Below are 121896 nucleotides of genomic sequence, written 5' to 3' on the forward strand. Positions count from 1 at the left end.
GATAGATTTTCTAAAGGATTTTCTTACATAATGTTTTCCTCTTCAGAAGAATCTGAAAATGCTGTAAGAAATATGGATAGATGTGAGTTTAACATTTAATATTTCAATAATTTTAATAGATATAACTGATTATAAATTAAAATAGGTGAAATTGATGGACATGAAATAATATGTGAACAATGGTTCTTGCCATATACAGAATGCCGGGTGAGTTCTATACTTCGCGGTGCTTACAGCGGAGTTGGATACCAAAGAGGTTCATCAAAGTGTATATCACCAACTTATACTACACAACATTCTTCTCGACTAGATGGATTAAGTTCTCATTCTGGATCTCCAGCTAATTCTCTAACGCCTTATGATTACTTGCCGACAAACAAATCTTTCTCTGGGATTTCAAGAAGATCATATTCCAGATCTCCAAGGCAATCTAGATTAAGATCTCGTTCTAATTCCTTAACAATTTATCATTCTAAATCTCAAAGAAAATCTCGTAATAGATCTCGTTTTAATCATCAAAGTATACAGGATTCTATGCGTTTAAAAAGTTCTCGCTCTAGATCTTCAAAAACATCTCGTAATATATATTCTAGAAAGCCATATTAGCTTCATTAAAAATAAATAATTCTAAACTATTTATAAATGCATTGATACAAAGAAGTACAAATTATTATTATAATTGTTGTTTTTTTTTTTTATTCATTACTAAAAATTTATTTTGTATACTAGTATAAAATCAAGGTCCTTCATCTTTGACAAGCAATAAGCCATGAATATCGCAACAAATAGTATAAATATATTAATATATTTTATAAAATGTCAATTAATTGTTATCAGTAAACGTAACTATTATTACATCGGAGTAAAAATAAAATATAGAATTATTTATCAACCATTTAAAGTTGTAAATAACAAAATATTATCTTCATTTATTAATTTGTTTTTAAGACAATCATATGATTGCATATTAATATTTATTAAATAAATTAACTATTCAATTTTTAAATTAAAAGTATTGTTTTATTTATGGAATTTATTCGTTTTCTAAAAATAAAAATGCTAAGTGTTTTAAAAATAGAAATTCTGTGCTTTTATTATACTTCAACTGACTATATTCTTCTCTATTCGAGAAAAATGGTTTAGTTTGTAGTTACATTATAATTAAAAAATATTCTATAATAATAATTTATTATTATTAAGAGATAAAATTAATATTAGTAGGTATTTTAAATTATATTCTTTAAACATTTTGTTTATTATAGTAATTGTGTATAGAGTATTGTACAGTTATATATATACATGGAGTCTGGGATCCACTTACTACTGGTGACTAATCAGATAAGACTATTAATGGGTCCAGCAAAAGTTGTTGTGAGGTTTCTAGTTATATGTTGCATATTCCTTGTTAGCCACGTACTATGCTCGATTGCAAATGTGCTTAGTTAATGTCATAATAAAAAACTCTGTTATTTGTAAATTATATTCATGTAATTAAGACACACATTTTTATAATAAATATTATATAAATATGTTATTATGTATATTGTATTATCTTAAATTATTTTTAAAATTCTGAATTACATACTACATACTATTATTATTATTATTATTTATTGCTTATTAGTAAATATTATACTTAGGCACTTAGTTCTCAAATGTATTGTATAATATCTATTCATTAGAAATTATATTATTTTGGATATTGCTGATAATCTTATTACTTTTTAGTTATATATTATTATAGTAGTACATTCAATGCACTGTTTCCAAATAAACTTATAATAATTGTAAATTATTGTTTCCACTAGATCCCTACTAGATATCACATAAAGTTCAGCATGCCCTTATAATAGTTAACATTTATAGACTTATAGCATAATACATTTTATCGCCTTAAAATACTGGTTGTATAAGAGGAGTATGTAATTAGTTGTCCTTTTGATTGTTAAAAAACTAAACAATGTACCTTTTTATTCTTCTACCGTAGCTATATTAATTTTGGCTGCACCATATCTTATGTTTGTCTTGTTTTAATTAACATGGATAATAAACAAATAATTAACACATTGCACTTATTTAGGTTTAAGTTATTTTATGTTTCGTTTTATTATATTTCTCATTATAGCACTAGTAGTTTACGATGACACAACATTTTACATACATGGTTTCAGTAAAAATTATATTTTTCTTAATTACATAAAAATACAGTGATGTCATTTACATAACATTCTTCTCTTAAAATTCCATTACAATATAAGTAAATAAATAAATAAAAGTTTTAATAATATAATAATGAGATAAACAACATTTTTAATAATATAAATAATTAAATAAACATTATTTTTAATAATATAATAATTAATAGATATAACAAATAATTACCCACAAGTCAATAATATTCAAAATCAGAACATTTCTTTCTTTTTACATTCCTACCTGACGGTGTTTTATAATCTACAGACTCATTTGTTCCTGAGCATTTTGGTCCTACATCTTCAACAACTATGTTTTTTCCTTTCTTTATCCCTTAATAACTTCGTCTGTTTTCGGTTAAATCATATTCATCAATTTTCTTCTAAACTACAATATCATCATTATCACTGCAGTTATAATTATTGTACACTTGAGCATCTGATTTTCTTAAATGTCATGAAGTCCTTCTCAGTTCTTGACCATTTTGTTTTTTAACAATATATGATCTGGGGTACTTTTAAATTTTTCTAAAACTAAATTTTTTCTCTATTTTGTGTCTCCTGTTTTAAACTCTGACTTATCTTTTGCCTTAGTATCATAATATTTTGTATAATTCTCTTTATATTTTTCAGTCCTGTCTTTACTTTTTTCAATCACTTTTCTTTACAACAGTTTTTTATGCATTGGAACCTTGGTTTGTAAAAGTCTACTCATACCTAATTCACAGGGTGCTACATCAAGGTGGGGTATTCTTATACACTTCTACTCCAATAATAAATCACTTAAGTCTTAGTTTTCATAGTTGGCTTTTCTTAACATTTGTTTAGTGGTTTGTACAGCCTTTTCAGTTATACCATTGGACTGTAGATATAAAGGACTTGATGTCCTAAGATCTGAATTAATTTGTTTCAAAAATTGTTTAAACTCTTGAGTTATATAGCTGATTATAAGCAAATATTATCTTAGGATATCAGCGAGTACAAATTAATTGTTTAAATTTATCTAATATCTCTCCAGCAGTTTTACTTTTAATATCAATAATTTCAAGTCATTTTGAGAAGTGATCAAAGATTACAATATAATCTTTACCTCTATAAGTTAAGATGTCAGTACTTAAAACTTAAAATGGTCAACTTGACTGTTTATGAACAATGGTTCTTTAAGTTAGCAGTTTTAAATCACAATTTGACACATATTGTTCCATTTAATTTTTTAACCCTGACCAGTACACTAATTGTTTAGCACTATTATAGGTATTAACTGCTCTATTATGACCTGCATGCATTTGTTGAAGAGTTATTTTTTTAGACTTATAGGAATCACTATTCTATTTTGATAATATACCATTCAACTTTCATCAATATCTCATTTCTAATGTTCCAATAATGACATACCTCGTTTTTAATTTGAAATTTCCTTTTTGGTCAACCTTTACTATAATATTCTATTATTTTTTTAAGATCACACTGAGAGGTCCTACTAATTTTGTCAATGTTAATTTCCTGATAATTAATAGCATAAATTACTGCCTTTATACCAATCTCATCATGAAAATGTTTTCAATATAATTTATCGACAAAAGATCAGCAATATGCATTTCTTTTCCAGATAGATATTTGTCCTCTAAATCATATATTAGTAGTTTTAGTAGTAACTATTAGAAATACTATTTAAAACCACCCTTTCTTATTCAAGCTCATTCTCATTTCAGCCATAGTAGGAATCAAAATATGATCAGGAATAGGTAATATCCTTGTTTAATTCTAATGGATCTAGACAGATTGTTAGACTTCTCAACAACAACTATATTGCTTGACAATTTATCTGGTCTCTTTCCACTAGTTCTATTACACTTAACTTAACCATTTCATCCTATGTCTTTTTAAGCTCAAACTTAATGCTTTCTGGCACTCTCCTGGGTAGATTTAACCAACATTCACAATCTTTCTTGATTTTAGTTTTATATTTATCAGGAAACTGGCCTAAACCTTCAAAAACTTGTTTATACTCCTCTACTAAACATTTTACTTTAGTTTCTATATTACTAACTTGTATTGTGGGGATGGCCATATTCGAATTATAAAAAAAAAAATTAAAAGATTAAATACATAATAATTATTTGTAATGTACCAAATTTGCAGTGGAAAACACCAATTACAAAAATTAATAATATACGTAATGACTAATGATAGATATATACTATAAATATAATGCAGCTTATGGATATCGTTCAGCTATAATATCGGTGACCAAGTGGGTGTCGCTCTGCTCTACAGTAGGTTACAAGTGGGTAATTTTAATGGATTGTATTAAACTTGAATTCAATGATATAATATCAATGTATAAAAAAAACGATTCTGAGCGGAGACGGTTTATCAGTCTGGATATTGTTATAATTAGCCTGTTTTAGTTAAATTGATATTATAATAGTATTATTTTTTATTCGTTTCTATGGTGATAAACAAAACGTTCGAAATTAAAATCCAATTTTTAGCAGTTTTTTGTAATTTATCGGTGGTTTTTCCCATGACATTAAATAACTATTGAGAAAATCAAAAATGCCTTTTCTAAAGTACCAGTTTAATCAAATTTGCTAAAAGATAAAATACTATATGTTGAAATTGAAGCACTCCTTCTAGTATAAATTTTGTTTACAGGATAAAAAAAAAAAATTAACACCATTGCAAAATCACTAGCTTCCTCGCTCCACTCAGAATCTAAAATTACAATATAATGTTGAGACTATATAACAAATTGGATTTAAAAATTATTATACATATTATTGGCACTTCAATTTTATCGCAACAAGGATGTTTAAAAACTATAGGTATAAAATAATATAAGATCACCTTTCCCGAAAAATGTTCAACAACTTTATTTAATTGATGTAGCCATGTAGGTACCTTTTTAACGCTAAGAATTAAAATGTATTCATCCAATTTATTAAAATAATTAAAAATCAAAATTTAAATGATAAAATACCTACCTATCTGATGTCGAATATCGATGCGCAATGCACACGGGCTTAAGTGATGAGTGATGACTGAGGCGTTGTGTCGTCAAAATACTGATTATTGTGACTCTTAAACGAGCTCTCGCTGAAAACCGATTTCAGTGAGACTCCGAATAGGGTCTCAATTGTCAATCCTAGTAATATTTATGAGAATCCAAATAGATTCTCAAAATCGATTTTAAGTAACTTGAAAAAAAACCCGTGGCGGCCAACCTGTTAACTTATAAAGCACAATAACCCCCCTCCACCCCTACAAGTGTAAATATAATATTAAATAAAAACTTCCCTTTAAAAAGTCCTGGCCACGCACCTGCTGCCATCACGTCTATGAATTTGATCCACCCACTTTCTATGATACGACCCAGACCAATACCAAAAGTTAGCAAATTGTTAGCAAATAATAGCAAATAATAGCAAATTTACTATAGAAGTTAGCAAATCATTATACTAAGTTATAAGCATTTTTTATTTGGTGGGCTAAGTTCAGGTAACCCACCCACTTTGTCCAATCATCTCCAAACAAACACCGGTACTTTGTAAAAATAAAAAATATTAATGCACATTTAACTGTGATAGAGAAAAACATAATATTGTACCTGAATACCGCGACGACGATATAGAGGTTAATATAAGTTTTGATCCACCTTGGTAGTGGTTTTTGAAAATTTAAATCCGAAACCCTTAACCCTTCAATGCATGAATTATTTTTAAAAATATTATTTTCAAGGTTCTGAACCTGAAATTATTTTTCCTGATGATGATTTGTTTTGAGTTTAAATTTTGGAGATTTATAATTTCATTATATTTAGTTATAGTGTAATCTTTAGTTTTTTCTAATCTAAACCAATTATGATGTTGTTTATTGCTTTGTTTGCATTTTTAGTTTCTATAATTTCAAGATTCCGAATCATGAAATGTTGTAATTTTGTAATTTGTTAAAATTCACATCATTATGGTTATGGAATAGTAATATGTCCGATTGAAATGCTGTTTTTTCTGTTTGAACCAGGGGAGCGTTTTGGACCCCACTGTTTATAGTGTGTATCAATGTGAAGGAATGTACCTTTTCCGCGTCCCCACAACACAATATTCCCAAGACAGACTATCCCGAAAATAAATTGCCCAGGATGTAATGGGTTATGAGAAAAAATAATTTATATATTTTTATATTTTTATGTTTTTAACAAATATATTTGTTTGCGTAGAGGGAATATACATTATACTGACATCGTAATAATATTTAAAATAAATGTATGTGAAAATAATATATAGGTCAACAAACCGAATATTATAAGTATCTATGTGGTTTTTTTACTGAGGACATCCGTAGATAACATGTGACGTAGTATTCCGTCTATTGAATATTCTAGAACATTTCCAAACCACTCCCGCTCTTAATTAAGTGTGTTAGTTAGTAAATATGAACGACGAGCATAATTAATTCACACTCGCCGGCTAAACTGATTCCTTGTTGGTCGCATCGCTGGCACTCTCCCTGAAATTTTTCATGCAATAACGAATTGACCATTGCAGTGGCGTGTCTAGGAATTTAAAACGGTGGGTCAGAGACATTTTGTAGAGGCCATCCTTTTTTAGAGGTCACGCAACTTTTTTAAAAGTAAGTTATATTTATTTAAACAAAAATGTCCTCATACCTCTTTAACTCGAATCAAGACTTAGTGCTTTAAATAAAAAATATGTTATACCTACTCATACGTGTTTTTTTGTGAAAAACAATATAAATAAATGATACAAAAGGTTATCAATTTTAAAATGTAAATAATTCTACGTCTTCTATAATTCTAACTACCTTAAAATGGTAATTATTTAAAGACCTTCATAATAAATTATGAAATTTTTAAAACCATTAATAATATATTAAAGCATTAACTACTGATAACACTTTTTTTTTAAAGAAATAACAGTTGAACAAATAAATCGGTACCTTTATTTTCTTCTATAGAATACGTTTTTTACAAATTTTAATTCAGAGCATCTAAAAAGTTTTTCTTCTTTTCTTCATTTTGGCAAATGTTTCAATAACATTGTTGTAATCCATATCTTCAGCAACATTTCTTTCTATGCTTAAAACCGCCAAGTTAGACAACCTATCCTCAGCAATTGTAGAACGGAGGTATGTTTTTATAAGCTTCAACCTACTAAATGACCTTTCTGCAGTTGCACTACTTATAGGCAGAGTATAATATATTTTATACAATGTTGATAAATTTGGATATGAAGAAATCATATCATTTTCTATCATGAATTTTAACATATTGTTGTCAAATACTTTTTTATTTTTTATTTCTGCAATTAATTGGTTATAAATAGAACAAAACGACTTGTACTCCAAAATAAGATTTTCTTGTTCAACATCTACTTGATAAAATGTAGAAAGTTCTATAAGGGGTTCAACTAAAATTTCATTACTGGGTCTACCTTCAAAAGATTTTTTTGGATCAAGGATTTCAAATTTTCTTACAATACTAGAAAAATCTTCAAAGCGATATTTTAAAACATTGGTAAATGCATCTAAAATGACAAAATAAGTATTGATCCTAAATCGCTCATCAACTGAACTTATTGACTGAACTTCTGTACTTTCACCAAAATTGGTTTTTATTTTTTTACATCTAGGTTCATCAAACTGCTTTCTACCGTCAAATCCATTGTACCACAGTCCACAATATTACTTAAAATAATATTATAATTTATATTTATACTATTATTATGCACTACATAATATTATTTACGAGTCGTAAAGCATAATATTATGACATTAATCCAGGAGGAATTAGATTACCTACTAGGTTTGGGATTTTTAATTTTGAGAGGCCAGTCGATTACTAATTCAAATGAGCGGAGGGTCAATTGACCTCCCAAACCTCCTACTAAACACGCCACTGGACCATTGACGCTAAATCATGAAAATCTGGAAATCCATTGCAGGATAATGGTAAGTTTATAAAAACATTTTTATCAAAACATTTAAATAATCAAAATAATATTAACAATAATCGTTATCTAAATAAAACAACTTTGTCGAAAACAGTGTGTAATCCTTGGATTACAAAAGGTATTATTACTTCTATTAAAATACGAAATAAATTAATTAAAAAGGAAAAGAAGAAAATTAAATTTATTAAGAAAAAAGATGACTTAGTACAGTTATACAAATCAAAAATTAAACATTATATAAAAATTCTCCGTAAAAATTATTATATAGAACAAATCAATATTATTTACAAAAAATAATCCCAAAATCCAATGGGAATTACTATCCAAATATTTAAAAATTAATAAAAAAAAACTATTCTCGACATTGATTGTAACATACTAAATAATCATTATGTAAACGTAGGTTTTAATCTAGCGTCTAACATACCAGTTGTAGAATCGAAAACTAAAAGTAAAAATTGTGTTAATTTTATTTTTCTCGAACCAATCACCCCAGATGAAATAATTCTCAAAATGTATTCTCTTAAAAATAATATCGCTCTAGGTTCCGATAAAATTAGTGTGGAATTATTAAAATCAAAACATTCATCAATCGCAGGACCTTTATCGGTTATGTTCAATTAATTTATTGAAAAAAATTACATCCCTAATGAGTTCAAACACTCTTATATTATTTCTATATACAAAAATACTGGGAGCAAATTAGATCCTAATAATTATAGACCAATTTCTCTTATTTCTAATGTTGCAAACATTTTTGAAAAATGTCTCTATACAAGAGTTGTTAATTTTCTTGACAAAAATAATTTACTATCCAATTGTCAATTTGGTTTCCGAGAAAAAAAAAGTACAGTTGATGCCATCTCAAAACTATTTTCACACATTAAAACTGTTAAAAAAATAAACTCGTTGTTTTCTTAGATCTAAAAAAAGCTTTTGACACTGTTGATCACAAAATATTACTTTTAAAAATGGAAAGCATTGGTATAAGATGCGTTGCATATAATATATTTAAAAATTATTCTGCGTCTTTCAGTATAAGATAATGTATTGTAGGAATCTGAACATTTGAAATTATCTATATTATCATAACAATTTCTTTTGACAAAATCTTTAAGTCTGTTAACTAAATCAATGGGGTTAGGGTTTTATCTTTGAATCCATAATTATGTTAAATTCTGTCTTATATAAATTCTTCCTAGTTATTATATATTTTTCCTGTCCTCTTATAATCATGTATTCGCTTGAAGAATCTTTACTTTTAAATAGAATGTAATAGTGTTTTAGTTCTTTGTCGGTTGGATCGACATTTTGATTGGGTAGGGCTTTACTGAGTTTGTTACTTATGTCATCCAATTTAATATTTGTTTCTTCATGACTTCTTTCCATAGACTCTAGTATCTTAAGTGCTAATGTATTTAGTGAAATTAAAGTATTATTTTGTTTTATTAAAATATTTACATTATTATTTAAATTCTTTACAATTTGTTTTCTAATGTTTGGTAATAATACATCTTGTACTTTGGTCTTGAAACGGTTCTGCATTCGGTTTGTTAGATCTCAATATGAGTCTGTATAGACCCCCTTCTGAAATAAATATTTCCTTATCTTTTTTTGTTTTTTTAGTAGGAGATAATGGTTGATGTAGTTTGACTACATCACCTCTGTTTTTCTTATATTTTCCTGGAATATATGAATGAATAGTTTTATTAATTTATGTTCTCTGATCACTATAACCTAAAATCTTTAGAACATCTTTAGCCTTGAACCAAGGTTTATCTACTGTTCCTATTACTTCTATATTATTATTATTGTCATATGGAAATATATTGTTAAAATTACTCACAAATCCATCCCACAAATCTTGACTAGATGATGTTTTAACTTGATTAGTTTCCAAATTATTATTTATTGAATTCATTGCAGACTTATCTAAATTTATGAACATAACAATTTTTTTAAAAAAACAAATCAATTTCTTTTTTAGGAGGAAATTGGAATATAACACCTAATAATGTAATATTTTTCAGAAAAAAACTAATTAATGAATTAATGTTATAATTTCTCATCTATTCTTACAAGTTAACTAAACTATAGCTTTCAAGTTTCCCAACAATCCTGATTTCGGAGATGTTAAGGTCAACTGGCAACATTTATGTTTTTACAACTTAAACACTTTCAAACAGCTCAAAAACTCAACAACTCAACCTCTAAAACTTTTACGGCATCTCACAAAACCTATTCCATTTGCTCAGCATCTCAACATTCACAAAACCTCAACGTCCTCTCAACACACATCATTTAAATCTCTATGGAATATCTTAAAAACTGTATAACTTTTAAAATCCTAAGGCAAAATTGCTTATAAGTAATACCTATTAGTATATAAATTATATACCAAAAAAAAGTAGTATATGGGGCACTTATGGGACTTTTATTCTTAATAGAACAATTCTATTAAAAAATATTTTAATTATTAATGCGTTTCGGTTTTTAAATTATTAATAATATTAATTTTGCGAAAAATATTTTATTTATTATTTCATTTCAATTTTGTGATCTTTTACTGTTATAAAAGGCACTGCGCCAGAAATGGTATATAAGTATTTTGAAAAATATATTGGGGGATTTTGCATTTTGATTTTTAATTATTAATTACGTAAGTTTTCCGAAAAATATTTGGGGGATTTTGCATTTCATAAGTTTTGCGAAAAATATTCTTGAAGGATTAAGACAAGATAAAATAAACCTAATTCTTTTACATGTTAAAATGATGTATTTTTCATTTGGACTAGAGGGGTCCAAAACGCCCCCCCCCCCCCTGGTTAATCATTGAGATTGCTGTACTTTTTCTGTGTCTTTATAACATAAGTTTTTTGAAAAATATTTTAAGAAATATTGTATTTCAATTTTTAAATTATTAATAATATTAATTTTGTGAAAAATATATTGGGGGATTTTGCATTTTGATTTTTAATTATTAATAACATAAGTTTTGCGAAAAATATTTTAATTATTATTGCATTTCGATTTTCTGATCTTTTTACACATTGTTTTCTTTGTGATCTTTTACTGTTATAAAAGGCACTGCGCCAGGAATGGTATATATACTACTGATACACAATAATTAATCAATGATGTTTACTTTATTATGTATTTCATCAAAGGAATGTACTTACCTTCGTTTCCATTATGTATGTGTTAATTATTATTTTTACTTATTATTATAAGCAATTAACAGTATAATAAAACTTAACATTGGGTTCAAAAAATAAACACGATTCACAATATTAAACATCAAGGTACTGTTTAGACATCGAATGCAGATACAACAATGGTATTAAAATATAATCGATAATAAAATAAAATAATTTCTATGAATTTCTATAAATAAAATATTGAATATTTCCTTTTTATCAATAATTTCAATACAACAATAACTAGTATAATGTATGTTATATTTAGATCACGGGCGGCCCCCTCCACACTGAGGTAATTTCGTCGTCGGGTCCGAACAGTTTTACCGCCGCAGTTTTTACGATACGAACGGTTGAGCGATGTCAATGTCGATAAACGGCAAAATCGATGTGTATGGTGCGCTATATTTAAACACGTTTGATTTTCGTGAACGTAAAAACCGCGGTGGTAAAGCCATTCGGACCTGACGGCGAAAATACCGCAGTTTGACTAGAGTATTTTATGTACAATATTAATTATTAATATATTATAGTCTATGATGATATCCACTAAAGACTTAACGCAAGGTCGAAAATGTCCCCGTACTCCGCCCAACCGTAAGGTTTGTGAACCAGTGTCCCACACTCTCTAACCTTTTGTCTAGGTTAGGTTGTGTTATAGTCCTGTATTTAGCACAAGTGCTGAAGTCCCCAACAAATATTATTTGTGTTCCATAATCCTGTATAATATCTTAGTCTTACTTCTATATTATTATTATTGTCATATGGAAATATATTGTTAAAATTACTCACAAATCCATCCCACAAATCTTGACTAGATGATGTTTTAACTTGATTAGTTTCCAAATTATTATTTATTGAATTCATTGCAGACTTATCTAAATTTATGAACATAACAATTTTTTTAAAAAAACAAATCAATTTCTTTTTTAGGAGGAAATTGGAATATAACACCTAATAATGTAATATTTTTCAGAAAAAAACTAATTAATGAATTAATGTTATAATTTCTCATCTATTCTTACAAGTTAACTAAACTATAGCTTTCAAGTTTCCCAACAATCCTGATTTCGGAGATGTTAAGGTCAACTGGCAACATTTATGTTTTTACAACTTAAACACTTTCAAACAGCTCAAAAACTCAACAACTCAACCTCTAAAACTTTTACGGCATCTCACAAAACCTATTCCATTTGCTCAGCATCTCAACATTCACAAAACCTCAACGTCCTCTCAACACACATCATTTAAATCTCTATGGAATATCTTAAAAACTGTATAACTTTTAAAATCCTAAGGCAAAATTGCTTATAAGTAATACCTATTAGTATATAAATTATATACCAAAAAAAAGTAGTATATGGGGCACTTATGGGACTTTTATTCTTAATAGAACAATTCTATTAAAAAATATTTTAATTATTAATGCGTTTCGGTTTTTAAATTATTAATAATATTAATTTTGCGAAAAATATTTTATTTATTATTTCATTTCAATTTTGTGATCTTTTACTGTTATAAAAGGCACTGCGCCAGAAATGGTATATAAGTATTTTGAAAAATATATTGGGGGATTTTGCATTTTGATTTTTAATTATTAATTACGTAAGTTTTCCGAAAAATATTTGGGGGATTTTGCATTTCATAAGTTTTGCGAAAAATATTCTTGAAGGATTAAGACAAGATAAAATAAACCTAATTCTTTTACATGTTAAAATGATGTATTTTTCATTTGGACTAGAGGGGTCCAAAACGCCCCCCCCCCCCCCTGGTTAATCATTGAGATTGCTGTACTTTTTCTGTGTCTTTATAACATAAGTTTTTTGAAAAATATTTTAAGAAATATTGTATTTCAATTTTTAAATTATTAATAATATTAATTTTGTGAAAAATATATTGGGGGATTTTGCATTTTGATTTTTAATTATTAATAACATAAGTTTTGCGAAAAATATTTTAATTATTATTGCATTTCGATTTTCTGATCTTTTTACACATTGTTTTCTTTGTGATCTTTTACTGTTATAAAAGGCACTGCGCCAGGAATGGTATATATACTACTGATACACAATAATTAATCAATGATGTTTACTTTATTATGTATTTCATCAAAGGAATGTACTTACCTTCGTTTCCATTATGTATGTGTTAATTATTATTTTTACTTATTATTATAAGCAATTAACAGTATAATAAAACTTAACATTGGGTTCAAAAAATAAACACGATTCACAATATTAAACATCAAGGTACTGTTTAGACATCGAATGCAGATACAACAATGGTATTAAAATATAATCGATAATAAAATAAAATAATTTCTATGAATTTCTATAAATAAAATATTGAATATTTCCTTTTTATCAATAATTTCAATACAACAATAACTAGTATAATGTATGTTATATTTAGATCACGGGCGGCCCCCTCCACACTGAGGTAATTTCGTCGTCGGGTCCGAACAGTTTTACCGCCGCAGTTTTTACGATACGAACGGTTGAGCGATGTCAATGTCGATAAACGGCAAAATCGATGTGTATGGTGCGCTATATTTAAACACGTTTGATTTTCGTGAACGTAAAAACCGCGGTGGTAAAGCCATTCGGACCTGACGGCGAAAATACCGCAGTTTGACTAGAGTATTTTATGTACAATATTAATTATTAATATATTATAGTCTATGATGATATCCACTAAAGACTTAACGCAAGGTCGAAAATGTCCCCGTACTCCGCCCAACCGTAAGGTTTGTGAACCAGTGTCCCACACTCTCTAACCTTTTGTCTAGGTTAGGTTGTGTTATAGTCCTGTATTTAGCACAAGTGCTGAAGTCCCCAACAAATATTATTTGTGTTCCATAATCCTGTATAATATCTTAGTCCGTTATTAGATTTACATTTGTCGTGTTTATCTATCAGTAACCACGATATGTGATGATACCAGAAGACATTATTTGCTTTATGTCACTAATTATTATATTGAATTATTACAGCCAAATAATACATGGGCGTGAAGTTCGTGAAAGTGAAGTAGGTATAGTTAATACTATTTATAACATAGTCAAATCCCATATAGATATAAAATATTTTTGTACTTAGTATAATAATTTGCTAACTTCTATAGTAAATTTGCTATTATTTGCTAACAATTTGTATCTACTTAATTTTAATAAAATAAAAAAAAAAATAGTAAAAATTATTAATTTTAATACTAAAAAAAACAAAAAAAAAAAAAATCGGAAAACAGGAATATTTATGCAACACCAGTATTCTGTTTCATAGTATTAATTTATAGAATAATGTCAGTAGAGATTTAAAATAAAACCATATTATAATAAATTATCTGAACGTGATATAATTTTAAAAATATTTTGGATTATTTTGAACCGTTTATAGCAATTTTAAATGTTTTTATATATTTATGTTGATCAAATTGTTATTGTTGTTGATATAATACAAGATGGTAAGATAAATTTTAAAATCAGTTTCCTTAGATGACTATTATAATATATGCGTAAGGATTTATAATTAATACTTGCGGTTAAAAATGATAAAAGTTTCAATATCACTACCTAATTTAATTTTTGGGAGTTTCCCGAGTGCGTCCCAAAATGACCCTTTTTAATGTTCCTAGTGCGTCCAGAATAAGTTATCATCCGAGTGCGTCCCAAGAAAAAAGGTCATATTTTTTTACATAGCCCGAATGCGTCCCAGTTCATTTATAATTACCCAGGGAGCACCACGAGAAGGTGAACTGGCTTACACCGCAAAAATATATTTTTTTATTATTATTATTATTATTTGTGTTATTATTTATTTTTATTATTATTATTAATTTATTTTAGCTTACACCATTAAGTTTGGTGAGCGTACAATTTATTAAAAGAATTTTTGTTATTATATCTATATAGGCTGGTGTTTAAATGCCATAATATTCTGTAGGTACAGGTGTATAAATTGTATATCATAATATATAATTTACTATAATGTACATTTGAACATTCCTAAGTTTATTACGGTATAGAGAATAGACTGAAGTATACCTATTGGCTATTATACAACTGCCGTCCGTATATCGGTCGTATATCATGGTGGGCGGTGGTCGTTTGGGCGAAGGTAATAATTTTCACCAAAAAATTAATAGTCCGTTTAATTTTAGGCGAGTATCATTTGTTCCGTTCGGGCGAGTGGAATTATTTTTACCTGTTCGAGGTAAAAACCTAGATACGGATGATGTCGTTGCTAATCATTATTAATCACTATTACTGAAAACAAGATTACGATTCAGACATGCTGTACAACCGTACAAGCTATGTGGTGTGTTGTGATTGGAACCTTATTATAATATTATATGACGTGTTATTTTAATTATTATTTTTCTGCTGTAAATTATTATATAATAATATAACTATATCTACCTATACCAATGTATGAATAATTATGTACAGTATATTATAATTAATTTACTTATAAACCTATTTAAACCTTATTCGCACAAAGCTCCAAACGGTAGTTTTAGACTTTTAGTTGAATAGACGATAGACCCTCGCCCAAATGGTATAAATCTATTCACCCAAACGGACTATAATTTGGGTCGATTCACCCAAACAGTCTACGCTCATCATGGTTGTCACGTCTTCGGTATCAAATAAAATTTTCAGTAAACTCTAACGATAACGATTTATTAATTATTATACGTAGTAACACAAATTGCAAAATATAGATAATACCCGGTCACCCGGAAACGATCCGAAACCGTGCATTTATACAATTTAATATGTGTATTAACTATTAAGACTCTGAAATGTGCAATTTTGTGGAAATAAAACTCAATTTAAATTAATCTAGGTACTAGGTAGGTATTATTCACTTGATTCGAATTTATAACTTGCTTCCAAAGGGTTTGGAAAACACAACACAAAATCGCTGTTAAATCCAAAAACTGCATTCTTTAATACCTACTCAGTTTAAATCGCACTTATTTAGGTTAAACCACACCCTTTATAATTACCTAGGTACTTAAAAATGTAGATAAATATTTTTAAATCTGAAATTCATGATATTGTATTATTTATTTATTTATTTAAATAAGAAAATATAAAAGAAACTGCTATCAGTTTATCACAATAATTCGACATAATCGTCATACGTACAAATCGTACATACAAATTCTATATTAAAATAAATTTCTAGTTTTCTCGACGTTCGAAAATCGTAATCTCATCACATTGTCTGGACCTTCAGATTTTGACGTACCTATCAACCATATGGATTATGGATATAACATACTTCATCAAGGAGTTCAGCTGGTACCTTATAAAAAACATTTTATTTAAGTAAATAATGTGTGTCAATAATACGCAATATTATTTAAAATTTTTCATTTCTTTCTTACACACGTACGTGTCACATTATTATAGTAGGTACGAGCTTTTCTTAATAATTCACGTATAAATTAAATTTAAATATTTTCAAATTTATAGATGATAATGTCTAATATTACCCAATGAGTAATGACCAATATAATATTTCTTTTCTAAATTTCATAACGTATTTGGTATAATAATTTATAAATAATAATTATGTAATAATAAAAAAATCATATAATAACATGACGTGTAACCAAATAATGACTTAAGATCTATGAAATATAATAATTATAATAATGTAACCATCTTCTAGGTATTTGTTTACTTATAGTGAGTTATATTTAGTATTGGGCTATCGCCCGTTAAATTTCTAAGTAAATAAATTATATCCACTGTTGTCTGTTAATGTAATTGTATAGATTTTGAATTATTTTAAAATAAGTACTTAGGTACCTACTTATTTCATTAGAAATGGAGAAAATATCGGACTTTAAATAGATATAGTACTATAGTGTATACAGTATAGTAAAGTAATAGAAAATATATATAGGTATTATAAAATATTTTGGTCATACACTCATAGTCATAAATAAAGCCCCCATTGACCTTAGTTACTTAAAATATTTCAAAGATTACCTTAATTTTCTGTTTATTAAATAAAGTAAAGAGGTTAGAGGAGCAATACTATATACTATTACTGCATATTATATTAAATTGCTATTATTGACATTTAGGAGTGATACTTATAAAGTTGCAATCGTAAATTTTTTCATCGATCCCCCTCCCCTTTTTAATTTCTAGATTTTCGTCTGAATTCAATGATATAATATTATTTATTGTATACGAAAAATGATTCTGAATGGAGACGATCTGCCATATTTTTAAATTACAACAAAAAAGGTAACTAAAATTGTTATTCTTCGTTGAAATATCCAAATTTTTTCTAAATTTAAACTTAAAATAGCACTAAAATAAAACTGTTAATAAAATTTTTTTAGATTTATTTGTGACAGCACGAACAACTTATGAGATACCTTGTTATGAGTTTTCAATTCTTAGCTATGAAAACTGAACATTTTATAAATTTGTTACTACAAAATAATTTGATGAATTTTGTTAAATTTTAAACATAAATGATTATTAAAAAAAAAACATGCTTACATATCATTCATATTTTTTAATTGTTATTATAACAACTTATGAGGAACATTGTATTACATTCACAGGCATGCGCAGACATTTGTGACAGGATGGGCTAAGTCAATAAAGATTAAGAAACCTGAACTCCGATGGAAGAAACAATTAAAATGTTACATACTTTAATTTAACTACTCATAATCACCCACTATTTAAGGCATAAATCATTCATATGATAAAAAACAGATACATATTTTTTAAAAATTAAATAAGAAATTGTTTAACTGTCAACACAGTTTTAAATTTAAATAAATACAATTTCACAATCTGTAATGGTAATTTGTTATCAATTTTATTTTTAAAGACATTTAATTTATTATTATTTATGATCATTGAGAATCATTGTTATTTCTAACCTACCTATTTAATATTTTATGATTAAAAAAATCAAAAATCGTGATGTTTAGATCATGTTTTACTATGTATAAAAATTTCCGTACGTCTCGCAGGATGGGCCACAGCCCACCCAGCCCCCTCTGTGTGCACGCTTATGATTACATTATCAAGCTTTTGATTTAACAACAAAATATTTATTGACATTTATATGGGAAAAAAAAACAATTTCAAATGTCTATAAATAGCTCTAACCGAGTCAAAATATTTAAACATTTGGTGAAAATTTAAAGTATCTACGGTATATCTACGGTTAATTAGTAGTTAATGATTGTATTAGTGATGGTAACCATTTACTGTTATTTCTAGCCATTTTCATATCATTACAATGCTCAAGAGATCTCAATTAGATAACACACTATTGAAACATTATAATGATGAATGTATTTTTCATTTAGAGCTGGTATTTAAATTTATTTCAGAAAAAGTAAGATAGTTTATGTAGTTTTTAATTAAATGTGAAATAATATTATAATAGTAGTTTGGCTAGAGAGGGCTTATATTTTAATATTTTAAATTATTAACTAATATTATAAATTATGACAAATACCTACAGTACAATTATTGTTGCCTATTATTATGTCTAGTACACGGACTAAGATATAATCGACTGGAAACGAGCAGCTTGTCAGTAGCCATGAATGTATATACAAGAAACAAGTGGGGTAGAAGGGGGGGGGGGGGTCGCTATGGCAAACGAGAGTTTACAACTCCTTTTGTATAAAACACAGATTAATATACAAAATGTGACGTCATATCTATTATTTGTTACAATCTAAACTTAATATTATGTACCTAAATACGGAAAAAATACAATGAAACAAAAATGTGATGTACTGTAAATTGTAATATAATGATTATAACATGAAATTTAGTTTATCATGGAATATAACTTATCGATAAAATGTATATGTGACACTCGAATTGCCTCCTAAACTTAGGTAGGTGACCTTTTTTTACTTGAATTGCCTCCCGGCGTTTTCGGAGGCAATATTCGAGTATACCCAAATGGTCTACTCGAATTGCCTCACATGACACACCTGGAATATTAATTAATATATCGATAGTTGTACGTGTACTATCGATTATTATATTATTCCGTAATGGTCAAAAATAAAATGTCTAAGACAGTATAATTTACCAGACAGATTAATTTTTCGAATGCAATAATCTTATCCGCGATTAGTGATTAGTCTATCATCACCAGTTCAACACAATCAGTTTCGTTTTCGCAACCACGATAAATAACACGTTATTATATAGTATACATACATTTTTATAAAAATGAACGTGATAAGCGAGATCAGCGAAAAGGGTAAAACCATTATAATATGTGCCTAATATACCTAACCTAACCATTATAATATGTGATGGTTTTAAGTTTGGATACAAAAAATAATTAGCTATTGACATTAAACGGTGGACATGTACGAAAAAAATATGTACAGTCTATTTGAAAACCGGTCAACTCAATAAAATCCAGTTCGAAAATAGTAAACTTAATCACGATTGTGCGAAAGATTCAGAGCAAAAAATTAACAGACAGATACTCAGCAACAAATTGAAACGAAAAGCTTTAGAACAGATCTCTGAACGACTAGCAAAATTATTTTTAATATTATCAATTATTACTGCTGTGTCTGTCTATTTATTACAACATTTATTTGTTAATTTTATTTATTTTTTTTTTGTTTATATTATTTTACACTATACAACTTATATCATTATTATTATTACTGTTATACTATGCGCCTGACACGAATAAAACAGAATGATTTTTCATCTAAATTATGTTTGATATATTTTTTTATAAATCGATTAATTATAGCTATCGCAGGCGATTACAGTACAAGAGTAGGTAGTGACCCTCTTAGGAAGCAATTCGAGTGAATAATATTTTTGAAATCGGTCCAAGTAACAATGAAATGTTTTTTACACGTTTAATAAATATTAAAACATTTTAAAAATAATGTTTTTAAAATATATATTTTTTTTATATTAAAAAAATGTTAGATTTAAAAGATTTTTAATAAAAGATAAATTACATATCAAAGTAATGTTTATTATTCAATATGTATTTCTATACATTTTAAAATTATTAATTAATAAATTTCTTTTTTTTGCATATTTTAGCGCATATTTATGCAATTTTAAGTGCTATAAAATCCCAACCCTGATAATTAATAATAAGAATAGGAAAAATATTTCATTAAAAGTTTCCTAAAATATCATGGTTTTTACTTTGCCTTTTATTATTTAAGGTTTATGCAATAACACGACTAATTGGGGGGGGGGGGGGGCTGTATCTAGTATCTACATAATATATTATATGCAAGAAAACGATGTAATTTACCATACTTTAATATGTCACTAATCGGAGAGTTTAACTAAGTGTAATCTATGAATCTATGATAGACTAAGGCGTGTCACTGTCGCGCGCTGACAGATGCGGACGGGTATTTCCACGACACTGCGTATACCTATTTCATATTTGTCCTTTTTAATTTTTAAATCAATGTTATTAGATATAATTTATCTCGATTAAAAAAAAAATATTATTTGAACCAAGTTTTGACTTTTGTTTTATAGTCAATTTTAAAATTTCAATTTACAAATTTCAAACCTTAAAAATACGCCCACGAAAATTATACGCCCGGGGATAAATCCCTTACTCCCCCCCCCCCTAGATCCGGCCCTGGGTATCACAATGTAGTCATTTGATTCAGTAAAAAAAAAACTACTTGGTAGCTTTTGCTTAATCGTCCCTATAAGTACCTATATAAAAAAAACAATAATTTATTTTAACACCAAGGTCGTATCTATATATTGTTTAATTTTTAATGCTACCTAATGACAATGCACAACTAAGTTACAATTAACTAGAAATGACTAGCAATTATTGAATAGAGAATAATATTAGGTACCTACGACCTACTTCAAATAGATAGATACATAAAATTAATTAAATTTTGTAAATAACTTACCTATAGAGACAGAGTTATAGAACCAACTAAATCATTGTTCTTCACATTTTCTCATATTTTCTTTTGATTAATAATAAATCAAATTATATTATGAAGTTAATATATAATATACATATCTATATGAGTTATTAAAATAGCATTTACCAATAATTTTTAATAATTTAATAAAAAAAACAAAATAAAATCCTAATGTTCTCAAACTGATAAACTTTAATTTTATTTATGTTATCCAAATAATAAAAACGACACTGATAAAGTTTTTCCCTATGCGTTGTGGAATTTTAGTAATTATACTATAAATACCGAGGGAGTGGTTCTATCCTGCGCAAAACAGTTTTTTGCTATGTTGTACATTTGTAAGATGGAGACAACGCATGCAAGTATATAGGTAGCGTTCTCTTAAGGGAGGTACCTACTAAATTTCTTATAATTCACATTTCACATGAAGTAAAATGTTAAAACAAATTGTGTACCTACCTATATTACATAAATAAATAATATACATATATAGTTCAATAATATAATGTAATTATTATTTTTTCAAAATTGTATGTGGTGGGCAATAACTAATTTAATAAAAAAGAACAAATATCAGAAAATGATGTGTAGACCTATTTACAATTATTTAAACCTGCAGTTAATATATAGCCATAATAGATGCACAAAAGGTGCACATTTTAGTTTCTCAACTTTAATTAAAATATGCTTAGTACCTATTTATTAGAAAAAATCATAAGCTCTCACATGGATACCTACCAACCTTTTACATAATTACAATACCATTATTATCAATTACAGTTTTTAAATTCACTTACCTTATTATTGTGATACTTGGGCATGATTTGATTGTAGAACAGAATATAACAAAAAACCCTGGCACAGTGGCACAGCACTGGCTGTATTATCGTACAATAAATTAAAAATGATTTTTGAAATAACATGTACCAAACAATTTATTACACGATAGGAACTCAATATCTGTATGCCTACCTAAGCTTTTACTCAGTTTCATTACTAACCTGTGATTAATAGAAAAACCAAAAGATTCTTGGTGTGTTTGTTCATGGTTGAAGTCAGAGAAGTTATTAAAACGATATTTAATTCTTCGAACAAAATCGTGAAACACAGAATACCTAATATCAGTTCACATCGGCTGTTGGACCAGCAATGGTATGAATGCCAGTATGGGCGCTATGCTGTAGTTAAACGATATAATTTGATACTACCGTCTATATTTACTCATATAAAATGAAACTAGAATGTGATCGATGGTGATAGAAAGGCAATTAAGAATTAGGATATGTACAATATATAAATTGTTTATTGACAGACGGACTGTCAATAAAAATTTGAAATATTATTCTATAATTTTAGATTGCACGTCAGATTTAAGTAATATTGAGCAAATGACTGTGATAGTTAGGTTTTTAACAGCTATTGAAGCAACCACAAGTAAAAAAGAACACTTTTCTATAAATGGACATTTTATTTATTTTATAGAACTACATAGCACTACCGGTTTAAATATGACAGAAGTTATTCTTTAAAAACTTAAAGAAATGGATATTCCTATAAGTGATATGAGAGGTCAAGGTTACGACAATGGTGTTAATATGCGTGGATATAAGAGTGGTGTTCAAGCAAGAATTCGAAATATAAATTCAAGAGCTTTCTATGTTCCGCGTAATGCACATTCTTTAAATTTGGTGTTGAATGATTCGGCCAGTTGTTGTTTAGATGCTGTTTTATTTTTTAATACAATACAAGAGACTTACGTTTTTTTTCAGCATCAACACAGCGTTGGGGTGTAAGTACTTCTAAAGCATGTTAAAAACTTAACTGTTAAACCGTTAAGTCAAACACGGTGGTTCAGTAGAGTTGATGCTATTAGAGCTATGAGATTTCAAGTTGGTGACATTTATGATGCATTAAAATATATAATAGATGACACCTCACTCATTGGTGAAACTGGAGTTTGAAGCCATGCTGAAGCTAAAGGTATAGCTTTGAAATTAAAAAGCTTCAAGTTTTTATGTTATTTTTAGTAATTTGGTATGAATTTATGAAATCAATGTATCGAGTAAATTGTTACAAACAATATCATTGGATATTTCAGAAACAATTTATCAATTGAACAAAACTAAAAAAAATTTTCAAGAGTATCGTACTAATGAAAACTTTGAAAAAATTCAAAAAAAAGCAAGAGAATTGGCTAATGAATTGGATATTGAAAATAGTTTTTCGTTGGAAAAAATTCGAGCTTGGAGAAAAAAAAACACATTTTGGATATGAGTCCCATGATGATCCAGTAGTAGATCTCCAACAAAATTTTAAAATTAAATTTTATTATCAAATATTAGATTCAGCTATTCAATCACTTAACCACCGATTTGCCCAACTTGAAGGCCATGGCCAATTGTTTTCATTTATTTATAATACATCTAGTACTGATAATTATGAATATGTAATGAAATGCTGTAAAGATTTACAAATTGAACTTACATCAAATGATTCATTAAGTTCTGACATCAATGCTATTGAACTTCACAATCGTATTGCACAGACGTTTAAAAAAGGAAGAGAGTGACCCACAGACGATTTTACAATATATATGCAAAAATAAATTAATAGAAATTAAATTTTGCTAACTATACCAGTAACAACAGCTTCAGCAGAAAGAAGCTTTTCTAAATTAAAAATTATAAAGAACTATTTACGTTCAACAATTTCACAAGACCGTTTGGTAGGACTAACAACAATTTCAATTGAACATGAAATCGCTAACGACTTAGACATTGATGATCTCGTTAAAGATTTTGCAGCTTTAAAAGCACGAAAATTTAATTTTTAAGTTGATGTTAAATGAATAAACATTTTATTTTAAATATTTTAAATGTATATAATTTTACTATTTTTACCTAATAAATCTATCTACTATTATGTAGTTGTATACACTATAAAAGTTTTACTTTAGTTCTGATTAAAAAAAACAAAAACTTGTCTCCTATTTATTTGGAAAAAAAATGATTAGACCACAGGGACGGCAAAATTAAGTTTTGTCTACGTATAAAAAATCACTAGGGCCAGCCCTGGACAGACGACATGATTATCTCAACATTTACTAGCAAGTAGCATTACACTTTGTAGTTTGAAGCTGGGACTCAACTTACTTAATTACCTTGTAATTGTAAAATCAATTATCTACTCTGACCTAATTAGTACATGCCATAATGCTCAAGTATGATTTAACTTAATTTTAGTTCAATTTTGGTTACTTTTTTTGTTTTAATTAAAATAATTAACTCTATACCTATTTAATTTACATCATTTTAATACAGAAGTAGGTATAGTATAAGAACATTGCACAATATGCACATATTACGAGTATATTATATATTAAACATAATGTAAACAATTATAAATTATAATGGAACAGAAATTATTTTTATATATATAAATAAAAATAAAAAAAATCTATAAATTAATTTGTAATTTTTTTTAAAAATAATACTACGAGTTGGTTTCCAGATTGTCTACAAGTATTAGGTAACATACGAATTATTGGTTCCGACGAGCTTTTATAATTTTAATACATTATGTGTGACATCTTGCATATTCCACAGATACCTACGTCATGGAGTGTCACTTGACGAGGATATTTCACATTGTTTAAGGTCGCCGGCCTATAGCCGATGTCATATAGACGGCATACATAAACGGGCGTCGCCCGATTGCGGCCCAAAGTAACCTTTTTACCTTTTCACCTATCCCAATTGTGGCCCGTACACATTAGGTAGGAAACTATACAATGGTTATCAAAACTAAATTAATATCCCGATTGCGTCCGATACGTATTTTGACATAAATGTATACATAACTATCGTATTCACGGTTCCTACGATCACCAATATTCGGCGTTGAAAGCTATCAAAATGCATTTAATGGGCTAATAGAACAATGTAATACATTTAATTTTAGTTTTAAATATGATGTAATATTCGTAGATTTTGAAACATATTTACACAAGGCGATTCGTTTGACTTGGCCATTAGCTACTATAAAAGGTTGTAGATTCCATCTAGGTCAACCGTGGTGGTGAAAAATACAATTTTTAGGGTAAGTACAGATTATAGAGCCAAAGATAGTGATATAGACAAGTTTTTAACATATATGTTTGGTTTACCATTTTTAGAACCTGAAACGGTAGGTGAATGTTTTGCCATAGATTTAGCTTCTATACAACCTGAAATGGCTAAAATCCAAACATTTAGTGATTATTTGGTAGACACTTATATTGATGATTCTTCTGATTTCCCACCTGAAATATGTGCTACTTGTAGTTCTAGTATGTATCTGACAACGAATGCATGTTAAAGTTTCCATTCGAAATTCAATTCACTATTTTACACTTCGCATCCAAGTATACCTATATCAATTTTTAGAAATTTTAAAACAATGCCAAACAGATGCTAAAATGAAAATCTAGTCAATAGTTTGTATTTCTCGGGAAATAACTAAGCAAATTCATAAAAAAAATTATACAAACCCAAATTACAAAATTAAAAAACTTGGAAATATCTAATTTTGATTTTGTGAAAATAATGAGTTTTAAAAATCAACCACTGACACTTCAATTTAACATAATATTATAATTTTATATCTTTTATTATTAAAAACAATTTATTATTTTAATATTTTAACTATTTATTGACTATTTATTGATATATTATTAATTATATTTTTTATTTTTTATTATTGAAAACAATTTATTATTTTAATGTTCAACTATTTATTGAGTATTTGTTGATATATTGATTGTATTTCCTATCTTTTTTTATCGTAAACAATAATTTGACTATTTGTATATATATATTATATACTATTTACAGTCTTGTAAAAAATATTTGTATACTTATTCATATATTTAAGATAATAATCATAAACGAGACATTGAATTTCATATAAAAATATGTCCAATACTTTATTCAAATGCTTTATTTTATTAATTATAAGCTATTTTCTGAACCAATGTGTGTTTGGACGGGCCGCAATCGGGATACTTATATTTGGGATAAAATACGACTACCTGAATTCGGGCCGCAATCCGGCAACTCCGACGTAAACCGCGCCCAAATGACCTTTTTTTTGGAAACCATGCCCAAATTTTTATTTATGTTAAAAGGTTATAATGTAAACTGCGCTCGAATTTGTATCCACATTAAAAAGGTATAATATAAAGTGCGCCCAAATTGTTATCTATATGTTAATATCCATGTTAAAAAGGTACAACTTAAGCAGTTAAGCTGTGCCCTGTTTGTAAAATATATATACGTTTAACTTATTAAAGTCTCTATGATTGTGTAGTTTTACAATTATATCACAGAAATTGTATTATTGTCTAAAAATACGAAAACGTTAGGTATCGAATAGTTATTGCAGTAATACATAGACCTTATACTAAATATAAGGTCTATGCAGTAATACCACAACCACTGATGGTTATCACTACATCCGGCATAGGACTGCTAGTAAGGTACCTATAGTATTCACTTTAATCAATGAAGTCACGATGGCCGAACATTTTGTGTCGCAAAAGTGCTTGAAAATAATTCCAAAATTTGATGAAAGAGTGACACGATTTGCGGATCATTCGGTAGATGTACCTATATATAAGTCAAGAAGCTCAGTATTCACTTGAAGTATGGGCTCAAGCATCAGCAGAGCAACTTTAACCATTAATGCATTCTAGTCATTTCATTCTCACTTTAATTCTAACTTTTATACAACTCATCCAAATATTTTTATGTTCTTAGAAAAGTTAAAAGAAGTTCAAATAGAATCATATATTAAACTAAATAGTATAAATGAAGCCATTAAATACCAAAATTATAAAACTAAATTAATAGAGTGAGATAGAGTGAGAGGTATTGTGATTATTTAAATTAATTTGCCGATATACTTATAATATGCGGGATCAGTCGGGTTAGGTAGGAAAATGGAGAAGACCGTGTGATGTGCATACGCCGCATTCCCGCACAGGTATAGGTGTTATCATCAATCGGTGGATTTGGACCCGCTGGAGAAGAAACGCTATCGCACTATAAAATAATATAAGCTGTTTCACCTAAATCTGGTCGTGAGTAATAATAAGTTAAATTAACTTTTCTTATTATTATTATGAATGGTATTCAACATACAACAATGTCTTTCTCATTTTACCCAGACTCAGGACTAGCTGTCTATATAATGCATATAGATATGATTAAAAGTGTCACTAGTCAGTATTTACATTATAATATACACTATATACGTATTTTCCAATGCCTATAATAATATAATTTATAATATTACCTATATGGTATAGGTATTATAATAAGTCGGCAATAATTACAATAAATAATAATATTAAAAAAAAATATGTGGTACGAATATACCACATACATTGTTAACAAATGGCGTAGGTTTGAAATTCGGCAGTACATTTAAATACTTATTCAGTTTTTAATATTTTCACCAATAAACTTTTCCTTTTCAGCAATGTATTAGATAATATTATATTATATTTATAAACTTTCCCAGACATCGTAAAACCAAATAGAATACCATAAAGATTATCAGATTACTGAGTTGTACTTTATAGGAACCAATTCATACAGTTGTAGGTACCTATTGTATGAATTTTTATCGGGAACCAGTTTCTTGTTAACCGTACAAATAACATACCTACGCTTGACCTTGGTAAATAACAATATAATATACTATTTTCTTTGTTTTTATGTCTGTACCTACACTTATTCAATGCTGATTTTGCCAAACATATTACCTGAATAGATTAGTTTAAACTTAATGCACTAGAGCACACGTAGTTAATTTATGATCTTAATAGGTTAATATTCTAATTAATAATATGTGAACTGCGTTTTATACAAAAAAAAATGAAAAAAAATATCTTCCAATGAGATTCTACATGAGATATCCAATCATTATAAGGAAGTAGGTAGGTACTAGGCACCATGGTACAAAGGCCTATATGACATAAGCTCCAAAAGTGTACAAATAGATATAATTTGTACCAATATTAATATTACTATGATTGATTTTATAATTATAGTTTATATATTTAAAAATATTTAAAATCCTCAATAATCAATATTAAGTAAAATTATAATGGTGGCGATAAAATAATAGGTAGGTACCTAATATAAATAAACTAGCTGATCCTGCTGGCACTTCGTTCCCCGTTAAATGTACCAATTCTATATGACTCAAACTTTGTTCAATTCGTTATTTAATATTCGGTGTATGGTGTATGGTGTTCAAAATTTATCTTAACTTTCCTGTTTCCCTGAATAAAAATTCTGATTCGCGGCAGTATATTATCGGGGATAGATGTTTTCGACCAAAAACGTACCCTTCCCTTTTCGGCCGATTCACTTTTCGACCAAATTTAAAAAAGGTCCATTCCCTTTTCGACCAAAATTGTACCCTTCCCTTTTCGGCCGATTAACTTTTCGACCAAAACAAAAAGTTTTGTAATATGATATGTAAAATAAATAAAATAATTGGTATATAATTTTTGTAAAATTGTGGCAATTATAATTTTAAAAATTATTTAAAGTATAAGTTACATAAAATGTTGTAAAATAAAATATTGTAAAATAAAATATAAAAAAATTTAAATATAAGAATACCTATATATTATTAACATTAGTTTTGTGTTAATATGTCACACTGTGCATAATATTTTATAAAAAGAATAACATAATAATATACAATTTTTCTCAATAATTATTAAGTCTAATAGTAATGTGTATAATATAATATTAAGAAAGATAGTGACTCTCTACAATACGTACAACGATCAGTCTTGCAGGTACATACTACATTTTATACTGATATAACTATATATTATGGTAGTAATACAATCACAGTCGACGATCACCGATCGTATATAATAAATCGTAATAATCGTAATAAAAAAAAAAAATGTTAATATATGGGTATTCTATTTTACAAAAATTATATATCAATTATTTATTCTACATATCATATTACAAAACTTTTTGTTTTGGTCGAAAAGTGAATCGGCCGAAAAGGGAAGGGTATGATTTTGGTCGAAAAGGGAATCGACGTTTTTTAATTTTGGTCGAAAAGTGAATCGGCTGAAAAGGGAAGGGTACGTTTTTGGTCGAAAACGGTCTCGCCCATATTATCAGGTGGGCAATCTACCTGCGGTAGATCGCGGACCCCGTGCTGTTTGTACGTAAGTGTATGATTTAACTCTAAAGTATCAAAATTGTACCAAGTTTGTCATTTTTACTTAATTCCACCTACGGAGGATTAATATAATCAATTAATACAAAAGCCTAACACAACCGTACTAAAATCCGATGAATAAAAAAACAAATTTAACACTTTAAATTATTCTATCTTCTTCCCAGAGGTCTAATCTACACATAAACATTCATTTTTATCCATAATCCATAATAATATATAAAATGATAGCGTTTGTTTGTATGTTCGGGATAAACTCTGAAATTACTGAACCAATTTCAAAAATTCTTTCACCAATACAAAGCCACATTCTTTGTGAGTGTCATAGGCTAATTTAAAAAGGGAAATGATCACCCCCGGTAGGTGCTCAAACAGGAGCTTTGAGATTTACGACGGAAATTTTTGTTTTTTAATGGTTATATACATAGATAAAAATAATTGTATAGACGTTGTTGTTGTTTTTGGCCATGTCGCTAGGTGTGCACTTAAGAGGCCATAACTCCGGAACCACTTATCCCACAGCGTACAAACTTCACAGAAACCATCTACATATCAATCTTAATATGCCCTTAATTTTATCGAAATCGGTTTGGTGGATCATGAGTTATAAAATTTATTCAAAATGTACACTTATTTTTATATATATAAATATAAATTAACATAGGTAATAATATTTTTTTATACCAAATACAAATTGTCTATTTAAACGGGTTGGATCAGATATTCTATTCTCCTTGTCTTCCATTATAAATGTATGTCCTCACGAGATGCCTTTTAATTTCGAGTTTGAAGAAAAAAAAATTCATAAATACATATGTTTTCACTTTACAATTTTAGTAAGACATCAATTAATCTATAATATAAACTGAGAAACAGAAAATTGGTTTTTTAAATAGCCACATATTTTGTAGTTCGTATAATATCCTTACACGGAATCCCATCGGCAATAAATGTATATGTCTAAATTGTAACCACTGGCCATTTCTCTTAAATATCTATATTTTTATTCATTAAATAAAATGCATTGGTAAAACGCCTTTATTTGTAATAGTTTTTGTAAAATTAATTTTCGGTATATCTTATGCAAATTGTGCATGCTTACTAAGTAGTAAGTATATACCGCTATGTTATAAGTTATAAGTTAAAACAAAAAAAATCTGACGGTCTATCATAATCATGCAATTAATTGACAATTTGTTAGGTTTGGCGCTCATTTGTACTATACTTCTCATTTATTTTTTTTTCATGTCGTATTTGCGCTTATGTTATCGATTGGTACAAGGTTCAAGGTACAACGTAGGTAAATGTACAAGGTACAAGATATTATATCTACTACCAACATAATAATTTTAACAATAAACATTATACAATGTGTAAGAGTAGCATGTTATTTTTTTTAACGCCAGTTTACTAACTCTAACCATTTTCCTTTTAATCTAGATTGTTATAACTTATAATATTAATAATAACGAAAATAAATATAACCTAAATCGTAAATATACTATAAAGATGATAGGTAGGCAAAAGAAGTGGATAAAGGTACCTAATTACAATCTATGTGCCTAATATAAAACAGATGTCATTTATAGCAGTGAAAAAAGGCCAATATTATGTTAAGATTTCAGATCCAGGCACGGCACCATAGGAGGGGGAGGTGAGCCTAGCCCCCCAGAAAACAGTTCAGTCCCCTCGCCAACCCACTCCCCCAAACTGATAAATATGTACGATATAATAAAGTCATAAAAAATTATTTTTAAATGAGCTACATCAAAGAATTTATAAAGAAATTATGATTTTTGTACATTATTATTCATTATTCAGTTGTTGAAGGTCTGTAATTAAACATTTTCTTACATAAGGTACATAAAAAATATTTGACATTATTCTTAAAACATTTTTAACTATTCAACAGTTATTATCTGTTTACACTTTTAGGGCATACAATATAAAAACTTGTGTACTATAATATAGGCGATATAGCTAATAGCTATATTGTGTTATATGATACGAAAATATTTATTTTTTATTTAAATAACCTCAGTGTTTGTTGAAAAAACCTTAGGCCATGTAAAAAAAATATTTGCTCCACTCTGCCCCTCCTGGAAAAAAATTCTAGTGCTATGCCTGTTAACTTCAGGATCAGTAATTATGACTTACTATAACGGGACGGAGTGACGCGCACCGCCACCGGTTCGAATCTCGGTCACAGACGAAACTTTTCTCTAGGCAGACATCTGTCTGAATAGAGAGGCCGCCATCCCCCGACCGGGCATGGCAGAAACCTACGGGTGCCCAATTAAAATTCTGCTAATCCCCAAAAAAAACACGTGTTTACAAAAAAATCTACAGTACCCTCCCCTACAGTTCAAAACAACCACTCAATGGCCTATATTTCCGCGGGTTAATTAATAAAATAAAAAATAAAAAATAAATAAAAAATAAAAAAATAAAAAATGACTTATGGTATGTGACGGATAGGTGCCTAAATTTTATCTAATATCTCTCTAGAACGTTTTTACCGAATATCGATGTGATAATATGTATTAGGTATTATTATTTGATAGGTATGTTATAATAACCGGTAGATTAGTTGTTAATATTGTATTATCCAACACTGTGATTGGTGGTTTTGATACTGTTATGATTCATAACTTATGAATATGACGTGTAGTTGTCACTTGTTTCTTGTTAAGAGGATGTCACACCCGCGTGTGTTGTCTCCGTCTTACAAATGTAGAACATAGCAATAACTATTTTGCGCGGGACAACTTTTCTCGCGTCATATTTGCTGTAGAACTACCAAATTTTCGCAACACGTAAAGAAGAACTTTATCTGTGCAACAGCGTGCTTTTTTTTTAATAGCACTATCCAATCATTTTCTATAAGCAAATGAAAAAAAACCAAAAAACAAAATGTTTAGAAGCAAATAACTTTTATTGTATTTATGTTATCTAAAATATGAGCACGCTGTTGCATAGATAATTTTCCACCCTATATTTTCAGAAATTTAAAGCCACTACTACAAACACAGAAAGATAAAAATTGTCCCACGCAAAACAGTTTTTGCTATGTTGTACATTTGTAAGACGGAGACAACACATGCGGGTGTGACATCCTCTCAATGTTTTATATAAAGTTTTAACATGTCAAATGTGTTTTATTTTTAATATTTGTTTTTAAAACTTGATATACTTGTCGAATATAGTAGATACCTATAGTAGATACCTACCTACCTCCAAAACGATACAGTCATAAAATGTCTGTCTTCTGTACTTTATACGATGATAATATTTCCTATATTTCACTGAATCATGACTATTGACTATGTACGATGTACCTTGTACCTGTATTATAACTATATGTAGTTATACATAAACATTAAATATATATTATTTGCCCATTAGTAGGTAAACAATGCACTATTGATATGATTATTTTTTTAATGTTCAGACGTCTGCTGTATTTTAATGCTTGAACATTTTAAGATAATTATGTCGTCTGTCAATATACAATATGTATATATCCTAATTGCCTTTCTATCTCCACCGATCACATTCTGGTTTCATTTTATATGAGTATGTGTAGACGATAGTACCAAATTAGTTCGTCTGACCCTAGCGCTATAGCATAGCGCCCATACCGGCATTCGTACCATTGCTGGTCCAACCGTCGATGTAAACTGATGTTATTCTGTGTTTCACGATTTTGTACGAAGAATTAAATATCGTTTTAATAACTTCTCCTGACTTCAACCATGAACAAATACACCAAGAATCTTTTGGTTATTCTATTAATCACAGGTTAGTAATGAAATTAAGTAAAGGCTAAAGTATACAAATATCGTGTACGTACGTATAATTGTTTACTTGTTGTACGTGTTATTTCAAAAATTATGTTTTAATTTATTGTACAATAATTGTACTACAATTATTAAATTCAAGTTATTTTATTTCCATCAATTCAAATGGATTTTACGGTAAAACAGATTATTACCTATATAGATATATATACTTATTTACAATGTTTGAATTATTTGAATCTCATTTGTTGATTGATTCTACTCATTATTCCACTATCAGTATAAAAAAATAATAATTTATTACATTTTTAAAAAAGTAATATTTGTCAAAATATTAAAATAATAAATGGTTGAGTCAAATATTTCAATATTATACAAACTGCGATTTTATTTTACTATTTAGTAGGGAGGTACATAAATTGTGGTTAATCTATAGTGCAAAATATTTGACAGCATGTTTTTATTACGCTTGTTTTTATTACTAGTTTTCTAAAATTTTTAATTATTTTAATTTTTAATATTTCTGTTGACTAACAATATCATAATAATAAGCGCTACGCCTAGAACAGTTAAATGCGATCTCATTAATAATGCAAATAATTTGTTTTTATTTACTAAGAAGTCTTGAATGTGAGGAATTTCATTCATTTTTACCTTGTAATATTTTCATATCAGGACGACTGATATTTAACTACTGAGGCTACCTGTATGATTGCTATATTGTATATAACCTAACCTACCTAAAATTATAATAAATAATAATAAATAGAGGTTTGACTCTAATCTCTAGTATAATGTATATTGTAGGTACAGTACCTTTATAATTCCCTAATGGTCACTTTGCTATTTTATTATAATATAGGACCAGGATTGATTTTGTCCGTGCATGCGGCTTTATGCGATCCGTCAATCGCTTCCTGTCATGTGGGCAGCTGTATGCCATGCAATCTGGGAAAAAAGCAACCTGTGGAACAAGACGATTGCACGAATCCGAATGGATGCCCTGAAGTCACCATGGTAAAAATTGAACCACCTGCCTCGGATTTTAAATTTATGCCCCAACCACCGTTCGTTAAACCACCCACTACCTGCATATTTTGTCTCTGGAACATGAATGGATTTTTTTGGTATTATAATGCATAAGCCACCTATATTTATTGTACTTTAACTTTATATTTATATCTACAAATTATATATTTTTATCGTATTAAATATATTCTTATTTAAAACTAGAATAGTGTTATTATATTATACGGCCCTATATTATATTTTTTAAAGACTAAAAGTAAGTAAAAAAAGACAAAGTATGAAAAATGTATTTTGTTATCTTTGATAACAGTGCTGTAAGTAACTATTAGACTTCAGCTGGTCATAAACATTACACTTGGGTTCTCATAATAAATATTTGGTCACCCTTCCTCACATTCACTTAAGGATCAAATAGTCACATTAAATCTAAGTTAGTTACCTAAATATATTAAATTCTTAATATTAATATACATATTAGTATACAATTTATGTTAAATACCTACCTACAAAAAAAATTCATAAACCAAAATATAATTACGATAAAGACTTCTTAGTAGTCGCTTATTATTGCATAATTATCTTCATTACTAGAATGAAGGGTTGAACTATTTTTTTCAAGACTTTATTTATTATACCACGCACATAAAAAAAAATGTCTCGGTTCTTGTCAATTCTACTAATGTCTTGCAAACCTTCAACCTTGATCTAATGATCCAGGGCTGGACTGGAAGAGTTTAGGCTCACTATTTAGTATTTTCTGTAAGCAACCGACCTATTTCACTACATTTAACGGCCCAACTTATAATAAAAATTATTGCAGTATCAATAGCAAATACTATTCAAAAATATCTATATTAATAATAGGAAAATATTTGGGAAATAATATTTTTATAAATTGGAAACGCAAGTTTTCTGATACTTGAGAACTTCCTTTACAATATTTTCGTACTACGGATGACATCAAAATCTTATTTGTGCCATAAGAGATGCTGACAGTAATGATAGAGACAACACATATTTAAGTAATTCTTTTTCAGATATTAATATTCAACGGTATTGTTATTATTTAAAATTAGAGATGTGAGAGTTGTAAATTTACCAGGTAAATTATTTTTTACCAAAAAAAATTTTGTGTAGTCCCTCCAATCAAATGAAACCAAAAACGCACGGTCTGCATTGTAAAGAGATATCTTTTTTATCAACTGATACTGTCATATTATCATTTGTGATATACTTGTTATTGTTTATAAATAAGTGACAATAACTTCAATAACTAACAAAATTATAGTCCGTTTAACGCAGAATTTGATTAAAAACAAGTAAAAACTTGTAGTAAATACGTTTTGGATAGTAAGAATGCTAAAAAATTAAGCTGAATACAAAAGAAACTAATTAAGAAGAATTGTTATTGTACGTTCAGGTATTTTAAACGGGGTGAACCGTGATAGCGGTTTGTTTTGAACCGTCGTTCTTATCAATCATTGACGTGACGTCACTACTATTTGTGCCTATTGACTATAGTATCAATATTCTGCCACCCCCTACTATATATTAGAACATTAAATATCAGTAGGTAATTAAGAAACATTTTATAGGCAGATACTAAGAAGGCAGATAATGTGCTATTGATAATATACTATTATTAATACAAAAGTTAAGCCTAAATATAAATGTTTTGACTTAAAAAGAAATAAAGGTTATGTGAATTTTGATAGTTAAGTTTAATTTAAATTATTTATTAATTGTAATTAAATATTCATCTTTCATAAAATATACTAATTACTAATGTCTTATACAGAACAATAGATATTTTAGATACATTTTTTAAATTTTTTGTAATTTATTGTTATTATTAGAAAGAATTAGATTTAACAAGTAGGTATACAATATTAGTAGCTAATACAAATCGTATTTACTAATGTCTAATAGTAAAAATAATAATGGCTCTAATATTTAGCTATTTTACCATTTTTACCCATAGGTAAATAGGGTTAAAATTCTGGGGGGGGGGGGGAGCTAACAAAACAATTTATTTAAAATAACCCATTGGGGGCTTATATCTAGATGCCAATGTTTTTACCACAATATTGGTAAATTTACCGTTAAATTAACCGATATTTTTTTTACGTAAATTCTCCATCTTTATTTAAAATACACAAAACTTAGTACCTACTGATTTTATATTTAAAATGTAATTATTTCTAAAAAAATAATTATGAAAATTAAATATATATAATATAGAGTATTATTCATACTAATTATTATAAAATACTTATATATTTTCACCTAGTAAATTCAAATCTGATATTTAGTATAATTTAGTTTTACGGCCATATTCCAACTTATAATAGTAACATTATTTTTACACAATGAAAACGCAAATGACCTCAATGTTTATATTAATTGTTGGTATATGAGAACTTCCTTTACAATATTTTTGTATTGGGAATAGTATAATGTTGAGTAATTTTTATTCACAGTCTTTTAAATGAAAATAATATAGCAAATTATGATAAATCTTCTATTATTTGATCTTAAAAATATATATATATACAAATATTTTCCGTATTGGTTTACTTTACAACACCTATTGCACAAATTTAAAAATCAAATATAAAAGAAAATAGATTATTGTTAGTCTATTAGACCAGAAAAATAAACAAATATCTTTCTTACAAATTCTGAAAAATTACAAATATAATATAAATTCATCATTTCAACAATTATAATTTTGGTTAAAAACATTTTTATAGACCTCAGAGTCTGTGTTTCAATTCAGTAGGATACAGGAATAAAAATGTGTAAAAAATATTTGAGTTTTCCTAATTATTTTTAAATAATAAATTAAGACTGCCTATTATTCATTTTCAGACCATTGTGGGCTATCATCGCAGTATGCTATTGTATTCTGTGTTTATTTTAGTAATATTTACAATGCGTTTTTGTGATAATACTGCCAACTGCCGAACGCTGAGTAAATTTGTACTGATTCTTATTATTGACATAAAATATTGAAATCACATATCTTAAATATTATAATATTATGTTCTATGGTGCTACCTACTAAGTTTAACTAGTAACACTGTAATAGTTTGATTGATTTTAATATTTATACATTTCTTTTTTTTTTTTGATAACCATAACCCACAGCTTACTGTGCTGTAAAATAGTAGCATATTGGTCCAGCCCAACCCTGTAATCAATACCATTGTGTATCACAAATTATCTTAAACCATGCACTCGAGTTGCTGTTTTTATATCAAACCAAAAAGTATTTACCTATTTTATTATTATGTCAGATTATAATTTTAATATTAATATTGATTATATAAATTATACTTAGGCATTGAATCAAATTATTATTTATCCAGTGTATAGTTAACTGCAGTGTTAAAAACAAAATCGTACTGTTGATTTCTACACTAAATTTATTCAACATTTAATAACTATTTAATTATGCCAATATTCAAATAATTATTTGGGGTCATCATTAATTCAACGCAGGACAACCACCCTAGTAATTTTGTTTTTGTGAATAATGTGATTCAAATAAGTTGATATACCTTCCAGCCACCATAATTAAGTCCATGAAATATTTAAATCATAGAGTCTTTAATTTTGAATGCTTAAATCTTTGATAGGACTAACATTTGCAATAGGTATATTGGGTTTCATTGGGCATACGTTAAGTATTAGCAAAGGTAGGTATTAACTAGTTAGTTAATTTTCTAATCAACCTATGAACTTAAATATTTTAATTGACAGTTTAAATAACTTAACTTTCCTCAGTTTATTTAAAAATACTCTATCAAGTAAAATATTTATTGTTTTATACATAAGTATTAACAATAAAATTAAAATAAACATAATCCAATACTATGATAATACAAACAATTCTGGTATTTTTCATAGTAAAATAATTTTGTAAATAGATATAATATTATGGTAGATTAGATAGGCATTATATTATATGACCTTAAATTGCTATTTGATATGAAAAAATAAATATTTGTGAAATTATTAATTTGATATAGTTTAAATATTTTATAATCATGTTAAGTAAAATAGGTACATACACCGTACACACAATGAAAGTTCAATAAAATTGTTTATTATAATTTAAGAAATTAGAGAGAACGCAGAAACTTTTTATGTAATCCACGTACTAATTAAAAAAAGTGGATTAACTTTTTTTAAAACTGAGTTAGGTTATTATTTTGTTTCATAGGTATTAACTTTTGACTTATCAAGTTAAATTTATTATTTATCAACTGTTAACTTTTAACTTATTGATCTTGTGTCCTCTTAACTTAATTTAACTTGAGTTCATTATTTGCATTAGCATGCCCACTTTTGAGCATTGGCGCATTGAAGGTAAGCATTTACAAAAACATGTAAATGCAACAACTTCACTGCCCTAATCATAACTTATCGAATGTATTTTTAACCAGTGCCAACTTAACTTAACTCAGTTAAAAATTATCATTAACTTGCCCAGGCTTGGATATTTACTGCTGATTTGTGTAAAACAATTTGTATTGTTTTGTATAGGAAAAAATAATAAGTCAATTATTCATTTTAGTGTATATTATGAACAGTTGATTTTATAAAAACATTTACAATACAACTATTGCAGTTAACATAATGTATTATTTATTTAATTTGTTTAAGAATTCTAATTAATCGATATATTTTGTACAATTTACGCGATGGACACGTTCGTCTGTTAAATAGTCCTTAGTATGACTGTTTTTATCGAATGAGTCAGGAGATCCAGGGATGTTTGGCTGTCAGTTTGATGCTATTTGGTTTCCGTGTATTAATTGTATGATTCGTGAAATTTGAAATTCAGACCAGAATACACTATTTACAGGGGAGACCTCGAAACGGTATAGCATCACCTCCCCATTTTTGTACAATGACGACACGCGACACGTTTGGGCACTATAATATCGTCCATAATAAATATAAGTACCTATATAATCTATGAGAGATTTCTATGTACGTGTGTACCTACCTACGTCAAAAACCTATATACATTATTTATATAAGCTATATATGGGTTTATCAGTTAGAAATTATACATTATTAACATAACATAAAACTAAAAATACGTAAGTTATCATGTCGAATTCTTATCTCATTATCTTTACAATGTAAATCGAAAATAACGATAAGTACCTTATACGCAAGGCTATAATACGCGAAATACTACCTAGTGATAATTATTATAGTGGACTACGGTGAAATGCAATCACAGACAATATCAAAAATTCACCTGAAAATTCCAAAAAAAAATTGTATTTATTATTTTATTGGTTATTTTCAGGGCTTGCAAATGTTATTTTGCAACAACATTTTTAACATAATCTAAACGAAAAATGATAAACGATAACAACTAAATACTTCAAATCAATAATCATAATGGTTACCAAAATATATAAAATATTAATAATCAGGGCCCTTCTGGGATTTTGGGACCACGTACTAAATGTTTTTACTGCTTCTAAAAATAAATGTAGGTACATACCTAACACAAATTATTAAAAGTCAAGAATATTAAGCATGTTGAGATTAATAATGTCTTTTTATTATTTTTATTACAATATTGTTTATATGAACAAAGAAAAAAACAAGTAGGTATACTTATTTTAACTTGACTTTATTGAGTAATTGTATTTTTTATTTTGCTGGCTTTGAGCACAATGAATTCAGTTGTAACATCATCAAAATTGATTCTAATGCGCTCTCCATAGATAAAAGAGCAAGTAAGTTTAATTGTTCTGCCAGAGGCGTCTTGAAGTCAATTGCATGTGGAGGGGGGGGGCGAAATGCCACTTTTAACAATTACAAAATGGATGAAAAGTATTTTTCTATAAGCAAAAACAGAACACCTCACGACTTATGGAGGGGCGAACGCAGTACACAGTAGGTATGATTACCGAAAATTACAATTAGCTTACATTTCAGATTCTGATGGATGTATTGATTTTACAATGATATGTTTTTTAGATTCTGAGCGGAGCGAAAGAGTGTTTTGATTTTACAATGATGTGTTTTTTTTTTTGTAGTAAAATGCTCCAAATCAGCATCTATTCTGATAGAAAAGTTAATAATTTTAGTACTTTTGGCATTTAGGAGATCAAAATCGAAAATTCCATGTAGTTTTTAAAAGCATCAAGAAAAACATTAAAGTGGAAACAATTTTAACATTTACACAAAACCAATATTTTGAAAAATCAATTTTATTTTTTTGGTGTAACTAAAAAATTAATAACCATACACTTTAAATTCTCCATTATTGGTAATATTTTCAAAATATTTCGACTCATTTTAAGCTAGTTAAATCCTTGAAAAAAATTCCAATTTTGTAAATTTTTTTAAAATTATTATCGATAAAAACTGTTTCACTAAGTAAAAAAGCTCGAAAATTTAATGCTGGGTTACCTATAAATTTCATTAATTGAGTTTCAAAAATATTAAAGATACACATTCTCAATTATTTTTTATATGTTTTTAAAGTAAAATTTCGAACATTTTGCAAACTAATTTTCAGTTAGAAATTCATAAGAGTTTTTCCTTTTGTAGCTAACATTCAAAATGTTGATAGAATAGATTCCCCACAAATTGTTCTACCTAAACAAAACAAAAAGCATACCGGAAACTTAAATTAATTTTTATGAGGATTTTTGAATTCAATATGTTTACGATATAGGATTTTCATCGGTAAATTAATGAATTTTCATCTATCAATTGTTCATATTTTGTTGTAATTCAAAAACCAATAATCCTAGATACTTGAAATTTCAGTGTTAAAATGACTATTTTTATACATAGTAAAATGTTCAAACAATTTTGAGTCTTTGAGCTACCTATTTATAGCTATGAGAATTATTTTAAATTTGTAAATTATTTTTCAGTTAGAAATTATCAAAGTTTTTGTTATTACTAAGTGTATTTGATGATATTATTGTGAATAAAGTAATTTATATATAACCTAATTACGTGGAACCTTGTTTTGAATTTTCAACCATTAGCTATAAAAGTTGAACATTTTATAAATTTTTAACTACAAAATAATTATTAAATTTTAAATTTGATAAATATTGTCAACATTTGAACTTTAAATGCTTATAAAACAAATTGTGCCTAGGTATGTATTTTTAACATTTTTCAACTGTTATAGTAACGATGTATCAGGACAAAAACCTTGTATTAAATTTTCGCACTTTTTAGCCCAATAAATAATATTTTATTAATATTTATAATGTAAAATATAAAATAGAAATTTTAAAATGAGTCAAAACATTAAAAATTGTATGGTGTATAGAAAATGAGAATATAAACATTCAATGAAATTTTCATGTATCTACAGTTATTCGTAATAATAAGAAAAACGCTACATGAGAAACCGAGTGAATATCCAATGTTGTTAAAATTCGAACTTCAAACGCTCATAAAAATTTAATTTGAATTTCCGGTAGAGATATTTTTTTGATAAATGTAGACAAACTTATAAAGAATCTTGTATTACATTTTCAAATCTTAGATTTAAAAGAAAAATTTTTATGAATTTCAAACACAAAATAATTTGCAATTTTAGCAATTTTTACGTATATTGACAAAATTCAAATGCTTGCAAAAAAATATTGTGGGCTTATTGTATGTTTTTTTCCCGGCGTTTTTGAAAATTACTGGGAATTTTTACCTTCTCAATGCACCAACTAGATTCACTTTCCCATCGAACAAGATACTGAAGTTGTAAATCGAAGCATTATTTCAACTACTTATCGTGTACACAGACACAAATAATTAAAAATGTAAAAAAAACCACACATCGTTGTAAAATCAAAATATTCATCGCTCCGCTCAGAAACTAAAATACATGGGCATAATTTTTTTTATGTATAACCATTTAAAGTTTGATTTTTGACGTTTATCAAATTTAAAAATGATTTAGTAGTTAAAAATTTATAAAATTTTCAACGTTTATAGTTAAAGATTGAAAACTCACAACAAAGTTAAACAAAAAATCTCAAAAATATAAAAACACAGTTTTCATTATTATTATTCATGTTAAAATTTGGATGAAATTACATAATAAATAACCAAGAATAACGATTTCAGTTATTTTGTTGTAATTTTATAATATTAATTCAACTTACCGGCTACCGTATTAATAATAAATACCATCCATTATATATAGTGACCCACTTGTAACCTACTGTACGGCAGAGCGAAATCCGCTGACCCACTTTTTTTCTATTTTAATTTATGTAAATTTTAATAATTTTATCGAAATGTATCTACTAATTAAATTTTATTGATGAATAAAATATATCGCAATAAAAAAATTATTTATAAGTTAAAAAAACAATTATTATAAATTAGTTTAATGTGGCACAAATTACAATTTTAATAAGGTGAACATTGGTGTAAATTACAATTTGTGTAGGTACAGACTTGAGCAGATTACATAAGGCCCTTTTATCAAAGGTTAGTTTAGGTTTTAACCTTAACCTAACCTAGTTTAATGTGGCAAAAATTACCAAACCTAATTTTTAGACTTGACGCAAGTTGCATATTATATGTACCTACAACCCGCATGACGTGTAATTTTCGTTTTACTTTTGCATAGCATAGGTAGTTCATTTTTCGCGAAAAAGAATCTGTTAAACTTAGTTATTTTAAATATTATAGTGAATTGACTTATAATCAAATTTTAAGTCAATAATATTATCTAGGTTGCCTCGAGAGGTATTCTTTATATTTTAATTTTAATGCAAGTTGTGAGCACTAATAAATTCACAATAAACTCATTATTATTAGTTCAATATTAAAATATCAAGAAAAAGGTCTGTTTCAAGGTATACTATATAATAGGCTTGTCTTTATATTACATAGTAAGTAAATTCACTCTAATATTACAAATAACAGAGAAAAATTATTACATCTTAACATAGAATGTGCAATGTTCTACGTTAATAAGTCGAAGAAATATAAAAATCCAAAACGTTTTAATTTAAAAAAAAAATGATAAACTTAATAAGATTTGTATAATGTTTTAATTATAAATATAAATACCGTAAATTAAATGAATTTTTTTTAAATGCAATCTCTGGTAATTATCAAATTTAACGTACCTAACAACCAACGAATATTTTACGTACCTACCTATTTGAATTATTATTATTATGTGTATTTTTAGTAGGTAGGTACCTATTTCAGCATAATAATAATTATTAATTAACTAATATATAAATATAATAATACATACCATTTGTCCATATATGTTATATAATATACTTCTTAACAAATGGTATAAGTGTACATATTTAATTTAATGACAAATGTTATGTATACTTTGAATACCATACAGGTAAACTGCCCAATCGTGTGCAGCATCGTTCTAAAATACGCTCAAACGTCTGACTCAAAATATACTCGTCCTTAATAAACGTATAGCCCATAACCTTATATCGTTTGTATTCAATATAATATATTATGAAAATAAATATGAAAACCGTATTTAACGAGCACACAATTATTGGAAGTTGCTAGTTGTAGTTATTTTACAATTTCATAATACTGCAGTTGTAGGTACAAATATTAAAGCATTTAAACTTCATAGTTTATACATTATATAAAAAATATCAACTATTTACCTACTACATGATAAAAAAAATAAATATATTTTAGTCACGATGTTTATCTTATCTTCAGTTCCTCTTCGAAGGTCTGAAATTCAAAACTTTCTAATATTTATTCATTCAATTAGGCATATGTTTTGAATTTAATACCGATTTTGAAATTGTAGGATAGAACAAATACTCGATTAATTTATTAGTTGTTCTTAGAGTAGGATGTATCATGGACGGTAGAATACTTGCATAACTAGATTTTGAAAAATATTTCCTTTAGAGCAGGCGATTAGAAAGTATATTATAATATATTATATACATTATATATATTAGTTATTTACTGTTCCTTGAAATTTAATATTATAATAACTACTAACAATAAATTTAGGTAGGTCTATACCTACCAATAGATACGCATAATATATAGCTGTGACAGTATGTTGAAAACATAAAAAGAAATAAGAATTATATAATCAACTTTAAAGAACAAAAATAAAATCTGATAAAAAAATAATATAATATTTTACAGTTTACAACCGGTTCATGCTTTGTATATATATTTATTATGAAAAATAAAATGTAAAACAGAAATACCGGTAAATTTGGTCGCTCCGTGACAGGTGAGTGGATAAAAGTATAGAAATCAAATATTGTAGGTCGTAGGAGATTGCGTCAATAGGCTAAACAAAAAAAATGTATTATTCTACAAAAATAAAAAATATGAAGAATCGAACTTTTGTTAAAAATGTATTATTTTTTGTAAACTTATCATTTTATGATTTAAAGGAATACGATATTTCGTGGCACATACCTCAACTAATGTGTTAGGTAATGTGATAACATACCTTCCTCGAGGAACATAATAAATTAAATGTATTTGTCATTAATTGTTTCTGAATAACGGAATAGATGTAAAGCATATTTTATCATCTGGTATAATTAAAATCTATTATATTTGAATTATTAACCTTCAATTTTTTGGTTAAAATTTTACACTTGTAATACTTAATTTTCATGTATTGTGTATTTTGGTTTTAAAAACAAAAACAATCAAGTTCATGTAGATACTCTGTGCAATATTATAAAAATAAATACTGATATAAAACATTTGTACCAATTAATAATAAAATATTTAGAAAATATTATTTTGTTAATAGTACCTAAGTAATAAGTAGATAGTAATAAACTACTATTAACGAGTAACACAATTTATTAATCTAAGTCTCAAAAGATCCATATAAATATATATGTAGTTACAACCGTCATGTTGTCAAGCTACAACATGTCAACATAAGCACTACTGTTACTGTTAGACTTCTACTTACGATTTTTGGACTTCGGTGCTATAATATAAATGTCCCAAAACCTTGGATTTTATACTCTAATATATATTGTTTGATAGTCTCTCAAGACACTTTATTTATATTTTTACTATTTCGTTGCTTTATACAGATATCAGTTTACGGAATAACAACAGTGTAAGTTGTTGTCAGTATAATGTTATTATTATATCATCTTATTCACCAGTACTCGGTCACATTATATTTGAATCGAATTATATAGGTATAGGTGAGTATCTATGTAACTAAAAAAAATAAATATTTTAAACGAGTGATTTTGTAACACATTTAAACATTTTTAGTACAGGTATTTTAAATAAAAACTACATTTTATAAATCGTTGGTGTACCGCGAGGCACGGTCAATAGTGGTCGAGTAAAGTTTTGATATTTTAATTTATACATATTCCGATTTAAAAGAAATACTTACCTATCTAGTTTTGTTTGTTGTACAATCACTGATTTAATAAACACGGTTTCCGTTTTAGGTACCTACAACTGTACAAGTAGGTATAGGTATAGGCACCTACTGTAGCGCTAAACACTTATAAACTACACATTTATTCGATTAGCCGTAAACGGTTTTGTCTACCAAATTGTTTAGGTACTTAAATAGTTCTTTAACGTTGTAATAGGTATATTGAACATAATAAGTTGTAATAAAAACAACAATAAAACAATTTAATACAAGCATTTATATTTTAAACGAAGTATTAGCTAATTTCTATAAATTATAACACGTTATGGATATATCGAAAATTAAACATGTGGTTTTGTTAGGTTTTTCTGTGTTAGGTCAAAGATTTTAACTAGATACAAATTATCTAGGTACCCGTGTGCATTTATTTATAAGAAGTTAGATTTCCTACCTATTTATTATGCTTAAGCACTACTGGGGAGTAACTTAACTTAAGTTACAAGTTACTGTAACGAAATTACTTTTTTTTAGTTCATAAGTAGTTTGATGGTAATTTAAGTTACTTTTTGTAGTAAAATTACTAAATTACTCATAACTTTATTATTTTTAGTACTTACATTATAAAAACCAATTGATAATAGATGTGAATATATTCAGTGACGTAGCCAAGAATTTTGTATGGGAGGGGGGGGGGGGGTGGCTAAGTATATAATTCAATATGTATTTTATTTACACTTTTTATTTTTTTATTAATCTTGATAAAATTCTGAGGTCAACACGGTCAATGGGAGGGGTGGCTATATAGCCCCCTTAGCCACCCCCCTGGCAACGTAAATGATTATATTATATAAGTACAATTTATAGGTATTTGACAAAAAAAATTTATTTTTTATAATTTAATAAGTAGTAATTTTTAAATTAGTAATTATTTGGAAAATACATTGTTTTGAAAAATAAATTTAAAAATTAAGGGACAGTCTGTTAATATTATATAATTGAACAATTAATTATTGGATTATTTGGTTCATAAATAAATATTTCATAAAACTGTATACTGTTGATTGTTATTACTCATTAGTCATTAGTATAGGGTACGGATTTGAATCAAAATTCATTATTTTTTTGGGAAGTACCAGCCCCCAGGCAATGCTTTGCAAGTAAAAGATCCGTTTCACATATCAGAGAATTGAAAATGTGTATTTTTAGAGCATATATTTATGCATTATATGTATTTATAGATTAAACTTAATTTGTAATCAGGACTTGCATTTGAAAAAAAAATTCCGTTTTATGTTATTTACAATTAAAATGTTACACAATTTTTGCATTTATTGTTATTCAGAATTAAAATGTTATCCAAGTTTTGCGTTTATCGTTATTTAGAAATAAAACGTTATACAATTTTGCGTTTATCATTATTTGAAATAGTGTTAATACCCATTAAATTTAAAAATAATAACTAATTCGGGTAGGTAATGGCCCGGATATGGAATATAACAATATAATCAATTCTAGATTGTTTGTATGAAATAAATTAATGTTTCTACGAAACCAATAGACCTTTTAAATAAATAGATTTTAAAATATTTCGTTTTGCGTTATTTTTAGTTTAATGATATATATTATATTTTGTTAATCGTTATGTTTTGTTTTGCGGTATTTAATTATTTTTGATTATCGCTTTCCGTTATAATAACATTTACAAATTTCAATCGTTTTTTGTCAAATATAACGTTATAATCTTAACGTTATTATAAAGTTTGCAAGCCCTGTTGGTAATTCAAAATATTAGCTCAAAAAGACATTTTGTTCTGACCACTTATCATTAATTGTGGATTGTTCTTTAAATGATTTCGATACGTCGATTTTGGATAGACAACGTCTTTATGTATTTCTACAAGTGCGATTAACGGCTGTTTTGCAAACTGAAGTGCACGGATGGATCTTCGCAGAAAATAATTTTTTGTATATGAAATTGCCTATATTGACCCCTTTTTTGCAACTAACTAAATAATATGTTAAGTGATTACATTAATTTAATTATAATACAATATAATAATAACTATGTATAATATAATAATTTAATATTAATGTGTTATATTTCGTTATACATGGGAATTAGGATTATAGAGATGCAACTAAACACTATACAGTGGTATACAATTGTATTAAACATAAGATATACAATTATTTTATATTTTATACAGGTTGTATATAAAAAAACTAAAAAGTCATGAGGCACTCGGGGATCGCCGCGGTAAAGCTAGTGCATAGCAATTTTGTAGCGATGTATCATGTAATTATAACTAATTATTTTTGTATAATATTAATTCAAGTTACGACCGAAAAGAATATGACAAAATGAGTTTATTTTGTTGATAATGGTAGATAAGCACCGTACCTACATCGTATATTATAACTTTATAGGTACATTAAGGTATCCCGCCGCGTTTCGAATGCCGCGTATTCCGCAACATTTCCGCAGCGTTTCAGTCGGATTAAAAGTGCATTGGTTTATATCGGAGCAGCTAGAGAGCCTATATAAGATATATAGCCTATATAATATATATTATTATGTATTATAGGCTCCCTAGGAGCAGCTATACACGACGGACGTAATACGCCGCGTTTTCCTCCGCGGCTATAAAAGTTGAAAATTTTATAAATTTTTAACTACAAAATAATTATTAAATTTTAAATTTGATAAATTTTGTAAAAATTTGAACTTTAAATACACTTATAAAAAAAAATTGTGCCTATGTATTTTTAATATTTTTCAACTGTTATTGTAATAATATAATAGGAGCCTTGCATTAATTTTTCACGCTTTTTTACCCAAAAAATAAAACATTATTGATATTTATAGAAAAAATTACTAAAAAAATTTAAAACTGACAATTTTCGTAAACAGCTCAAAAAGAGTCAAAATATTTTCAAAATGTTATGGTGTATATAAAATGAAAATATAAACATTCAGTAAAATTGTCATGTACCTATCTACAGTTATTTGTTTTTGAATAACAATAAAATAACAAAACCGCTACATAACAAATCGAGTAAATATCCAATATTTTAAAAATATGAATTTCACACGCTCATAAAAATTTAATTTGATTTGCTTGTAGACATTTTTTTTTTTTTGATAAATATAAAATGTAAACATAAACAACTAGTGAAAATTTCTTGTTTATATGTTCATTTATTTTAGAGTTAGACCATTAACCAAAATCGATTTAGTAAAAGATCAATTTTCTGTAAAAATTCCCGTTTTTCCTTAATTTTGTTTTCACAGCGTTTTTGAAAACTACTGGAAAATTTTTTCTTTTGACCCCTCAAAGTACCAACTAGATTCACTTTCCTATCAGAAAATACTGTTGAAGAAAATCTAAGCACTTTTACTGTCATAAAATGACATCTTGTTCAACCTATTGGTATTTAAAACATCACGTCTTGTACTGTTTAGTAAGGATTTTCTTAGTTTCCTATATTACTGTTATAAACGACGGTCGACGATCATATTATATTTTGTATTCAATTATTAATTTACTTTAAATAATGTACCTATTATTATTTTTATTATGAATTGTGTATTATTAAATGTTAGATGATGATCACATCATATGCATTCAATTATTTTACTTTAAATGTGGGTAGGTACTAATAATTAATTCTCTATAATACTCCTAAATAATATCCCTATATTTGTTAAATGTTATATTAAAATTAAAATAATTCCAGAAAAGACCAATATAAGAAATTTTATATACGGATCTGAAAAATTCTTTCCTGCAAAGACCCATTTATTTTTGTTGTTATAAATTTTCTATTTAGGTACCTAATAGTGAGCTCGTGTCTAACACTATTTTATTTATTATCGAAGATATCACTGATGTACATTGGCTTATATAATAAAAAAATGAATCGTGAAATCAACCGGCCTTGTGGCGCAACGGATAACGCGTCTGACTACGGATCAGAAGATTCCAGGTTCGAATCCTGGCAAGGTCGAAACATTTTTTTGCACGTTTTCATTAAAAATTATGATTTTTAATTTACTTCTATATTTTCGTCAAACATGCCTTTGAATCCGATGGAATTTAATTTTTAAACGGTTGTGTTACGGTGGTTATAGTGTTTGGGAACAATATTGTATAATATAAGCCAGTGCAGTTTTTATAACAATACCTACATTATAGATCTCCGATTTGTTTCAATTCAAAATAGATGAACAAGTGGGTAACCCTCTGCTGTACAGTAGCTGTCGACTGTCAAGTAATGGTTGTCATTGTCATGGATTTGTTAGATATGAATTCAATGATAAACTATTGCATACGAAAAACGGTTATGAGCTGAGAGTGTGTATTATCTAGTATATATTTTGTATAAATAATCAAATTTAAAAATTAAAAACCACTGAATATTAAATATCGTAAAAATGTTAAATTAACGTACATAAAATCTATTTATTTAAAAGGTCTATTGGTTTTGTAGAAACATTAATTATTTCATGCAAACAATCTAGAACTGATTATATTATATTCGATATCCGGGCCATTACCTACCCGCATTAGTTATTATTTTTAAATTTAATAGGTATTATTTTAATATAAATAATGATAAACACAAAACTTGTATAACGTTTTACTTCTAAATAACAATCAACGTAAAACTTGGATAACTTTTTAATTCTGTACAATGATAAACGCAAAACTTGGATAAATAAGCCATATCATTTATTTATTTTATACGAAAAACTATTCTGAGCAGAGACGATTAATCAGTATGGATATTTTATATTATGTTATTACTTATTAATTATTACTAATATTATGGTAGACGGTTAGTTGAACTAATATTGTGAAATTACAACAAAATAACTAAAATCGTTATTCTTGTTATTTAATATGTATTTTCATCCAAATTTGAACATAAAATAACTATAAAAAAATGTGTTTTATATTTTTGAGATATTTTGGTTACAGAATAACCTATTTACGTGGAACCTTATTTTAAATTTTCAATCCTTAGCTTTAAAAGTTATCATTTTATAAATTATTAACTACAAAATCGTTTTTTAAATTTTAAACTTGATAAATGTTGTCAAAAATTTTTAATTGCTTATAAAAAAAAAATGTGCCCAAGTATTTTTTAAATACTATTGGTAACAATATATCAGAAAACTTGTACTAATTTTTCTCGCTTTTTTACCCAACAAATACAATTTTATTGACATTTATATATAAAAAAAAAAATAAAAAAATGAAAATTTAAAATGTCCGTAAACATTTTGAAAAAAGTCAAAATATTTTGATTTTATCAAGTACAGGAATTGATAAAATAAACATATGATATAAATTTCAAATGTCTAGGGTTATTCGTTTTTGAATTACAGCAAAATAACAAAATCGCTACATGAGAAATCGAGTGAATATCCAATCTTGTAAAAATATGAATTTCAAATGCTCCTAAAAATTTAATTTGACTTTCTTAGACATTTTTTTTTTTTGATAAATATAGACATACTTATTAGGAATCTTGTACTACAATTTAAAATCTTAGATTTAAAAAGAAAATTTTAGGGAATTTCTAACTCAAAATATTTTGCACAATTTCGTATTTTTTACGTTTGTCAAAATTCGAACTTAATAAAAAAAAACTGTGACTATATATTTTTAATATTTATCAACTATTATTGTAACAATATATTAGGAGCCTTGTATTAAATTTTGAAGCTGTTTTTACACAACGAATAAAATTTTATTGACATTTATAGAAAAAAACTTGGAAAATAAAAATGTCCGTTGACAGATCAAAAAAAGTCAAAATATTTTGAAAATTTAATTTAATTAAATGATAATATACAAAATCAGTTAAAAATGCATTTACGGTCATTTGTTTTAGAGTTACACATTTTTCAAAAACCGATTTTGCGTAAAAATTCCCGTTTTTCCTTAATTTTTGTTTGGTTTTCCCTGCGCTTTTGAAAACTATTAAGAATTGAATTTGAATGCATCTAAATGCACCAACTAGATTCACTTTCCCACCAAACAAGATACTGTTGAAGAAAATCGAATTATTTTACTGCCCCAAATGGTGATGACAGACACAAAAAAAAAATAAATAAAAAAAAAAAAAAACACATCATTGTAAAACAATACATTTAACCCTCAGCTATCAGAATCTTAAAGTACAAAATTCAAAAATATCTCAACATACATAACTCAAAAGAAGTCAATATATTTTGAAAATTTGATCATGTATAAAAATTCGATTAAATTTGTACTTTAAATTATAATACAAGAGTTTGGTGAAATCTCAAGTGTCTACTGTTGTTCGTTTTTGAATTACAACAAAATATCAATAATCAATCAAGGAAAATTCGTTAGTTTAATTCTAAACATCAAATATCGAAAACATTAAAACTTAAAAAAAAAAATTATATATTATGTTATGAACCAAATACGCTAATAAAAGTTAAATCTATTAAAATTAAGCAATACAATTATTTATATAATAATATATATATATTCACAAAGATAATCTAAAAACGAAAAAACGTAAAAAGTTCAAATAAAAATTAGTTATATAGTTTCTTATGTTATTGAAACACATTTTAAGTTAGGAACAGATTCGTCTATCATGTTAAACAAAAAGATACAATCTTCGTCAATATAATCAGGGCCCTATAATCATTATCATTTATTAAGGGCTGATTTTCTGTGAAAAAAATGTTGTTGATACAATAAATTGATATACTTCCAAAACAAACATTGTTACAAAATGGTCCCTTGCCAAACAAAGAAGAACACAAATTTAAACTTTTTAATTACCGTGACAAAATGAAAAAGAGAATAACTAAAGTATATTGTATGTTTGAATTCAAAATACATAGCAATTTTTAATGTATAGGTCGGTATTGTGAAACATTTCTCAAAAGATGAAAATGTTGTTGATGACAATCAATGTTATGTGATTTAACTTTCATATTTTAATGTTATCACTTATCAGTAGGTTTGTATTATCTGTTTTGTCCATGTACCATCAGTACTAGAATAATTACATTAAGGAGGTTCCACCCGGTGACACTTGCGCGACGTAGGATTTTAGACATGTTTTTTGCCAAACATTCCAATTGATCTAATAAAGCAATAAGATTTCTAAAAACAGATTTGAATTTTTCGTCAATTCTACTTGAAACAACTTCCCTCATTTTTGATTTTTTTGATATTAACTTCTCCAAAAATTGAAATATGACAATTTTTTAATTGCTTTTTTTACTATAAAATGTTTTGGTATTTGGGGGATAGTATAAAAATGTGAGGAATTTGGCGACAAATTCAAATCTGTTTTCAGAATTCTTATCACTTCACTATATCAATCGGTATGTTTGGTAAATAACACGTCTAAAACCTCCTGAAAATATACTCTAGGATTGCCCCTGTTGTCAGGTATAATTTGGCACAACCACCTCAACCACGGTAGTATTTTGAGCTTTTAAACTAGGTAATAACATAAATACATAATATCAGTTTTAATATTTAATAAGGTACAATTGCAAATAAATAATAATAATTGTCAGGATTAATAGTGGCTTTAGACATAGATAACCACTGATTTTTCATGTTCGTGCCACCTCCGCCACTGCTGAGCTTGTGCGATTATAGTTATATTATGACAATAACAACTGTTGTTCTGACGTTTTGAGGTATACTATAAATGCGTTTATATGTACCTATACCTAATAGTGTAAAAACTAATTTAAGATTTTCATTATCATTTTGAGATTTTTAATAAAATAATATAGGTATTAATAATTATATAAATATGGGTATATTACAATTTATAATATGGTAATGAGTAACGACTAACGGGCCAACCAAAGTGTCAACTATAAAGCTTCAGTTTTGAGTTTGAATACCTGACCTTCACAGGGTTATAGTTATTATCATTTAAGTATTTAAATCTTAAATTTTATGAATTATATACACACGAACTTTATATAGGTACCTATTTTGAGAAATAGGAACCAATATCCTATCCAGCTATAATCTTACATTATTATAATGCTATTAATTGGTACATAATAAAAATAAAAATCACATATTTTTGGTACCTATATTTTTTTTATAAAGTAAATACTGAGATATGTATTGTAAATACATTTTCTTCTTCACGTTTTAATAGATTACTGATACCTAAGTGAATGTGTAAAACGGTATACTGATCATCATAATGAATGGGAATAAATAAATAAACCAATTTCTGCAATAGGTACTTTAAGTACCTACTAGAACAATAAAATAATAATAATAATTTAATGTTTCATAATGCATTTGTTTATTTTAACCTACTGACATCTATCGTTTTATCTTGAATGTCTGATAAAATACTCGTGTACACCGCTAAACATTCGAAGCTAGTAGTAGTAAACAGACAATACAACGCTAGATGTCTCTGTTGTTAACAAAACTACTAATATCAGTGTCTTAGCTTGTAGCTGTTTTGTTTTAACACAATGTATTATTTCCCGTCGATTACAATATTATTAATTTAAATAATAATACATTTAAAACTATTCATCAAGAAAAATACTTATAATACTACACAATATCACAATCGTTTCCCGAATACGAGGATAAACGTAACACTTTATTGTAATACCGTTCATCTGGTTATACATATGATATAGATACCTACCTATTTAATTGAATAAATTATTGAAATTTGTGATAATTTAATATTTGTGACTTTTTTATCACGTTATTTTATTTGGCAATAAAAACTAAAACTCCTTAATTTATGACAGTTTTCCAAAATTGAATTATGTCATCCACTTACTATAATGAGTTTTAAAATATTCAATTATCTTTAGCGTCAATCGGATTTATCCTTTGCGGAAATAGGAGCAAAGTGTTACTTTAAAACAAATAAAATAATAATACAGCCAGATGACTGACGAGAGTAAGCGTGGTGTAGTAGTTATAGTAAGTTATTATGGTTTAGTATCTAATTATCATATATACCTATCGTGCCAAAAATTTAAATTATGTGTATACATATATGCTATAACTATTAGTCATTTATGAACGACATGATAACTGCAAAAGTTGCTCTTTGAGTAAGTATAACTTCAGTGAAGAAGTGTATTTATGAAGAGGGATGCCCGATTTTACTTCACGAAATCTGTTTTAGAAGTAGACAATGTTGATACTTCGGTGGATAATAGAAACATTTTTTTTTCTATAGCTACATCAAATTTAAACAATTATACTTTATAATTTATTATAATTCTTATATGTAAATATTATTATACTCGAATATATCAGTGGCTGACACTGATATTATATGAAAATATGTATTGACTGACGACTGTAAAGTTAAAATTAAATATTCATATAGGTAGATCATAATAATATGAATTATTGATTAAAAAAAAATAATAACATAAAAATGATAAAAAGAGACGAAACAAATTGATAAAATATGTATTCTGATTACATCATACAAAAACAGTAGAATAGTGAATAAAGTATTAAGAATTAAATCAAATATAAAACGAGTTATAAATAATCTGTCTTCGCGTGTTGTGTGTGATGAGTGATGAGTGAGATTTGAGTGGAATAAGATAAGTATTGGTTTTACTGTAGTGAAGTAATTTTTAAGTTGGTAAATACCTTTTTTCGATATAAGTTAGCCTTCTATTGGTCGAAAATTTGGCGCAGGTGGTGCTTTCTCTACTCTTTAGAAATTGTTTAAAAAATAGTAGTTTTGACGTTTTGTAGAAAATAAATAGTATACTAAAGAAAAACCCCAAAAACAGCACACTTAACTCTAAACTGTACAATTATTACTTAATTGATTTTCTCCTTTTAATTTAAAAAAAAATCTTACAATCTCGGAAAATATAAATAATTTTATACGAGATTATCTATTTACTATTTATATTTGAATGCAATATATCAATAGTTATTCCACGGTGTATCATATTTTGTTGTGAGTAGGGTTATTGTTTGTATAAGTTATGACATGAGTGAATACAAGACGTGTTAAAATAATATATTTATATGAGAACTAAATTTAAAATTATGTTACCTATACTGTATTATGTTGTAGGAGGACGGCAATCCACCATGAGTTTGTAAATATAAATCATGTTTTCATCGACCGTTAGAAAATAATAATCCAGTATCAGTCGTAATATCCTATCGAAACATCCTATACCTGAAATTACGACAAATTCAGTCAAATCGGTATCAGTCGCACCCGAGGTATTATACTTTATGTTTCTGTGGAATTACTATTATATTATTAATTATTGTAAATAGATGGACAATAAATAAAAATAATCATTCTTTTTTCATAAGGGTGTCAGGTGTCAGGTGTCGGTTAATTTTTATGATTTAACACGATGCCTTGTATACGCCGTGGAGCAGGAACTGTGTCGACAGTAATAATAATGTTGATTTGGGTTCAGCAAAACTGCAGATAAAATATACTCATGATACCCTGGTCGAATGGGAGCACAAAACGACCGACTGTAAAGCGTCAATGATGCAATTGCACTGATGCATTTTTTGCGTCAAACTTTTTATTTGAATCAATGTAAAAAAAATTTTATAATAAATAGTACTGCCACAACTTACCTCTATTATCTAGATTAGGTATTGCGTTGACATACATTACACATACTCAGTACCAAGTATTAAATAATAGTAACAATGTATTAAACTCCCTCGTTTCGTCTATTTAATAATTATGACATAATACATAATTATAATTAACTATGTTCGCAGTTCTAGTTTTATAGAAATTTGTTCGGATTTCGTTGAAACATAAATTTAGATTATTACACAAAAAATTTAAATAATAATGTATTACAATTTTTATTTTTTTTTATTAACATAATAACATGACTTGACGACGTAACGTTATGAAAAAATACATAGAAAATATACACATCAAAATTCAAAACCCATAATATTATACCATAAACAAAAAATAATATTTAAATAACATTTGTTTTTTAATTTAAAAATAATATTTAAATAACATTTGTTTTTTAATTTAAAAATAATATTTAAATAACATTTATTTCATAATTTAAAATATAAGGAATATTAATTATCGTCTATAATCTTTTTGATACAATAATAGTACCTATCTCGGATATATTTTTTTAGTGGAATAATATTTTTAGTCAATATAATATAAAAAAACATGTATATATATGTATACCTACATTATTACACATGAGGATGTAGGTCTACCCTGAGAAACCCTCAGAAAATAATATTAAATGTGCAAATGGTTACATTATATTATACATAATATTGTATACACTAAAATGAGGGCACATTACATTTTAACGTGAAATTTAAAGTTGTTTTTACGTATTCAAATTTATATAGGTACTAAGCAGATAGGGTTTTATCCAATTTTTGGAATTGTATATTAATTGTATTAAAGACCTCTTAATTACCATGAAATAAATTTACAATTTGTTTCAATTTTTTGGCGATTGGTGTATAATTATTCACAACTATTTATGGTTTTCTAACAGTTTAATAATCAATGGCAACTATATATTATATTACATATAGAATTTTCTTACATCAACATAGTACATCATAGTACATCATAGTACCATCGAGTTGAATATTGAATAGATCAATAATATTTAGTAGGTATAGTATCTATACACATTAGGTAGGTACACATATTATTTGCGTTTGACATACAGACCTCTGTATAATATATATCTTTTTCAAATTGTCATTTCACTTTATCTAAAACATATAGTAAATTAGGATTGACATAATAGATATTGAGCGATGTGATCACATTCCTCGAGGAATGTATTTTCGATAAAAATAAAAAATAAAAACAACGAAACATCAAGCTACAAATATGGAAGAAACATTTGCTTTAGCAAACTTATTTGATTATTTATTTAAAAACCAAAAATTGTCTTAGATTTTAAAATAATAATAAATCAATTTAAATAGGTTAGAACAAATATTAAATAGGAGCAACTTAAAAAAATGTTTAGTAAGATAAATAAAAATAACTAGTGCTTAGGTACATTAAAATATAATATATTTTAAAAATCACATGGGTTGTGTTATATATTTTAGATACTACATACATCTATAGGTATGATAGTATGCAATATACAATATAAATTATAATACATATCTACATATTTGCTATTATCTAATGACTGTCACAAGTACTCACAACTCACATTGTTATTAAACATAATAAAGTCTTAGTAAGTTCTATAAAGTCTAGAGAAACATAAACGATATTGGCATATTGCTGGGTTTAATTACTTTTGAATAGCACAACAACGATCCCTTTCTAATTGTTGGGTCAAGAAAGGTCATTCGGAAGACAGTCGAAAACGACTTTGATGAAACCGCACACAGTCTCACTGCAGCCCTGCAGGGATGTAATGCGAATGACGTGACTGGGATTTGATAAGAAATAACACCTAGAGCTCGTACCTCCCCCTCAAGTTTTTCCAAATCTCCGGTTCCACGAATTCGGGCCGTCTACCCAAAAAGGACTACTGATTGATTACAAATGTACTTTGACCCGACGTTTTCTCGGCAACCGGCGATGTCCTTACAAGCTCATCTCCATTTACACCACCCCTCGCAAACTATTGCCCAGATGACCTCTCCCGCTGGTCGAAACAGCACTTGCAGTCCAGCACAATGCAATCCAATATCACAATGGAAGCCGTTTATACGTGCAGAGAGATCTTTCTACGGCTGTCCGCGACGTTTTCCGACCATCCATCAAATAGATGTCATTAACTTAATATTGGTCGCCCGTAATCTGGTGCCGCATAATGCGAACTAATTTATCACCCCTTGAATGTCTGGAATCAGACCTGTCTTGTTTACCTATATACCAAAACAATTGGAATTGGAAATATTCCTAGCGTTTTAAGTGTTCGGTGACCATGAGTGTCATGTCTAGCACGACACACACACACACACACACACACACACACACACACACACACACACACACACACACACACCAGCACCAGTACAATTCATTGTAAATATAGCTTTTATAATTATTGTTAAGACTGTGATCACGTTTCGTCGTTCAGAAATGTTATACTGCGTAAATACATTTTCATGACCTGCATTTCGCTTGTTTTTTCAAAAACTCACTCACCGAATAAAAGTTTAAATTGGAATTAACTTTTATATCATCTATACAATTTTATATATTCTTGATTACCTATAACGGCTATAACTATTTATTAAATACATATTTATTTTGTTCAAGTTCTTCAAATATCTGTTCTAGAAATTAATTAAAAAAATCGCAAACTGTGACTCTGCATTATAGTCTGCCCGGTTTTTCGATTGTATTTAGCTGACAGACGACAGTTATAATAGGACTTAACTGACATTTAATAATATCTCCAAGTTAAACTGTTTTTAAAACGACAGTTGTCTTAACTTGTAGTGTTCACAAACAGTTAAAATAATCGCTACAATCTCTTTTGGTTATCCTACTTACTCTTGTTAAATGTTATTTGTTATATTATGTAGGTACCTACCTACATTAAATACATTAGAAATATTATGATACTTAGATAGATGTCTAGGTAGTATAAAATAAAATCAAAAAAGTTTAAGTTTTCTTTTTAATCTAGTACGAAATTGTTTATAAAAATATTTAATTTAAGATTTTATTTATATGGTATATCTTTTTTTCAAATAGGTACCTATATAATGAATTTTTAAAATAATAACATTGTATATATTATGGCGATGGTGAAGAATAAAATTTATTATAATTTTATTAAATTTAGGACTTAAAATTTAATACTTTCATCCAATCTCAGATTACACATTTTAGAATATAATGGTATGGATCTGAGTAGTTTTGAGATCATATAACAAAAAAATTATTTATATAAGATACACATAAAGATAATTAATATAAAACGTTATTATCTATAAAATAAAATAGATAAATCCAAATGTTTACATACTAATAACAAAAAATAAATAATATTAGTATTTATAGGTGAACAATGAACATGATTATTAAATGTGTGTAAATAAAATATCATCTTCCAAGATCTGACTTATTGAATTAAATTGAATTTACTATTTCATGCCTAAAATTTGTGATGTTTAGCCTGTACAACTTAATGATAAAATGTTGTAACAGACTTATATTTATATATTAATGCAAATAAGTGTACTTACTGGATATTCGAGAATACTAATTAAGAATTAAACATAAATAATAATTAACATTAATCAACCATACAAACATTAGAAATCTTAATCTTAATTTATGTGTTTGGATTTCCACTGGCGCGTTGTTTTGGAAATAGGAAAATCTTTTGTAATTAATAATTATATTGTAATACAATATCAATTGGATCGTCAGAATTATTAACAATTTAATAACCATAACATCATAGGCGCAACTAGGGTTAAAATTCTGGGGGGGGGGGGACTACAGCCCACCTAACAAAACTATTAATTTAAAATAACTCATAAGCAGCTTAAATCTAAATCAAGAGGATAAATCGTAGTAATGGGGGAGGAGGTGGCCAAGCATTGAACATTGATCACTATAGAAAGTATTGTTTGTGTGTGCTGTGAATACAGAATAACAACTGTCAGTTATAATATTATCGTGTCGGCCAAAATTGCAGGTCTGTGTGACTGTACCTATATTTTGTTGTCAAATAACCAAAAACATGCAATACATAATACTTCTGAATACCATAATAGGTATGCAGTTTATACTGCGCTAAAATAATATCAGTATACGAGCGAAGTCGATTAAAACTATGCAGGTATATAATATAGACTTTCCTTTGAAGAATTCTCATTTATTTTTACTGTGTTTTTTTCTTCGAATTACTTTTGTATATATTACTAAAACGCTCTTCCCAGAATAATTAAATATATATTTTAATTATTTCATAATATTAAATTCAAAATCATTAACGGATATTCACGGATATTTATCTATAGATAAATTTATCTAGATACGATATTTTTCATCTAAGATAAACATTAGATAACTTCAACAATACGATACGAAAAGATATATATCAGAAGTTATTATCTAGATATTCTCAACACTGGATCTGAGTCCCGTGTGGCTGTGTACAGAAGTTAATATAGAAACGATAAAAAATATGGGTTAGACATATTATGAAAGTCTGTATAAGTTCTCTAAACGTTGCATATTTAGAGAGCGCACGTGTACCTACCGACCTATGTGTCCCAGTAATTAAAAAAATATTGATATATGTAGGTATTTGAGCATCCACAAAATTATTATTTTACTTCGTCATTTAAATATACAGGAATATTAAAATTTCGAAAAAAATTCATTGCATTTTTAGATTCTGAACTGTAGACCGAGTAGATAATGAATTGGTTTTATATTAAGTAGGTATACATGGATTATTTTTGAGCAGTGTCTGTCATCGCGTTTTGGAACAGAAAATTTGCTTCAATCTTCAATATTAAGAATGGTTTCTGGTAGAAAATGTAATGTAATTGGTATACACTGGGTTGTCAACAATATTAAATTCTGGGCACTTTTATAATTAGTTATTAAGAATATAGTTTCTTATTTGGAAAAACTAACAAAACTCAGCGGGAAAAAGGGAATATTTACTCGATATTTATAATAAATATAATATTTATTTGTTTTTCAATTATGATTTAAAGGTATAACTGCAGACACTTGACATTTTCACTAAAAATGTATTTTATTATTTTCTAGTCATGATAAAGTTTTCTACTTTTAACATTTTTTAAAATAAATTCATTATATTTTTATTTTTCACTCAAAAAACATGATGAATTAATCGAAGATTCATAAGTGGTTTTTACATTTTATTTTTCTATAAAAACAAAAATACACAATCACAATTTTTTTAAAAGCGTTGAAAGTTTATATGTTGACAAATTAAGAAATTCAAACGTAAGACATTCATTTTCTTCAAATTGTTTTTAGTTCATTTATTGTAATCCAAAACATATTAACTGTAGAAAGTTGAAACATTCCACTAATACTTATATAATAATTTTAAATACACAGTGAAATATTCAAAATATTAGGACTAGTGTTTAGAGGATGTCAGCGCACCATTTGTTTTCTCTCTCTGAGTTACGAGCAACATAGAAAATGTATGTATAATAGAATTAACCATGTGTTGTTACTTACAATATTAGAGTGAATTTACCTATTATCAAACTATAATCTAAGAACAATGCCCCGTGTCCCTACGTTGCCTTTTTTTTACGATATTTCCATTTTTAAACAATTTATATGCATTTTTAAATCGTAATAATTTACACGCTTTTCGCTTATAAATTAAAATTAAAATACAATAAAATAGCCAACGCAGGGACACAAATAATGTTCTTAACTTAAAGCTTGATAATAGGTGAATTCACTCTTATATTAAAAGTAATAACACAGGAACACAGCAGGGTTGGTTTTTCTAAACGTACATTTTCCAAGTTGCGTGGGGGTCAGAGAGAGAAAACAAATGCTGCGTTGACAATCTGACATCATCCTAATGTATTTATACCACGAATAAATAATATGGTTCATAGATATTGACTTATAATAGTTGTATTTGAAGTTTTCGTTTAAATCGAAAAAATCCAACTCATACACCCGCCAATTAATTTTAATTGTAAAAAGGGGGAAGTAGGAAATTGCTCTGCTGTACAGTAGGTGTCGAGTGTATCTCGTCATTGAGTAGTGAGTAACTGTAATGTATGTGTTGAATTTAAATTCAACTTTTATCGATATTTAAATGAAAAAAATTGAGTTTTACACCAACGAAACAAAATCGATTTTGTCGAAACGGTTATTATTGCTAAATTGTTCCCGTTTTTCCTTGATTTTAATTTTTTCCTTAGTTTTAAAAGTACGCAAGGAACTTTTAAATTTTTACCACCCAATATACCAATTACATTCAATTTGATACCAGAAACCACCCTCAAAATAGAAAATCTAAGCATTTTGTCAGATGTCGGACAAAAGAACATCGTAAAATAACTGCTGGTCAAAATCTAAAATACAATAATATATCATTAACTATCCTTGGAAATAGATGCTATTAATAATATTCTTACTAATGTAAATTTGAGCACCTGCACACTTTGTGCCACTTTAGTTTGATGTTATAGCCTATAGGTATATTATATTGTATAATATCATTAGTATATGCTATTGTTGCACATAAATATTAAATTATAATATTAAGTGTCTGTTAATATTTTTTGATTTCCATATCAATTACAATAAATTATATGTAGGTGACTGGTTTGTAAAATAATTAATTGAATAAAACTATAAATATAATATTTTAAACACATTACATAAATTCAAAAACATTTCGATATTTTATTTCCGTTGAAAATGTCGCTGGGACATTTGCAGTCGGCACAGCAGGAGACGGTAAATAAATAGTCGTTAGAAACTGTACGAATTGTGCAAGATTGGTGGCTACCAAAATATTCATTACGAGTTATGACATTATTTTTGTATAATTTCCTCGTTGATTCCAATTTCCTCCAATAACCGCCCTAATCCACTGATTTGCTGGGAGTGAGAGATAATTGGATATTACAGTACTACATTTAGGTTTAATGGAGGTGGTGGATAGAAGCAATACTTAAATTTCCGTCTACTATTAATAATTCGATTCCTTTAAGTTGGGGAAACGTTTCAGTGTTTAGTTAGAATGTCGAAGGACGTGCATTTGAGAATATCATAAACATTATGGTCAATGTTTCATTAAATATTTTTTAAAAGTTCAAATTAACAATCAAGTTAAAATTACCTAGGTCCAATAATATTGCACATTATTTTATTGACATGTTATTATCAGTTAAATTATTTTAATACGTGTGCTTAATTGTGTATAAGTTGTTGTTCCAACTTATAAGCTATTGTGGCTAAATATTTATTTTATATGTTATTTATACTTAACCATATTCAATATTACCAAATCGACGACTCAAAGGAAATAACTACGAGAAGGAACCAACAGTCATGATTTTTTTTTTGAACTAGCTTTTATAAGTTCATATTTTAATGATAACTTATTACTTATGTATACTTAATCATAATTTTGACTCTGGACTAGAACGAAACATAATCCAACCACATTTTTACTTCAGTAATCATGCAATGATTCTCAAAGAGTTGGTTTTATGTACAATTATTTTTTTCAAATTAAACAAAACAAAAACGCATAATCTGCACAACGCACATAAAAATATTTTAATTTTTGTTTGTAAATTCATTAATGGTAGGTATTATTGTACTAATTAATATTTTTAGGTATTATTTTACAGAAAAAAAAGGAAAGTGAAAATAATCTTTTTACTCTTTTTTTAAAGGTATACATTTTTTTCAAAATAATGGAACTTACAGTAAGTACCTATGATTTAGTATTATACAAGAATATGCAAAGTTAAGTTTTTTGTGCGAATTCTAAGTACCTATATACCAAACTCGTGCGGATTACTAACCACCGATCACCTGCATACCTAGTATCTACAGTCAAAATTTAGGTATATGAAAACATAAGAATCCGGAGTCTATAATATAATCATAATTCATAAGCATTATATTTGAAAGACATCTTGCAAACATTATATTAAACTAAGTTCCAACCATGTCCAATCATTTATCATTGATTTAAAATTAAAATATAAAATAAAATAGGTATAGGCACCATGGCACCAACTCAAGTAGGTACGGACTAACATTATATAACCTATTGGTTGTTATATTAAATACCATAGTCAATGATCTTATAATAAGTCGTCTTAATATTTGTACGACTCTAGTACATACACTGTTGTATATTAAATATATACAGTATTTACCTAGGTACTCATTTATATTTAAGGTATTAAATTAAATTCCATACCTTCGAATGTTAATAATTTGCCCGCGATGTACGCGTGTTTAATATCCGCGTAAATTGACACATCCAAAAGATACTACCGCATGAACAAAGTTTTCTATCATGAGGTAATAATAACATTACTAACTAAATGCATCTGAGTAACTGACGACAGTAGACCCCCCAGGTGTGACGTTAATTCATAATTCAGACTTTGAGGGTAATGAATGTTGGTTAACTTTGGGATGAAAGTGATACGCGAACGTTTATACGAAAGTCAGCGTGGTCCGCTCGTTCAATTTCCACAATTTGTATAAGCCTTTGGAACAGCTTGTTGTACTCGTAGTACTCCGTGTGCTTTGAAATACCCAGAAACTTATTTATGTACTTATATAAATTGATGTAGGTAATGTTAATAATATTATTTACATGTTTCATTTGAGTTTTTGTCACTTCAGAAATTGTCTTGTGAAACTTGTAGATTTTTAATTAGTTTTATGGAATGACTATTGGGATGTAAATGGTAATGGAAAATTATAACTAATCAATTAGAAAAAATACTAGTACATTCTTTCAAGATAATGCATTTTCAGAAAGGTTAAAATTATATTAGGTATGTCTTATGTGTTTTGTATATAAATTTATTTAATTTTTTAAAGTATATTCTAATGAAATTTACATTTTAAAGCTTAAACTATAAATATCATGTGAGATTTTTTAAATAAGATTTATTGCATGAATATTAAAATAGGTTATCATATTCTCTCATAATATAACGTAGAAAAATTGCCAATAATTAACCTGGACATTTGAATAATTTGTTTATTAAATATTTGATTAATGATAAACACATTTTAACAAATTAATGTGGTTTGATTTGTTCTAAATTTCTAATAAATATATTTCCATACCTATTATTTTTAAAAATCACTGATTACGTGAAAAATAAAATAAAAGTTAGTTTTAATAGTTATAATTAATAGATTTAATATTTTATCCAATATACGGGGTTTTAAGTGATTGGATTTTTCACGGATTTTGACTAATAAGCAGGCGAAAAATAAATATACTTCTATAGTAATAAAACAATAATTTTGAAAAATAATCTGAAATCATTACTCACACTAGTCATTTTTCTATGTTTTTGGTAAAAACTATTTCATTTTTTTTTGTTTCATTGGATTTTTTATGTGCATATTTATTTTGAGAAATTAAATACGTGTTGGAACCAAACTACATAAACTATTCAAAATGTCAAAAATCTATTTCTTAAAAAACACAGAAAAAACTATCGAATTTTTCAAAATTAAAATTGTACTATACTTGTTTATCTCAGCCAGCTTATTCACTGTGGCATAAGTACAAAAATATTATATAGTGCCTTCGATGATTAATTGTTCATGCGAGTAAGTTTGCTATAGAACATAGTCACCACGTTCAACCACATATTAAACCAATTTTACGATAATAATAATCATTTACGACTAACGCAAAGATCTCGGGCAGTAACGACTAGATAAAAAATTGCCTACATTTAGCCCCTTAAACAATAACCACAAACCACTAAAATTGGTAATACGAAGTGTAAATTGATATTATAGTAGAGAACATAGTTTTTGTTAATAATAAACATCAATATTTATAAATAAATTTCTATAACATTTTCGAATTAATACTTTGTTTATATTATAGCTCATGTACGATGTATATAAATTTCTAAATACTCAGTATACATTGACTTTGACTCATTTTCAAAGCAAATAATAAATAAATGTATACAAATTTACTTAAATTTGTTAGTTTGAAAAATGTTTTGTTCTCATAAAATCATATTATATACAATATTTTAGATTGAAATCCATTTTAATTACATTTTTTTTTACTTAAATCTTTACCGCTTGAATTTACGGAACCTGTTAGAGTACATAAAATAATTAAGTTTGTTACTAAGTCCTTTGTAAAATGAATTGAATAAAAATCGTACCATTTTTAGAATATTATCTCGGTGTGTGTATGACTCTAAAACCCGATGTTGGGGTAACTGAAATGATAAACGATTGTCAATTTGAATGAAGACCAAAAAAAAGGACCCAGACAAAGAACAGGGCCTTTTGTTGTTTAATTTTACGCGAAGGAAACAACCACCAAGGGAATAAAATGGTGTGTGTCACTATCAAGCGAGGAGATGTTATTCGCAGTGCAATTTCGAAGGGGTGTATTACAAGGAATTTTTTTTTAAAGTACTTTGTGCTAACTATACGGAAGAATGGGTGTCACCAAATATGAAAGGAAATAGGTTTTATATTATTTTGAGCTAGGTAGTATAAACAAAAACAATTGAATTATATAAAAACAAAAGTTGTTAAGAATCGTTGAATATTCACAGACAGTGTAATATGATACGCATATACACGTATTTTTATGTTTAAAAAAAAACTTATACAATTGAATAGATGAATAGAAAAACTGATCGATCATAACGATGATGATCAAATCGGTTTGAATGTGGTGTTATAAATTACTATAATAATATATCCTTCTCCATATCGTGGTTTTTGTTAAAATATGTTTCATATTATATTATATGCAATCGCTATGGTTGGATAAAATGAATTACCTGCATATTTGCATAATTTTAAAACATAATATTGTATTGTTTTGTGGCCGATTTTTGAATTGTAATTAAACACAAATTTGTATTACGCGTGTTAAAGTTAAAAAAAAAGCATACGTGTTGGAAGTATGAGGACTGCAGATCAATACGAATCGAACGTGATCATGTGTTATTTACGCGTTTCAAATGTACTATTTTGAATATATGTGCGAGTGGGTAAGGTTATAATGCCGTTGTCAGCTTTTTGTGGTTGCAGACTGATTGCACCCCATTATTCAGCTGTATATATGTATATTATAATATACGCGCTTATATATATATATATTATATGTGCCCTCATCATCAAAATATTGAGACCTTATTATACGACGGTTTTTTTTTTTTAATCTTTTCGAGGGGGTATGGTATCTTTTGGATTTTATCGGAGTAAGTTGAAAAGAAGACATTGCCGCGGCGACCCTACTATATAATATTGAATGCATTTGTACGCTCGGCATTGTCGCGTAGTCTTTCGTCGTCCGAACATAGCCGCTGTGTATAGGAACCCTTCCCGTCGAGCTCATACGTACGATTTATAACACCGCCGTCACTTTTGATTGCGAAACAAAATTAACTCGTAGGACGTGGCCATATGCCGGCCCAGTAGGGAACGCCGCGAAAAAAAAAATAATAACAACTCGATATAAATCTAAAAATCTCGTAGAACGGGCCAACAATGGGGTAGATATACGCTCGTATACTTGGGTAGCTTGTATATCAGCTAGCCTTATATAGTGCAAGGGAAAGTTCAATTAAGCCTAACCCTAAAATATAAGAGGGTAGTAGAAATGCATTTTAGTCGGTCCATAATATAAGCCCACATATTATTATTATTATACCATGTCTAAGTAAAAATATTATGTCCGAGCGTATTTTTAACAAGTTTATTATTTACCGCATGCTACGCCGCTATACGGTTTTTACAAAAATTGTCCCTAAATAATTGTCATTGTTTAAAAAACACTACCTATATAATAAATTGCATAGAATTAGAAATAAGTAGTACAATGGTTTTGTACTGAATGCATACGAATGCACCTAAACGAAATAGTTAACACTACATTCTTTGTTTGGGAAAATAATAAAATATATGAACACTAAACAGTACCCAATATATATGAACCGTTCTTAGTGATTAAATATCATATAATCATATAAATATTTTTTAATTAATCAATTTATACATTGTCATTAAATATAAGGATAATATTACACAGGGTATAAAGGAATACAAAATACCATCATATTATATTATAATTTTAGAGATTATTAAAATATTTTTACAAGGATATTATATTTATAAATTATACCTATATATTATAATATATTAATATTATATTATTAGTTATTACTTAATTGTCATAAAAGAATATCTGTGTAACAAATTATTAGCCTCAGCGGGTGATTTCAATTTTGTCTGTTTTTGTAATAGTAATGGTTTCTCACAAAACAAGTTGTGTTTAATATTTATAGTTCATACGCTTAATTAAGATTTACATTTTTCTGTTTGAATGATCTTTAATTTTATGATTGTTACTTGTTAGTTGTTAGCTTTTGAACTATTGAAATTAAAAAAATGTTAGTAAAAGAAAATGATTAATAATAGTTTACACTCTTCGTCGATGCTCTAATTCCCGGAAGACCGCCACCCTTCTCAACAAATTATCTCACGTACCGTCGCACTGTCATTACTCATTATGATAAATAAGTTTTCTAAGAAGCTCTTCAATATTCCCTTCACTGTTATTTACAAATTCATAAAATGTAAATAATTCATTCTGATCATATGAGTGACTACAACTATTATTTTATATTTCTTATATACGTACCTACCTATTTGACGAGAATATAATATAAATACCCGACAAAGTCACAAGTTATAGTATTTATTATATGGATGAGTTTTGTATGGATTGTTTGATACTAATAATATTTTATTGGTTTTACATTTTAATAATAGGTATGTAGTTTCATTTTACTATAGTATAAATACAATTCTTTAAAAATAAAAATGTGGAATTTTAAATTTTAAATTTGACGAAATATATGTATTTTGTACATTTATTATTATTGTTAACTATACATTTTATAAACATAATATTGTACGTGTTGACTGTTGATACGAATTAAAGCAAATAACAAATTAATTACAATACCTATATAAAGTATATAAAAATATACAACTTTACTGTTTTTGCTGTTAATACAAACAAAGATAAGGTTGTATCGAGTTTTTATTTATTAGGATATAAGTAGACACATATATTATATATATTTATTTTATTTTATATTTTATTTTATTACCAGGAATTTGAATTTTAAAAAGTCGTCATGACTTTTGTGGAATATTTCGAACCAGCAATCCAAAAATATACAGTACCCATGTACTATGAATAATGATATTGATATGCAAGTACCTACTTTAAGATGAAATAATTTACATTACGAATACTTTGAGTTAAAAGTCATGCGCTATAACCAAATAAGACTTATACGTTTTACCTTCAATAATTACTAGTAACTATAATAATTATTAATACAACACAAATCGTTAAAAATTTGAAATTATATTCTTACTACTATCTACTATCTTCGTACACTCTTGCTATCTACTATCCGAATTGTGAATAATATATACGTATATTATTTTTCCAAAATGACTGTAAGTTATAAAGTTACCAGTTCAAATATTTGCTTATTTGCATAGTGTGTTGAGAGAAGAACATTAATTTAAAAACGGTAATTTGTTGGTAATAAACACTTGTTGTGTATCTTAATATTATCTTAATCCTTGTGCCCCGTGGTATAGAATCATATTATACCTTAACTCCCTACGCATTTTTACACTCTAATGGTTAGAGTCTAACCTATAATAGTAATTAGTAACCCGCATTTATAATAAACAAATTGCAAACATCAGTTTATAGCAACTTGATACACAGGTAACAAAAAAATCAATAATATAAAATATTATGTTTTATTATAACTTATAAGTAACTTAAAGTCTAAATAATACCTGATTTTAGAACGGAGAAAATGCTGTACAAATATTATATTTAAGAACAAAGTTTGTCATTCACTATTTCACAACACTTCACAAATATATGGATTGAATATGAAATCTTAGATAAATTAATTTGAACTATTCAAAGATAATCGATTTATTTTAAGGTCATTTAACGTAGGATTACTACCGTAAGTGCGCGTAATTTTAATGCAATAAATTTACGGACACACTACGGATGAGACGCAAATGCGAGGTTGTAGTGGTCGTACTATAGTTACAGACTGTTTATAATATTATTAATTGAGCTTGGTTATATTCTTAAATATACTGTTATATAAGTTATAAAATTGTCTAGACGAAATTTACATAAAGTATAAAGTTAAGTTTTTAATTGCTAAATTGGTTTTATTGTATAAAATTTGTTTACACTTTTACAGCTATTGGATATTAACTGATATAATTTGACCGGTTCTTTACAGAAAATTTATACTTACGTGTTATTTATTTAACGTTTTCCTATAAGTCCTAGGAATGGACATAGGACATAATGCTGGACAAATAAATTTGATTAAAGGGTCATTTTATTCAAAACCTTAAATGTGCATAAGCCAATTACAACGAAATGGTATTATTTTATTAAATTGCGCTACTTACCTTATTATTTTATACGCATAGCCTGGCATAAATATAATTTTTATTATATTTTATTGATGTAACTGGTAGGTACATTATTATAGTAATTAAATCCGTGCCTCTGAGACCGAGTTGCTGTGGTAATAAAATAGATCCAGGAACATGTCGAAAATCTATATCACTGGTGTAATTTAAAAGACTGTGGTCCATTTCTATTGCATGTGGGGCTGTTCGATTGGTTGTTGCTTCCGAGTTAGGCCATCACAGTCGCAGAAAGTCGAACAACTTCACGCCAATACGTAATCACCCTCACTGCAGAATAATTGTAATTTTGCCCTTTGGGTGTTATCGTAACTTGTACCTACATATAAAAAAGGTATCAAATTTGACGAGTGCTTGAGATTAACGATATAACACATTGTTGACAACGTGAAGGGGTTAAACAGCATAATTAAAAATGTTTTATAGGAGAAGCCATGCAAATAAACCTTAACAATACTTTATACTTAATTTCAATGGCAAAATGTATTGCATAATTGAATAGACTAAAACCATATTTTATAATTTTTAACTATAATATTTATAACTTTTAAAAAATAAAAAATAATAGTACAGTGAACAACCCTTTATCCCCCAACCTTAACGAGAACCTCAATACAGCGGATACCTCAAAATAGTAAACGTTTTTTTGTTCTGCAAATGATAAACTTTCTTCAAACTGAACACTATCAAGGTAGACACCTCCAAATAGCCTACAAAGTTTGAGCAACCGAGATGACCCAGATATTTAGAGATTTTACTGTATTATAAATGTAACGAAATTCAAGATACAGTACTTATTTCAAAGAATTATGCTAGTTGAGAGTCTTTTAATCCTTGTTTTCTATGTATAATTCATTATAGTAAACATAATGGCATTTATTTAATTCAATTATTTAATTTTGATTGCGGTTTAATTTAACTAAATGGTCAAGATTTTGTTGAAAATGAGTGCAGTCAAAGAATAATTGTCACATAGCTTATAGTATACAGCGTCTGTTTAATCTAGATGTTGTAGCTGCAATTAATGTATTACGTTTGTGACTGCCTTCAAAAAGAATAAATTATAAAAACATTTTTTATTTAAATTATTTTTGAAAAACCAAAAGATTTTTTTTTTATAATAAATAATTTCAACATATTATATTTCTATCAATTAAATGGCCACCTACTTAAAAAAGTTAAAACTGATATATCGATAATAATTACATCACTTTACGTCCGCGGCAGGTTCAAATAGGTCAGGGTTTAGGGGACCTATTATATTTTCCCAGGTTTTAATTTTTCCAAATATGAACATAATATTTATATATTATTATTTTTTAATTTTATAGATATGCAACGTATTAAGAAAACCACTGAACACCGAATTACACCCTAGGTGGTTGGCAAAAACTGCAAACCAATACTTGGGCAGTCGTCGCGTTTCCGCTTCAATAGTCGTAAAACAAAAAGTACAATCGACGTTGTTCATCGACCACGTACGAGAATACACACATGAAGGGGAGTATTATAGGTACCGGAAGGTTGCATCAAAACCCCAATAGGTACCTACTGCTATAGTATTATGTGACGAACAAAACACATAATCCTACTATAGATGATATAAAACACGCGGTGTGTGCTGCGAGGGTCGGAGTTTTGTTTACCAAGAAATTATTTTATATTAATTATATTAAAAAAAAATTACTATTGATGTTTCTGAAATAATTAGCTTTGACAACTTGAACTTGGTCTTGAACTCACCACCATAGGACAAAATCTTACTCAGTGACCACTGGCCAACGGGCCAAGTCCGGTAATATGCTTACCACAATAATATAAAATTACGCGAAAAAATTGTAATTCGATGTGCACTATTTTTTACCATCTCAAAACCGTACTTAAATGATAATAATAGAAAAAATTAACAAGTTCGAATTTGATTCTCGTTTTCCGGACGTGTGTGTTCCGTGGGCGGGCTGAAGGGTTGTAAACACACAAGGCATGCGGCAACCGTCGACGGCAGCCGCGGTGGTGAGGGTGGTGCATTTCGGGCGGCGCGCACCACGTGGACATCGGACCGAGCCGGCGGTGGTGGCGGCGGCGGCGGCAGCGGGATCCCATCCCTCCGCCGTCGTCGTACCAGCCTACGACGGCAGTCGCCGCCACCGACGCCGACGACGCACTCGGTCGCCGTCGACAGCCATATTACGCACACATCGCCTCAGACGCCGAAGCCGAGCGAGACGACCGGCCGGCCGACACTCTTGTCCGGACTCCGGAGAGCATCATCTTCGCCGCCGCCGGACCGCCGTGGACGCCGATTTCAGCCATGGTCCGGCCACCGGTGACCACCAAGCTGCTCCTGGGCCTGTACTCCTTGTTCTACTCTTGCACGATCGCGCTCGACGGTAAGAACCCGATCTATTTATTATTTTGCTCAATTTTTTGCCCCCCCCCCCCCTCTAGGTTACTGCTTAGGTATATATATATATATACATGAAATTAATTAAGTATCGGCGTCATTGTGGTCGTCGTCATACCCCGCAAACTTATCAACACTAATACTGACCGTACAATTTTGGTGCGTATATAGGTACATGAACACTTCAGTATATATTATGATACGACAACGTGTTTTGTTTACGCAATCTAATCGCAAAATTATATAACATTTTGACACGGGTTAACCTTTTTCTCGATGCATGTGTATTATAGTCGGTGGTTTGGAAAAAAACAAATATTGTTAAGGTATATAATATATACATATATAGACATGCGCACCGAGCGCACAAGAGTTTTTAAATCTTTGCATGAGACAAATAATTATTAAAAATGTAAAAGACATTGACGCGCCTTTGAACCGTATGAGAACGAATATATGTGTGCACGAAGGTTTAATAATACTGCGCCGTATTGAAGTGCATCTAGAGAATAAAATAGGTACATGTTTCTTTTTTTCCTTTTTTAAGCCGGAAGATTTCATAAACGCTACACAATTTTAAGCGAATATGGTGCAAAGTTTTTGCCAAGGATAAAGATGAAAAACTCGCGATCGTTCGCGTCGAATAATAAACAGTTTTTTCCCCGGATAGGGGTGACGCGGCTAAGAACGATCTCTAGGGATAATTTCAAAGGGACCGTGGAGATATTTATTATTTAGCCATTTCGTTGTTTTAAGTCGTAAATCTAAATCAGAGAGCTAACACATTATTCAAAGTTAATTTGGGTTAAGAAAAATATTACTGCGAACTTATGTGACATTTGCTGAGTCATATAAACGCGTAGGCAAAAATATAATATTTATTTTACATCGTTCGCGGAAACATTTTTCTTATTTTTTTCTTATGAAATATAGTACGTGAAGGTAAACAGTCAAATTTTAGATTTAAAATTTAAAATACCAATGCTTTATTTTGTTAACAAGTTGACAAAACTGTTGAATATTGTATAATATTTGAGCTCAACGCCCAAAGAATAAGTAATTATATAATTAAAATATTAATAACAATATTACAAAAAATCATCGTTTCACGATTCACATTTGCAAATATATTTGACATAAGATTCCTTCGAAAACATACATAATAATAGTCTTTAAATTGTAATACGATATAATTTCCCTAAGATCTTGACATCAACTTGAAATGAACTTTTTAGACAGGCAATTTGTTTACTGGTGTAGAATAATGATCAAATGCGGATTCAACGAGAATAATAATATACATTTAAATACGCATTTTGTAATATTGTCTACGGATATAAGATATTGCATTGTTCTGCAAATACTTATAAGTTCATAATATATAAATATATTATAATAGAAAAAATATTTTACAAAAAATTGAAAATCTTTAGTCGTTTTGCTGTTTGTCACCATACATTTTTATCAATTAATCATGAAAGATTTGATAAAATATATTATATTCTGAATATTTCTAACTTTCTAAAATAAAAAAAATAATAATAATGATATTTAGTAGGAACTAGTCATTTTTTTTTGACAGGGTATTTGGTAGGGATTTGATGAAAAGTATATTTTTTTCACGACAATAAGTGTTAAATTCTGATAACGTCAATCATCAAAATAAATTTTTATTAAGTAACTTAAAATAAATTTACCTACTGTCTAGCGTGAGTAATCAGTTTCTTATAGCTCGGAAAAGTTATTTTACGACATCGTTCACGGTTCTTTAAAAATATGATGGAGTTTATTGTTGAATCTCAAAAGTAGTAATAAATTGTTAATTATTAGTGCGAGTTTAAATTTTGAAAGTTTGCCTGTATCTATACACTCACTGACTGTTACATATATACTTATGATTTCAACATAAAATAAAATGTAATATATTTTTTGTTGAATAATGTTTTCAACTCAAAATAAAATATAATAATGAAATCGATGTGCTTTTAAAGTGTGCATAATATTAATTTAAAAGACAATTTTAGTTGTATTTCCGTTAAAATGTTTGGTTTAAATGTTTACTTGTCATCTTGGTAAGATAATCCTTTTCAAAGACGAAATAAAAAAAAAAACCACCTCACAGACGTTAGAATAAAAGCAAGGATGAAGAAAGAAAATAACGGAAATGGGATGTCTAGGTGAATTTATTCACTGAGTGACATGTATTGTATGGTCGGGCGATAAGTATGAGTAATACTTGCTACAAGACGAAAAAAGATAAACTTTAAATATTGGAAATAAGTTAAATAAGTGGATACTATTGTGTATGTCTAAAAGTGCAGAATTGGTGATAAACACGTGTGTTCTATTAGTTATGAAACGACGATGGATAAATTTGATAAGGTTTTTTCCGATGGTTATACAACATACGCCTTGTCTATAATATATTATATTATAATCAATTAAAGTCCTTTTATTATGAATTATCATTTTTTGTATTTTATATTAGGTAGGTAGGTACCTACTCTAAATAGTAAATAGTGATTGATATAAACTGTATTGTGAATTATCTAGTTTTAAACATTAAGACAGTAACTAATATATTATTTTATTTAATTTAAATACAGGTATAGGTACTGGAAATTATAATAGCTATATACCCAGATAGTTTTGAAATTTATTTTATTACTTAATTGCATGTTTTAAAATATTTTATATAGTATATGTTATATATTATTATGTTTTAATAAATACTGTTATACGGTTAGTCAAAAATTCGATGAGCAAATTTATTATGTAGGTAATGTCAATATATTATAAACGTATTATGATGCATATTATAAGTACCAAATAGGTAGAATATATTATACATTAAACATGTAGGTATATTGTATATGTATGTACATAATATGGAATAACTTTAAGTCCTCTGTTTTTGAGTGGTATTAATTTCATCATTTCGGATCCATCATAATCGGACATCACAGGGTGTTCGATTTTAATTAAGACGAGTGCGCGCGGCGGAGGATGCGTGTGCAAACAAACAGTATTGAAAAATAACTGATAAACATTTGGGTGAAAGTGGTCGATTAGACTTTGTAGTAAGGGACTATTGCCTTCACTGCTACTGTCATCGTTAATTCAAGTCAGTTTATGTGCGGCTAATTAAGTGTCTTTCTGGATCAAGAGGTGATTTTTGGTGCTTCAAAGTCTTATAGCGATATCCATCCCACCCCTACGCCCACAACATTTTTACATTGAAAAACTTCTCATTTTATCCCTACAAGCCGGGCAGACGGGGTGGAATTACTTATTTATTATTTTTCGACGAAACGAAACAATCCATTATCGGTATTCCCGCATATCCGATGACGGAAACGATGAGGTATAGATACGACGAAAGTTCACCACTGGAAGAAAGCGATTATGTTGATATTTATACAAAAAAAGAAAAATACATAAAAAACGATATATTTAAATATAATATATGGAAATGGAAATGGAATTTAAATCCACGGAAGATGCAAACACACAGCATGAACGACGGACGAGAGTTGTGTAGTGGTGGTTTTAGTGGTGGTAGTGGTGGTCGTAGTGTTGAGTTCTAGATTAAAGAAATATTAATTTTTATTTCTCTCTTTTACACGCGTGCTATATATTTGCAAAAGGATAGCGCATTATGTTTTCACACATAAACTCGTTTTGTTTTTCACATTGTTTATTATGTACATTTATAAGATTCCGCTTTGAATACATCGGTTCGATTCTATATCAGGACACACGTGTAGATTTGAAAATTCAGAGGTATATCAGCGCAGCCAGGCCTATTTTCCCGCTGTCTATGAAGCGAGTCGATTTATTATTAGACAATCCTTTTCACCCCACCCCTTGATGTTTTGAGTCCTTAAGCCATCAAGTTATGCAAGCACCAGCATTTTTCTCCCGCTTCTAAGATAAATGTACCTTATACGTGGTCTGGTTTTCTAAATAATGTAGCTGGAATATATTATTTGCACACGTTATTGTAATACGTTATCGATATAGCCATATAGGTAGATATCGATCCGATGTAATAAACACGTGTTAGACGTGATGTACAGGTGAAATAAAATGTTTTCCGGAACTTATTCATATTTTTTAGTTGATAAGTGAGGGTTTAAAAGATCAAGAAAATAAGTTGTTCAACAATTTTGTTAGTTTCTAGAAAGACATGTCCTTATTCGTTCCCTATCCTTTTAAATAACCATTTAGAGTAATTTGAGTAGTTCAAATTATGTTTATGTAGTTAAAGGGTGTGTAGTGGTATGGTATAACCGGAATGAATAATTTGTGAAATTCGATTATAAGTTAGAGTTAGGTATAGGAGAGTTTAGAAATTACGTAATGAGGCGGTGCATTTAATATTTTGCCAGTGTAGTATATACTATTCATTAGCATACATATCTGCACATATCTTGTACTTGGTTAATATTATTATAAACTATCAATGCTATTATAATTAATTACAAGTAGTGACGCATTTAGGGGGTAAAATTGACTGAGGTGATTTGGCGAATGCCCCTTTAAGGGGTGGTAAAAATTAAATATCTACCTAGTGATCCAAAAATTATAAGTCGTGATTATGTAAATATTTTTTTGGTCAGAGAACTTATTGATTTAGTGTAGGTATCTGGTATTCTCGCCATTGAATAAGTCACGGTAATGACTGTATTAAATTTAAATTTAATGATAAATCATTATATACCTATACAAAAATTGATTCTAGAGGCACACGGTGTCAGCCACCCATTTTTACGCATGTTTGATAATATCTATATTTACCTATATTATTTTTTTTTTTAGCGATAAAATAAGTAAGTTGAATTTAAACTAATCTTAGACAAAATCGACAGATATATTTATATCTACTGTTAAGTTTAAAATATTAATTGTTATAGTACCTACATATATTATACCTATCAGATAATATTGTTTTCAACATTTAACTTATAAGTGAACACCGATGTACCGATGTACCGATGTATGTAAAGTGTGTGGAATAATAAATACTTAGCTTAGAGTTAGTATAAGTATTTTGAAAATAAAATTTCATTGTGCTTAGAAAATAATAATATACGTAAATGTAAGTAGATAGATAATAATAATAATAATAATAATAATAATAATAATAATGATTAATGGAGAATCGGCAAAATGTTTCAAATTTTAACGAATATTTTTTTTTTGTAATTTCAACAAAATAACTAAAGGTGATATTGTTTATTACCTACTGAATACGTTTTTATGAAAGAAAAATTGTTAATTTATATTCAAATATAATATTTTGTCATAATTTAAACTCCAAATGCCTAAAAAAAATTGTGCTGATTTATTTTTAAATTGCTGCAACTCTGCAAGTGGAACTTTAGAGGGACATTTGAATTTTACTTTCTATAAATCAAGTAAATGGTAGTTTTTGTTTAAATATTTGTCATATTTTAAAATTTAAAGTATTATTATATTTAATTCCTTCAAAATATATACGATATTACATGACGTATTAAATGTAGATCAGTTATAGATCGATGTGAAATGTCCACAATGGGAGAAGGCAGTGATATGTTGACTTAGGGTGTATAATATATAATTCCTAAATTTGACATTGATTTCAAACATTTTTTAAATACGGCGTTGTCACTTGTCAGAGGAAAGTACACATTATACGTTATGGTTATACACTTTTACGTATTACATGTAATATATACATAATATAATATTATCTAATAATAATATAATAAGTAATTATATACGGCGTTAGATTGTGGGATAGGTTAGGTACCTACACGCACAGATGCCCGCAGTTTGCAGAAGTTTCGTCACGTGTCTACAAAAGTTGGTAAAAAAAAGCTTTCACGATAATTGTTTTCAAAGTTAAGACAACTTAATGATTTTTCTAGCCTACGAGATACGGCAGCAATTATCGCCAACCAATTAATTATGACGAAAACGATGAATAATGAAATGTACACAATACAAAACGCGACGTTTTCGTCGCATATACTTTTAAGGGCGCGTTTATACAGCAACTTTCATTCACAATTTTTAATTTTGGAAAATTATTTTTAGACAAAACTTTTAAAAAAAAAAATGTTAAAACATATAATATGGTAGTATATTATGCATAATGTCAAATCACTTTTAAATGCGATTCAAAATTCAGTTATACACTCTAATGCCGAGTATAGGTAGCAACCACGATAGATTATAATCTACCGTGGTAGCAACGAAGAAGGCGTAACTATAACCTCACATTGTCATATGTTATAACGACTGAATGACAAGACGCGCTACCCTAACAGCAATATGTATCTGAAATAATCATAATTTAAAAAAGCTTTTTTTCAGATATCAAATAGATACGTATAATTATACTATAGGGTAGGACATCCTTATACCTACCTAATATAGGTACACCAATAAATGGTATACTGTGATCGAAGATATATTCAAGTGTGATCCTCTTAATGTAATGAGTCATTACTAATGACTGTAAAAATATTAATTGTCACATCGTATTTTCAAGTTATTATTCTATATATTTATTATTTAATATTATCAGTGGTGAAGATACCACAACCGTCAACCATTGCAAGTAACCACTTTCATAACTAAAATGAGCCAAGTTCACACTTTTACATCGCGTATTTCGTGTCGTGTCGTATCCAAAACTTGAGCACGGCCCATATCTGCAAATTTCCCGGTAGATCGTGGTTAGTGAATGACACCACAATTAAACAGCCTATCAGTATACGATAAAAGGCACATGAAACGACAGATGACGTAGCTATGACATAACTTCGATCACACTTGAATATAATGCATGCTCTATCAATGTATAAAATATTCTCTATTGCATCCAATAATTACTAATATCTATTTTTGGGGATTAAAATTGAATGAACTATTGAACTAGTGGACCATGGTTATAAACGATAATGTAAATTATTTGATTTCAAAAAAATTAAACTTAAACGATTCCTCAAATAGAAATCGAACTTTTAAAGATATATGCGTGTTGTTGCTGTTATTATTAAAAAATTACATTATAATATCGTGTTAAAAGTGTGTTCGTGTCTGTCTGTATGTACAGCGGTCGTGGACAGCGTTACGATAACGGACCAGAGGGTGCCGAGTGCGGTGCTGAACGGTACAGAGTACGTCGTATTGGACTGCGTTTACAAGGTGAAACCGGAAGAGGCTCAGGGGCTAGTGATCACGTGGTATTTCAACAACAGCCCCAGCCCCGCATACCAGTGGATACAGGGCCAACCACCCCGGGCCATCGGTCCACTGAAAAACCACATCCGGTTGGGTTTCGCTGCGCCCACCGACGACGCGTTGGCCAAGTACCGCGCCCTGTACATCATCCGGCCGACCACCGAGCTGACTGGCAACTACAAGTGCGTCGTGTCCACGTACAACGACGAGGATTTTATGATTAAGAAGATGGTCGTTTACGGTGAGCGAACACTTTTAATGCAATAAATCGTAAATTTTAGTGTGACGGGTAGTTTTTACACCCACCAGGGGCGCGGGGAGCAAGGGAGCCCAGCGAAATAAATCGAAAATAATTTGTATATTATGGCTTGCAGTCGAATGTTTCGATCCTGCGTGACCACTAATGACGAACAGTCGATGTGATACGTAAAACTTGCTGTACAAGAGTTTTATAATATTATGATAATACATATTATAATACTTTTACATTCAAACATTATAGATTGTGGCAAATAGTTATCGCTCGTAAACGTCGAAAATATATAACTTTTTTCGATGCACTTATTTTCGTTTCCTTTAAGAATAGTCAGAATAGGGAACCCTTTGAATTCATGTTGTGAGCTTTATAATCAATTTTTTTTATTACTCTAATACATGACTCTTTATTCGAAAATGCTTGACATGGCTTCGTATTTTTCCCCCAAGTGTACTTTCTCTCTGTATACCTATATTTACGGCCGGAATTCAAAAAAAATAATTCCCTCATTTTACTATTGTGTGCAAAAAACTACTTCTTTTCAAACCGTTACAATGTGTTTAGCTACTCAGCTTTACAAAGATCTATCAGTTCCATTCGTTCCTAACACTCAATAATATGTATTATAATAATATGGTAAAAATGTAAAATACGTCATTATCATTTATAAACGAAAATTACACCATTGTTGTTGTTTTTATTTATTTTAACTAATAATTATTATATGTATGTTGTATGTAAAAATACATATTAACTTAAGACAATCTTCAATCATATAGGTTATTAAGAAATTATATTTAAAACTTTGCATTATACATTCAAATTTATTTATTTCCCCCTCGGTAAACACTAACATTCTATTCTAGATAAAATTAATTTGTTTTTCTTTAACGCTTTTAACAATCTCATAACTCATACGTGTAAGATACAAATTAACACTGAAATAATTTTATTTTAAGTACCATATAAAAAGTCAACAAAATGTCAATGTATTAAATTTATCGAAATACTCAAATAGCAAGTACCTGGGCGGCTTCCATCAATAATAAAATATTTATTTAATTATGTTTGGACTTAATAACATAATTATTGGGAATTTCCTTATAGATTTTTGATTCTATTCTGGTACATGCTCTCAAATTATCGCAACGCGAAATGTCGCTAATTGTTGTGTACATCTATAGACTTTAATATCAACCAATCATTAAAACAAAATATACTGGTTGCAAAAAAAATAGTTGCCTCCCCGTTTTTACAGACTTAGAAATTCTAATAAATAAGTGTAATGGTATTTAAAATATATATTCAAATACTAGAATTTATATTTTTTTCTTCTAATTTATGAAAGATTTTAGTTGGTTGGAAATGACAATTAAACTAAAAAGTTAATACATCCACAAAAATATAAAACATAATTTAATATTTGTATATTGTTCATCCAGCCAACAGTAAATAAAATATATAATTTTTTTTAATGGAAGCGTAGAGCTGGGAAGCCAACTATCAACAATATTAACATGTACATTATTTCAATACGACACGATTAAGATTATCCAATTGCAATGTCATTTAATGACCATCTGATATATTTTTTTTTAACCACTTAATCCTTGCTTTTATCCAAAAACTAATAAAATTGTAATTTAAGTTGGTTTCTGAAATTTCCCAAAAGTCTAACTTAGTTGCATAGAAATTAGTTAGTGGAATTAAAGTTAAAAGTGATTTCTTTTTTACAATTCAAAAACCCTTTCAATGTAAAGTATATAAATATTATATTAAATTAATCATTCACCAGTGTTACGGAGCATTGGGATTTTAGCAGTGATTACAAAAATAACTTGGTAGTTACCAGCTACTTATTGTTATTTGTTATTAAAGCATTACATTGTATAATGTCCATGCATTCAATTAAACTTGTTACGTGAGAAATTTATTATGAATAATTAAGACCAACGAGTTAAGTTATAAAGTTACTTTACGAGTAACTTTTTAACATTCAACTTAACTTTAAGTTTCACATAGCTACTTGCTACTACTGCCAAGCTTTGCGGCATTTGAACATATTCCAGAATCGTGAATAATTCCACGATTTTTGAAGAATTTGACACTTGACGAGATGTCTGTAGTAATAGTAGATGTTCAACTTATAAAATTCATTGTTTTCACTTATACGATTGCATGCGTACTACATGCGTTACATGGTACCTATTGAACCCGACCTTCAAATTAAATTATACAACTTATCTCACTAGTTATCATCCTTCTAGAACAACTAACAAAGTACAATTTTCCAAATAAAAATAAAATATATAGAAAAGTATAGATCTATATAATACATATACTACTATAGATATATGCACAACAATTCACGTTTTAGTAATATACAGTATTGAAGCATAAAAGAAGAGCCCCTACCTATTTGTTTTTTGTTGTACAAGTGTACACGTTTTAAAATATGATATTTTATTAAAATTTGTCTCTGAAATGATGAACATAATATTGCTATAGTGTATTCACCCATTTTGAGTATCAAATTCTATTAACATTGCTTTCGTATGAATTATATAATATATCATTTAAATTTAATTTTTAATAACAAATCTTGCACACTATATCTACATATACCGTAGTACCGTACCGTCGTACTATGGATCATTTACTCTTTTAATTCCTAACTAGGAATTGACAAAAACAATATAACATAATGTGACATTGATATCTCTGAGAGGCTGAGCGTTTGAGTGTCTATACAATATACTTAACATATACTTATATGCCTTATTCCTTATTAACCTTGCAAACGCAACGTATTTTACAAACTTTTAAGCCCAAGTGCATCCACTCGTTCAGCGAGGTATATTATATTATATTATTTATCACTTTATCAGTTCATCACTAATGATTAATCGTTTATCTGCCTGATATATGATATTATCATAATTTAAATGTAAAGAATAAACTTGTATATTCGACACTCTTGTGTATTTTGTGTGTATCCCGTAATGCAATAATCAAAGTAGTTAATGATATAAAAGCGTTTATATATTATATATCATGATATGGAATTGAAAGACGATTTTTTCGTGTGACGTTCACGAGAGCTCAGAGTTGTAAACATGGATTTCTCGGGTGACATGCACGACAACATTATAAAGAACTTTTATTTAGATCATGTAACACCCTGCAATATATACGTACCTATAATTTAAGCTTTGCGTCTTAAATACTAAAAAATAATAATTTTCAAAAATAACATTTATTTAAAAGAAAAAATACCGAGTCGTCTAATTGATTGTACAGTTCATATTATCAAAGGAATTACCAATTTACTCGACCAACCAGCTGTATTATCAGCTGCGTCGCGTTTCGCTATAAAATTGCATTAGAGTTATAGTGAAGCAAGGAGTGTTTTAGATTTTACAACTAAAGGTATAACTATGTGTTTTTTTATTTGATCGTAAAAGTCTTATGGATAGAAAAATTGACACAGATGATCGTTTCGAAACTTTTAAGAATTTTTCAATCATGCCTAAAAACAGTGAGGTATTCAATGTATTTGAGGGAAACTACAGTAAGTCTAATAGATAATATGAGTTTTATTAAAATTATTTATTTAATGACGAGATTTCTCTAACCAACGGATTATTGCACTATTTAGACACGCACCAACACAAAATAGTTATATAATATAGTCAGATACTCTCCGAAAACGACTGCAATGATGAGATTCTACGTGCAACGTCTATAACTAAATGTTTCGGATCTCCCAAACATCCGTGATAAATTGACAGTATAAACACTGCGAGACGTCCTAGAATTCGAGCACCGATTAAACGTCGAAGTCCGAATAAAATGTGTATTATATTATATATACGTATATAATATAATAATATATTGTGTAACACGTATCGCGGTGTCGGAAGCTCTACAGGAATTCTCAACTTTGACGGGAAATCTTACGATTTTGATTAGACTCGCTTGCCGTATACCACATTACTACTGCACCGTGTATACACACATATACCTATATATGTAACGTGTATGGCACAGGTCATTCGATCGGAATTTCTTGTTATTTCAGCAGTATACCTATATGAGTGGAAGGCGCGATCGTGGTGAAACGTGCAGAGTCGACAATGACGACGACGACGGTTGGAATTATTTTGGGGGGAAAGAGGGCTGCTGCTTCTGTTGCTCCTGCTGCTGCTGCTGCTGCTGTTGTAGCCGTCGCTGTATCCGCTGTGGCCGTCGCTACTGCTACTGCTGCCGCTGCTGCTGCACGGTAGAGTGTTGTTTTCGATTACAAGCTAAAACGTTTGGTTACTTTCCTCCCGAATTTTTGATTGATGGTCTTTTTTGACGTGTGAATCATTCACACTCGCGCCCGTTGTACACACGATACATAGTCATAAATTGTTATATAAGCTTATGTACCTACGTGCAACGCGGGGGGTGACAATTTTTTTTTAAGCCACATCGGACGTAGATGGATAAGCGACGACGGGACGCCGCCCCGTATACACGGCGGCGGGTGTGCGCAACGGATACTCGCAAGATAGATTATGTAAAAAATGAAATAAAATAATAATAATGATAAAAGTAAGAATAAACACGCGGACCCGTGAAATACCCTGTTGTATATACACACGATACGCATGAACGGTCATATTATCGCGGTGGTCCGTCGGATGACGCGTGTATGCGATTTCGGGGGGGGGGGGGGGGGGGGGGGGGTGAGTCCAGCCCTTGCGAAGTTAATGCCAATAGTAATGCATTTTTTATTAACGTATTCGATCAAACGGCGCGAACGTCTGTGATCGTGTTAAAGAATGAAGAGGCAATATTGCAATAATTATAATGTAATATATAATAATATATTATGGTAACAACGCCTGTTCATTTTGAATTTTATATTATGTACCTATGTAATTTTACTAAAAATAATATATTTTGTATTGTACGTATAATAAATATGATAATAGTCTTTTTTTATCTGTGTAAAGTTTTCCTGACTTAGTCATAGGATAATACAGTATTATTACATATTAAATATAACCTACTAGGACTACTAAAACAATATTTTAAAATAAAGACGTCAACTTTTAAAATTAAAATAATTAATAATAATCTTAAAAATAATTGTTATACGAAACTATATGTATTATAACATCTGTTTTGCATGCCTATTATAATAATAAGAAAGTACTATTACAATTTTTTTACATTATAATGTTTTTCTTAATGTTCCAAACAATGGTCTTACTTTTGGTGTATTGATGATGGTTCATAATTCATAAACATTTTCGTTGTAGGTTTCATTAAAATTTGGTGGACATCCATTGAAATTTTTCAAAGTAGGCTAAATAACTAAAAGCGAGAAAAAAATTATCTAAACATTCAAATAGATTTAGCTAGGTAGGTACTACTGTCTATTATATTCAATATTTAGAGAATTTTGGAGGGGGTATAACTTGTTTACCTGTTATAGAGGTGGCTCATTTTTAGTGCCTAAAGCCATAAAAAAGACGAACACGCCTCTTCTGGCACATATACTTGTATTAATTGTACCTATATATAGACGAATATGCAAACATCGGAAAATCAAAATCTGAACACCTTTTTTAGATTATTTTGTAATCCAGTGGTGGTCATAATTTATTTACATCAATATTATTATTATATGCAAAAATAGCACCCCTGCGACTATCTTCTAAAATCTAACGGTTTTTAATGTCGTCGGTATTATATTTTTCACATACAACTATACACGCATCGTCTTTGTTCCTAATATTGATACGATGTACTTACGAGTTACGACCAGGGCTTGCAAACGTTATAATGACGTTATATTTGACAAAAAAACTATTGAAATTTGTAAACGTTATTATAACGGAAAGCGATAATCAAAAATAATTAAATACCGCAAAACAAAACATAACGATTAACAAAATATATTATATATCATTAAACAAAACATAACGCAAAACGTAATTTATAGAATATCATTAAACTAAAAATAACGCAAAGCGAAATATTTTAAAATCTATTTATTTAAAAGGTCTATTGGTTTCGCAGAAACATTAATTATTTCATGTAAACAATCTAAGAATTGATTATATTATATTATATTCCATATCCGGGCCATTACCTACCCGAATTAGTTATTATTTTTAAATTTAATAGGTATTAACACTCTTTTCAATAACGATAAACGCAAAATTGTATAACGTTTTACTTCTAAATAACGATAAACGCAAAACTAGGATAACGTTTTGATTCTGTATAACGCTAAACGTACAACTTGGATAACGTATTATTCTGAATAACTATAAACGCAAAAATTGTGTAACGTTTTAATTGTAAATAATATAAAATGGAATTTTTTTTTTTCGAATGCAAGCTTTGTTTACGACTTAACATACCTTTTATTTTCCGTTTCACAGCGCCCGGTCAACATATGCACATGAAACGCACCAAGGCCAATGACCAAGACATGGTGAACATATCTTGTACGATTTCCAGAGTATTTCCTATGCCCAAGATGCAACTGTACAAGCTCGAAACAAATGGAACTCAAAACAGGTAAATTGCATCAATTTCCTATAACAAACGTGATGTACAGTAATTTTTATACTGTTGTTAATTGCAATCACAGTTTTTTTTTTTTTTATCATTGATCGCATCGGCAACTATAATGGCCATTAGCATAGTTGCAGATTTATTCACTATATATAGTATACAAAAAAAGGTCGCTTATTGGAATTTAAAATATGATTCCAGTTGTAGCCCAAAAGTGACTGATTAACCAAAATAATTATATATGTAATACTATATACATCTAATTTTAATTATTGAATTCAAAACGTTTAAACTTTATTTTAGATTGCATCTATGGTTTTGTTTATATTAATAGTATCTTCCTAGTACCTATTTATAAATAATATATTAGTGTTGATTAATAATAATCTGTTGTATTTTAACTTTAAAATACCTAAATGGCTAAATCCTATAAGAATTAGTTTTATCTTTTAAATGATGACGAGTAAGTAAACATACGAAAAAATCAAGGCCTTGCACCTGAATTAACCAAAACCCAAATAAAACATTCTGGTTAACCCGAAGCACGAATATTTTTTTATTTTACAATTTTCATGTGATATATAATTGTCTATGTATTTTATGTGGTTAGTTCGATTTTGTAGTTAATTATTTGTTTAATAATAACAATTTTAGGATATTTTACAATCAATTAAATAGAGGCAAACACTATAAATATTATTTTTTCTTAAAATAACTAGATAATTAAATTAAATTCTATCATTCGATTCTGATAAAACCTATTTTCCAGATATTGAATTATTTAAATTATGATTAATTACTTAATTAGTATCGAATAAATCCAAATTCAAAACATAGCCAATACCTAGTATTATAAAATATTTACGTGATGACGTCCATCTGATGGTCGGGTCTAGTCTGTGTCAACAACTAAACTATACATTGTCAGCGACCCAAACATTATTAATATAATTTATTACAGCTGAACAATAAAATTTTATAAAAAAGTAACTAATAAAAATAACTATAAAAAATTATGTTTTTTCTGTCTACTGAACAGTAAACACCCATATACCAGGATAATAACGGTTATTAACAACTAAACGTTTGTTTAATTTTTTTATTCTGGTGTTTCAAGTTTCAACACTCGAATACATGCAACAACCAAAACCCGAAATCCAAATAAATGATTCGGGTGCAAAGCCCTAAAAAAATTTTAATTAATACAATATTGGTATATAATTATACATAATTTATATTCATGAAAATGTATAGGTATAGATAAGAACAATTAATTGATGTAGTTTTTCCGAAACGCAGTTTTGAATACTAACATTTTGTTCTAATATTATCAAATATCTGTTTTTAAGTAAGAATACAATTGAGATTATTTTATTTGTGAATACCTACTGAATTTATATAAATTATACATTTATAAAGTTCCGAGGTACATTACTTTTTTCAGTAATAGTAGGGTTTTTCGTAAAGCTTGCTGTCTATTACTATAGTATATAATATACCTATATATTATGTATAATGTATATACTATGTGTATAAGTAAAAACTTCTCTTAAAACTATTATATAGCTTTTAAAAGTTAAAACCCAAAGTCTCCAAAACAAAACACAATATAGATAATTATTATTTTTTCTGATTAAATCCTAAATTAAAATCCTGATTTCATATTGTTTTGATCCTTTTGTCAAAAACTTTGAATTCGATTTGAAAATTTATTTCTACAGGAACTTTGAACTATTTAGGTTATGAATAAATTGTAATTCTTATATTTCAATTTTATAATTGCTGTATCTTAAAAAAATTAAAAAGTCAATTTTCAATTTTCTTAGAACCGAGGTCAGGTATAAATAGTTATTCAACTTGTTTGAAATGAACTGTAAAATTGTAAAACTACATTATTATAATATCTCAGAATAATTAAAAATATAAAAGAATAGTCGAATGTATTTTACTTGGCGAAGAAAGACTAAATAATTCAGTTTGAAAACTATAATACAACTGTAATAACACTATTAACACTATGTTGAACTTATATTATTAAATTACATAGTGTGTCAAGAAATTTAAAGTTGATTACCGGCTGGCTTCTTAAATAGGTGGGTACAACAAATTATTAATACCAACTTATCATTTGGGATATCCTTTCCAATATCCTTATTGATAAAATCGAGGAACTCGCTCTGCTGAATGGTAGGTAGGTTGATGGGTCTTAAGTATGTCACTGTATGGGATGTGTTAAAATTTAATTTAATGATAAATTCTTGTAAACAACAAAAACGTCTGTCAGCCTATATTTCTAACTATTTTTTTTAATACCTATACTATATTAATATTAGTAATATAAATAATTTATTTTTTCATTAGTTCTATTGTTGAGTGAACTCATTTTTGCCTTGAACAAACCATATGTGTTGTAACATAATTTTATAATTTTATTTCATATAATACTACTAGCTGGTTTTAACTTATAAATCAATAGGTACTGAATAAGTTCGTGGTATATAAATATTTATAAATATAAATATTTCAAAAATTGCATCGTGTATTATAGTAAATTATACACGCAGTAACGGTAAATTCTTTAAAAGTCCCTACAAAATAATATATTTTTAATTACATGAATTTTAGGTAATTAAAATCGATATTTTTCGTTTTAATATCCATTTTTGTGGAAATTTGAACTCGAAATGTCTAAAAAAAGATATTTGTGCATTTAAATTTTGGAGACTTAGTTTTCTATAAGAAAACTTTCGAACTTTGTTTAACATTTTTCAATCCTTATAGCTAAAGAATAATTAAATTGGAAATTTCATACATTTCAATCAACAAATTACATAACTAAATATTTTCGTGATTTGGACGAATTTCATAATAACTTGAACTTAAAATGCTTGAAATAATATCGACCAAGTATTTTCGATATTTTTTTTTAACCGCATAATATAAGCTTATAATTAAATAAAATTAAAATTTTGAAGCTTTGTTACTCATGAACGTAAATTTATTGTATTCTACATAAATCGAAACAAAAGTAAAGAAGTTGAAAAATTGTTATGTCTATAAATAGTACAAAATATAGGGCCTTTTCTTAAATTAAACCATATTTAAATTATACTAATAAAATATTTGATGATCAATTCCCAAGTCTCCAGAGTTATTAATTTTTTGTCGTAATTTGGATTTGCATTTTGCATAAAAACTACCTTTTTCCTTAATTTTTATTTATTTATAAAAGTACAATTTTTTTTACTTTTTCCCCCCACTCACCACTTCCATATTGGTTTGAAAAATATTGTATTTAATTGTTATAATAAGGGTGGATTTAGAAACAGATTGTATAAATCAATCTAAATCATAGAGTCTTGTGTACATAAATTAATTTTCCCCAAAATTTTATTTGTTATTAATTGCTAATGGGTTTATTTGTCTGTATTAATATCTATTTTCCTTAATATTTTGTCGTTAATTATTACAATTACAATTTATTAATATGACATAATCAACTTGGTAACGATGATAATTATTATGATTATTCTAACCCTTTGTATATATAATAGTTATATACATAATATATCTTATGTGTACGAGTATATACAACCTATATACTCATTATCTCTATTGTTGATATAAAGACGCGTTATTATTAGTTCATATTTAAATCCCTTTACTCAGTGCTATTAAGCATCACGCGACAAACCACATAGTTACATCATTAATCAATTTAATATTCTCTCTCGTTTCAATTGAATTCTATCTACACTTACTTAAAACCATATATAGATCATTGTAGTCATTGTACAGCATAATTAGAAACTATTTAATCTTTATAATATTATGACCAAATCTAAAATGAAATAATTTTCCTTGTTCCTTAGAAGCACTAGGTAGGTAGTAGATAGATTGAGTAGATTTTTGAATCAACCCCGTAAAGAATGTAAACATAATTACAAAACAAAAAAAATAGGAGTTTTACTGTGAAACGATTAGCGTGACACTACTTAAATTATACTTTCGACTTTTCGAGTTTAGATATTAAAACCAGCGGTCAGTGTTTCATTTTGTTAATTAATATTATATTTTGATATTTAAACTATTTATTTTTTTTAAAATGATAGTATCAATATTTGCTTATAATATACTTATTACTTATACTGAAGTACTTATTTATAATTTATTGTATGTATAATTACTAATTAGTAATTACATTTTATAATTATATTTAAAAACACTAACTATTGATCGGATCTATTATAATAGTAGCATCTCGCGTATCGTTTTACAATAAAACTTATATTGGTAACTACACATATAAACGCATTTAAAGTGAGTCACCCTGTAGTGCCTGTACACATTCATAACATTAATATACTTCATACAAAATAAATACAAACGATAGAAAACCAAAATCCATGCTTACACGAAGAGGAAGTGAGAGTTAGAGGAACTAAAAGAGTAAGATATATATGGAAAAGTTACTGGTAAAACTGTATTTATAGTGTTTGTCGCGTATGGGATTTTTTTTTTTGAAGGGAGGGGGGATATACTCAACAGTTATTCTTGTAGACGTTTTCGGGAAGGAAAAAAACGCCACTAAAAAGTGGAAACGTCCAGACAAAAGTCGGTGGACGATAAATCATGTCACCGCTTAAGTCTTCGGTTGACCGAAGATGTAGCAGCAGCAGCCTGCAATAGTTCACATATTGATGAGATACGCCCCCTCCGCCCTCCCCTGCGTGCGTTTTATAAATTGTCGTAACCAATCATATACGCTTGGAAAATCGAAAACACACAACAGCAACAGACTACTGTTATGGGGACGCGGAATACGACTACTTACAATAAGTAATTTTCACACCCTCTGTATTTTGCAGCCTTCCACAACTTTACTGTGTCGAGTAAAAACAAAAACTCCTTATGCTAGATCTCTATTATATTCGTAAATATTGTTTCAACTTCAGCGCTGCTCGCGATATGCAAGGAAAAGTATGGCACGTTGTTTCGAAGGTTTAATTTTTACCGTCGTTAATAACTCGGTCCTTTAGAAACGTTTTTTTTTTATTATCTTTCGTTATTCGTTCGTAATTAGTAATTACCATTACTGCCTAATTAACTTTTTCTTATATTATGTAATATACAGTATACCGTAGTGGTGGTCCGTGATGTTAATTTCTCCAAGGCGTCACTTATAATGTCGAAGAAAAAAAACCACGTTCCACTTTTATCGAATATTGACAAATTAAACTTATATTATTATAATATTGTTTTCTTCGGAATTATTATAATAATTTATTATTCGTCGAATTCAGACTATGTTTAATATTATATAATAACTATAGATTTTTTCTTAAAAAATAGCTCTGTATTCTTGTATGACTGATCGTCTTTCACAGAATTTATACGCTATATCTACCTCTATTATTTTTCCTTAACCTAATAATAATGCTATTATTATAATCCATATTTTATTATGAGCTCAAAAAAAATGTGTCAGTCGAGTGGTTTAACCAATTCTCAAAATAATTTTATGGTCACGATGAATGTCATTACAATTTTTATTGCGCTCCACATTATAAAGTCAAACATTAATAAACGTGAATTTGAACTATAAAAAGAAAATATTATATTCTTATTATAATTATTATCCAACACATTTATGATAACAAATAGAAATAATTTGGTAATATTTTGTTATATTAACAACAGTAAGATTATTACATGTTATTATACATATTAGTCATGTTTTCAGTTTTTTATAATTTCTAAAATTCATATTCATTTTTCGAGAAATTCTGAAAGCTTTTTAAAACAGCCAAAGTTTTAATCGACCAACTTCTATAGCAATTTGAAGACCCCCAGTATTATTACTGTATCTTGTCTCAACAATTTTTCAACAAAACTTTTATTAATTTAATTTTGTTGAATTAATTTTTAAATGAAGAAAATTATGTACAGTTTTTTCATTTCATTTCATTTATTTAGTTTTGTTACATTTTAATTAGTTCAAAACTGTCGTAAGAAATATATTTTTAACTCTATTAGTTATTAACCTTGTTAATTGAAATAAATGTATTCTTAAATTGTTTATGTTATCATTCAATTATGTTATGTTTAATGACCAATATATTTAATATTTATCAGTAGGTAATATGGGTATTATATTACTAATTTTCGCTAGGTATATAAAAATGTTTAACGACTGGTAAAACTTATGAGCAATAAATTAACAACTTGCTCAAGTGAAATATTGCTATATTTATCTTGTTTTTTTTTAACAAATTAAAGTGTATGTGAGTATTTAATTTTTTCCCAATTTCATTTTTTTTCCATAAGAATATAATACAAACATAAAGAAAATATAAAACCAATTATTTTATTGAATTCGAGCTATAAGTACCTGCCCCACTGAAATAAAATTGTCAATATAAACAAGCGGATTACTAGTTATTACGAATTTTATTTGAATTACAAAAAAATATCCATGTTAGCGATTCGTATAACAAGATTATTTGGATTGATGAGTTGAAAGATCTATTAATATATTCATAAAAATCCTTACTTAAAGTAACAAAACACATTGTGAAAACAAAAATCAAAAGTTCAAAACTCCCATATTAAGAATAGTAAGACTAAACAAAGAACGTAAAAAAAGACACTTGTAATGTGCATCATCTGTTATATATTTTCCTTGATATCTAAGCTTTTGTTAAGATGTTTGAATTTTGGGTTTAAAATATAATAAAGATACAATAAAACAATTTATAAGAAAGCATTATATAAAACATATTTTTTTCAATGAAAAAAAAAACACAAACCTTATCCGTAATATTATTTAGGCCTGACATTTGTTAGTCATTGTCGTATGCAATCTCAAATAGGTCACTACCAATCATCTACTTATTATATAATATAAATTATCTATCTATATTTAATATTTAGCTTTACAAGAACCAACTTTAAGTTAAATATAATATGTTTATGAGATTTTATTATTATTTCAAATATTATATAATATTGTCTATTGAATGTATTGTAATTTGGTTTATGTCTATTTGATTGAAAAAAAAATGATCGGATAGCCTTTATTGCCAATTCGTTTGATTTCAGTCATATATAAATTGTTTCCATTGATTGATTTAAAATTAAAAATATACGTTTGATATAATTATTTTGTTCATTTTTTTAGAAACAGTTCTTTGCCTATTGAGATATTGGATTATCAGAACGATGGTGCATTTGATGTCACAGTATCCACGTTGTTCTCCGAATCCGAATTACCATCGCGAACAACATTTTTTTGCGAACTCATCATACCGAGTACTCCATACAGTATCACAAAACGATTCGTTTTTAATCCTGGTAAGAAATATATTATTATTAAATTATAAAGTTTTAATATTTGTTAACAAGTTTAACAATTTTTAAATCAAACCATTTTATTAACAAAGTACGAGAGTTTGTAAATACAATACTCACGAATTTTTAGCAGTACCTATTATTTGTGTGTTGTAAAAAAAAACTGTTTAAATTAATCAAATAATACATTTTAATCATTTTGTTTTTTTTTATGTCACTGTTTCTGTTTCAAAATAAATCAAAGCTAGGTAAACGTGATAAATTTATATACTATAATGCATTTAGCCATATAGTTAATATTGTTTATTCATTTGGTCAAACATAAGTAAAAATTGGAAAATATTAATTCAAGTGGGTCGTAAGCGTCCAAAATACTTTATCTTTAAATTTCAAAAACTAGAATAGGCGAAGAAAATATTTTTGGATTTATTTTCAAATCTCATTAAAAACAAGATAAACAAAATAATCATGTCAGCTCCGAGAGTACTGGGTACCTATATAGAATAATTTATTGTTTTATTTCTTGATTTGATTTTTAAAATGTAATATCCAAAGACAATTTTATTCTCTTTAGTCGTTCTAATATCTAATTTCTAGTGGGCAACTTTTGATATTAATAACTTCCAAGACAAGCGTATTGATTTTAATGTATTTAGTTGAGTTAACTAATGTTTGATTAAACGATGGAATATGAATTTTCAAAGTTTGTTTTGTGAAAATTATGATTTATTTGTCATCAATGATTCTTCGACAAACGATATTGTCTAAGCTCTCACGAATTAAATTTAACGTTTTGATAAAATGAAAATGAAAAATATTGACTTTGGTATAATGCTATATATTATGACTTTGGTGTAATTCTGTTTGAATAGCTATATTATGTAAGTACCTTTATATTGACATGTTGTATATTGCGTAGGTACCTACTATAGACAATCGAAAAAAAATGCCAGTAATAATATCATAGCAGTATATTATTATGTATTACTCGCGGCGAGTAAATAACAATCTTTTAATATTATTATTTTTTTATTTGTCTTTCGTCCCGTCGCAGTTGTTTCCTTTTATCATATTCCACACAAATATAGTATGTTTTAGGTAAGTATCATGTTGTGTAATATAGCCAATAGGAATATTACGTAAATACAGGAACAGGACTGCAGAAATAATAATAATAATATTAATAATAACATCGACGTTCACAATAAATAATAAATAACACATAATACACGGTTCACCGGAAACAAATAATAGTGAATTAATCTTATTCACATTATATTTAATTGAAGTAGGTAGGTAATATACATAATATACGATCCTTATAGATTAGTATTTACCAAACAGTGTACAAACGCAAATGCACTACACACACGCGTATATGCACACTCGCTTACGCAAGATGAAAGCTTTATTTAGAGTCACAAACTATTCAATCAATTTCGGAATCCGAAATAGTATTCAACCTAGGACGTTACAAATTTGTATAATAATAATATATTATTATACACAGGTCCCATACAATAGAAATAATTGTGTAAACAAATTATAGTTTGTTTAATCGTTTTAATTGTTTTGCGCCCTCGAGACGGAATTTGTAATTATTATTAAGGGAAACTTTAAATTCGTGATCGCGAGCAGAAATATCGTCGGAAAAACGGCCAACCGAAATTTCGCGACGGAAACGCAGGCGGCGGCGTGGCAGTATCTCGCGCGCAACGGTGAAGCGGATGAAGGCTGTAAATGTGAATAATATAATAATAATAATATATTAAAGTACCCTACCTCTATATAATAATATACAATATACACGCATATTATTATCATATTAAACATGTATCATACACGCGTATATGACAAAAATATATCGTAAAATATTCCGAGTGTTTTCCGTATATATACACGACGTAATCTTCGTTTGTGTATATATAGGTACGAGTATATTATGTATATATTATTATACTCGCGACTCGTATATATATTTATGTGTAAAAATTCTATACTAAAGTATAATATCCACGTGTGTGTATATACGAAACATCCATGCTCGCTTTCGTAAAAACCGACCTTAGCGATATCAGCCACCAAAGTATCCAGTACTATACACGCAGTTTATTCCTATTTTTATTTTATTTATTTATTTTTATCTAGGTCAGTGATCGTAGTGACACGTGGTTAATACACCTTACACACACTCACACACTTACGTGTACTGGAAAGTTATAACTGTCCCCCGGGGACGGTTATGGTGGCGGGATCCGTCGAGGCGACGATGGCCCGGTGCAAATGGTTTGTAAACAGTTTTGCCGGTATGACGTGTTTAATCTTCGTACATTTCGTTCACCCGGGTCCCGCGAAATAAGATCCAAACGTCGAGGCTTTATGGAGTTGGGCATTTCCCGGTCATATAATGTCCGCTCGCGCTCGAATTGGAAGGGAGAGGGGTGATGGACCGGAAGAGGATATTGCTTTCGCGACTCTCGCGGGAACGTCGAAACGTATTAGGCGCGCGCGACTAATTCTTTTTCGTTTCTGAAAGAGAAGAGGAAGCACAACGCAGAGATAGATAGATAGAGAGAGAGAGAGAGAGAGAACAAAAATGAAAACAAACATTGTAGGATCGCTTTTCCAGTATGCGACGGCGACACGCGCATAAATCCCTATGACAATAATAATGATAATCCTAATATTATGTGCGACGTAATACCTCCTCATATACTGCTACGTCCTGGGATACGCGCGATGGGACTATAGTATTATCTATATATCGGTGCTTTACTATTACCACCCTCCACCCAAAACTGAAAATTTGAATTTCATATACAATGACGTTATACATTATATTAATGTTATGTTTCATGACCAAAATATTACTGGGACAGACCACATACTTAAATTTACGTAAACTGTGCGGAGGTGTGGCGTAGGGAAATAATTCACTAAGTATATTCATATTATTATACCGGGCGATCCACTTAACGTAGATACTCGTACTCTATTCATTAGAAAACACCAAAACCTTTTTGAAAATATTTTTTTCTTTCATAATTTTAAAAACAAGGCTTGCATTTGAAAAAAAATTTGCTTTTTATGTTGTTTACAATTAAAACGTTACAGGATTTTGGCGTTTATCGTTATTTAGAAACGTTATTCAAGTTTTGCATTTATCGTTATTTAAAATAGTGTTTATAACACCTATTATTTTTAAAAATAATAACTAATGTGGGTAGGTAATGGCACGGATATGGAATATAATATAATCAATTCTTAGATTTTTGCATGAAATAAATGTTTCTACTAAACAAATAGACCTTTCAAATAAATAGATTTTAAAATAATTCGTTTTGCGTTATTTTTAGTTTAATGATATTCTATCAATAAATTACGTTGTGCGTTATGTTTTGTTTAATGATATATAATATATTTTGTTAATCGTTATGATTTGTTTTCCGGTATTTAATTATTTTTGATCATCGTTTTATGTTATAATTACGTGTATATATTTCAATATCGTTTTTTGTCAATTATAACATTATTATAACGTTTGCAAGCCCAGATTAAAAACAACATTTAAAAAATTATATTTTACTTTTTTTTTTATCATCATCAATTTTGTAAATATTTTTACTTTTTTTAATGACAACGTGCATTTTTATTTCCTTATTCCAAAGTAGAATATTTTTCGGAATTCTTTGACATAATATATCAAAATAGAAAAAACTTTAACAATTATACGATACGTCGATACCTACAAAAAATATAGTAGGTATAAAATAATTACTTCCAAAATTGCAACAGAAATATTTTTAATAAGTTCTTATCATATGTAATAATAAGTATCCTACGTTAAATGGTTGTAATCCTGTATATATAGACCAAAAACAATCACCAATAAAATACTCTAGAAAAACTTTCTTTCGAATAACGGCGAAACATTATCATGATGTACCTATGCATTACTTTTATATTTAAAATATTAAAATTGAAAAATTTAGGTATACATAATTTAAAAAAAAAATTTTTTTGTATGTCAGCGATAGTAAAAGTAAAATCAACTACCTACATATTTCAAAAATTATAGATAATTACCATTTTGTACAAATATTGTGTCTAAAAATGGAATATACATTGATATTTCCTTTTTTTTCAAAGTAGAATTTAAATTTGAAACTCAAATAATAATAAATATAAAATACAAAACCAATATGTTGAACTCTCAAAAATATTATTCTCTATTATTTTTGTAATAAGTGATTGTACAAAAAGATTACATAAAAAATATATAAAAACTAAAAAAAATGAATGCGTTTTGTTTTTGTCTATGTTGCGAATGGGCCAAAGAGAAAACAAATAAAGTGCAGACGTTATCTTCAAGCACCAATCATACAATTTATAAACTTCATATTTTATTCATAAAAAGATATATTTCCAACAAAACAAAGCTTTGTTCATTTATATCAAAATAATATATGGGTAATTCAATTATATATTATTGACATTCATGTTTTATTTTAAAAATAAGGATTCCGATAAAATTATTATTTTTCCAAAATAATTAGGCTAATCATTATATTTTTTATGCACCATAATCAACATCTTGTTAACTCAAGAAAGTTCGTGTTGTTCAAACATATTTCTGTTGTAACAGACAACGACGCACAATTTATTATTGTAATTTGTAAAATTAAGAAACTAATTTAATCTAATAAATAATGTAACACTCCATTATTCGATGTAGATTGGAACTCAAACTGTGCAGGTTTTAAGGTATAGAAATGTAGGGTACTGGATGCACAAATACCTACAGATAGTGTTGGTCGAGTAGATTATCCATAGATACTCTTCCAATATTTGGCAGTCATACATTTATATATATATATATTATATATTTATAGTTTATACAAAGCATATTTGGATATTTTACTATTTCAGTCCATACAATTAAAAATTATAATTTGTATGACTAACAATATTTTTTCTAAGCATAATACAACGACTATAAATTATGTATTATGTATAATTAAGCTATTTGTAAAATTAAAAAGGGAGAAAGTAGGTAATCACTATGATGTACATTAGGTGTTGAGTATATCTCATCATTGAGTAGAATTCTGATAGAGACGCATTGTCGCCTATATATTACATTAGGTAAGTAGGGACCTATATTTTATGATATATTTATATTGCTATTAAAGTGATTTTTTATAGGTACTATAAGTAATAAGATATGTCGGTTTAAACTATAAATATGCAATATCTTTAAACTAATCTAAATATTTTGAAAATTAAACCAAATAACAAACTCAATTTTGTTGAATAATAGCTTTGAACTTGGTTTTAACTGATTTTTTTTGTTTTCTTGTTGTTTTGAAAAGTACTGAGAATTTTCAACTTAGATCCACCAAAAGTCTAACTTGATACAATTTTCCATAAGAAACTACCCTCAAAATTGGAAATCGAGGCATTTTTCTACTTTAAATCGTGTACACATACACAAAAACAAACACACATCATTGCAAAATCAATAAGTACATTAATTGCTCCGCCATCAGAATCTAAAAAAAATTAAATAATGTAATCATTTATCAATAGAAAATTATTATTAAAACGATGGTAGGTACTTACTATACTATTACAACAAACGTTTCATTGATTCAACTCATAAAGCAAACACTAAACTGTATGAACTGTGGAGTTGTACTACCAAGGGAAGTAAATTCAGTACTATAAATGTTGACCATTAATTTTTTTTGTTTAGTCTATAATATATAAAATAAGTAAAATGATTTTTAAATTAAAAAATAATGGTCCATTTTAAAAATGTTAATGGCTTATTTTACTTTAAAAAATATTTTTTAATTATAGTTGTATGAGTTGAAAATTTTATGTTTAACTAAGTTTACAGTAAGTACCTAAATGTATTCCATTTTTATTAATATAGTTATATTGGAATAAAGTAGTATGTTTACATCAACAAAAATGTAAATAATTTAATATTTAATGAATATTATTAATGTTTTGATAATAATGAAAAGTTAGTTTTGTTTTCATACTATCCGGAAAATTGTATAGACTGTGGTCTACATTCCTCTCATCCGCAGATGTAAGGGCGAAACCGTCAGATCCGACGACGTCATCGTAGCTTTTGGTTTTAGTTTTTATTATTATAATCGTACCGTCGTTATTCCTATAATTATGTAATATATCCTTGCCAATGCATACAATAAAGTACTACTTCGGTTCTGTGGTTCGGTGTCCATTAGTATATTATTGATTATAAAAATACTATTAATGATCGTGGTGCAGCGTTCGTGTTTACTTTTTGACGCTGTCGTGGACCTTGACGACTGACGACTGACATCGCAAGGGGGGATTTACTGTTGTGATATCTTCTCGACACTTGTCACCGGGCAAGCGGGTTGGATCGCCGTCTGGTTTTAAAAACGGTAACGATTTTTATAAACGATGTTCGACGGGTCCACCGTGAACATGATCCTGACAGGCGGTGAGTGTGTGTGTGTGTTTCAGCTACGAATTTAGCTTTTGGCTGAAAGGTCTGTTCAAAACAGTGATCCCACAACGTTTAACTTTATATAAGAAAACTAATAATAACTAAACAGTTATTTAAAATAGCTCTTTGGACATAAATCAATTATTATGTTATATTATATAATTACCTTCAAAGACAAGAGTTATTTATACTAATTATTATTTATTAGCTTATAAATAATGATAAATTATGGTCTTGCAGTTATTTGTAAATTATAAGATAATGTCACTTTGAAATGTAGAAAATGTAATTACATATTTTGTAAATTAATTATATTTGATAATTTTATAAAAATCCTAACATCTTTAATAACCTTTAGAGGTTAAAACCTAACCTTTCACTTAAAGTTATACTATGCTGGGTGCTAGTACGTTGCACAATTAGACTCCACACAATATATTATGTTGGTACCTACACATATTATTACATAATATATTAAAATAATAATTCCACCAAACCACCAGGACGTATTTTGGACCTTGTGCGTGTCAGTACTCAGTGATGAGAGAACCGACGATGGCAATGGTTAGCGACATATTATTATCCTAGAGAAGAATGTCATCACCCTTTTTTTAACCTCTCACGGATAAAATCTATACATTTGTTGTAGATAAAACCGTCAGACAAACGAGGCGTTTGGAATCGACCAGTTAGTGCTCGTGCGAAGGAGATCTAATGAAATATTTGAAAAGTTTTGAGCGGTGCGACTCGTGTATTTTCCACCGTCAAACTGACGAAATTGCTTATTATCGCTGTTATTATTATTATTTTTAGTATTAATATTAAAACGCCCGTGGGCTGACAGAATCAAAATAAAATATTACTTAGTGATGATGATGACTAAAGTAGGAGCAGGGCATTGTTCTCGTTAGGATAACAAATAAGGTTCCGTTCGAAACTATTTGTTAAATACTCGAAAGGACGAACGAGAAAGTATCCAAAAGATTTTGCAGTTATTTCCTCTGCTGGGAAACGTATGAAAATAATTTTAAAGTGGCCCCTCTCTTGAGTTTATAAGTATTTATGGATTCGGTCATCTCAGCTTTTTTTATAACTACGCCGTTGTAGTTTTAAATAACAACTCGTCGATCAGTTAAGATAGTTTTTCTTACCTCTATAAACGAAAAATCAAATTCCCACGCAATATGCGTCTTAGGTTTGTGCCCATTTCAGCCATATACTTTAAAATTAAAATGCAATATAATATCAAACGTATATTATGATAATGATTTATATTTTATACTTAATTTTATTTCTGTAAAATCAGTGCCTATAGCTAGCAAAACTATTTAAATATATTTAGAAACATGATGTATACAACTTTATACAACTATTATTATTATAATTATTACCTATGCTACCTATTTAAATAGTTTTTTTTCTATTTTCAGGTAACACCGAAAGTTTGTCTGCTGGTATGTACTAATTTCATTATATTATTATAAAAACACGATATTATAGGTTATATTCACTACGCAAGTTCAATTGGTTGTGTGGTTTTTTTGTAACTATATTTTGCCGCGTTGAGTAATCAGTACGCATTATTTTATCATAACTTATTTAAACTTATTTTCATTGCGCGTAATTTTGCAATACTTCATTTGAATATCCTGACTACGGTATTTATTTTATAGTAAGTATTATAACTGTTGCATGATCAGAAACTTCTAAAAAACTGTTATCTTCTCTTCCGTCATCATAAAGCATTTTAAAATAAACTTTTGATGTAGGCATTTTTACTCATACTCGGTTCATACATATTTTCACTTTTTAAAATGTTTTTAAATTATATTCTTACGATATGGTAGGTACAGTGGGATAAATATTTTTACCAGTTACGTAATAAACGACTTAGATGTTGGAGACAAGTGAAGTGGTTATAACTGCAGATTCAATAAAATGATTTCCAATAACGGATAAAGTTTGATAAGCATATGTAAATAATGACTTCACAAAGCAAAAGATGTACTCATACGAATCGTATATAGAAACATCTAGTAAAAGTGAAGTTTTCCTACCTACTTTTAATATAAATACCTATTCTAAATCGAGACCAAACTTATGACAATTTTTGCAAGTAATTTGAAAGAATTTTCAGTCCCATAACTCTCATAACAGACAAAAGAAATTTTATTAAAATATTAAAATGTATTGGTGAATTATTATAATTTGATAATTTGACTTGAGTTAATATTTGATTCAGAGCTGAGTGATGAATGTATCGATTTTACAAGCATGTGTGTGTGTGTGTGTGTGTGTCTGTGTCTGTGTCTGTGTTTTTTTGTCAGTCTATCACCACCTTAAGAAACACGAAAAATGCTTCAATCTTCACTCTGAGGTCAGTTTTTGGTAGAAAATCAGATGTAGTTTTGAGAATCAATACTTTTAAAACTCTCGGGAAGAACAAAAAAAATATAGAAAAACGTGGAATTTTTACGCAAAACCAGATGACAATTTACAACAAAATCGATTTTATTGTAATTCAAAAATAAATAAATTTGGACACTTGAATTTACGTTTTATATAATATGATATAAATTTCAAAATATTTTTTCTTTTTGTGTTATCTAGGTAGTTCAAAACATTTGAAATTTTTTTCAGTTATTTTTTTTTTGCTTATGTACGATAACAATTTTCTTTGTGAGTAAAAAAAGCTTGAAAATTTTGTTATTAAAAATTCCTATCGTTTTTAATTTTAATACATAGGACTTGAAAATTTAATACAAGATTCCTCAAGTTTTTACCTGAAAATTAAAAAAAAATTATCATAAAGCCACTCACATTTTTATGACCTATTTTAACGACATTGGATAAATTAATATGTACGAACTACGAATACATGGATACACCTATATATATGTACCTATATACTATTAAAATATACAATAAGAAATAACAGACGCGTATATTATTTAAATTATTGAATTCGTTTATTACTAAATTCATATATCAACGAAATGCTATATGTCCCGGGATTTAAAAAAAACATAATAATTCGTTCGAATTTTTCACTTTTCAGTTCTTATTTATCAGTAAGAATATTTTTATAGACAATGTAATAATAAATATGTTATATATAATACAATAAATATAAAATAATTGTAATATGTAATATGTAATATAAAAAATATTTATATAATTTTTAGAAACAAAAAAGTATTTTCAATTTTGTTTATTAATTTGAATTGATCTTTGGTCCGAATAGACCTTCAAAGCACTTATGGCTTCCCTTATTCCTCTGTTGAAGAAAAAAAAATATTTCTAAAGACTTCTTTCCGCATGTAGTTGGATTGGTGGTTCTAGGGCTGCTCATCAGTGTCTTCATCAATAGTAAAATTTCATCTTGATTCTTTAATACTACAATACTATAATAAGTCATATAACCAAATAATAATATAATACTATTGATAATAATAACTAATAATATTGATTATAATCCTTGGTCCTTGGTTAACATTTACCTACATTCAGATTTCAGATTATTTGGAAATGAGTCGATGCTAAGATATTGAAAGTAATAATAGTGAAATAAAAAGAGCGAAATACAAAGCAAATAAGTCTGATTTTCATATAAAATCATAGTTATTAATTTAAAAACTTTAATTATCTTTTTTAAATTGAATAATACAAATTTGATATTTTAATAAGCATTAAATTATATATTTAGGTGATAGCTAGTACATGAGTCATATTTCAGTCAAGTTATAAAAGGCTATATCTACGACCTACGCACCTTTAAGAAAATGTATATTAATATTTGAGTAGTAAATGTTATTACTTATTAGTTATTAGATACCTAAGTAATATTTTAATTATCTTTATACTACTTTTTCAGCTTTTTCATTTATCCACCGTTGCTTTGGATTTCGCGATTATTACTTTGCTACTTTAGTTTTCGGTCTTTTTACTTTACGATTATTACTTTTGCTATTATTACATTGCTATTATTACTTTTGCCATTTTGTACGGATACCTTCATAAATGTACGATGTAGATAACAATAATATGATAAAATAAATATGATTGTTTGCACTCAACTTAGAGAACACATAATTTAATATTTATACAAAACTTACAATAAATTAAAGAAACAAAATATAAAAATCGTGGCTCATCGTGTGGGAGGCTATTATCCCCATAACCCCCCCCCCCCCCCAAACTTCTCTCGGCTACGCACCTGATACATAACGTATTATTGATACAATGATACTTAATATACAATATACATTATAAAATAGAATTAATTATTGTAATCAATGCCAAACATTATTATAGTTATTTACTAATTCCTATATAATACCTACCTATAATCTATAATATCATGACTAAATAAACAGGTATGATCACAACTTTGTGATGCGCACACCACCCTTACCTCGTCTATATATTGCGTAGTTCTCCGCTTCTATATAATATTCTATTGACATTGCAGCCGACCAATGAATTGCGGAGAACTACGAGCAATGGTTTTGTGTGTAAAATAGTGCGGGGATGCGCCAACCGGGTGAAAACTGCAAATTTTTCGTGTTCATATCTAGTTATTTAGTCATGATCTGTAATATGACGTACGACGATGATTTGACGTAATTTGATTCGGTAATAATATGCAATAACGTAATCACCGAAGAACGGGAGAAAAAAAAATATTCTCGTAAGGTTAGGTGTTCCGCACTCGGCCGTGGGGTACTCACTTCATCGAGGTCCTTATTTATTTCTTCGTACAAAACTACAAAAGGCGTACAATACCAGTCTCCTTTTTTTTTTTTTTTTTTTAATTCGATAAATTGAATTTTAAACGTGCAATAGCGTTTACTCCAAGCTCGGTAATAAAACACAAACACACACGGATATATATTCTACCAGTGTATGTATTTGTGTGTGTGTGTGTGTGCCATGTGTTCGTTACAGCCATCTCGTCGCAGGACCATCGGCCGACGCTACGAATAAAAACTCGTCGACGACGACGTTGTATAAATTCGATTACCGGCGCGTTTTCATTATCGTTCCGATAATGCGATTTTACCGATAATAATTACAGCAATAACGAAATAAACGCGAGCGGCCGGCTTTCGTGCCGACGGACGACGTAATTTTGTTGTTGTAGTACCTATACACACCCGCGCCGATAGCCGCAAAAGTACTGCAAAATATGTTATAATAATAATAATAATAATAATACGCACCTAATAATATAACATTATGGGGGTGAGAGGCGCTCTCTTTTATGCCCGTCGAGTCTCTCCGACATTTTTCTCGAAAGTGTATGCAAATTGGATATTCGACACGAAAATCGCAAAAATGACGTGCGCACGTTTTCCTCAGCCGCGGCGCGTCGATATATACATATTATATACCTTCGAGTTATATATTATTTGCAAGTATTATCATAATGCGGTCGTCGTGCGCGTAGTCTACCGCGAAGTACCTACCGCCAACACACCGTATATTTATATATAAATATTATCGAACTGTCTTAGCAGTGTCGAAACGATTTGTGAATTTAAATAACTAATTTGCAAAATAGTTTTGGTAATTTGGATTTTGGAGAGGAACATTTCGATAACACCTCGCGGATGCAAACGTCACGCGTATATTATAATAACCGGCCTGCCGTCTCGTACGTGCGCAAAAATCGTTAGCATTTGCACGACGTGGCTGGGGTAATCCCATTTGACGATCGCTAAGGAATTTTCATTGAACGTAAACTATATAATGTATACTAATAGTTGTGTTACAGTATATATATAATATATTTCTCTTCGTCTCAATTCGCATAATAATATTAAACCTTTTTTTTCGTATTAATATATAATTCGCATGACAAGATTATTATTATTATTATTATTATTATTATTATCATCATTATTATTATTTCACTGCCATCACCGCCAGGAGTCGGGCGTCGCGTCGTCAACCAAATGCGATCAGTTATTTCAAACAATTTAATTTTTCATTTCTTTTTATCTTTTACTACTACTTCAATATTCAATTCGATTTTTTATTTTGATATTTATACATTTTCCACACACTTTCTCTCTATATCGGTTTTTGTCCGTAGCCAACGACTTTGAATATTCTAATTTAATGTAGGTACTTTACTTTACTTTTAACAATCTCTTTATACAAATATAATATGCCTAGTGGCCAGTGTACAAGTAGTATATTATATACTTATATATTTATATTTTGATCGTATAGTTTTCCACCGCGAAAAAGTTTCCTTTGCTTTAAGTCGTCGAATTCCTAAAATCGATTAAAAACTTGGCCTATACTCGGTGATTACTTTTCGATAAAAATGAAAATGTTTTTGATTAAAATTATACAACCGTGTTTTTAATATTATATACCTACAAAAAGGAAACTTCAGGTTGTTTTAAATCAAGTCTAAAGTTAAGTTTACATAATTAGTAAACCTGCAGATGCCGAAATGTTTTATGTATTTAATGGGTACGATTGGCAATAAAAAGCAATACGCTTCAGTTACAAATCCAGATAAATCAACCGAATTCCTTCAATTACCGAACAACTAAAGTTTTCGACGTGAGGAGTAAAATTATATTAAACACGCGTATATATTAAAAGACAAAGCGCTGTAAGCATAAATATTAATCTAAATGGAAGTCGGTTTAATATTAACTATAGGTATATATCCGGGTATATATTATATTATACCTATCTGCTGCAGCAGTACGTTCGCGAAACATTGTTTGTTGGTATTAAATACAACGTTGACGTTTCTTTGAGGTTTCGTACGTATAATTTAACAAAAAAAAAAAAAACATGGTTAACATCAATTCCATTAAAATCATATTATATATACATTGTGTAAGTAAATTATATATTATTGACTTTTCGCCGTCTCGGTTACACACACAAAAGTGCGTGATTTGCTGGTTGGTTTCCGTATTATGCCTTATATTGGTACCTACATGTCGGTCTATAATAATATGTGTATAACGGTGGCCCGCGGTTTGTTCGTGCGTGTATATATATATATATATACGAACATTATATGATAATATATACGCACACATAACACATGTGTATATATAATAATAGCAAACAGTCCGCCGTCACTTAAAACTCTATGTACCTACGTCGTATTATATAGGCAATATAGATTTATATAATATAAACGTACGACCGCGAGTCCGTCTATATTGTGCTATACATACACACATACCTACCGGCTATATTATATGTGCAATATACCGACTGCGTAGTCGACGACTATCGTTTTCGGTGGTCATATAGCGGCCGTTTAATTTCCGGAGACTTACCGGCTGGTTTTAGACCGACGACGTCTATCGGGCGCGTTTAGCCTTTAGCCTTTATATATATATATATACACCTAAGCGTGTATCGTGTATGTACGCTGTGTCTACCTATTACTATAATACGTATGCACTACCTACTACGATAAACATTACATGCAAACATATATACATATTATATTAAGAACAGCCACGTACAGGCGGCGTGACGGCTGCCATTTAAAGACATACGCCGTAATATAGCGAATTCAAATTACACATTCAACACGGGGGATCACGACGAGAGTCAGCTGCGGGTCGAGTCTGCACACGCGGATGTTTTATTACAGTTGACCGCGACGACACGAAAAGGTTGTGTGATGGCGTATACCTAACTCCGTATAGACCTTTAGTGTACAGCTGCTGATATATACTGTACTGCATTTATGTGTAGCGCGCATATACCTTTATAATATAAAATACATACCTACTGTGCGTAGGTTCGTAAATCCATGCGCGGGTATATGGACACAGTCCGCCGGGCGTTGTTTAACGGTAAACCTCGGCCATGGCGGACGGCGTATACTTATATATATATATATAATAATAATATAATATAGGCGTATAGTGTTGCGATGCACGCGTCAAAGCGGTAAAAGTTTCCCGTCGGAAGGAACTTAAAATATCACGTTAACGGGTCGTTCCGGGGTGGGAGAGTACGTTGTCCCAATGATCGGTTTGAGGGAGGGGGGTGTGGATAGGCGTCGCGTGGTAGAAGCAAGGGTTTGCCGGAAAACGTTTTTCCCTCTTGGGAACAGCCGCCGCGGAAAAACGAATTTTCGGCCAAAAACTTGTTCGACTATAACACATATACATACATACATATATATTATATGTTATTGTATATATGTGTGTGTGTGTGTGTGTGTGTGTGTTGTATGTGTGTTTGCGAGTGCAAAAACCACTATAGCCGTCAGACCGTTGGGCGTTTGTCGCCGGGCGCTCCGTGTGAAAGTTTCCGCTTGACTTACATGTAATAATATTGGTGTACTGAACATTTTTATTCGTTGAAAAAATAATCTCGATTTGCTGCGTCTTGTATTTTCAATTAATATTACATTACATTATGTCTATACGTCATAGCCAACCATAACATTATAATACGCTTATATTACAGAAGTTTAAGTATATCTATTAGGTTTTATTTTGTGAATATCAGCTCATATTCGGGTTGGCTGTTGCCGGAAGGTGGGGGAAGCGAGTAATCATCTGATTTTGATTATTTCTGAGTAAGACATCATCGTTTATACATTTTCAGAGCATGCGTATCAGTTCACAGTTGTTTTGTCTAAAAAAAAAGCACAAAATCAAAATTATGGCTAAGAAATCGCGTACGAATGTAGTAGGACATACCTAAATAATATTATTACGTTTACCGTTATTCGTTAATACTGTTTGTGGTTAATAATTGCCATTCCTGCACATTATCGATTGCGATTAACTTTATGACGTCATTATTTAACTAGTGTTCGTATCACCAAAACGCCTGATTCGCAAATATTATATTAAACATATATACCTAGTTCAAGCGAACAGATTCTCCGGGGAGTCTGCCCGCGAGCGAGCGTTACACGACGAGATAAATGATTCATGTTTTGCGTTTCCAGCCGACTGTTCATAAAACATTTAAGCACACGTCTGCGTCCACGGTTATAATGACAGCGGTGACACTGATGTCTATAATAATCTGGAGTTAAAGTTGGGGAGGGGGAGCAAAGGAACTCGGTCCCCCCACTTAGTTAACTGTCCACACTTACAGTGTCAACTCTTCTAAAAGTACACAGCTGCTCAAGCCGCTCAAGCCTTTAGGTTAAATCGAAATCATTTTCTCGAATAAAAAATATAATAATTTTTTTTTTTTAATGTTAATATTTTAGTGTTATCAAGATATTTTATTAAATATTTATCAGTTTAATAATACTATTGTATGTAGTTTTTGATTACAATTATACATAGCGTACCCCCTTAATTAATTTAATTTCTTTTATCATTTCGTTTATTCATCACGTTTGATTAAGAAGGTATCTGGTATAGCTAGGGTAATGATTGGTATATTTTTTTCATATTTAACATAACGATACATATTTTATTATTAAGGTATATTATTTTATATTTTGTTATTTAAGTGCAGGCGTTAAAATATAAGAAATGTACCATGTAAAAAAATATAGTTAATGTTTTTATTGTAATATATATATACAGTCTTATTTAAAATACATATTTTTTATTTGACATTAAATATTTTGTTATACAACTTTATTACACTGCTTAAATTCTAGATAAATTGGAGTCAGATTATATTAGGCTAAAAATTAGTGTTGAAAATTAGAAGTTTATAACATTTAAATTTATATAAGAATATGCAGGGTATTAATTTACTATTACACATTAACACCTAGTTGCGACAACCTAATACAATGATAACATTTTAGTTAATAATAATTATTTGCTTACACGTATGGTGACGGCCAAAAAAATAAATATTGACGACGAAGATCGCAGTACCCTTATTCGCCATTTAAATAGACCTGATAATAATAGCAATTCACATTGTTTTTGCTCAACTCCTCTTCGAAATGACTATATTATAATACACGACACACGTGAACAAACTATTGGGTTAATAAACCGGACGATGACAAATTATTTTTCCTTCAATTATATACGTTCATTTAGATTCCGACCAGAACAATGATTGAAAAAATATTGGTTTTGCCGAAGATAATATGATGAGGACAAATTTTATACTGTTCAATAGTTCAATTATTTGTTCGGTCAGATATACAACTAGTAGGTATATATTCGATCTAGTATGATCATAATATATTTTGTTTTTAACCTTTTATAAAACAGATGAAAAAAAATCCACAGATTTTATGATAGTTATAATATTATAATGTATGCGTTGGGATGCTTATATAGTTATATACATTCTGGGGAAAATATATTTTTATTTTTTACTGTCGGGAAAAAAAAGTGTGGGGAAATATTATACCTTTATGCTCACTAAGGGTACAATAAATCAACAATTTAATATGGTATAATACAGTTAATGCAATAGTGGTAATTAATATATTATTATTTTCCCTATAATATAGGTATATAGCTGTGTTTAAAAACTGCTGAGTACTTTTTAGTTCTGTTAAATCTAAAATACCACACTAGTCCAAGACTGTGAGGCGGTGCAACTGTTTAACTTGTTGAGTTAGTATAGATAAATGTAAATAAATGTTGAAGTTAAGAGTTACTTTACTTTTTTAACTCGTAAATTGGATATTTATAATCCATGCCAAAGCACAAAAACCAAATTATATAAAAGTATTTACACAAAACCAAAATTAATACCTAGGTTATATTTACCTATAAACGAAACTGATGAAAAACTAACAGAAAATAATAGAACCCTACTATAGCAAAAATACCTAGTTATTCATTTAGGTTAATTTTTGGGTTGATTTAGTTTTTTTAGATATCATTGCACCAACGTCTCTGTGAACGTCGATCCGAGTTATGTGATAGTGTAATTGTTGAGAGATTTTAAATAAATATTTATGGGTGACATAGTGGTTTTCTATTGACATTTATAAAAAGTGATATTTATACAAGTTATTTTGATCCCTATTTCATCCAGAAATTGTATTAAAAATATAGGTACGATGATGATCACGATTATTATATTTTATTTTTTTTAAAGAAACAATTTGTACAAAACACATAAATTGGCAATATTGCTATATATAATATATATATTTCATTTATAAGTATGGTTTATAATATTAGCAATAAAATTAGCTTAATGTTAATATAAAACAAATGAACTGGTTATTAACAGTAAAGAAAAGAAAATAATGTAACTCGTTAAGAGTTAGAAGCTACTTTAAAAATAGTACCCACTCGTTTCTTTTTTTGTAATTTAATTAAAAGTAACTTAACTTTTAACTTTTTAACTCTTAATGCCCAACGTTGCCTACCACCTATACATTGAGCATTTGTACCATCATGTACAGTGTGTTTTCAATTATTGTAAAGTAAATATATTTTAATATGATGTACTACTGCAGTGTTCGGACTTATCTAGATAATTATCTTATCTTTATCTTATCTAGATAAATAGTTACAAGTTATCTAAACGTTCATCTAAGATAATTTTTTTACTAATCTAAATAATTTCATCTATTGATTTTTATTGATACAAATCGCGAAATTGTACAAACACATTTTTAAATATTTATACAGATCCTCAAACAAAGTTTATGGTTTATAAGTAATGTAATTATTTTTATTTACATCATTATTATTATTGTATTCCTATAGTGCCCAACTAACCTAACCTAAATTTTAAACCATTTAAAAAATAATTCTATCTTTTTTTTATCTAGATAAAAAAGTATTTATCTTTATCTAGATCAATATGAGTTAATACTTATCTAATCCGAACACTTTTTTTTATAAACCTAACCATTCAGTAGCACAAGTAGTGAGCTATACAGCCACACATCATATAGGTACAACAACTCAATTTACAAAATACTGATTACTAATTATAATAATAACCTTTTTTAAGCTAAAAATAATCATGAATTTGTAACTGAAACTTATTAGCAGAGTTTAAAAAATAATTTTATTTTAATGTCACCGGCTTTATTTAATTTTTTAATACAAAACATAATGTATAAACATTTTAAATGGATAATAAGGCTAATAAGGATAACGAATACTCTTTTCGTGCATCACATACAATCGTCATGCACAGGATTCACGTTGATTTTAATTTTAATACTGTTGTAAATTTACAGCTGCACATCCCTAATACTTTTTTCTAAATTTTCTGCTACGAATATTGGCTGGCTTTGTGCTTGTGAAATTTGTTTGATGTTTTGAAATTATTTTAATGTCCAACTATTAACTAGTTAATTTTCATCACCGACTCTGAATAACTGTAAGAGTGAAAAAATAAATAATATGGTCGCGTGTTGTACAAGTGCTGCGACTAAGTTTTGTGAGGCCTAGTGCGAATGGGTTGCCCATGAAATAAAGATACAATTTCTTAAGTAATTAACACATTTCTATAGTGATTATTTATAATCATATAAAATATTATGTAAACGTATATTAATCGACATGAGCATATTACATGTTTAAACTACATTCATGCTAGTATAATAATTTGAATCTACAAAATATATAATTATAAAATATGTCTATTTTACGATTTGTATTTGTACCTATGTGACTTTATAAATAAATTATTATTTTTAGTAACATAATAGTTTACGATGTATATTTTTTTTACTGCACATTCTGTTCATAAACATAAATATATTGAGCAATAAGCCAATAAGTAAGTGTAATGATGTGTATGAGGAAAAAAAATTTTCACAGATTGAAAAATCCTCCCACCTCCCATATGAGGATCAATTTATATTTGACTGTGTTCTAGATTCCCTGTATTGTACCTACTTTGAATATATACATAATGTCCATTATCATAAACTTGCATATTGTCTTATAGTCATAATTTATAAACAACCATAATAGAAGTGTATTATTTATCTTTTAAGTTGTTTCTTTATCAAATTTATTTCACAATAATTTAGGTGCTAAACATATAGTAAATATATAAACATAAAATAAGATATATAAAATAAATAACAACTTTCAAAGCTTAAAAAAATAACCTAAAAGTTATAACATTTTCCACTTGTGTCTAATTAGATCAAACTTATGTATAAGAGTATAAACATACAATATTATGTAATAAATACAAATATGTAGGTACTTATATAATTATCTTGAAAACTTCACTATTTAGAAATTATTAGATAGGTACAACCATCCACATTTGTAAAATTAATATGATTATCAGAATATTAAAATTTTTATATTTACCTCTAAGTACTGTATTTTAGGTATATTATTTTTAGTTTATATCACAAAATATTACAGCTTATCAATTAATGAAAATAAAATAAACACATTTTTACCGAAATATAAGGATAGATTACGAACAAAGTTAATTATTTAAGTTATTGCATATGGCTAGTGATGTTATAACTTCAGACTGTCAGAGATTTCTAAAACTAAATTACCAAACAAGCTATAGATATTTTTCTTAAATGTTCAAATAAATTGTGATGTAACATACATAATGTATTACACATAGATCCTATCAATATGTATTTAAATTATTGAATTACTTAAATATATGGAAATTTCCTCTACGAATTTTTTTTAAATCTAACAGCACTACAGCAGGAGATGATCGTCAATCTTGAAGGATTATTTTTAAATTGAGCAAAGAATATCCGTAAAGACAAATTAGAGTCTGAGACCAACATATAGTTCACTTATATGCGTAGGATAAATAAGTGCTTACAAAAAAAATATTGGGGCAAATACAACAATTAAATTAACTTCAATGTTGTGCAGAGTGCTGAATGCTAACGAATATAGGAAGAAGCAGGAGATTGGAAACTTAATTTAAAATAGTAAAAATAATTTCAATGGATGATAATAATAATCTATGGTGCCTGTACCTTCTCGGTAGTTTGGTATAGCAAGTTCAGTAAGTTTATTTTTAAAGTTAGGTACATATGTAAGTATTCATGACTTTAAACCATAAAAATATTCACTTAATCTTCGCAAATAAATAAATCGAAAAACAATCACACTTGGTTTAGAATTAATGTTAATAGGTGAAATAAAATTAGTATTACCAGGTATAACGAAAAATAAAAGATTTTTTTTCAGTGATTTCGACGACTGTTGAACGTCATTCTCCTTATATCACGCTGGACACCGTGGTCCGAATGACCAAGTTTTAATCATTACATCAATATAAGGCTTAATTAATATTATAGTAAAATCTAAAATGTACTTCGTAGTAACCATCCGCCCGTATATTTTTGTTAACTAAAATATTTCAGCTCCCCCCCAACCCCTCTCAACAGTTGCCATACTGGTGGTGCAGGTGATACGATAGTTGCGGCATTGGTGTTGGACACACGCCGTTAAATATAGTTTTGAACGTTTGTTTTTATTTTATACAAATAATAGTAATGCCACGAAAGTTTTTCGTTTTTTACATTACATAATATACATAATATATATATATAATATATTTTTTTTTTAATATTAATGGCCTTGTGCGAAGTTTGAAACTTTTTCTGAGTGTACAATTGGGTCAGCGCAAAGTATCACGTCAAAGGAACCGACCGCATGAGAACGGTACACATCAAAGGCTTTCATTACTCTTCACTTTACCCAATTATTATGTATATATATATACACTATACACAATACACATAGGTATACTTTGTATATAAAATATATACTACATAATATGTAATATGTATATTATATATATATATATATATATATGAGATTTTTGAATTCAAATTGTTTACTGTGGTGAAGACGTTATTGATTTCGTGTCCATTGTTCTTATGCCGAGTAGGTACAGAAATTACGCACCCTCAAGAATGTGTAAAGTAGTTTCGGAATATTTTTTTTAAAGTAGTTTTTCACTCAATAATGCGTCTACTTTTTTTTTTCTATTACATTTACTGCTATAGCGATCCGTTGATTCGAAATTTGTGTGTACGAAATGTTTTTAACATTAACGTATTTTATTGAAACTTCTAAAAAAAAAAAAAGATAATTTGGTTGAGTGTACCTACCTACCTTTTGTTTTGTTTGTATACTTATATATTTACTGCGTAAGATAAACAAGAACATTTAATCGAAAATGTATTACATTTTATGTAACTAAAATAGTTTCAATTTCGTTAATAACTGGCAATTCAGCTAAAATTGTAATATTATAATGGTTCTTGTATCCTTTATATTCGAATTTAGTGAAAACATTACTAAATACCCTGCATAGTTCAAAAACATCGCAGACTAAAGTAATTATTGCAGATTAAAATTAGTTCGTTAAATTGTACAGTTGAAAAAATCTTTACTAACATATTAAATTTAATTGATAAAGAATAGTTTTGTTTATAATAGATAAAAAAATAAATAAATAGTGTTTTTTATATATTATAGAATACTACCTCCATTCAGCAAATTTAATATGTATTTGAAATTTTCAATTAAATAGATTCAATATTATAGAAAAAATATTTTCGATAATGTACATATTATTCTTTTGATTTTTATTATAAATAGAAATAAGAATCTTGAATGTAGTGATTTGTAAAATCTAAATCAGCTTGGAACTCAAATTGATAAAACTGTATTCGACGTTTGGTCCTTATTATTGAGCCACTTATGTCATCATTTTTAAATCATATTTATGAGTGACCTTTTTGTATCTTCAGAGAAAACTAATTTTGATAACTTTTGATTTATTCATTTTTATAATTATGATGTAATTATTTTTTATCAAAAATATTTATTTTATTTTGGCTATAACGTAAGACATGAATACTTTATTATTCAAATATGATGACGTTGTGAGTTATTTTCATTGAAATCGATATTTGGACGAACTCTGGCATGTGATTCGATCATTATTAATACAAAATAAGTGCTTACAAGTAACAAACTTCACCGCGAGCTTAGTCGCTAGTTCAGTTTTTTCCCCATCCATTTGTATTTTAATAAATTATTATCGTTATTATTATTTAGATTTGGGCCAAACTTAAACACATGTTTTTTCGGTTATTCTCGTTCTTTTTCTTTGCTAATATTTGTATTTGTTATTGTATTATTATACACACTATATTTCATAAATAACGCGTGTAATAATAATATTTGCTCACCATCTCATTCCAAAAACTTATAATAGCTGTATACTTTAACTCTGACGTAAATTCGTAATATGTTTGTTCTACAGGAATATATACAGGTTAGGTGTATATCATGATGTATTATTTTGTTCAAAACGAAACCGAGGAAGTCACACTGCTGTACTGTACGTGTCGAGTGTAACTCACCATTGAGTAGGTTACTGTAATGGATGTATTAAATTTGAATTCAATGATAAATCATCGTATGCGAAAAACGATTCCGAGCGGAGACGGTCTGTCGACTGTCAGCCTAATGCCTATGTCTAAGGATATTTTAATATTTTATCTTATACGTACATTGATATTAGTAGGTAGGTTGAACTAATTTTTTTCAAAAACAAATCAAATTGTATAGTGACATTTATTACATTATTATTTCATATAATATAGGTATAACTAGATGTTATATTATAAACTTATAAATGAGTACGCATATAGCACGGTGTGAATAGCTTTGTGAGATAAATAGCTTAATTTATTCTAAATATTTTAAAAATACCATTGTTTATATGCATAGTAAATAACAATATACATAATGGGGGAAAAGTTTTAAGGCCATACGAATAGTATTTTTTTAATTGCTATAAAATAACCAAAACCTTTATTTATATGCATTCAATTCCATGAAAATTTAAACTTGAAATGTTCAAAAAATATATGCAAATTTATTTTTTAGATTTTTAGTTTTCTATATAAGAATAACTGATGATAAAAATGTTATTACATATTGAATCCTATTAGTTATTATAAAATGTAAAATGTTATATACGTTGTTAACTACAAAAGAATTCACAAATTTTTGTGAACTTGACAAATGTCATTAAATTTGAAGTTTAAACGTTTATACGTTTATAATTTAAAACTGTGCTAATGGATTTTTTAAAATAAATTTCTATAAGTAAAACTTAAGAGGAAGCTTGTTCTAACCTTTTTCACCAAGCATAAAATGTTTCATCAACATAAAACATTTATAGATAAAAAACGAAGAAATTCAAAATTTTTAAATACCAATAAACATTTTAAAATAGGTCTAAAAAATATTTTTTAAATTAAATATTTTGTCTTAATACAAATATTTGGTAAAAAGTTTAAATCTCTGCATTTGGGTATTCATCATTGTATTATATAAAACAAATTTGACTTGATTTTGTCAAAAACAGTTTTGCATAAAAGTATTGAACTGCAGAGTTGAAGATTGAATAGCATTTCCAAAATCTGATAACGTACATAGAAAAATCACAATTTTATTGTAATAAAAACACACATCATTGTTAAACAAATTCGTTCATGAAATCGCTCAGAGTTTTAGCATGTTAAGCTAATAAATTTCATACTTGTTTATAGTTATAATAATATTATATTCTCGATTAAATAATAAAATAATTATCGCACCTAAACGTGTTTACTACATTTCGAGTTCAGACTTTGTTCTCCATTTACAATATAATATTCAATATTTGGTCAAAGAATATATTATATCAATATTGTCGTGTGAATTTCAATTAAAATTATATGTTACAGGTGACAAGCATGTTGATGATTGTATTGCACTCGATAAATTAATATTCAATAGGAACATCTGTTGTCTTACCGTTTTGCGGTCATTTTGAAATGTTTTTGCAATACAAGCTCTTTCGGTAGTAAAAGTAATTCTGTTGGTTGATTAATGCGCGTAAAACGACAAAAAAGTTTATTCTGTTGCTGACCCACTTGGTTCTTTACAGAGTTTTCATTACATCACTGAAAAAAAAAAAAAACACGTCGTCGTATGTCCGTGTCTTTACGCTCTGCCTTTTTAATTTACATTGGAAATTAAATTTGTTTTGAACAAAACTTCTTTTTTTTCTCCAAAGAATGAGTTGACTGGAATGCACACTCATTATTTTCATGATAAAAGTGAAAGGGTGAACAATGAATTCATCTAGTGTCCCCACCTACATTTGCCACTAATTACACCATTATACTTCTAGGAGTGTTTAAGGCAGTCGACCTTTCCAAAAGATATTGGTAAAGTTTTGTTGTGTTTTAACGAAAGAGTTGCTAGTTCAATTTTGTTAATTTTAAAACGAAGCAAACTCATGTACGAACATTAATATCTATTTCTGTGTCATCGGTTGCGTAGACTTATTTTTTGCTTAAAATTTTGATGAAACAAATTATTTTTGTTCTAAAATCACCAAATAATTAGGCAGATTAGTTTCAGATGATGAATTATTTAGTAATATATATATATATATTTTGGTTTTTCTAAAATAAAAACATATTCCAGCCTTCCATTTTTTAATAGTAATAATTATAATTTAGTCGACCAAGTGATGCATAAATTATTTTAATGGAATTAACACTTAAACGTAATAATTATATTTATTATACTACATTGAATTATTAATTAAAAAGTTACTTCTTTTATTTTTTGCTCTATGTTTTTATTTTTATTTTCAAACAATATTTAAAACAAAAATTAAAACATTAGAATACTTATAGTTTTGTTGATCTTATTAGGTTATTTTGTATTACTATTTACTAATAATAACTTATAAGCTATAATATATAGGTATTAGTTACCGCAGTATTATTAGTGGTTGTTGATTGAGCACATAAATATGTAATCATATTGAATCTAAACAAATATAAGCTAGCTACCACTTGTATTGTGAATTATATACAAGTATAAAAGTTATTAAATATTGATGTTGTAAAATTATTTGAGCAAGTTCAAATAACCATCGGTAGATATTTTTATTTTTATTAAATAAATTACAATTATTACTTTTTTCTTTTAATTATAATATATTTTTATTTAAATATAAAACAAATTACATAAACATAGGAACTTACATATTATTAATAATTGATCAGCAATACAGTTGATATAAAAAAAATATACTATTTAGCCAAAAGTTTGCCAATTCTTACGAGATAAAAAATGACACAGAAAAATATTAATACAAACCTGAGTACATTATTACTTTGAGGTTCTTAGTTTAAACATTTTCCTGAAAAATTATTTCGTTTTTTACCAAAGGAGTTCTGTGCATGGACGTAAATGTTTAGTGAGATATATTATTTACTTAATAAAATATCTTATATATTAAGCTAGTTCCACCGCAACAGAAAATAATTTATTTGAAGAATATAACTTATATGAAGTTCTTGAAAACTCCTAACAATTTGAATCATGCTTATTTATTACTGTTGAAAGATTTATAAATTATTATGTTATTTTTTATTTTTAATACAACTAGTTTCTAAAATATACATTTGTAAAAAGTAAAAACTATTGCTCTAACTAATTTTCAACTTCCAACAAACTTCTTTATCGATTAAACGTCCAGATAACTATACTAGAATAATATTATACGATTATGTCCATTTAAAACGTGATTTCGAGTTTATTTGGTAAAAATATAGTTATAAAAAAAACTGCCTAAGTGTAATGTACTAATATGTATCTATATAAAATATATATACATTTTTAAACCACAATTTCTGTACTTATCTACCACATTAAAATATAAATTCGTAATTGTACACACTTGTATTGTTTATAATATTATATTTGAAATTATTAATTATTGTATGTTTTTTTTTTCAGAAAATGCTGCATGGTCAAGAAAATTGTCTCAGACACTAAAATTTACAACTATCGTATGGTTATTTATTGTCATTTCATACTGAAGAAATTCATAATCATATCATTATTGTTTAGTATTCATTGATTCTCATGAGAGTTGCAACGATTAATTACAGTCTCGCCTAAATAATTATTACCCGGAAATTATACATTACTTATAAATATATAAGACAAATGTACCGACGTCATTAAATTATGTATGCGTTATATGACAAACTTCTTTAATAATTTACAGGTTATACGTACAAAAAATTCAAGTTTGTATATTTAGATTATAAACTTTTTTTTCCTCGAAGAATTATAAGCTGTCAAAAAAAATTCAATGAAACCAATAAATTAATAAATTTTAAGTTAAGACAGGATCACTATATTACAAATGAAACTTGATTGATATTTTTTTTATGTTCATATACAACAAGGAGGTAATAAATTATTAACTTATAACAATGCGATGGGATTTTACGTTTAAACGCACATTTTACATTTGATTTCACGAACATTTTGAATTAATTTAATCTTAAAATTACTTATAATGATATCTTTATCAATTTTGTCGTAGTTATCTTTTTGTTAATGTGTAATTTAAACAGTATTAATTTTTTTAAAAATTAAATTACGTTCGTGTTTAAAGGATTCATTATTATTCTCTGAATTGTATTTTTAATTTTTTTGTAATTTACTAGAAAGAAATCATTTTAAGTTA

At 28.1% G+C, this 121896-nt stretch overlaps 4 protein-coding genes and 1 non-coding gene across 6 annotated transcripts in view; 4 read left to right on the forward strand and 1 right to left on the reverse strand.

Moving 5' to 3' along the window:
* LOC132936382 (probable splicing factor, arginine/serine-rich 4) overlaps positions 1-857 on the forward strand; it is a 3140-nt gene extending 2283 nt beyond the window's left edge. For both annotated transcript variants that reach the window (XM_061003102.1, XM_061003101.1), the window contains exons 6-7: positions 1-82; positions 146-857. The exon at positions 1-82 is cut by the window's left edge and continues 157 nt beyond it. In XM_061003102.1, coding sequence (XP_060859085.1) covers positions 1-82; positions 146-606 — 543 coding nt within the window. In that variant the 3' untranslated portion in view covers positions 607-857. The remainder of the gene's footprint in view (positions 83-145) is intronic.
* A 6163-nt stretch (positions 858-7020) lies between these two features.
* On the reverse strand, positions 7021-7870 carry LOC132937374 (52 kDa repressor of the inhibitor of the protein kinase-like). Its single transcript, XM_061004193.1, has one exon. The coding sequence runs from the start codon at positions 7479-7481 to the stop codon at positions 7203-7205; it is 279 nt and encodes a 92-aa protein (XP_060860176.1). The 5' UTR covers positions 7482-7870; the 3' UTR covers positions 7021-7202.
* A 25354-nt stretch (positions 7871-33224) lies between these two features.
* Positions 33225-34552, forward strand: LOC132937538 (uncharacterized). Its single transcript, XM_061004363.1, has 2 exons — positions 33225-33378; positions 34240-34552. Exons 1-2 carry the CDS (start codon positions 33333-33335, stop codon positions 34518-34520), a joined length of 327 nt encoding a protein of 108 aa, XP_060860346.1. The 5' UTR covers positions 33225-33332; the 3' UTR covers positions 34521-34552.
* A 15187-nt stretch (positions 34553-49739) lies between these two features.
* Positions 49740-49812, forward strand: Trnar-acg (transfer RNA arginine (anticodon ACG)). Its single transcript has one exon. It is a non-coding gene; the product is annotated as a tRNA-Arg (tRNA).
* A 23420-nt stretch (positions 49813-73232) lies between these two features.
* Positions 73233-121548, forward strand: LOC132935091 (uncharacterized). Its single transcript, XM_061001546.1, has 6 exons — positions 73233-73469; positions 80592-80960; positions 87419-87557; positions 94735-94907; positions 102843-102866; positions 121155-121548. Exons 1-6 carry the CDS (start codon positions 73391-73393, stop codon positions 121235-121237), a joined length of 867 nt encoding a protein of 288 aa, XP_060857529.1. The 5' UTR covers positions 73233-73390; the 3' UTR covers positions 121238-121548.
* Positions 121549-121896: the final 348 nt, after the last annotated feature.

The sequence above is a fragment of the Metopolophium dirhodum genome, chromosome 1 (assembly GCF_019925205.1).
Source record: "Metopolophium dirhodum isolate CAU chromosome 1, ASM1992520v1, whole genome shotgun sequence".
NCBI lineage: Eukaryota > Metazoa > Arthropoda > Insecta > Hemiptera > Aphididae > Metopolophium > Metopolophium dirhodum.

Bases quoted from the DNA above. Each gene is read 5' to 3' on its own strand.
- LOC132937374 (XM_061004193.1), bottom strand. From the start codon at position 7,481: ATGTTAAAATTCATGATAGAAAATGATATGATTTCTTCATATCCAAAT.
- LOC132937538 (XM_061004363.1), top strand. From the start codon at position 33,333: ATGAACAAATACACCAAGAATCTTTTGGTTATTCTATTAATCACAG. The intron at 33,379-34,239 runs GTTAGTAATGAA...ATTATAATATAG, and splicing joins GGTTATTCTATTAATCACAG to GACCAGGATTGATTTTGTCC.
- LOC132935091 (XM_061001546.1), top strand. From the start codon at position 73,391: ATGGTCCGGCCACCGGTGACCACCAAGCTGCTCCTGGGCCTGTACTCC. The intron at 73,470-80,591 runs GTAAGAACCCGA...CTGTATGTACAG, and splicing joins TTGCACGATCGCGCTCGACG to CGGTCGTGGACAGCGTTACG. The intron at 94,908-102,842 runs GTAAGAAATATA...TTCTATTTTCAG, and splicing joins ACGATTCGTTTTTAATCCTG to GTAACACCGAAAGTTTGTCT.